The sequence below is a fragment of the Emydura macquarii genome, unplaced genomic scaffold (genome assembly GCF_026122565.2).
Source record: "Emydura macquarii macquarii isolate MOO-44397 ecotype Brisbane River unplaced genomic scaffold, CSIRO-AGI_Emac_v2 contig_1551, whole genome shotgun sequence".
Lineage (NCBI taxonomy): Eukaryota > Metazoa > Chordata > Testudines > Chelidae > Emydura > Emydura macquarii.
In genome coordinates this window covers 8,290,790-8,428,958 of record NW_027131688.1, presented here as the reverse complement: position 1 = coordinate 8,428,958, position 138,169 = coordinate 8,290,790, and the positions used below count along the sequence as shown (strand labels likewise).

At 43.2% G+C, this 138,169-nt stretch overlaps 1 protein-coding gene across 5 annotated transcripts; it reads left to right on the top strand.

The window, feature by feature from the left end:
• The first annotated feature begins 44,174 nt into the window (after window positions 1–44,174).
• FERMT2 (FERM domain containing kindlin 2) lies at window positions 44,175–136,718 on the top strand. Of its 5 annotated transcripts, none has more exons than XM_067554782.1 (17): window positions 44,175–44,378; window positions 45,507–45,675; window positions 78,017–78,250; window positions 103,685–103,819; window positions 110,927–110,959; window positions 111,401–111,626; window positions 111,729–111,831; window positions 112,238–112,345; window positions 115,926–116,060; window positions 122,726–122,775; window positions 127,143–127,267; window positions 129,295–129,401; window positions 129,752–129,973; window positions 132,614–132,634; window positions 133,226–133,350; window positions 133,733–133,874; window positions 135,384–136,718. In XM_067554782.1, exons 2-17 carry the CDS (start codon window positions 45,519–45,521, stop codon window positions 135,555–135,557), a joined length of 2,097 nt encoding a protein of 698 aa, XP_067410883.1. In that variant the 5' UTR covers window positions 44,175–44,378; window positions 45,507–45,518; the 3' UTR covers window positions 135,558–136,718. The 5 variants fall into 5 exon arrangements, with proteins under 5 accessions (XP_067410883.1, XP_067410884.1, XP_067410882.1 ...); XM_067554783.1 differs by having other exon boundaries at window positions 44,175–44,403; XM_067554781.1 differs by lacking the exons at window positions 44,175–44,378; window positions 110,927–110,959.
• The last annotated feature ends 1,451 nt before the right edge of the window (window positions 136,719–138,169 follow it).

Below are 138,169 nucleotides of genomic sequence, written 5' to 3'. Positions count from 1 at the left end.
GTCCATGCCTGTGCTCCACACATCCTCGTGCCCCATAGCAAGGATATATACAGCTGTGCAGGCAAACCGCCCTCAATTCTTTCTCAGCTGCCTTGGCCTGAGATGGAGTGTCTAGCATGCCTGCTTCTAGCTTAACCTGTAGCTTAGCCTTAGGTTTCTCTAATATTAGTTTAGTGCAGTTATTTAGTTTTCCCTTTTTTTTGTATAGTTTTATAGTTTCTTGACTTCATTGATGTTTATTCTTCTGTTAATCCTTTCTCTACCCCTTCTCCGTCTGTCCGAGGTTGCCTTTGGGTATCATTGCCATCATCACTGGGGTATGCCAGGATCTCTGGGATTCAAGCACTACCTTACCTGCTGGGAATCTGTCCTGGCCAGTGATGTACATTCCTGGTGCACTCACTGTCTGGGTGACATGAACATTCCAGTTTAAATGCAACATCTGCTCAGCCTTTAAGGGGAGAGCTAGTTAAAACTAAGAGATTAGACTCCATCTCTTTATGATGGAGTGCTTGCTTCACCCTGCCTTGGATCCAGGCCAAGATATGCCCCTGTCCATACATTGGCCTCTGAGTGATCTCCATACCCCGTTTGCCAAGATCTTTGCAGGATGAGTTGGAAGGGACTGCTTAAGCCTCCTAAGAAAAGGAGTTAATTCTTATAAAAAGCCTGCTTCGAAACAACCTCAGTCTTCTGAGAAATCGGCCATGTTGAAGACCTCATTTCCTGGACAAGGCTTCAGGCTTCTCCCATAGCTCTTCTAAAACTTGGAAGTCAGCCTAACTACCATGTAAGCACAGCCACACCAGAAAGAGACTCTAAATACTGCATTAAGGAAGTCTGTACACTCTGCAGATCTATCCATGCTACCTCTAGTACCCAACCAGGTGCCTCAGACTACTTTGGTATTTCCAAAATAATCAACATCCTTGATACTGACAACATTCACTAGGCAGGAGCCGTAGGGGCAAGCAGCATCCTCAGTACTGTCTGTGTAGCCTCAGGCAATCTTCGCACAAATCCACCTGGTACCTCAGGAATTTAGATCTTTGAGAGACTTGTTCATCTCAGACTAGCCAAAGTCTCCTTTGTTAATGGGCACAAAGAGGTTCTTGGTTCCGAGATCGGCTGGGTCACTAAAACTTAATCTTTCCTTGGTACCACCTACTTCTCTGGTATCTTCTGACCAGGAGGACAGCTACCTTTCCTTCCACTGCCTGCTTCTTCTCTTGACTATGCAAAGGACTCTTCAGGTTCCTAGATCTGTGAAAGATTCTTCTCCCTACCATCATAGGGACATCTTACCCTGATCTAAGGGCAAAACAAGCTTATTTCTCTTCTCACTAGTATAAGCAGCATTGGATGCCACCTTCTTTATCTTATCGCCCCTCTCAGTGGCCATATTGGGACCCATAGACTGCCTGTCGCCAACAATTGTCAAGAGCTCTTAGTCTTTCTTTCAGGGAACATCAAGGAAGACCATCTCCTGCTCCATCTCTTCCTCCTTAGCAGCCTTAACTGCAGGAAGAGTCTTTTAAGCAGCAAGAGCTGATAAGAAGGTGACACCAGAAATTAATATCTCCTCCACTTTACAGATAAAGCTGTGATGCCACTTCCACCTTCATACGCTGAAGATCTTAAAACAGTTTCAAGAATTGATTAAATGTATGACTGACTCACTCCAGATCCTGTTGAAGGAGGTCCAAGAATCGCAACATAAGCTCGTAGACATTTTCCACATGGCACCTTATGGTTGAGTGGCTTTGCAAGTGTATGAGGCTGTACCTGAACTTTTCAAGACCACCTGGCAGATGCCAGCTACTGCAGCACCAACATGAAAAGGCACCAAAGAAATAGTACCATATTCCAGCCAGAAATTCTGAATGTTTGTTTATTTTCACATTCTCCACCTAATTCGTTAGTTTTGCAAGTTCTTAACGAGCATGGCAGACAACTTCATATTAAATCTACACCATATGATTAGAACCAGAAGTGCCTCAATTTCTTGGGTCATAAAAACTAGTCCTCCATGATCCTTCAGTTTAGGATCATGAATTACCAAGATTTAATGGCAAAGTACAACCACGTTAACTGTAGTAAACTCAGCACTTTTATTGTACACTTACCTGATCATCTGACAGTTTAAGGCCATCATAGCAGAAGGTCAGCTCTTGACAAGGACTGCATTGCAAGCCTTCCTAGATGCAGCCGACGTTGCAGCACAATCCATCTCTATCATTGTCATGCATCAAGTATCTTGGCTGCAGCTGTCAGGATTGCTTAGTTAGGTCCAAAACACTGTAGTAAGCCTCTTTTTTGATGGATCTCTTTTACCAAGTCCATGGACTAATCATTACACACTCCAAAAGATTCCATGGCCGCACTGAGGTCTCTTGGTGTGTGTGTGTGTGTGTATATATATACTGGCAAATAAATAAAAATATAGCAGATCCCAAATGGTGCAGAGATCCTGGCCGATCAACTTCTTTGGTTTCAGTAGATCTGAACTACCTAAAAAGAAAAGAAAAATATCAAAAGAGGCCTCCCACCACAACCAGTACCAAGACACACAGCCTTCCTTGTTATAAGAACGACAATTTTGATCAAGGATCAGGAACAACCCCACATGAGGACTCTTCAGTTGTACAGTTCTACGTACTTACCTCCCTTTGGAAACCATCTCTCCCATCTTCAACCTTCCTTGTAGTCTTTGAATGGATTATTCTATTTTGATTTATAGCTTCATCTGTGAAACATCTAGTAGACTAAATGTTCATTAATGTTATTAAGGACACAGGAGGAGAGAGCATACGTCTGAAAGGAAACTGTTTCTAAAGAATGTGACAAACGTTAACTATATTGTGTGGGGTAGACTTTTACTCTTTTAACCCCTCATCATTGACACAAGTTACTCCCTAATTAGGATGAAATAGTCTCACTGTTTTATTGATTGACGGTTGATAGGGAAGGGGTGGGTTTTTCTGATGGGTATGTTCTGTGAGATAAAGCAGATTCTAGTAGATTCACAATCCAGATTACTTAAACATAACAATCAGAATCTTTGTGTCATGGATCATGTGACCTCAGGGTATAGTTGGAATGTCATATCAGCCAACTGCCAGTGTTTCTTCCACTAGAGAGGAGTCTGGCTTTGCAAGGTGCATCTTCTGGTAGTTTTCTTGAAAAATAAGTGGAGCTGGAGAGAACCTGTTGGGTTGTCATGTCTAGCTCCCTAACAATATAGGACTGTTTCCAGCAATCTGTCCTTGAGTGCTATGTCAGTTTAAAATGACTCTGGCCACAGGACTTTCACTGCTGTCTTTGCTGTTAAGTCATTTTCCTGATATTCATCTTAAATATTCTTTTACTCAATTCCATCCCTTTCTCCTAGTTCTACTTCCTTGGGCCACATTAAGCAATTCCTCTTCTTTTGTTACTTTTTGCCTTTATTGCCTATATGTCTAACCTCAAAATCCCTTTTATTTCACTATCCTAACTGTTGCTTGTAAAACCATCCAATTAGTTTAGTCCTTTTTCTGGTTACTTTAATGATGAGGTTGAACAAAACTGGGACAAGTACTCACGTGTTGTTACTCCTGATCTGCATCTCTTCCTCACTTGCAATTTATTGTTATCCTTTTGTTTGTTCCCTCAGGTAGTTGGCAGTCGATGTGCCTTTCAAAATCCAAGTCAATTTGAATTTATTTGTCAAGTAAGAATTCATGAGACTCCATATGAAATGTTTTACTAAAGTCCGGTATATTAATGTATATTTATTTAATATCACTTTTCCACTGACTTTGTAACTATCAAACAAGCAGTCACAAGTTTCTTTCAAAATTTGGTTTGCTTATTTTTCATGGTTCAATTAATTGATAGACACTTTGGGTTTTTTTTTTTGTTTTTTTTTTAACTTCCCGTCAGTATTGCATTATTTAACTAGCATTGACGTTAATTTACCTAATGGTAATTTACTAGATCACTGTCTCATTCTCTCCCTTCTGTTGCTGTATTACCATGATTTTTCAAAAACTGCCGCTGGTTCAGTAATTTTTTACATGCTTTCCTGAAGACCCTAGGGAGATGTATCCAGACCTTCTGAATTATTTTTTCCAATTTTTCCAGATATTACCCTACCAATTTCACTCTTCATCAACAACTATACTGACCAGATGCTCGTTCTGTCCTATACTGGTCTTCTCTGTCTTTCTTGTGAAAGCTTTTTTAAGCAATTCACAATGTCATCCATGTTAGAATCTTTGTTTTCCAGCTTATTGAATGGATCTATTTTCTCTTTCTGCCTGCCCCCCCTTCACTTGTTGAATTTCTAAAACGTTTTCCTCAACCCCAGACCATTTTGTTTGTTTGTTTCTCTTTCCTTCTTCAATACATATTCTCCAATACAAGTTCTCTTTGACCCTTGGTTCTTAGATAAGCCTCTCCTCGTGCCTTTTGCTGCCATTTGTGCCTTGATTTGTCCACTGGAATTGTAGCTTGCATTATTTCTTTTGAGGATGTCCTGTGTCTTCAAAATTCATGGAATCAAATACTTCTGAACATAGGTGCCAGATTTCTTATTTCCCAAAATTGACTTTGTTGAAATCAGATAGCCTTGTATTGTTGTATACTATGAAACCTGTTCCTTGAAGCCCTGATTCAGCAAAGCACTTAAAGATGTGCTTAACCTTAAGCATGAATTTAGATGTTTTGCTCAGGTGGAATCTATATGTGTTGAATTCAAGCAGTTTGAGGTCATCATTGGCATCAAACTTCCCTCTGACACTTATTCTCAGTCAATTCTGTCCTGTTGGTAAGCAGTGGATCTGGGAATGGCTTATCCTTCAGCTGGATTCTCTAGCTTTTTGAGGTTTTCTTTTACATAATTTACAACTCTATTTGTTTCGCATTTAGCTGTATTTGTTGCGATGTTGTGTGCTTCCCCAAGTGCAATTACAAAACTATTTTAAAATACACAAATCTGACACTGACAAAGCGTCAACAATCTGTCTTCATCTTCCAAGAATTAATAATCCAAACTTGAAGGGAGAAATGCCTGGGCAAACAGGTTTTTCAGCATGCTCTGAAAGTCAATAAACTGCTGCTCTTGGAAAGCAAATTCCAGAATAAAAACCTTCCTCTGAGAACAATTGTAGGGACTGTCAACTAACACATCTCAGCTGTTCTTTTTGGTAAGATTGCAAGGAGTCAGTGAGCCTCGAGCAAACATGACTTAGTCCCATGAGTAATCTCTTGTGGTTTTGAATTTCTCAATAGTTTATCTAGAAAGAGCTTTCATTTTCATTCTCCAGTTCTGTGGATGTCTGCCATAGATTGATTAGCTTCTCTTTTAATTTCCTAACTCAGGTACTGCATTTTGCTTCTCCTGATTTCATTATGAAATTATATTTCTTTGGCCATAAGTGTTGCCAGTATATTACCTCCTCTATAGATAGTAGCTATTAATGGTAACATTCCAGGTGTGTGAATTCTTCCTCCAATTTATGTTTATTATTGTAGATCTTATGACTGTTCAACAGGGAGGAATTTGGTTGCAAATCTACAGGTTGAAGGCACTTTGGGTGAAAGTGATAATGAAATAGAGGAAGGAAAGGAAAGGAAGGAGTGAGAGATGCAAAATAAAGACAGTGAACTTCCAAAAAGCAGACTTTAACAAACTCAGATAACTGGCAGGTAAGGTCCCATGGGAAGAAAAGCTAAGGGAAAAAGTTCAGGAGAGTTTAGCAGTTTCTCAGAGACGATACTAAAGTCACAATAACAAACTATCCAGGTGTGAAGGAAAGTTTGGAAGAATAGTAAGAGGCCAATATGGCTCCATCATATGCTCTTTAATGACCTGAAAATCGAAAAAGGAATCCTACAAAAAGTGGAAATATGGACAGATTGCTACGGAGGAGTACAAAAGAATAGTACAAGCTGTGACACCTCTTCCTCAACCTCGGTGGGTCCAGCGCTTCCTTCTAGCAGTAGGTCAGGGAACTGCTTCATCCCTTAGTATTCTTCCACCCTCTAGTGGTGGGGGAGGGTAACGCAGCTTCTCTAAGATGGTCGCTCCCTGCTGGGTCCCAGTCCTGCCTCTGGTTCTCAGAGACCCTTGGGTCTTCGCTGGGGCTCTTGCCCCTCCAGTGAATGGCCAGTAGATGGGGGGGAGGGCTGGTCCCACCCTCGACTCTGGGCCCCAACCCAGGGACCCTACAAGTAGCAGCCTCCTGCTGTGGCTTCAGGAAAGCTGCTAGCTTCCCTGCATTACTTCCCCATGCCCCTTGACTTAATGTCTGTACCCTGCTCAGACGGGCCCTTCCTGGCCTCCTTGCCAGGGGAGGCTTTTGATCCCTGACAGCCCCACTGGGCATGGTAGTGCCAAACCAAACGTCCAGTTCTATCTTCTCCTTCTGGCAGGATCTTTTCCCTCAGGCCTCTAGGCCTGGGAAAGGTCCTTTGCCCTCTTCGGGCAGGGTTTTTCCTTCCTTTAGTCTTTGTACCTGAAGGGTTCTCTTTTGCCAGCATTCTGCTCCTTTTCCTAAACCCTCCTGGTTTCTGACAGTGTCTTGCCTGCTCACACTCTGGTAGCTTGCCTCTCTCTCACAACTCCAGCCACACCCTTTCTCTGGAGGGGAGGCTTTTAACAAGTCCTGGGCGTAACCTTGATTGACTCCAGGTGTGTTAATTAACCTGGAATAAACCCTCCTCAGCTACCAGGGGAAAAGGGACTTGCTGAGCCTGGGGCTGATATATTGGCCTTCTAGCACTCTCCAGTAGCCATCTAGTCTGACCCTGTCACATATCCCTCCCTCTTGCTCAACACTACAGGATTTGGCAATTTGGGTCGCTAGACCGTGCAACTGTGGCTGGCCATCCGCATTGCCATGGTAGCGCCCAGCCCTGTGTTGGATGGTAAATTGGAATGGTTGGAGGGACAGGAACCACCTGGTTACCCTTGCATTTTTCTCTTTGTTCCACTGCATTCCATTGCGTGGTCGGTCATGAGGGTAAATTTTCAACCTAGCAGATAATACCTGAGAGTTTCCATGGCCCACTTGACAGCAAGGCACTCCTTCTCCATCACTGCATATTTCTGTTCCCTCAGAAGGAGCTTTCTGCTGAGGTTGAGCATGGGGTGTTCATGTTCTCCCATCAACTGTGATAGGACAGCCCCCATCCCTATATCAAATGCATCCATCTGTGGTATAAATTTCTTTGTAAAGTCCGGGGCCACAAGTACGGGTTTACTGCAGAGGGTGGTCCGCAGGTCCGTGAAGGCCTCCTTCACCTTGTCGGTCCATTTCACCATTTCAGGGCTCTGAGCCTTTACCAGGTCCGTCAGGGGACTTGGTCTGGTGGCAAAGTGGGGGATGAATCACTGGTAATACCCCACTCCACCAAGGAATGCTCGGATCTGTTTCTTCTGGTTCAGTTGGGGCCAATTTTGGATGGCCTCCAGCTTATTCACTTGGGGCTTCACTACACCTATTCCCACAATGTACCCGAGGTATTTAGCTTCTGACAGTCATATGGCAAACTTGGCTGAATTTGCCGTAAGGCCCACCCGCCTCAGGGTATTCAGTACAACTTCCACCTTTCCCAGGTGGGTTTCCCAGTCTGGAGTATGAATAATAATGTCATCCAGGTATGCAGCGGCATAGTTAGCAGGGGGGCACAACAACTTCTCCATAAGGCGTTGAAAGGTGGCTGGGGCCCCATGTAGTCCAAAGGGGAGGACAGTGTACTGGAATAGACCCTCAGGTGTGGAGAAGGCAGTCTTTTCTTTTGCTTCTTTGGCTAAGGGAATCTGCCATACCCTTTTGTCAAATCCAGGTTGGTCAGGAATCAGGCCTTGCCCAATCGGTCAACTAACTCATCTATGTGCAGCATAAGGTACGCATCGAATTTGGAAATCTCGTTCAGACAGCAAAAGTTATTACAAAACCTCATGGTGCTGTCGGGTTTAGGCACTAGCACAATCGGGCTGGACCACTGGCTGTGGGATTCTTCAATGACTCCCCGTTCTAACATTTTCTTTACGTTGGCCTTGATATCCTCCCTTTTTGCCTCTGGGACTCAGTAGGGTCTTATTGTTACCTTGGCCCCAGGGTTCATGATGATGTGATGATAGGCCTCTGTTGTTCAGCCCGGTATTGTTGAGAACACATCTTGATTTCGATTGACCATCTCAGTCACGTTGGCCTTTTGGTCTGGCATTAGGTCGGGGATATCTTCACCTGCTCGTGTGGGTGGTTTTCCCAAGGCAGTCTCTAGGATGACTACACATGCCTCTTGTGCCTGCCAAAGCTTCAGGAGATTAACATGGTAGACCAGCTCTTGTTTCCGGCAATCTGGCTGTCGCACCTTGTAATTTACTTTTTCCCACAGGTTCAATTACTTCGTAAGGCCTCTGCCATTGGGCCAAGAGCTTGGTCTCGGCCGTGGGTACCAGTACCATTACTCGATCTCCAGGCTGGAACTGTTGAACCTTCTCTCGGTGGTTATAGTAGGTCTCCTGGGCCTTCGCCAAGTGTTCTCGTACGATGGGAGTGACTCGGGCTATTCAGTCTTTCATCTTCAGTATGTGGTCAATTATGTGTTTTCCCGGGTTCGGTTCTTCCTCCCAAATCTTCTTGGCGTTATCTAATATGCCCCGGGAGTGTTGCCCATATAACAACTCAAAGGAGGAAAACCCGGTGGAGGCCTGAGGAACCTCTCAGATGGTGAACATGCGATAAGGCAACGGTATTCCAGTCTTTCCCATTCCGACTCACTACTTTTCTTATCATTGCCTTGAGGGTCCTGTTGAACCTGTCCACCAGGCCATTGGTCTGTGGGTGGTAGACAGAAGTCTGCCGGGCCCATATGTGAAGCAGGGCACATAGGTCCTTCATTAGCTTTGACATAAAGTGGGTCCCTTGATCTGTCAGGATCTCCTTAGGTAGCCCTACTTTCACAAAGATCTTTACTAGCTCTGTTGCTATCATCTTAGAGGTCGTGTTCCATAGAGGAACAGCCTCCGGGTATTGGGTGGCATAGTCCAGGACAACAAGTATGTGTTGATGGCCTCAGGTCATCTTCTCCAGGGGCCCCACCAGGTCCATAGCTATCCGCTCAAACGGGACCTTGATAATTGGCAGAGGAGCCTGAGGCACCCAAGAGGCACAATGGCGCTGGACCTCCACCTGTACTCCCAGCCTGAAGAACCTCTGTAGGACCCGGGCTAGGGTTTTATCCATTCCTAGGTGTCTCCCAAAAAGGTGACTGTGGGCTAGGCTCAACACTGTCTTCTGATGCTTTCGCACCAGAAGCTTGCTGCACCTCCTGTCCCTGTATCTGTGTGACCCGGTATAATAGATCCCTCTTGAAGGCTTTCCCTTCCATGGGCACCCCATCTATTTCCACAACCTCCCTCCTGGCATTCTCATACCTCAGGTTCTCTGCCTGGTCTCATCCGAAACTCTCTCTTACAGGACTGAGCTGTCTGACCTCAAGTGGGCCTGTCTCAGTCTCCCCCACCCCCTCACTCTCATTCAATGGGGTCAGGCCTTGGACCAACTTCGGGTCCCTCTTCTCCCTGGGCAGTCCCCCTGTGTGCTGCCTGCATCTGTCTGCCTACGAGGGCAGCCTTCTAGCCCTGGGTCAGAATCCGGGCACCTAAAGCCTTAGCAGCCCTCCTTTCCTACTTGATCTTTCTGGCCTTCCCAGGGACAGGGAACAGATCCTGAGCTATCTCAGAGAACATTGGGGAGGGTTACTTTCCACTGAGGAGGATTCATGCATTTCAGGATCCCACTTGTCTTCCAATCTCTTCCAGTGGGACTAGGCTTCCAAACCCTGGGAAATCCCTTTCTATGAGGATGGGATATGGGATCTTAGGGACTACCCCTGCAGTAACCTTGGTGATATTTTCCTGAACCCCAATTTCTACCAGAATGGTGGGGTAATAGCTAACAGCCCCATGGACCCAGGTTATCCACATGCATTTGGCCTGCATCAACTGACTCTGCTTGACTAACTTCCCCGAGACTAGTGTAATAGCACTCCAGAGTTCACAATGCCATGGTTTCCACCCCATTCAGCCTCACTGGTCTTGTATATTTATGTGGGGTCATAGCGACCCCTACAAGGTGGATCAGGGTGCGGGGATCTGCCCAGCTTCCTAAATTACATTGCATGGGCTCCTCAGTGTTAGGGCACTGGGCTACTATATGCCGCAACTCCCCGCACGCATAGCACCAGTATGTGGCTCTAAGCAGCCCTTTATTCCTTGGGCTAAGGGGTATGACTCCGTAGTCCGCTCTGCCTAGGTCACCCTGTCCCCTCGCAGCCTCTGGCTGGCCCTCAGCTTCTTTCTTCTTTCCCCTGATCTTTCCCAGGTTCTCAGTTGTTCAAACTGCGGGGATCGAGGCCAGTGGCATGACTTGGAGTGAGTCTTCTCTGGATGGTCAGGAGAGCCTCTGGTCGCCAGCCATCTCTCTGCCAGCATGATTACCTCATCGTAGTAGGAGGGGTTGCGCAGCAGTCTGGGGGTAGTGCCGTCATGTATCAGTTGATAAGAGGACTTTCAGGATCTCTTCTGGACTGTGGACCCCAGGTTGCAGCCACTTCTGCACAAGGTGGGCGAAGTCAAACAATTGGGACCTCGGGGGCTTGTTTTCTTGGTACCTCCACTCACGATACCTCTGGGCTCGCACAACTGCTGTTACGCCTGATTGGGCCAGGATCTCTGCTTTCAACTGTGGGTAGTTGGCTGCGGTCTCAGCGGACACATCATGGTAGGCCTTCTGGGCTTCCCCACAGTGAAAAGGGGTGAGAATGCTGGCCTACTGGTCCTGGGGCCAGGCCTTACACAGTGCAGTCCTCTCAAAAGACAAAAGGTATGCCTCCACATCATCTTCCGCAGTCATCTTTGATAGGCAGCTGGTGGCTCTCCAGGCTTGCGTTCCATTGGACCTGCGGGCTGCGGTGGTCAGGGTCTTTAGCTGGTCCATCACCTCTCGCAGGAGGGCTCGGTCCTGGGCCACCTGACTCATTAGCAATTGATTAGTCTCTTGTTGCACTCACATTGATTCCTGCTGGGCAGTCATGTGAGCCCTGGTGGCCTCTTGTTGGGCCGCCATGTCCTTTACTAGTGCCCTTACCATGTGAACAGGACAAAAAAAAAAGTGCCCCCCCCTTTTTTTTTTTTGCTTAGTCCTCTGTGCTTGACAGATCCCTCCCTGGACACCAGTTGTGACAAAAGCTCTTCCTCGACCTCGGTGGGTCCAGCGCTTCCTTCTGGAGGTAGGTCAGGGAACTGCTTCACCCTTTAGTGTTCTTCCACCCTCTAGTGGTGGGGGAGGGTAATACAGCCGCTCTAAGATGGCTGCTCCCTGCTGGGTCCCAGTCCTGTCTCTGGTTCTCACAGGACCTTGCCTCTTTGCTGGGGCTCTTGCCCCTCCAGTGAATGGCTGGTGGGGGGGTCAGTCCCACCCTCGACTCCAAGCCCCAACCCAGGGACCCTACAAGTAGCAGCCTTGCACTGTGGCTTCAGGAAAGCTGCTGGCTTCCCTGCATTACTTCCCCATGCCCCTTGACTTAATGTCCTTACCCTGCTCAGACAGGGGCCCTTCCTGGCCTCCTTGCCAGGGGAGACTCTTGACCCCTGACAGCCCCACTGGGCGTGGTAGTGCCAAATGAACATCCAGTTCTATCTTCCCCTTCTGGCAGGGTCTTTTCCGTCAGGCCTCTAGGCCTGGGAAAGGTCCTTTGCCCTCTTTGGGCAGGGTTTTTCTCTGCCCCAGTCTTCGTACTGCAGGGTTCTCTCCTGCCAGCGTCCTGCTCCTTCTCCTAAACCCTCCTGGTTTCTGACAGCGTCTTGCCTGCTCACACACTCTGGTAGCTCACCTCACTCCCACAACTCCAGCCGCACCCTTTCTCCTAGGTGGGGCCTTGATTGGCTCCAGGTGTGTTAATTAACCTGGCATAACTCATGCTCAGGTACCTGGGGAAAAGGGACTTGCTGAGCCTGGAGCTGATATATTGGCCTTCTAGCACTCTCCGGTAGCCATCTAGTCTGACCCTGTCACAAAGCATATAAGGACAAGATCAGAAAGGTTGAGGCACAAAATGAGTTACATCTAGTAAGGGGCATAAAAGACAATAAGAAAAGGTTCTATAAATACATTAGGAGCAAAGAGAAAGATGAAAGCAGTTGTTTGGCACCGCAGCCATCGACACAGAGGCATCGATTGAGCAGGCTGGTGAAGACACGCTCAATCGATTGCCGAGTTCTTGCCCCATCGACTCTGGTACCCCACCAGAATGAGAAGCGCAAGCTATGTCGACAGGAGAGCATCTTTCATCGACATAGTGTAGAGAAGACAATGCGACTACTCAATGCAAGGTACGTCGATGTCCGTTATGCTACTTACCCAACCCAAACATCGGTTGCCAGTAACTTTTTGGCCACACACACCAGCATGTATCTTGTTTTTGTCAAATATTTCACAGAAAACCTTATACTTAGTGTAAAATCTTTACTGCTATTTTTTCACCTCCCTGTCTGCCTTAACAACATGAGTCCAACTGTATATTGGCATCAGGAGAAAAAATGATGATCTTCTCTGTCAATCAAGGTATCTCAAATTTAATGTCCAACATTGTGTCTTGTGACTAGCCAGAGCTATAAATGAGTCTATGAAACCACTGGGAAAAGGCTGCACTCCCAGTTTTCTCCTATGAGAGCGAGCTTGGATTTCTAGCTCTGCTGTTTCCTGTAATACAGGAACATAGTCGCGCACTAGTCTACGCCTGTAATTTCATTCCTGGACTTCAACCAATTAACTTTTGTGCGGGAAGGATCCATATGGTCTGGAGAAGAACAAAACATTGATTCACCAGGTTCTTTGGACAAACAAAATAGTGGCTGGTGAAAAGCTGCTCCCAAGTTTGGAATATGGACCCAGATCTTCAGTTGGAGCAGATCAGCACAACTACTGTGGAGATACACTAATTAAGTGTACACTAATTAAGCGGAGGCTTGTAGAGCAGCCAAGGGTCTGAGCTGCAAAGATGGAATTTGGATCCAAACTTTCCTGAAGTTTGGGGTGATTTTTGTATTAAGCACAATTTGGGCTCATCTGTAGCTGGAAGCAGCCTCAATAGAAATAATTCAGCTGGCAGAGTACAAAATCAATAGAGTTTCCTCCATGGCTGCAGAACTAAAGGAATTTATTCCATGAATATGGTGCCTGCTTACCACTAGTACTTTCAAGAGGTCGTTCTTCACTACCTGGAATGTGAAGAGCCCTTAGCTTTCTTTAGCTGGAATGAGAATAAAAATCTGCGGTTAATCTCTGCATCGGATACAAAACTTGATTTAATGCTCAGAGAAGAGTGCCTTACCTAAAGAATCTTGACTGCATTTCTCCGTACTAATACATCCTTTACACTGGGGGCTTATGTTGAGTTTCTTTTGATCAGAAGTCTCAGTTGGATTCTTTTGTTCATGACACAAGTTGGTCGGAAGAGGCAGGCCACTTCTATTGAAATAGTTGTTACCAAGTTTCTCATTTGCATTTTCCATGGGCCGTACTTGTTTCCAGTTCAGTGAAGTTCTCACTTTCTGTTTTTTAATTTTTCAAATGAACTTCAATCCATATTACAGATCAGTGCTGGGCAGCGGCCCAGGAGGAGTGTGTGCATTCCATGCAATAAAGAGATGAGGAAAAATGACAAATAAAATAAAAATGTTAGTTCAGAAGGTGCGTTTGCTGTGCTACTGCCAAAGAAAACCCTGAGCCTTGCTGACACTGGGGTTTCAGCCACTCCTAGTGTAAGTATGTTGCACCATACTCAGCTTTGAAACAAGTATTGTCTGAAGCCAAGGGCGACTACACCAGTGACCATGAAAGCACGGTTTACATCAAATGTAGAGTGTCTACAACCAGGAGTGTAGGACAGTTCAGCAATTCATCCTGGGGTAGCTACAGCTCTCATGTACCCAGGGCCTTGGACTGAAATACGGGAAAGTAGGAAGAATGTGTGGCAAGGAGAGCAGCACTGCGGTGGGAGGAGTTCTGGCTGTCGTGTGTGAAAGGGACAGAATTTGAGGTGTCCGTATTTAAAAACTGAGAGGGAAAACTTGGATTAAATAATGGCAAAACAGTCTCTGGAGTCCTAGGCTGACTGATCAAATATGTGCTTAAAATTGTCTCAAGTTTAACCAGTGCAAAAAAAAAAAAAAAAAGAAAGAAAGAAATTTAAATTTACCACTGGAGCAATTTGATGGGCATCAGTAGGTACATCTTCCATGCATGTTCCACCCGGCTGCTTTTGGTCAGGGGTCTGGATGTGATACAGATGGGAGCAAGGAGTAAGAGAGCTGCAGCCCTTTGGATGAAGTGCTGAGCTTCCAGGGTGTAGATTTTAGGTAGAAATTTGGTTTATCCACAACCAAGGGCTCAATTCCGACACCACCCCTGCCCCCCATTCCTGTTGCAGTCAGTTGGCGCAGCTCCTGCTCCCTACAACATTTCTGTTCAAGGGGGCGAGGTGTTGAAATTGGGTCTTAATTCTACATCCTTCTGGGGCAGATCCTCCTCCGTCCTAGAAACTGAAGAAAGTTTGGTCTGGTGGGGGGGGGGGGGCATGCTGGCCTTGCTCCTCCTGCAAACCCCATGAAAGCAGCGGATTGGGCCCAGTGGGCAGGAAAGGGGTGGAATCACAGCGTGCTATGGGTCAGCGGTTCTCAACCAGGCATCTGAGGTCCCCTGAGGGTCCGCGAACCGTTTAAAGGGGCCTGTGAACCCTGGCACCCTGCAGGGCAGAATCCCTGAGCCCTCCCCACCCCATGAGGCTAGAGCCCAGTGCCTTGTGGGGCAGAATCCCACAGAGCTGAAGCCCTGAGGCCCTCCCTCTGTGGCTGAAGCCCCTAGCCCCATGCTGGCCCCAAGCCCCCCACCTGGTGCCCCCCTCCAGCAGCTGAAGCCCTGAGCTTCCCCTCACACACAGCCTTAGCCTCCCACCCCCACCCGCTGGGCCCCTGAATGTTTATAGCATGTTGGGGGGAGGGGCCCGCCTCTAGTTCTGACACCCTGCAGAGAGTCTCTGCCACCCTCGGATTGTGTGAACCTGACTGTAGAGAGTGGACTGGGGGTGCAAACACCCAAGTGACCACACCCGTTCCTGCGCGGCTTTCCAGGGCAGCACACGGTGAGGGGGGTGCTCTGCTTCGGCAGTATCTCACAGGAACTTGAAAGGGCCCAACCCCTCGTCGTCCCTAATGGAATTGGGCGGGAATTTGGCGCACGCTCCTCTGGCCTTTCCTGCCGGGGGGGATTATCTGGTCCACTGTCTGGTTTGGTCTATTTTCAGCCTTTCTCAGGAGGCTTTTTCTGCAGGGAAATTGGGCCAAAATTCCATGGGATGACCGCAGGACCCTTCGATTCTTTCTGTGCCATTGTGGAAATGTAGAAGTTCATAGAAGTGGAGGCCACAAGGGATCCTTATGAGTTAGTCTGACCTCCTGCATAGCATAGGCCACAGAGTTCCAGCCAGCTTCACTGTGCTGCGCTCTAAAGAGTCCTTCTTTTCTTTCCCTCGCCACAGCCAAAGAGGTATTAAACTTTTGACATTATTTAAGACTTTGTGGTTGCAAACATCACAACTATTTGATCCTGGAAAGCCAGGCCAATCCATGATATAGGCAAATTTATGCTGATCTATTCATATCAATCCCATTTACCATCGTATTTCGTATTGTGTGTCCTAAAGGATTTTAAAACCATTTCCAGCCACGTGGGGAAAATAATCCGAATGTAAGGTTTTGTAATAAATCTTTTGCCAAACTTGGTTATGTTGCGCGATTATACTATTTGTTCACATTTTAGATCTATAGTTTACACTTCATCCTTTATTATGAAATTTCATATGGAAAAAAAATGTCTGGGTGTGAGACATGTTTCTGGGTAGTAAAATGTCTTAATTTTTTTTTCATGTATTTATTCTGGGATCTCTGGAGCATGTGTGTGTGTATGTTTACATAATTTAAGTAGTGTTAAAAAGCAGGGTTTTATTTACTATATATCTAAAGGAGGTGTTGCATACACAGAATTTATCTGCTCCAGGTTATTGTATTAATTAACCTGTTAAAATATTTATCTCTGATTCATTTTTAGCGAGACCCATCCTAACCATGTTTTTTCTTTAGGTTTTGGATATAATATAATGGATGAGTCATGAGTTTTCATGCTGCCCCTATTTCTGGATGAGCAAATGTTGTTCAAAGTATTGTCTGATACCTTATGCTTTTTTCATTAAGTTAAAGGGCACGACTTTCTCATTGCTTCCCCCACCCACCGGTTGACTCACACCCCAAGTATGTTTCTGGTCAGGATGTCTTGTGATTTTTTTTTTCCTGACATAAGGTTTTCTGATTCCAGTGTTTGTAATTAACATTGGGAATTGTTTGCTTAGCCTCAAATGTTTTAGATCCCAGGAGTGGGGGATCTCCTGGGGATGAGACTTGCCTTTTGCAGAGCAGAAAGTTACTTAACTGTAATTTTTGTTCTCTTTAGTAAATTCTAGAAATCCACCCTGCCCACCTCTCTGAGAATTATTTTTCAATAATTGGAACCACCTGTGATTTGCTCCCACACACTTCAAGTAGTGCATGGGGGTCTTTTTTTCTCGCAGTCCAGAAGATCTGCATCCATCAGCTCCCAAACGGTGGTATGTAAATTCAGCGTTCAGTCCATTTGCAACGGGTTTTTAAGAAGGTGGGTATGTGAACCTAGGATGTTTTTAAGAAGGTGGTATGTGAACCCAGGATGTTTGGGAACTCCGCTGCTGGCTCTCTAAAGAATTTTAGAGGGGCAGGTGGTCTTTTTCAGGGATATTTTTGGGAAATCAATTTCATCTTCCACTTGTAGCTCCAGGGCCGTGACCTTTGTCTCTGAGTCAAAGCTTTCTTTGAGCTGGTAAATTAGAAACACAGCATTTACTGTGAGAGACTAAATTATTAACCCACCTCGGTTGGGATCCTGTCTGCAACAGTACCAGGGCTTGAGGGAAACACATTCCACAGCTTCCTGTTAAGCAAACCCTAAATCATCTAGACTATGCTCTGTGATTGTGACTCCACGGGCAGTAGGTGTGAGACACTATTACCTGGGTCACCGGCCATTTTTAAAAGCCAGCCAAGGAATTTGATGGACGTTGTTATTTATTATTGGTATTACAGTCACACTTAGAGGCCCCAATCATGAATGTATGTACAGACTCACTAAGGGACTGCCCCTGCTCCAAAGAGCTCACAATCTAGAGAGACAGGGCAGATCAAAGGGCGGGAGAAAAGTTATTATCCCCTTTTTACAGATAAGGAACGACTTGCCAAAGGTCACACAGAGAATCTGTGGCAGAGGCAGAAACTGAACCCACGTCTCCTGCGTCCTAGCCCAGTGCCTTAACCACAAAGGCACCATTCCTCTCTGGGAACGCCTCTACTGGTGAATTCCATTGATCGAGCCTGCTGTGAAAACAGATTTCCTTCGATCTGTTCTCAACGCACTGCCTTCTAACTAGAGCTGGGAGTGGACCAGTTTTTCTGTTTTGCAAGAAATTTTACACATTATTTGGTTCCAAACAGAATGTAAGCAAAAAGTTTCAGAATTTTCCATCAAACAAAATTCAGAGGGGGAAAAAATCCATTTTGGATGGCTCAAGATGTTTTGTTTCTGTTTTGACCTTTTAAAACAACAAATAAGTTGTTTTGAAAAGTCATTTGAAATGAAATTTCATTGAAATCTACAGGTTTCTCAAAACAGTTCAGTGTCGATGAAAATGGCATTTTTGTCCCGCCCACACACACCCCAAAAAAAAGTTTTGTCAAAAAATGAGTCTTACGTCTAGTATAATTTTGTGTCTCCTGGTTCTTGCATCCGGAGATTGAGTGAAGAAGCAAGATGGATCAATTTTCACTAAGTCCTCCGTGATCTTGCGTATTTCCCAGTTCCTTTAACAGTTTTTTCCTTTCTTGGCTAACTTATCTTGGCCCGTGTGTACATTAGAAACTTTTACTAGCAAAAATGTGGCGAGCACCTGGCTACTGACAAAGTGATTCCAGCGAAGCACGTTCACATTTGGCTGCCTGTCCTGTGGCAGCAGCTGTCCACACAACATCAGGCTGTGTGGGCAAAAGATGCATGGCACTGTGAATAGGTGTCTTTGTGTCACCACTTTCTGGTGTGATGGCTTGTAGGAAATCTTCCTTGTATGTTGTGGAGCTGTGTGTCCTCACTCCACTCAGGGAATTGTGTGGAGGGGAAGACACATTCCCATAAGCCCCTCTATTCTATCCCATAATTACCTTTTTGCTCTCTTTTCAATCTCACCTTCTGAAACAAGGGTGGCGCACTGAGCAGCAGAGGTCTTTGGCCGTTTGAAGGACAGGACAAGCGATTCTTTTGGACTTGCAGATACAAAAGAATGAACCTGTCTAGCTGTTGCAGATGTTCACGGACTGACTGCACGGGGTGGAGTGGTGCTTTGAGGCCCATCCTCAGGATGCGGATGCAAACCTGGGATGACCAGAAGTGGCTGCAGAACCTTTGGATGTAGAACATCACTTTCCTGGAGCTGGGCGCCAACCTCACCCCAGCCCGGCAGTGCACAGACAACAAGATGAGAGCTTCTCTGACAGCGGGAAACATGGCAATTGCTGTCTGGAAGCTTGGATTGCTGTTATTCAGTGGCCAACCCCAGGGGTGTTGGGAAATCCATGGTGGAGGCGGTCGTCATCCAGGTGTGCAAGATGATTGAGCATGTCCTGCTGCACAAGGTTGTCAGCCTGGGCAACTTGCAGGGAAGAACAGATGGATTCAGTAAGCTGGCGGCAATGGATGGGGGAGACATCCCCATTCTGTGTTCTGGCCTCTAAGTACAGGAACTGTCATGGGGTCAGCAAACACATTCTTCTTCCTGCAGGAATGCCCTAGCTTCTCTTTTCCTCCCACGCAGAGGAAATCCAGCACCTCTCTCCTGGACTATGCAGCAGCAGGGGGAGAGATTGAGCCACGTTTGAATTTGCAGTGCAGGGGAGACAAGGAAAGGAGGCGTCAATTCAAAACACAGGGCATTTTAAATGGGAGGGGAGCTTCCAGTCTCTGTGATCCCTGGGCTGCAGTGTTCAAAACTTTGACCAGACAAGACGCTGCTGAAGGGGACAGTTGCACTGTGGGCTTGTTGCTGGAAGACTGCTTCTACCTTCCACATCTGCACCCGCAGTATGCCGACAGAACTCTGCTGATAGAGGACTTATGTCACTTGGGGAAGGGGAAATAATTATGCCAGCAAAAGTGGAGAGTTTGGTTGTCAGGACTCAAAATTAAGCATAGACAAGTGCAAGGTTTTGTTGACAGAAGGAAACGTTTGCCATTAAAGCTTTCTAGTGTAGACCAGGCTGGGGTTTTTTGCAGTCTCTCATCTGTAAATCCCGTCACACCTCTCCCCGTCCTTGTTATGGACCTTTTCAGTCTAGGCTGGACTCTTGTCTTCTCATTTACTGAAGTATCGCCTCGAAATGATCTATTGCAGAAGAGACGGATCAAAACCCTATAGGTTCGTGTTGGCTGTATTCGACATAACGCTGGTTTAAGATGACTGCTCATGTGGTGGGTGAAAATGCTGCTATCCCAGTAACTGCACCTTTAACCCCCTTCCATGGTCTGATCAAGGAATGGCTTCTTAGGTGTCAGACATCTAGAGCCCTGAAAATCCATGGATATCCGCTTTATATCCGCGGATATGCGCATATCCATGGACCATTTCTGGCGGATCGCGGTCGGCGGTCGGAACCTCTGTGACGTCTGGAGCAGCTGTCAGCCAGGGGTGCAGGGAACAGCTGATCAGCTGTTAGGCCGCAGGTAGGGTTCAACAGCTGATCAGCTGCTAGGCGGGAGGAGCAACCGGGAGGGCTCATCAGCTGTTAGGCGGGAGGGCAGGGCTGATCAGCTCTTTGGGGTGGCTGGGGCTCAACAGCTGATGGAGGGCTGCTGGCGGAGGGACCCTGGCAGGCCAAACTCCTTCCAAACCATCAGCAAGGGTGGAGGCCCTCCTGGGGCAAAAGGTCCTATCTGTTTGCGGGATCCGAAAGGATGGTTAAGCTCTGCCTTTGTACCCCAACTTCTTTCTCTGTCTCTTGCCTCTCGCCTCTCCTCCAGGACTGTCCTGAACCAGTATGGACAAACTCGCCCAGGGGTGGTACGTCTCTGGAGCTGTTTACACTCTCAGCAACCTGCCGTAGTTACCCCTTCTGTTTTTTAGTTCCTGGCGCTATGGTAACCCCCCATCGCATGCAGTGGAATTCAGTTCCCTGAAGATAGCGCATGTGTTTGCGCTCTCTGTCACAGTTACGCTGCACTCCAGATTCAGGAAGTGATCCGCAAACCTCAGATGAGCAAAATTACAGTTGTTGATCATCTGTTTTCTGGATTCCCTCCCCCAGCCCACTCCACAATAGATTAGAAGATCGGAAGGGAGCTTTGTGATCATCCCCTGCATGACACAGGCCGTAGGACTTCCCTGAATTAATTCCTGTCTCAGGTCCAATAACTGGGGTTGAATGAGCACAGATCTTTTAGAAAAACATCCAATCTGGGTTTAAAAATGCCCAGTGATAGAGAATCTACAATAACCCTTTACAAATTGTACCACTGGTTAATTACACTCACTGTTACGAATAAAAAAGGGCATATTTTAAGGTTTTAGTTATATTTGCAGATACAACAAATCTACCAGAGTCATCAAATCTTTTCTTTGCTCATGTAAAATGCAGAAGTAATGCTTGTCAACTTGGGAGCTAGCGTATTATGGCCGAGCTGGGACACAAACTCACACCATCTGAGTCCCCATGCTATAACCACATGGGACATCTTTCCTCTCGGTTAAGTTGAGAACGGGGCTAGGAAGAAGGGTTGCAATTTTCCCATTAGTTGTGCACATGTGGCTCCCGCCCACCAACTTGGTCCTAGGGTGGGTTTGAACCAAATCCTTCAGCGTTGCAATACAAACTCTTCTACTTGAGCTAAAGGGATAACTTCGTTGTCTGGTGCCGGTAGTAGTCAGCTATTCTAGATTCATAGATTTTTAAGGCTTGAAAGGATCATTAGATCGAGCCTGACCTCCTGTATAACACAGACCCGTGAACTGTATCCAGTTACTCCTGTACTGAGCCCAGTCACTTGTGTCTGACTAACTAACGCGTATCTTCCACAAAGGCACCTAGTCTTGAGTTGAAGACATCCAGTGATGGAGAGAACAGCAGAGCCCGTGGACCAGCTGCTAGAGGAGAGGTAGGACATGTGATTGCCAGCGCGTTTACAGAGTAACGGGAGTTTTGTACAGTACCTATCTCTGGGCTCCCACTCTCCCATCCGGTAGCATGGCTCATTTCTTTCTTCTCCTTTATGTTGCATGCGCTGCTTTTTTGTGTTAGTAGGAAAGGATTCTTTGCTTCCTTTCTGCACTTCTCTTACACAAAGGGCTACTGTGCTCCCGTTGGCTTGGCTTAGATTTCCCTTGCTGAAGGAACTGTACAAATGTAATCTTCCGAGCACTCTGTGTGCCTCTCTGTAGAATTGCCCTGATAATAATAATCATCTCTGCCATTCCCATGCTACTGGCGCATCTCCCTCTGTCTGTTACTTTTGGGTGCTGTCTAATTTCATGTGCAGTCTACGTAATTTATGTTGCCTTGGTTTACATCCTGCTTTTCTTTTTGTCTTTTTCAATGCCCTTTTCTTTTGGTGGCAGCTTTTCCGCGGGTACTGTTGATTCATGCCCTGGCGCTGTCGTCGTGTCATCCGTCTGGAGGCCTCACGCGCAAAACTCAAGACCGATAGTCTTCTCTTGGATGGACGCGGACCTTGGAATATTTTCCTTTCAGCTGGAAGTCCTCCTAATACAGAAAATAACATGCAAAGCTCCCTGCAGAAAGCCTGACCAAACAACTCCTGAGAAGGGAGGGGTATGATATTTTAAGTTTAATGTTAGGAAAAAAATATTTTGGCAGTGAGATCTGTTGGACTCTATTATTTTTTAACAGTCTCCTGAGGAAATGATGAAACCTTATTACTTGGAGCACCTTAAAGACTAACAAATTTATTCGGGCATAAGCTTAAATTTGTTAGTCTTTAAGGTGCCACGGGACTCTCGCTGTTTTGCTAAAAACAGACTGTAACACGGCTACCCCTCTGGAACGTATTACTTGTGTTTATTTAAAACTGCACAAAATAAGGAACTGGAGGCAAGGGGCCTGACTGAAAGCACAGTAAAGCTAATGGAAAAACTCCCATTGACTTCACTGGGCTTTGGATCAGACCCTGTAGGGAGAAATACTGCTTTGGATGGCCAAAGTAGGTCGCTTCTCCCCTCGTTTCTATTTAATTCTGCTGTCAGAATAACCGTAGTCTTGGGAATTCTCTAGCCCTTTGTGCATTCGTACGAAATGTTGGACAGTCTCTTCCCTGCCCAAAGATACTGTACACCTTCCCGCTAATGTCCTCCAGCCAAGACGTGAAATAGAAAATATTCTTTCTCAAGAGCAGTTCGGTTCTCCTCCTGCCCTTGAATCTCTCGTTGGTCTGGCTCATCTTGGCAAGCCAGGGCTCCTGAAGCTAGTCCCCAAGGACGACATTAAAAGTCCTATGAAAGAAGCGCAGAGCAGAGAACTCATCAGAGCAGTCATGCATACAGAAGGGGTGTTCTGCCGATGGCCGCTTGCCTTTGCCAGATGGCACATCGGCTTTAAAGCCGTCACCCTCAAAGACACAGGGTCACCGCACCTAACCCTACGGGAGCTTAGGGGCATATGCTCTAGCTTTGCAGTTCAGAAGTTAGGCAGTTCCTGCAGCTGCGAATGGTCCTGACTGCCCTCGGTGTATGGAGCTGGAGGGAACATCGGCTCGGAAAAAACTCCGCTCCCCGCCACGTCACCTTAGGGCCTAGTTGGTGTGTGGGAGCTGCATGCGGCACGCTAAGGGGCTACTCGCAAGCCTCATTTTCTAGCATTGTCCCTTCTACCTGCCCCATTCTCCTCTTAACTGAGAGGAAGAATGACCCATGTGGTTATGGCACTGGGTCTCAGGAGGATGGGTTCAAGTCCCAGCTCCACCACGCACTCCCTGTGTGACCCTGGGCAAGTCACTTAATCTCTCTGGGCCTTATTCCCATTTTACAGATGGGGAACTAATAATCCTTTCTCCCATTCTTTCTTTTGTCTATTGAGATTGTGAGCATTTTGGGGCAGGGGCTTTCTCTCGCTATGTGTATGTACAGCACCTAGCACACTGAGCCCTGATCTCAGGTGCTACCAGCTTACAAATACTAATAATTAGCTATTTCTTTCTTTCCTTGCCTATTTCCTCTCCTCTGAAGGCTTTTCTCATTGATCCTGTTGCATGGCATCTTCCTTCCTGATCTTGCACTTGGCATCCTCTTTACCCAGAGCTTTCCTTCAGTCTGCTACAATCAAATAATACATGACATAATTACCCTCCACCCCTTTGATTTGTGATTAGCCTGTGTCCTCTCTCATTTTCATGGGGACTGGCTTCCTTTACTAGGCCGATCTGCAGCCTACTGTATATAACTAAGATTCTTTGCACATTCCTTTGCATAATAATCCCCGTGTTGCTATCTAAGGAGTTTAAGGATTTTTTCCGTCCGAGTATGGCCAGAAAATACTGGCGTTCCCTCCAAAGCTGCCTTCCTCTAATATGCACGCCAGCCATCCCACTAATAGAGCAGCTTGCTACAATGTTACTTGGAAATAACCATTGCTTATCGCCAGTCATCAACTTGTAAGGTTATTTCCCCATCTTGTTTTAAGTCCATGAGCGGGTGTTCTGCACACCCATGCCCTCGTCACCACACTTGGCTCTGATTGGCTTGCCAACCTTGGTTGCCGTGAGTCTTAAATTTTATCTGCCCGTCTTTTGGTTTGAACCAATCGCCTTCCTCGGTTCATTATTTCATCCAATTTCCAATACCCTTCCTCCAGTTTATTAGCATCGCACTTCCCAAAAAGCCCCGCTGACTTCATGGAGGAAGGTCTATTCAACAGGCGTAAGGGAATCGAAATAATGGCTTTGGCAGGGGTTTTATAGGAGCCTAAAGGAGTTAGGAGCTCAACTCCCAGGCACCGTTGAAGTCCTGCTTCAGCCCGTAGTGGTGCGTAGGCCTGGGAGTTGAGCTCCTAACTAACTCCCTTTGAAATCCCAGCCTGAGCGCAGGGGTATCTCACCTGTTTTCAGAACGGGGGCCCCATTTTATCAGAAATTGCCTGATGCAGGAGAACTCCCATAAACCTCCCTTGGGCAACGGCCCCACGCCTTCCCCTGGAAAAGCCACACTGAGAAAGAAAGTGACGTATTTCTAGGCAGCTTTTCGTAGGAAGTAGCGGCTGGAAATGAGAAGGTGGGGTCCAGCGCCACACGACCAGCCAGCATCCAGTGGAAGACTAGCCAAGGCTCTGGACCTGATCAATGGTCCATGGACCGCAGTTGCCAGGTGACTGCCTTCGTGTATTCGGCATGATGTGCTGGACAGTGGGTGAGGGGACTATGCCAGAATTGTGACTGCGAGAAATTCCTCCCCTTCCTTTATGCCTGTTATTAATTTGTCTGACCATAGCACCTAGCAACCCTAGTCATGGACCAGACCCCGTTGTGCTCGGTGCCCCAGAACAAAAGACATTCCCTGCTCCTGAGAGTTTACCATCGAGCGCCTCCCACCTAAGCGCTGCCGATTGTCATTTTTTTCCTGCTTGCAGAATTATTTTATTAGCATCCCAATTCCTCCGTTGCCCTTAAGAACGCATCGTGGCACATCTCCCGTTCAATTCCCGTCACTGCCAGGGATTTGGGATTCTGGGCAGAGCGTTCCCTGTGGGGGTGGGGACCCAGAGCTCCTCGCATGCATCGGCAAGTCACACGTCCGTCATTTCAGATTCAGCGGCGACCCAGGCAGAATGTAAATAGTTAGAAAGTGGTGGATGGCAGTGTGGCATTTAATTCAGGTCTTCTCTCAATTAATGAAACCATTGGGAGAAAGCAGCCCAGATGCTTAAAAACACATGAGTTGGCAAGCGCTCCAGGATGCGTAGGAAGGATGGGTCCAGTGGTTAGGAAACTAGCCTGGGATTTGGGAAACCCATGGGTCAATTCCCTGCTCTGGCACTGACTTCCTGTGTGACCTTGGGCAAGTCACTTAGCCTCTCTGTGCCCCAGTTCTCCATCTGTACAATACGGCCCTGCTTTACCTCCTGGGGGGCTGGGAGGTTGAACACATTAAAGATTATCAGGGGCTCAGACACTACGGCGAGGGGGGCTGTCATAGGCACACATATTGCTGACAAATAGCTCACAGGTTTGTGTCCTCTGCAATGGGACGACTCTTCAGAAAGGTAACCGATTTATTCAAGAAGAATTCTGAGGATGTTACAAAAAAATTATCTTGTGAGTTAGGGCAAAATTACCTCTCTGGACAAAAACAGGAAAGGGTCAGTTTGAAGCTTGTGAAGGCTGATAAGAAAACTGGAGAGAGAGAGAAATGATGCAATTGTAACTGAAGCTACTAAGCACCACAAATCTCTAGGAAACACCAGGGACTGAGAGTAAACATTTCAAAAGGGTGTAAATCCCATTTTCAAAAGGAATGTGGGCTCCTAACACCTATTGACTTGCACTGAGATGTAGGCTCTGAGGTGCCTACGTCACTTTTGGCAGTGGGATGTGTAGGGGCTTTTGAAAATTGTATCCTTAGAAAACACGCTGAGCAATGTTAGTTTATCTAGGGATGGGAATCGGGATATTCTTTTCTGAACAGATGAAAGGAAAAGATGGCTGGATGGCTCTGGGTGTTGGTAGTGGAGTACAACAAACCTTTCTTTCTTTGGTCCACAGGTCTAAACATAGCGGAGATGGTCATTCCCCTCTGATGGCGATTAAGTGACCTATACAAAAGGAGACACTATTTCGTTGAATGCACAGGGGTTGCTGTTACAAGCAATCACCACGATTGGCATCTTTGCAGAGAAGGCAAGTACAGAGGCTGAACAACTTTCTAACCCTCGCGGTATGATTCCTGTGAGGGCATTGATCAATCTGGCATCTAAATGTGCACTAAATTCATTCACGCTTCTTTCTTAAATGATAGTGCCAGGAAATCTGTGGTTTGGATTTTCTCCAGCACCGTCGGTGCGCCGCATGCACTGGAAAAACCTGTGCAGACCCACACCAGGGAATGTTCAGCTCTTATCATGAGAGGCAAAATATCTGAAACAAGCCTCTGATCTTCAGGCTACTTGATTTCCCACTTCAACATTTTTGAGCTGGTTTAGAGTTCTGCCCTCCTGGCGTATGTTTTACACACATGAAGAACTCGTTGGTTTAACCGCAGCTTACAGGAGCTGACGATAGAGGGGAACCGTTGCATGGAAACGCTAGTTCATGTTTTCATGGTTGATACAAATGGTTTAGAAAGGTTTTCTCGGGCAGGGATGAAGGCAGTGTGGAGTGTGTCCAGGCATCGGTCACAGCGATGCCATTCTGGATTGAGGGTATTTCGAAGCAGAAGCCCTGCTCTTTGACGGGTGGCTGTTAATTTAGCCCAATCCTGCCGCCCTTCCTACCGACTGCAGCGCAAGCGAGGCACACGTAACGTCCCCGCCCCTGATTTTCCTTCTGTTGTTAATGTTGTGTGTGCTATTTTTTTTCCCAGTCATTAACTGGGCTTTCTTGGAGCCCGATCCTGCAAAAACAGGTACGTGAATAACTCTACTCAAGGGGCTGGGCCTCTTCGCCTCAGCAGGATTCACTTCTTGAGTAGATTTGATCTCATGCTTAAGTGTTTGTATGATCGGGCCCTTAGTTACACAGCCAGGGCCTTTCCCCAGGGTGTCACCCACTCTTCTGCCAGGCTAGGGTCTAGTGGCATAAGGACCCCAGAAGAGGAAATGGCCCCAAGAGGGTGAGCGGAACCATACTCTCGAGGCAGCAGTGCACTGTGGGGTGTGGCACTAAGTGAGGAGAGGAACGCTTTCATCCATCGCCGTCTGCTGTGCAGTGAATACTGCAGGTCCACATCCCCGAGAGCGCACGTTACTGGCAATTTCCAGGGCGAGTTGCTATTCCTGCCCTTCATTCCGATGCGTTCAGGGCCAGATCCTGGCCCACACTCATGCCCCAGGGACCCCAAAAGTTGCTCTAGCCTGGAGAAATCCTAGTAGGTACAGAACCGGCTAGCTCTGTACCATCCTCTCCTAGCCCCACCAAATAGGGGCCCAGCTGAGGAAGGGGGCAGATCCCTAGATGGTATATAGGTTAGAGCAGCGCTGAGGCTGCTCTAAGTTACTATGAAGGCTGTCTCCCATCCCACCCTCCCCCCAGCAGGTTAGCATGAAGGTAACATACAGCCATCTAGTCCCCTGCCACCCAAATGCGCATTTGCCCCCACTTCAGCTGGCGAAGTTGAATATCTAGCCCTAAATCCTCACTGTGTTCCATACAGATCTCCCCTCTACCACCACTCCTGATACGATAGCTCAGCTGATCCGGGATGTTCTATGCCACAAATGCGCTGGGATGGCAGCAGTAGGTGTACCATGTTCTTTAGAGGTTTTCACTGTGAAGAGGTGACAGCTCCATGAACGATGATGTTTGATTCTATAAGCCATTAGCCAAGGCTACCAATCTGCTTTACAAATATAGGATATTGAGTTCTAAGGAGGAAATGCGGATCCTCACCTACATGGAGCCTTTTCTTGGCTGGCCGTGTTCCTTCTCATGTGTTTGTACTTGTAAAAGGGCAGCGATACATGTTGTTAAAAGCCAGATTCCTACTGTGGCCTTTCAAGAGAACACAATCAGCCTTGCCAAATGCCTGAGCTTACAAGAATAGCTGTTTGAGTTTCCACATAAATGCAGGGGCAGCCAGGGAGTGGATAGACCAGCAGTGGATTCCATTCTGACTGCGGGCTGGAGTGCAAAACCATCACGAAAAGAACCCACCCACGATCCTGGAATTTACCCAGCAAGACGACAAGTGCAGCGTGTGGAAAGCCACCCCCCCTGGGGTGAGGGACTTCAGCAGCGGATCTTGTAGATCTAAACTGCCGTGAGAAATGTTCCGTTTTCCTTTTATAAGGCTCAGATTACAGATGGGCCCTGTGCTTTTCCATACTGTCTCGACATTCGGGTCTAAACAAAACATCCAAACCAGCCTGTCAGTGAGTTTCTTGCAAGGGTGTAAGTATAAAATGTAAACGCATGAGGTTGGCTAGTTCAGACCTAAAATATAGGGTTTGCTTTTGCAGCAAAGTGAAGGTGAAGGGGCTAGGAATGAGTTCACAAAACAAAGGGCCCGGTCCCCATCTGGTATCAATCCGTAGAGCCCCATGAACTTCAGTGGAGAATTGGCCATTTACACCAGCTACAGAGCTGGCCCGGTGTGAATAAAAATGTCAGGGGGTTTATTTTAAATGGCAGTACAAAGTGATATGTGTTACAGTTTAAACAGCCCCCTTCAATGGTGGAAAGACAAACGTTTTCCCATCGTGGTCAGTTCCCTTTCTGGTTTTCTCATGCCCTGACTATGAACACAAATCAAAGCTGTCCCAGTGAATCCTGCCCTGCAAACCGTTTGAAGGGCAAATGTTAATTAGCACATAGTGGTGAACAATGAATTAATTGTCTTGAATTCCCCATTTCATAAGGGAAACAAGGTAAGGTTCATTTTGGTAACAGGGGGGAGAATTGTCTGTAATGATTTTTTAGCTTGTCCCTATAAAGGGTAAGTGTATATTACCATGGTTAGAAATAAGTGTGCGTATTTTTAAAGGTATAGGGAGAAAAACTGATCAAATGATTAGTTAAAGGCTTATGTATGTTATTTGATCTACCTCGGCAGGTGCCAGCTCTACTGTTTAAATAGCCCCACTACTAGCAGTGCAGTGGAAGAGATTAAATGGTTCCAGAGTAGATCAAAATAGATGACTTTTTTATTTAAATTGGATTGTTTTTATTTTCTTTGAATTACAAAGATAGATATAGATATATATAAAATAAACCTGTTTAAAAAGAAATCTGAATTTAATACAAAACATGTTCAGGCCTAAACTTCTTATAATTGAGTTCTAAATGTGCAACGTGTTTTGATAAGAGACATTTGTATGTCCAAAATATTTGTTTGTTTTGTTTAACAAAAATAAAATTGATTTGCTGTTTTGTGCATTTAATTAAATTCCATGTACCATCCTAATGCAGCTGGACGCAAAATCATGACAAAAAGTTATATTACTTTATAATTATCATTCCACATTTTCTAAACATACTAAAATGTACAATTAATAAAAATCTGAAAATATTATGCTGTATAAATGCTTAAATAAATGTATAGTTATACTGTACCCATCTCTTAGCAAGAAGATATACCAAATCTAGTGTAAAGGCTCTATTTAGTTGTAAATCAACGTGTTTTAATGGTTATAACAAGCAATGGAACACCCTTTTCTGTAGAAAATAACTGAAGTACAAATGGAAAAATTGATTAAAATAGATGATGTAAATGAAGGCTTTCCACTTGGTGATTTAAATCACCTTCATTTAAATCACTCCACTCTGAGTGGTTTCCACACTATGAACATCTTTTTCAAAGCGGCTCAGTGGTATTTTTTTCTGTTACAGACTCCTGCATTTTTCATGGAACATTCCCATTGTGTCTCTCTTTTTGACTCATTAAACTCTTCACGAGACCCACTAACAGGTGGTTAATCAACTGATTCACTGACACTCTTCATCCCTGCGGTCCAGATATTTTTATTGGGTGGCATTCTGAAACGCAGCTGTAGAATCTTTAGCCCTTGCTGTCCTCGGATTGTTAAAATGCAGCAGGTGTTCGCTGGGAGCTGGAAGGCCTTGTCAAAGGGGAAGAGGATTTCCTTGTATATTCACAAATGCCATGCACAGTCGTTGCTGCAATGCAAAGGATACTACCATGGATGTACGTAGTAGAGATACTAGAGTTCCCAGAATGATCTCTGTTTCCTGAAAGAAGACAGGTTGCATTTTAATGGCCAGATCCTCATCTAGCATAAATTAGGGTAGCTCTGTTGACTTTCATGGAGCAATGCTGATTTACACCTGCTGGAGCTCTCGACCTAAAATATTATTCAGATTAGAGAAATCAGACATATCGTTAGCAGGGTTGGATCGAGCCCTAAGTGACCTCTGCAGTTGCTAGTCCTGGAGCTGCTGTGGGGCCAGCTGTTCTCTGTTGTAAGGAGCTATTTCCCCACACCCTACTAAGCTGTTCTGACGGGATGGTCCAGGTTGCCTGGATCTGTCCTCTGCCCGGTTGGGCTGATGGGAGGAGCCTGAGGTGTTGCACTTGGCCCATGCACTATGTTTTAGCTGGCAGCATTTTAATTGGAAAGGGGTTAGCTACTGAGGCCTGCTGGGGCAATCAACATACGATTGCAACACGTTCTAAAAGGCTGCCATTTTCAACAATGGGTCAGTGGCTTTGTGGCATCGGTTTGCTCATAGAGCGGTTGGGCTTTTAAAATTGGTTTTAAGGGATTGAGCCACAAAGAAGCAGGTTTAGTCTGAGGGGGGAGTTGTTGCATTTTCCCCCTGGGTGGGCCACACCTGAACACCAAGATTATCTAGACCACCAACTCTACCATTCACAATGCCAACAAGGACCACATCTAGTGTGGCCTAGGAGACTGGAGTGGGTGGCAGTCAGCTCTCCTGGACTCCTTTCTCCCTCATATTAGCATCCCAGGGGACCCTGTCCATCAATTCCATGAGGGAGTCAAAATCTGCTTTTCTGAAGTCCAGGGTCCGTGTCCTGCTGCTCTCCTTTCTTCCTTTTGTCAGGTTCCTGAACTTGACCATCTCATGGTTGCCAGGTTGCCACCCACTTCTACTTCCCCTACCAAATCTTCCCTGTTTGTGAGCAGCAGGTCAAGAGGAGAACGGCCCCTAGTTGGTTGCTCCAGCACTTGCAGCAGGAAGTTGTCCCCAACACTCTCCCAAAACTCCCTGGATTGTCTGTGCTCTGCTGTGTTGTTCTCCCATCAGATGTCAAGGTGGTTGACGTCCTCCATGAGAACGAGGTCCTGTGATCTGAAGACGTTCACTAGTTGTTTGAAGAAAGCCTCGTCTACCTTATCCTCCTGGTCTGGTGGTCTATGACAGATGCCCACCACGACATCACCTTGGGGGATAGTTACCGTTGCTTTGCAAACATGAACTCATCTCACCGTGCAGAGACGTGCTGCCAATATATTAACCTCCTGCTAAAATGTTCGCTTTTTGCCTAAAATAACCCTGATGTACTAGGGGCACGGGTGCTGCAAAGAGGGGGAGAGGGACTTGGAGCGACCCCTAGGAACTCACTCCTGTCTAGCACATCACTGGCCTGTGAGACTGGCCAAGCTTTTATTCCATTTGTCTAAGGCTTGCACTTCCCATTTTGAAGCAAGGGAATTAATATTACCGAGCAAATGTGGTGAATCTGCATTTGTGGCATTTCAAGGGTAGTTGTCTTAACATCCACACTGCAAGGGTTTTTGCCAATCAAACTGCTAATTCATCGAGCATATTTATTCTGTTAAAAAACCAGCTTGAGTGTGTTCTAGCGTCACAGTGCAACATACTGAACTTCCAAACAGTAGCTCATTAACTCTGCCTGAAGGGCAGGGTTCTAAATTATATCATGCCTTAAAACTGAAGACAACCCACAAACTTTTGTGTAGCATTTGAGATTGGTGGTTGTGTGAAATTAACGTGGACAATGATTTGTTAATGGGGCAGTCCTGTCGATGGTTAAGAAGAACGATAATCTTGTGGTTTAACCACAAGAGTAGAAGGCAGGAAATCTGGGTTCTCTCTATAGGTGGCTTTGCTGCAGGCTTCTTGTAGACTTCAAGTAAATCGAAACCTCTCTGTGTCTCTGACAGTGGGGATTGCAGTCCCCACATCACGGGCTGCTATTGCAATGGGTTACTTATGCTTCTAAATCACTTTGGGAGCTGTGGATGAAGGGGAATAGCATTGCGAGGTAGTAAAAATAATCTTTTAGTATGGCTCCCTTTCACTTAGATGGGTCATTAATAATGTGGAAGCTGGAATCTGTTTGCAAATCAAATTGGTCTCCCTGCAGCCTGGCTCCTTGTTTGCTGTGTCTGAGCCGTTAATTTGCTTGCATGCTACATACATTACATGCACAGAGGTGACCTCATCCCGGCCTACGTGTGCGCTTTGTTTTCTTTCCAGTCCTTAAAGGAACAGCATTTCTCCCAGCTGAGCCTCTGCTCCAGTGGTTTATTCTCTTGGCTGCTATAACCTCACCAAGTAGCCGTGACTATAATTGAATATTTCAGTGCTGTTAAATGAAAAACATGGATAAAGATTAACAGCCTCTTGCGTTTGTTCCTGGTTTTTTGTTCATCTTTTGATTTAAAATGTTCACAATCAGCTTTGTTGATTCCTCGCCTGCCCTCAAATACCAGAAGCTTCATCCCTCGTCACTCCACCATGCCTCATTAAAAACCAGATGACACGAATACCCAGGTCCCCCTCCCAAATAATACAAGGCTCTGCTCCAGTCTTCTTGGGGCCAGATTCCAGCTTCAAGCAACAGCTTCAAGCACCAAAGAACCCTTCATTATCATCTGTACGACTCCTTGGCAACGGACCGATAGCCTCAGTGTTGATGCTCCTGGAGATCCGAGGTAGCCCATTTGGGGCCTTAGTGAAATTAGTGGACAGACTCCCATTATTAATCTGAGTGCTTGCAGCCTGCTTCCCCCTCGGTGCTGCCGGAGACCTCCAGTGTCAAACACAGAACTTGCTGTGGAATACTAGCACTAGTCCCAGGGCAGCCGTAATACCCAGGTCTGAGAGGCGTCCAGGAGATCTTCATAAGCTCCCGCCCCGCACACAATGCGCTCACCTCTTCATGCTCAGAACAGGAGGAGGGGGTTTGAAAAGCCATCAACTGCGTCTAGTGGCACCAGGAGGAAAAGTGACATGGTAGATGAAGTTCCGGGGGAAGACAGCTTTGCAACTAGCAGCCCCAAAGAAGGCAAGTTCAGCAACTGCATCTTAGAACCCAAATGATTGTTCCTAATTCTTCTACAGAGACCACTTACATGGAGGAACTCAACAGGCCTTATCTCCATGGTAACTGTGCATGGGGGGGGGGGGAAAGGAAGGGGATTGTTTTGTTAACACTGTAGGATGTTTTGCACTTTTAACTTTGCCTCCCATACGGAGGAATTTTCCATTAAACCTCTATCTCGTCAGTTTCAGCCTGACTATAATGACTGCAGGGCGAAGGGCTACATCAGGAGTATGGAAAAAGGCTTTGGAAAGCATCTGACTCCCTTTTGCGTGTGGGAGTGAGATCTGGACGCCAAGTGCCCCCTTCTGGTCGGGAGCAAGGGATGTGATTAGGTTCTGAGTACACGTTCCACATCAGGCACCTGGTGTCCTGCTGCAGGGAGCTCTGGAGGGACAAATGTGACAAGGGATCCTTAATTGAAGGGGATTGAGTCCTTGCCTCTAGTGTAATCATCCCTCTCTCTGGAGGTGGCTACATCATCCCTGCCACGGATGGGCCTGCTCCATGACAAAAATTTGCTCTGGAATGCACCAGATTGCCTTAGACATCAAGTATTTTCAAAAGCATTGACGGGTGAATGGGCCTGGAGTGTCCTCCAAGGTCTCCACCCCGACCCCGCCTCTAGATTACACAACAGGACAGTACCTCTACCATGGGATTTACCCCCCAGCAAAGATAAACATTTCCAGCCAGTGCAATCACTGAAACAGAAGCTCCTCTGCCTCCTGCCTTGATTACAGCCAGGGAAAAGCATTTCTGTTTGCAGTGAGAAACTGTCCAGGGTCCCTCCCCAGCCTCTCCGGCAAACACAGATACCCTGATACACAAGGTTTATCACTCCTTACGGAGGCAGGGCTTTTGTTTGTTTTTTGTGGGAGCCACTTGTTAAAATAGCAGCAGCCCAACTCTGCAGACACCATAGATCTGCAGGGCAACGTGCTGTGAGCTGAGCTGAGCCGTGAGTCTGTCTGTGGGAACCAAACCCTAGGCTTGGCTCTCCCCGGAGCTTCCTTCCAGCTGATTTGTGTTAACAGTTTGAAACGGTTGTTAAATGGCAGTCATCTGCCTAGCCTGAAGCTGGGTTTACAACCCAGGGAAAACTCCAGTCAAAGGCTGATAGTGTGAAGGAAAAGGCCCTGTTTAGAAGAATTTGGGCAAAAAGCCCATCCCAGAAGAATGTGGGGGAAGAAAAGTGATCAAGGAAAATGTTGTTTGGTTTAAGTGTCTTGGCTCTGCTTGTGTGTGTGTTTTTGTTTTTTTTAATTGCCATGTTAGCATTTATATGGACACCAAGGTTTTCATTTTAACAACTCATTACAAATAATAGATTGTCAGGAGGAAGGTACGGTGCAAATCCCATGGAGATGGATGCTGGATCGGATAGAACAGAACTTTACTTAGCTCATTTCGCTGGAGGCTCTTTTGTTTTTGCAATACTGAGTGAAGAATATATTGTTTTTCTCCTCTACTATGACGGCTTCCAGTGCCTCTGGTTCTGGTTCCTATCACAGCATTCTCACTGAAGATGGTTGAATATCATTTATGAATAATTTATTTGATGTGTTTTTTTTTCCACTGGCTGCCCAATAAATTGTTTACAAAGAGATGCTTTCCACTATGTGTTCAGCTCTTTAAATGGTGGGATAATAATCGTCACGTGATTGGTGACATTTTTTTTCCTGATGGTCGGTGAATAACTATATTGATGAGTTCCAGAGGGGTAGCCATGTTAGTCTGTATACAGCAAAAACAACGAGAGTTCTGTAGCACTTTAAAGACTAACAAATTTAATTTCTACACGCATAAGCTTTCGTGGGCTTCAGCCCACTTCCTCAGATGCAGTTGGTAGAAATAATACAGCAAATATTGGCAACATATATAGGAGGCAACGTATTTTTTTCCAGTAACGCAGTCCTGTCAACTCCAGGGATGTTAGCATGTATCTCACAATAGCAGGTATTTTTTCTTAAAGCTCCAGCTCCTGGGGATGTGAGATTCTCAGCTTTATTTTTTTGTAAGTCAGAGAAAAGGAAGCCCTTATGGTTGTGGGGAAAAGCTTGAAACTGTGAACACTGTAGATTCAAACTTAAGAAAGCAAACAAAGAGAACACCACATTTTTTTTAACGTGGGTTGGCATTACTGGTGACCTTCCAGCTTTCAGCCACCCTGTAAGACACGCTTAGAATCAGCTTGGAGCTGCATCTTTGCTATTTATCTTCTCCTAATAAAGGGCCAGGACTGGCATTTATACACTCCAAATACATGGATTACATCATCAAAAGGTAGCTCACTCTGGGATGGAAGATGGCAGCCGTTAGATGGTGTAGCAAGAATACACAATAATGCAAGACAGACTGAAAAATACTCAGTAGCAATAATTGTAGGTAGACGGGATGTGGAATTTGGCCAGAAGGTTGATGCAAACACCCCATTTACTATGGAGGTTTTTTAATAACCGCAAAGTGGTGAGGACCTCAGCCTAGGGCCAGAACCTTAGTCAGCAGGATGTGCTCCAGTATCAGACAGACTAGAGTGATGGTTCTCAAACTATGGTCCAAGGTGGTTGGTGAAAACGCTGGCTCGCCTCCTAGATCCCAACAAAGAATATACAAATACCATCTTAATATTACTTTTCCATGTAAATAATTGCTGTAATTTCCCTGGGGATGTAAAGAGGGGGAAGGCAGTCCATGTGATCGTGAACAAGAATCTTTCTACCCAACAGTCTCCGTGAAGGACTGGTTCACTGTTAAAAATGTTGAGAATCCCTACACACTAGGGCAGTATTGCTTCAGGGGGGAGCATTCAACCTGTTGAAATATTAGCACCACTTCCCCCAGCATGTGAAGAGATGATTTCTGATATGAGAGGACTCTTTAATTTAGCAGAGAAAGGCATAAGACCAATGCTTGGAAGCTGAGCTAGGCAAATCAAATGTAAGGAGGTGCAAATTTTTAACAGTGGGGGTAATTACCTACTAGAATAACTAGGGTGGATTTTCTCTCATTTGAAGTCCTTACATCAGGGCAAAGTGTCTTTCTAAAAGATATACTAGAGCTCAAACAGAATTTGAGATGAATACAAGAACCATTTGGTGAGAGTCTTTGGCATGTGTTAGACAAGAGCTCAGACTAGATGATCATAATCCCATCTGGTCTTTAATTCTATGACTCTGAAGGCTTTCCTTTGAGAGAGAGTATCAATTGGGTCCAGGGGCGTACCTAGAAATTTAACTTTGACCCTTCCCCCCCGCCCTGGCTCGCGCTTCCCTCCCCTTTCCCCACCCCCGCCACCCCATGGCCAGAGGAGTTCTGTGCCCCCAATGATTACTGGGTGGACCTGTGCCCCTGCTTGTGCTTCCTCCGCCCTCCGCACCATGCATGCCCCTGCTTGGGTCTGACCCAGCCTGGTTTGGCTGAAGCCCACAACTTGACTCCCTTCTGAGCAAGTGCAACAGATCCACTCGACAGCATTCGTGACTTGGGATATGGAGTGAATAGGAAAGACCAAAAGAACTAGCTTGAAGATTAACTTCAACAATAAAATGTTTGAAAAATCCAGACTATTTGTTATGGACAATGTATTGGCTGAATTGGGCCCTTTGTTCTGTTGAGGAATTGTCCGTGACAATTTGTCAACGTTTGACACATACTGTTGAAGAACCTAGCTGGGTTTTCATGAACTGTCTGCAGCAAACGATCCTTCGCATAGTCAGGATTTTTGAATTAGGTATTCAGTCATATCAGTCAGAGGCCATGGTTTCAGTTCCATATTCTAAACAACAGTAATGCCTGAAGATGCCATTAGTGCTTTGAATGTGTCAGGCAGAGCCCCTGAGGGCCCTTTTGTGGAGAGAGCCCAAGAAGATAAAAAGGAAAAATTGGGATAGTTAAAATCTTTTCTTGTTCTTTCTTGTGCAATAGATCGTTATATTTGGCTGGAGCACTCAAGATCTACTGATGAGAAGGGCTATATATGATAAGCATCCTTATTATTATATCTATGGACTCATATGTAAGCATAGCGGGGTTCCTTCCTGACTAAGGAAGAGAGGAAGACACCAGCCAGATTTATGTCTGTCTAGTAGATTTCACATTTATTTTTCTCTTGTCAAAATTATTGAATTATTTGTAGTATAGTTGCACCTAGAGGCCCCAATCAAGAGCAAGGCCCCGTTCTGCTACCCACTGTACAAAACATAGTAAGTGACAGTCTATGTCCTAAATAGATAAAGGAGACAGGAAGTAGCATTATTCCCATTTTACAGGTGGGGAACTGACACACACAGAGATAAGTGACTTGTCCAAGGTCACACAGGAAGCCTGTGACAGAGCTGGGGTTAGAAACCAAACCTCCCAAGTCCCTGTCCAGTGCTTTAACCACAAGCCCATCCTCCCTTCCTGTTACAGTGCCACTCAATAATTGTGCATATATGCAGAGCAATGAATATACTTGAGCAAAAGAATAAAAGCCGCTCCCCAAATATTCAGGTGAACAAAAATCAATCATACAAACTGTTGTGCAAAATTAAGCACTCGGGACTTTTTCAAGGGGAAAAGGCAGTATGCCGCATTTATTGACAAAAACTAAAGTAATAACTAACTTAAACCTACACACACACACACACACACACACATACACGCGCCCAAACATACCAGAAAGCGTTCTATAGTTATATATAGCTACCAGTCCTGGTTGTGGCTTGAGATCGTAGCTAGGGTCCGTTGCTGGAGTTCGTGGCTCGTGGCAGCTACCTGGCCAGGGAAGCTGGGCACGAGGAGAGCAGGGTCCTTGTCGGGCGCGCACCGACGCTCTTCTTTAGATGATGTGTAGAACGCTGTTTTTCCCCCAAAGCCTTGAAATCTCACCCAGTCTTTTATAGATTTTTCAGTTCTGCTGTGTCACGTCGCTTCTCTGTGACCCTTGATTGCTGGTACAATAGCAGACGTGACTCTCAGCTTGTTCTTTGATGTCTTTGATTTTGATTAAGTTTTTCTGGGGTGGATCCTTCTTTGCTTTTTGGGGCTATCTTCACACTCTTCAGCCTAGGGTGGACTTCATACTTCATCAGGACAACTTCATCAAGACAAGCTGGCAGTTTGGGTCTGACTCACACACACATACACCCTCCATTCATACCTTGTTCAGATAACTATCTTATTCATCTAAAGGTTTAGAAAGGGTTTGACACAAGATGGAGTACATAGGGTCAAAATGGGGTTTTTACACAAGATGGAGTACATAGGTCAAAATGGGGTTTTACATTCACAATATGGAGTATGACTGAGAGAAGTTCAAATGTTACATGATATCAATAATAACCATATAGAGGTTGACACAAATAAGGGTATGAATTAAAATATATGAATTAATCTACAGGGTTACAATTACAATTAAAAGCTATGAATTAAGCTACAGGGTTACAATTACAATTTTATTCCTACAAAACATCTGTGAAACGGCAAAGTAAAAAGCGGCTGGATATGGCTGGATCAAATGAGCTGGCATGTTAAAAAATTATTTTTTTCACTATTCCCCAGCTCTAGTCAGAAATACTATGAACTTCTGGCAAGTACTCTCATGCCAGACAGTCGCCAGGAAATAGCTGGAGTGCTTGCCACCTTCCCCGTGCAAGGTTTGAAAGTAGGGTTTTCATGTTACTGTTTAGCGGTTTATATGCTGCTGCGTTCCACCCTGCAAAGTCTGTCCCAGTCAATCACAGGGACAATGGCACGCAATGCAAAAGAGTGTCAGTGCTGTTGTAATTAAGTGGGCAGCAGAACACAAACTGACTGCAAAGATTGTGGGCTTGCAGAAAACAGGTTTTGCAATCTGAGGATACTAGGGTTAGGCAGTAATTCCCTTGGAGGGAAAGGGACCCTAGCGCTCAGTGGACAGCAGAGGCATCGTTAGGGGAGGAGGACTGGATGACAGTATTTGTGGGACAGGGAGCTATATACCGGATCTACTAAACTACTTACAGCTGCAGAATTTTCTTCTATTGATTCTCATTCTATACGATTAGCAGAGGGTGTTATCATTCCCATGCCTGGGCTCTTTTCAGCTGTTATCTAATATTGCACTTGCTACTGCTTTAGAATTTACTTCCAGTACTGCAGTTTTTTCAAAATGTTTCTGAAGGAGCAAAGTAACGGTTGACACTAATTAATTCATGTCTGTAAAGCACGCTGAAATCCTCAGATGGGAAGTGTTCTGGAAGGGAAATATAAACACACGCATGAAATGATTGTTTTAATAATTATTAAAAGAGCATATAGGAAGGCACACAGTACAAACGCAAAAATGAAAAGAAAAAGATTACTGCTGCCTTCGCCTTTCTAGGATTTTTCGGAAATGTTTCCTTTGCTGAAGTTGGGCAAATAGTGCAGTGTCCATGAACATTTCTTAGGATTCGAAACAACTGTTTACTTTGGCCAGGTCTGTGCCCAGATTTGCTATTCATGAACATTTGAGCAGTTTGCATCGATGTTTAGGGAGTTGCTCTCTCCTCTGCAAAAATAAGTGCATTTGCATGTGATGTGGGTATTTACGTCTATTCGTTACACACAATTTTCCTGCCTCAGTCACTCAATCAGTCAGCAGAAACTACACCAACTCACTTAGGCGACCAGATACACATTGCAAAGAGTCTATAGCTTGTGCACTGTCCATGAGCTGAAATTTGTTTGTATGAACTGAGTTGTGCAACTGTAAATAAAATAAAATTTAAAAGTCAAAGCTTGTTCATAAACAGAAAAATGAGCTACATTCATCTCACAAGCCAATTGTTGCAGAGAGTTCAACCAGCACCAGTGAGGGTAGCTGTTTTCTAAAGAAAACTTTTAAGTAGAGTCACAGAGAAAGCGTGATTCTACTTAGAGCTGCAGAAAGAAAAGGCAGAAGTCCACAAGAAGTGTCAGGCTTGGTAGCTAAACTGAAGGCGGATCTGGTAGGTATCATTTATGTCTAAATCTAAGTCCTCTGCTTTGGCACCTTATTTGGCTATTGCAGCTTTTAAAGCGTGAGCAGTTGTTACAAACAGGGAGAAGAGCTCACAGCTACTTTACTGCGGCTGACGCAAGTGACTCAGCCTTAACATTTTCGAGCAAACCTTGCCTTTGAGTCTCAGTAGAGGATCTGAGATAAGGCTGACTGCATATCTACGCTCACATCATTGAGCAACAAAGTTCTAGGAAGAAAGAAAAAGTATTAGGGAAAATGTCATACAGCTCCATGCAAGACTTAAGGTACAAGACAGTATGGATCGGAGCTTTGCCCATATTCAGTCGAATGAACATGAAAAATTGTTTTAGGAGTACAGAAATATAATGGCCCATCTATAGCATAGTATGAAGTTGACAATGCTACAGTATTATTTGCTTCAGTAGAGCTACACGGAAATATGCCTGCTGAGCATCTGATCCACATCTTTAAGCTGACACTATCCCATTTATAATATTGTTACCACAGTGTTTTAAATTTGGAGCAACTCAACAGAATTCAATGTTTGGAAACATCTAAATGGTAAAACAATTGTTCCTTTTTCTTAGTCACTCCCCATGTAAACAATTCTACAAGCCTCAGAACAAAGCAGAGGGCTAGGTACACAGACCTTGAGAGGATTGAAGATGATTGTTGCTTAGAGGCTCCCAGAAAACACAGTTGTTGTAAAGATACAGGGGAAACAGGAATAAACAGTTGTAAACCTATAGGGGCTTGTCTACACTGCATCTGGGAGCAAGACTGCTAGCCTGGGTCTGGATTTGTGCCAGCACAGCTAAAATAGCTATACCGACAGTGCTGTAACGTTGCGATTCAGGCTGGAGCTTGGGCTCTGAAGCCCACCCCACTAGCTAAGATCAAAGCACTATCTACATGTCATTTTTTTAATGCACTAGTGGGAGCGCCACTATCACAGGCCTGCAGATCTGGGCTGTGAGGCTCGCTCCGAGACGCTGTGTAGACATACTTTGTATGTCTAGATTTATATAGTAATAGTAAAAATTCTATAACAGATTAAAGCCTCCATTATAGAGCTTGATCCTGCATCCATTCACATCACTGGAAAAACTCTGACCAACTTTAATGATGCAGGATCAGGTCCACACTCCTTTGGAACGTATAGTCCCTAGGAAAGGCAACACCCTCTGGAAAGCTGGTGGGGACCAAGTTTTTGGACGCAAAAGGTCACTTGATAGGTGGCAGAATCCCCCCATCTCCTGTTTTTTCTTATGAAGAACAGCGCATCCTGTCTAACATCAACAGAGCTGATTTTATTAAAACTAAAGCCCATCACTCCGACATCCTGCTAGAGGGAAACTCCAGATTACGTTTCCTAGTTAGTTGCCTTTGCAGGATTTATGTATCATTGGGTGAAGGACAACAGAGAGCAGAGAATTTCTTTTTTCCCCCCTTTATGTCAATTCAGACTCTTATTTAAAGATAGTTCCTATAATAGAGTGTAAGGCCAGAAGAAACAATTAGCTCTCATCTTACCTCCTGCATAACATAGGTCATAGACTCTCACATACTAAGGTGAGGTTTCTGCCTACTAAGAAATACTTTAAAAAAATTATTTTCTTTATAGCCTTCAGAGTCCTATAGCAATGACAGCTAGACATCATTAACTGTTATATGATTAGGGTTTCTGAATGTTTGAATACATGCATGGGCTGAGATGTGAACCTCTCCAAGATTATAGATGGTGAAGGTTGCCACATGTTGTCTGAAACATCATTTTCTAGAATATAGATTTGCACAATGATCTCCGATCTGACATGAATTTGAAGTAATGATAATTCGGCTATTCTTCTTATACCTAGCCCAACTTATCCGAGGATGACTTAATTCAAACACTTGTGTGTGTGTGTGTGTGCGCGCGCGCGCACAAATAAACAAAGATGGGGAAAATTTCTTGGAGTAGGAGAGTGTTCCACCTACCCCAATCACTCAAAATAAAAAAACATGCAGAACAATTTAGCTCACTCTTTTAAAAAAAGAAGAAAGTCACCTATAGAGCTAAGCCTAAGCATGGAAAATTTCAGCACCAAACATTCTCTCCCCCCCGCAATTTATGACCAAGTGAAAAAAGAGGGGTCTATAATGCTAAAATCTGACCTATTTCATACATACATTTCAAAAAAATAATTTAGAAATTGATTTCTTTTTTTTTAAAACTTGATTTTGAAAATGGAAAAAATAATTTAAAAAGCCTGCAGAAAATGAAAAACTGGTTAATTTAGATGAAAAACAATGGCATGAGAATCCTTTCAAAATTCCCATGAATGCTTTAGAAATACAGTTTCAAACAGCTCTACAGAGAACACCCTTTCAAGCTCAGTCCACAAAACCACTCCCCTTTCCTCACTTAAATCCCTCCTGCAGATAAAATTCTGCCACACACTCACAGGAAACCAGCTTAGGGTTTGTCTAAACTGCTTTAACTATACTGGTATATTTAAAGCAGTACAACCATCTTCTTATGGACAGTTATGCCGGTAAAAATGTGCTTTTGCCAATATAGCATTTCCATACAGGAAGAGAAATAAGCTACACCTTTATACTGGCATGACTGTGTCCACAGTAGGGTTTGTACTGGTATAACTACTTTAAAAAAATCACAACCCTCATTAATATAGTTAGACCAGTATAACTTTTGGTTTATTAAATCTCTGAACCTGCAAAGTTTACATGTTTAAATCTGCAGGATCTGGGCCTAAACCATCTACTTATTATTTCACTTGCTTATCACATGATTAAATAGCTCATCTTTATGAGGGAGGAACAGGAATAGCCCGGCATAAGGACACTAGATTTGAAGGTGGGAACTAGTGTGGGGAAAACTGAGAGGGCTAAACTGTGTAGGGAGGGTAATAGGAGGGATATCGAAAAATAATCTTCAGTGAAACTTGCAATTAATCCTTCTCCTTGTGAACTACATCTCTTTCCCAGTCGTTTTTACACTGCAAGCTCTTTGTGGTTGGGACTGTCTCCCTCTGTGTTTGGAAAGTGCCTAACTCACTGTGGGTGCCACCAAGATGTGTATAACAATACAGGTGAATCTGGTTCTGCTTGCACTTATAGTCAGTTTCACTTTCAGGTCCTGCAACTTGCAACTTTCACACACCATGTGGGCACCTCTTTGCTTGCTTCAAAACAGGTTTCCACTGGAATTTGGAGGGGATGCTGTAAGCAGCCATGTGAAAGTACAAGCTGAGGAAGCCGTGGTGTTGCTACCAGGTTTTATAAAAGTTTGTCTTTGCTCATTTTAAATCTGGCTCCAAAGGGAAGCAGACAACTTGCCCTCCACCCCTGTACTTTTCAGGCAGGCAGTCCTTTATTTCCTTGAAAGCCAGGCTGTCACCCCAGTAAGTGTGGGCAGCCTGGACCAGCTGTGGCTTCAGCCATTCACTTCCCAAGCCCCTCACAACCAGCTTGAGCCATGGCTCTGAGTGGTGAGGAAGCACCAAACCCGCCCCGTGCCCAGGCACAAAGGGCATATAACCCCAGCCCAAGGTGCTGCTTCCCTCGCCCCTCACCTCTGCCCCACACATCCCTTGTCCCCTAACCTGGGGAGCCCTGGGACCCCTCTGCCCCCACTGTCCCTTATCCACATGACCCTGACACACCCTCGTGTCCCTCTTCCTGCCCCCCACCTGCCTCTGTGCCCCCTTTTATCCCCTCACAGCCCCCACGACATACCCAATTCCCCTCCCAGAGTCCTCCAAATCCCCATGCCCCTTTCACCCCCCCACAGCCCCTGACACCCCAAAGCCCCCCTCACCCCCCTGAAATCCCAGCACCCCTCCCCCAATGCCGGCAGAGCGCCCCCTCCCTTCCCCCCAGGGCCCCCCCAGCCCTCAACGCCCCCGCGACACCCCCCGCGGCCAGGCTCGGGGGTCGCTGCCCGCCGCGGGCGCCGGGCGGGGGGTCCCGGGGCGGCCCCGGCGGCAGGCCCGGATGTTGGCTCCGCGCCCCGCGCTCCGTCCTTCGCTTCCATAAAAGGGCAGCGGCTCCGCGGGGCTGGGCTGGACTCGGAGCCGCCGGGCCGCCCCCCCCCCGCCCGCAGCGGGCCCCAGGCAGCGGCTCCGGGGGGCAGGGGACGCGACCGGGCGAGCGAGGCGACTTCCCGGCCGGGCGGCGCGGGGCGGCTCCTGAGGGACGGGTCGGGCCGGGCCGAGCCGAGCCAGGCGCCGAGGCGGAGGTGAGCGAGCGGCGGCGGCGGCCCGGTGAGCTGAGCTGAGAGGAGTTGGCGCCTAGGCGGGCCCCGCAGCCCGGCCCTGGGGCCACTCGGCCCCCTCCCCCCTCGGGAGGCAGCTGGGGGAGGGACGCTGCATGGGGGAGGGGGCGCCCCTTTTTTGGGGGGGCGGCTGGGGGAGGGGTGTTTCACTGGGGGGGGGCGCTGCACTGGGGGAGGGGCGCTGCACTGGGAGGGGCGCCCCCTTGCCTGGGGGGGGGCGGCTGGGGAAGGGGCGCTGCACTGAGGATCGGGGGGGGGGGTCATACACATAGCCCTGGGGGCCCCAGGGTTTGATCCTCCCCCCGCCCCCACTCTGCCGCGCAGGAAGGAGACGGGGGGAAATCCGAGCCGGGGTCCCGTGCGTGGCTCTCTCTGCGGGCGGGCACCGCGCACCTCCCCGCCGCTGCTGCTGCTGCTGCTGCTGCTGCACGGGGAGCCGCCGGGCTGGAGTTTGCTGCCTTTCAACAAAGCGCTTCCCAGCCGCTCTGACCCGCAGGGTGAGCGGCGTGACTGATCAATGCCGGGGGAGAGCCGGGCAAGGGGTGAATAAGTGCTCGCAGGCCGCGAGCGAGGGGCAGACGATTGCCCCCTGGAGCGATGAGGGACTTGGGAGTGTGAAGGGGGGAGACGCAAGAAAATGCGGGAGCGCTTTCCCCATCTCCATCACTGGAGTCGCCAACAGTTTTCGTAGGCAGGGTAGGACCCATAATCCTGCTTCTCGCTCGCCTTTGCTGGCGTTTCTGGTCCTAGTTGTCTGGTTGGAAGTTATGCACTCGGCGGCAGTCGGACGAAATGTGCTTTTCTCCCCCCCCCCCCATTGCATTACTGAGATTTTTGTAAACTGAGCCCTGTTGTGAGCTGTGATGCTTCTTTACAGTCATGGGTGGGGAGCTCCGATTCCCTGTACGTGTATCCCTTCGCACCGATTTCTCTCTTCTCGCCTTTGCTTTGCAAATTTATCATGATGCGACTGAAATGAGATTTTTTTCCAGTAGGGAACGCTTACTTTCCAGGCTGTGTGTGAGGGAGAGACCCAGCCCCTGAGCAAGCCTTTCTGCTGGCTAATGAATGCCATTTCCTTTACTCTCACAGGAAGAAGGAAGGATGGCTCTGGACGGTATAAGGATGCCAGATGGCTGCTATGCAGATGGCACATGGGAGTTAAATGTCCATGTGACAGACCTGAACAGAGATGTTACTCTGAGGGTCACAGGAGAGGTGCATATTGGAGGTGTAATGCTGAAGTTGGTGGAAAAACTTGGTAAGTTGTAATTAGGGGAAAAGGTGTGGCTCTCCGTGTAACTGTGAAAGGCTCTTCTCCATGTGTGGCGGGGTTTACACATCTATGTCACTTATGGAACTGTTTTTGTTTTTGTTTTTTTGTTTTTTTCCCCCCATAAATCTGGTTTCCATAGCTCGGTTTTTGGTTCTTTTTTTTTAAATTAGAAATCTGTTCTACTCCAAGTATTGGGCCATTTTATTTACAGATTTGTTTTATTCAGAATGCATTGAATTTATACATACAAGTGAACATTAAATATTTAACTGTCCTTTACATGTAAACCATATTGGTGTATTTTAAAATATTAATACTGAAATTAATTTTTACATCTCTTAACTCTGGTAAATATAATCTCAAAATAACTAAATGTGCATCTGATTAGCTGCTTGATCTCTCTAAATTTTTAATCTGCAGTCTCTAAATTAGTAAACTTTTTGATATGTAGAACTGGGAAAAACTTATCCTAAATGTGTGTGTATTTCCTTTGCTATGTACGCTTAACACATTTCAAGAGGTAGATTTAATTTTGTAACTTCAAGGTGCTGACTACATTGTAAAATGTGTTTGAAGTATTAGAGATCAAATGTAGATGAAAATTCATTTTTAGTTGCTATAGGAAGTTCACCTCGTCCCATATTTGTTAAAAATCATAATATTGATACCACCTTGCAAAATTCTACTTGATTTGAGTGGGGACGGAGGTCTGTTGTGTATGTTCGGTTTTATGGTTTGCTTGGGCAAGTAAATTTCCTCTGATTATGAAACCCTATAGTAAAGGGCAGACAAGAAGATTCTGTGGCTGGGCTGGAGAACATTTTTAATGAGAATTTTGTAGGAATGTGTTTCTGTTATGTGAGACAAGGTGGGTGCGGTAGTATCTTTTATTGGACCAACTTTTGTTGTATGCAATTATTAAGCTTATTAAAATGTTCTTCTTTTTCTGCCTGCTGGTATTTTGAAGGGGTGGGGCAGCATTTGACTAGCTTTGGCTGTTCTGGAGTGTTCCACCTACCAATGGTTTGAGTAGTAATACATTAACTTCTAGGAAATTTTTGTAGTCTGTTTCCTGGTTTTACAACTAACACTGACCCAGTTTTTTTTTTTTTTAATTAAACCATATCCTGCAGCTTTCCCTTGTGTTTTTAGTCCTGTTAAAGTCAGCAGTTAGGCTGCTTATGCATTGAGACCACTGCCTGTAATGCTGACCAATGTAGTCGTCTCAGAGTTTCCTGGAACTCCCCATATGTCTGTATCAATTTGTTGTGTCTTGTCTTATACTTGGATTGTAAGATCTTTGGGGCAGGGACTGTCTTTCTTCTGTGTTCATATTACTTCTTTGGCTGTCCATCACAAATGATGATGACTGTGGAGAGCAGCTAGCACTTTCCCGCATGCTGATGAGATGCAAGTCCAGCTCTTGAACGGAAACATCGGCCACATCGAGGGCAGGAGATTTCTATGTTGGTTTCAAGCCATGTTGTCTTAGCTGATGTTGATGGTGATAAGTTGCTAATCCTTTTTCTTCTACCTTTTCAACAACCTCAGATACAGCATTTCTCCACTGTACACGGTTTTCTGCCAATGTGTCCACATCGATGCCCACTGTCTTGAGATATCTCTTAAGGACATCTTTGTAGCGTATCTTCTGACCACTCCTAGCTCGATTACCTTCCTTCAGCTCACCCATAAAAGAGGATTTTCGGAAGCCAGTTGTTCTGGCATACGGGTCACATATCCTGACTACCTCAGCTGTGAGGAAGTAACCATTGCTTCTACACTGGGTATTTCAACTCTTGCTAATACTTCAGTGTTAGGAATTCAGTCTTGTGGCAAATCATGAACATCAAGTGGCAAGTGTCTCAGTTGGCAGCTTATCAGCTTTTTCAGATGTCTTCTCTACAGTGTCTATACAGAGTAGAGCATAGAAGGTATCACCATTGCTCAGTACACCTTGACCTTAGTAGCCAGTTTGATTCCATGCTGAGACCAAAGTCACTTTTTGATGCTGCTAAAAACCCTGGATGCAGCTTGATGACGTGAAGTTACTTCAGCATCTAGCAGAGTTGTCCATTGTGCTACCCAGGTAAGTGAAGGAGTTAATACTCTCAAGAACTTCACCATTGATGACAATATCTGGTCTAACGTTGTTACCGGTTTGTCTGTTGGCTGGTTGGAACAGTAATTTGGTCTTTCTTGTGTTGATCTTCAACACAAACTTGCGTGCTGCATCAGCAAAACGTTGTGATTTCCTGCATGTTTTTGGGGTGTGAGCAACCAAGGCCAAGTCATCTGGAAAGAGAAGCTCCCTAACACACTCTTCTCTCACCCTGGTGTTAACACATTACCTGGCCAGATTGAATAGCTTGCCATCACGTCTCATACGTACGTAGATGCCAGTCCTGAGATTCGCATTCATGCTTGAGAGCACTGCTGCAAGGAATAAAGTGAAGAGGGTTGGAGCAAGCACATACCGCTGCTTCACCCTGTGGCATATGAGGAAGGCTTTGGTCACAATTCCTGCCATTGATACTCTGCCAATCATGTTGTTGTGAAACTGCCTGATGATAACATAGTGCTCAGGACATCCATAGGCTATTAGAACTTTCCAAAGAGTGTTTATCTATCAACCCTGTTGAAAGCTTTTGAGAAATGGACAAAAACCACATAGATGTCTTTGTGCTGCTCTACGCATTTCTCTTGGAGTTGTCTAAGGGAGAATATCATGTTGGTTGTTGACCTTCCTGCTCTGAAACCACACTGACTCTCAGGTAGCACTTGTTATGATATTATCTTGAGTCTATTTAGTAGTATCTTGGCAAGGATTTTTCCTGCTACTGATAGAAGAGAGATCCCACGACAGTTTCCACAATCTGATCTGTCACCTTTGCCCTTGTCTTATAGTGACAATTAGTGTATTTTTGAAGTCCTGGGGAAGTTCTTCTTTTTCCCAGCCCATGTTGTATAGAGTGAGTAGTTGGAACTTCAGTTCTTGTCCTCCATGCCCATGCACTTTGGAAGGAATCCTGTCTTGTCCCAGTGCCTTGCCCACCCCGTGTGATCTTGATAGCCTTTTCCAGTTCATCCATACCAATTGGACGGTTGAGGTCCTACTGGGTAGGTAACTGGATTAGAGTTTGTTACATCGGAACCCCATTTCCTGCTTGGTTCAGCAAGGTGGCAAAATGCTCTTTCTATCTGTTGGTGATGTCTTACTTATCCGCCAGTAGTTGGTTTCAATCAGCGCTCTTTATTGCGGTGATGGTGTTTCTTCTTGGTCCGTACACTTCTTTGAAAGATTGTAAAGCCCTTTGGAGTCATTTTTACCAGCTAGCACTTCTATTTCTTCAGCTTTGTTATTCCACCATTTGTCCCTCAAGTCTCTTATTTTTCTTTGCACTTCTTTGATTTTTCTTTAGTGTGGATTGGGAAGTTGATGTCTGCTTGGAAAGGCACTCGTGAAGCTGGGACAGTCTTTCTTCTGTGTTCATACAGAACCTAGCACAACGGGTTCCTGGTCCATGACTCCTAGGTGCTATGATAATACAAATAATTATTAGTAGGAGTAAGGGTCACAATAGTCCATTCAGTTCAGTAGAACTGCTCAAATGAGTAAAGATTTCAATCAGGACCAAATCCTGCAGGATCAAATAGAGACTAATAGAGGGCAGCATCACAACATCCAAATAACCTTCAATTTCAAACCTGGACAAAAGTCCATTTGCATGGGATACACTAAAAGGAAAATCTGAACCAAGAGGCATAGAATAGCTAGTTGTATTTCAAAGAAGGAATGAGCTTTTCTATACTGGGTGAATAGACAATATACTGTGTGTGAAACTAGGTTTTTTGTTTTTTTTAATGTTAAGCTTTCTGCCTTAGTAAGATTCTCTGAAGTTAGATAGTCAAAAAGAAGAGCTACGTACTTACTCTGAAACTCTCAGGAGTAGTCAGCTTTTTTTTTTCTCTGCAATATGGTTCAGGCAGATTAGTATATTTGCTCAAATAAAATATTCATATGAATTGTCTGGCACATGTCTAGGGCTGTCTAAATATCTGAGCTGACTTCTTTGGCTGTGCCTACAGGTCCTACTTTAACATAAGCTATTTTAATTGCTTCAAATAATGAAAGCCATCCTGCACAATACTAAGATTTTCATACTGATATACTAATTATTTGAAGTTGAAGGAAGGAAGGCAGATATTTATATACTCGCTTCAAAAGGAAGCAAGCGTTTGCATCAAACATTCTTGTTGTTGAGGTAGCTTTGGCTCTGTAGAAAGTTTCAGTAAGTTATTTTTGTGCCTCAGCTACAAAAGGATCTACTGAAGGTGACTGCAGTTGTTTTTAGTACTCTTTCTCCCCCCCCCCCACCCCCCAGTCAATTAGGCAGTGGTTTTATTTTCTAAAAGCTATCGTGATGAATAAATAATGTTTCCCTCTATCTTTATATTGCATTGATTAGAATTGTTGTAAGCTTACAAGTACAGGAATTTATTTGAGATAGAAAGCTGTTTAAATACAATAGAATGTTTGTTTTACAGTCCCTAGTTCAGGAAAGCCAAGTTGACTTCAGTGGGGCTTAAAATTCAGGACATAAGTGCTTTGCTAAATTGGAATCCAAAATCAGAAACCTCATTGGTTGAAGTGATTCAGAACAGACCTAGCCCAAGCAATGAATTGTCTTATGTAAACTGCATTTATTCAGAACCACTCTTTTTTTTTCCTTTACATTGTATTACCACTTTTTTTTTTTTTTAAATCTGTAACTCACATTTCTGACCCCAGGGAAAGGTATGGATATTATATCTGAACATGGGCTTATTTCTGGGAAGTACACATATACAGTACCATCTAAATAATTCTTCTCCAACTCTGAGGGTCACAACTGTCAGTTTTTTTGGGGGGGGTTTATTGTCTTCTTCCTACCATCTCCTTTATAGCTTGGCTAAGCAACAACATATTTAGCTCTTTTAATCTTTCTTCAAGTCATTTCTTCCAGCCCACTAACTGTATTGGTTGCTCTTCTTTGAACTCCTTCCAATTTGTCAGTATCTTTCTAGCCATGAGGTGTACAGAACTGGCTGTGACATTCCTGGTACGGTCACAGTAGGGAGACACAGAAAAGGCACTGGTGTCTTTCTGCTCTGTGATATGGTTGCTTCTCTATGTAGTTTAAAAAAAAAGAAAAGGCCAGTTGTATTGGCTTCTCCAGTCCCCATTGCTTCTAGCAAGTCTGTGCTAGCCTGTCCACCATCAGCCTTTGGTTTCTTTCAGTATTTTTTTTCCTAATGCCTCCATTCCACTGACTTATCTGTAGCTTGGACTATTTCCCCTCAGAGCTATTGGCTTACATCTTTCCAAGTTAAAATTCTCATTATGTTATGCCCATATTTTTAACCTCTATAGGTCTTTTTATATTTTTGTCCTTGCTGGTGTCTGCAACATCGCCCATGATAGTAACATCCAAATGTTGTTAATACATGCTTTAAAGTCCTTTTTTCCAGATTGGTAATAGAGATCTTAAAGGGATTTCCTCAGTTTAAAAATCACATTCTGTATGACAATTTTGAGGCTTCTTGTTATGAGTAATGTCTAAGATTACTATATACCTCCTGTTTTCCAGAGTTTCTTGGCTTTATGTATTTGACAAGGCTTTTTGTCTCATCACTTAGCTGGGAGAAACGACGGCCCTAATCCTGCAGTTGGACATGTAAGTGAATTCTGCTGCCCATCCAGACTTCTACTGAAGTTAAAGGGGCTCAGTATGGGTGTAAGGACACACCCATGTCGATCCAGTTGCAGGATCGGTAGCTAACCGAAAAGACTTCCCTGAACATCAGCAAAGGAGCAACACTCAAAGAAGACTGTATGCTTAGGAGCAAGGTGGGGGAAGAAAGCTTCTCTTCTATTCTGCTCAGTAGCCTGGGGAGGAAGATGACAGAGGCTCCATATTGATATCTGACCTTAACTAGAGGGTGTTGGATGAGTCTTTGAAGAGTATGGTTGAGAGCAGGGTCCATGCAGAGTTCCTTGGTAAGAAAGAAGATTGTAATATCTGAGAGGTCTGGCTGAGTGCTTGGATTCTCATCAAACTTCTGGCTTGCAGGTGGAGTAGAGAGGAGTTTCCTCTCTTATTAGCTGAAAACCTGTAGGTCTGAGTAATCCATTTCTTGCATGCGAGTGTTGTGTGACTGTTCAAATTTGAAAATCTCACTGCGGGTAGTTACAGAAAGAGAGCTAGCCTCCCTATTCCGGGCAGTGATTAAAAATGATTATATACATTAAGCTAAGCTTCGTGTCAGTGAGAGCGAAAGGTAGGAAATGAACAGAGATTTGGGATACTTCGATGGTGCACTTAAATACTTGCAAATTAAACTTGCACAACTACAAATGCATGCAAGAATCTTTCAGAAGTGTATTTAACAGATTAAGTTACTTATAATGTGTCTGACAGAAAAAGGAAGTGGACAAGTCATGCTAAGCAGATGACTGACTTAAGGCAGATAACTTACGTATGCTGATTAGATTTATAAACTGTACTTAATGAATTGAGCAATTAAAAGATGTTGGGCCTCTATTTTTTTTAAAAAGGTCATGACCGAGAGTGTGGGTGTAGATAGATGTTGGAATCTGTGGGTCTGTGTTTTTTGGGATGGGAATGAGGAAGTGAGCATTACCAGTATCTGATAGAAACAGTTGAGGGTTTTTTGGCTTTTTTTGTTTGTTTTTTGTTTAAAAAGTAGAGCATGAACTAAAGAGAACTGACTTTTTGGAATTTTGGTTCCTTTCTGGGTTGACAATAAAAAGTGTAAACCTGAAATCCTCAAAGTATTTCTCATTCAAGCAGGCAAATGTGATAGGAAGAAAATGCTAGGGTGTGCATGTGCTGACGGGATGCATGGTAGTCCTGTTTCAAGTTTGAAATCTTAATACCTCAGAGTCTGTGGGGACACCTTGGCTCTGCATCTGCCAAATGCAAGTTGAGTCCCATGCTGTTGACTGTGTTGTTTGGCTTTTTGGGCAGGGGAAAAGGTAAGATCTTCTAGAACCTCTGCTTTTTGTGGATCAGAGCCATGATTTGTGCGTGGATGTAGCACCCTTTTAAACCCAATATTCTATTTGGGCAAAATTTTGCTTTCTCTTCTCTTGCTGAGTTGCGAGCCACTTGAGAGGTGGTCCCGCTTCACTGGTGCTATACTTGTGCAGGGCTCTTTCCAAAATGAGTGGTATTAAATGCAAACATTCTGTCAATATAACTGGTTGTACTCCTTTGTGTGCTAAAACTTTTGAAATGTGACCTCAATTCATGAAGAATACAAGAGAGAATCTGTTTGGAGATAGAGCTTTGTTCTCTGAGTATTACATTGCCAGTAAATTTAGCTGTATCTTTTTTTAAGAAGATCAATTGTGCAGTTCAAAGCATCAGTGTACTTGGTGTGAAGTCCATTTTTTGTCGTAATGGAGCACTTAGAGGTTTATGAATAAAACACCAAGAAAGCACAACATTATTGACTTACCAATTTTGTATCTGAGGTTTACAGTACTTGATAAGGGCTTGCAAATATTAAGACTATTAATTCAAAAGATTGTCTTGAACTTGTAATAAATCCTCTAAACAATTATATAAGACTAAATAAAAGAAAAACACACAAGCTGATCACACAGCAGTTCTTCTGTTGAAAAGGCTACAGAATACAACCCAAAATTATTCAGTCTTTTCTATTTTCTATATGGTATGTACCATTTATTTTGAACTTCTACAAGATGACAAATGAAGGCTAGCTAGTGATCGTGTCCAGCCCTCTGAGTCTATGATTATGGGAAATTAAGGGACCTCGAGAGGTCATCTAGTCCAGTCCCCTGCACTCATGACAAGACTAAGTAATATTTAGACCATCCCTGACAGGTGTTTTCTCTAACCTGCTCTTAAGAGTCTCCACTGATGGAGATTCCACAACCTCCTAGGCAATTTATTCCAGTGATTAACCACCCTGACAGTTGGGAAGTTTTTCCTAATGTCCAACCCAAACCTCCACTGCTGCAGTTTAAGCCCATTGCTTCTTGTCCTATCCTCAGAGGTTAAGAAGAACAATTTTTCCCCCTCCTCCTTGTAACGACCTTTAATGTACTTGAAAGCTGTTATGTCCCCTCTCAATCTTCTCTTCTCCAGGCTAAACAAACTCAGTTCTTTCAGTCTTGCCTTATAGGTCATGTTTTCTAGACCTTTAATCATTTGTGTTGCTCTTCTCTCAACTTTCTCCAATTTGTCCACATCTTTCTTAAAATGTGGTGCCCAGAACTGGACACAATACTCCAGTTGAGGCCTAATCAGCGAGCGGAAGAATTCCTACTCATGTCTGACTTACAACACTCCTGCTAGTACATCCCAAAATCATGTTTGCTTTTTTTTTTTTTTTTTTTTTTTTTTTGCAACAGCATTACACTGTTGACTCATATTTAGCTTGCGGTCCACTATAACTCCCAGATCCCTTTCCGCGGTACTCCTTCCTAGGCAGTCATTGCCCATTTTGTATGTGTGTAACTGATCGTTCCTTCCTAATATAGGAGCAGTGGGGCACTTGAAATCTAAAAAGCAACAGGCGTAATTATGGCTATAAAGGAAAAACTTTTTCCTGTACATTGTGTGATTAAACTGTGGTGCCCTGCCCTGGGGGAATGAACCAAGGCATTTTTTTTTTTTTTTCAATAAAGATTAGCTGTTTGTAGGAGTAAGGAGGTTTTTTTTTTTTTTTTAAGTTAAGCTAGTCCAGAGTTAAGAGTTGCAAACATTTTACTTCTGGTCACAAGCTGATCATCAGTTTAGTGAGTCCTTAAGATTGATATTGTGTTCCTAAACATCTTGTAGATATAAAGAAAACGGCTGCCTATGAGCCCTGTAGATATACTTGCAAAGAACTGCTTATGTTCTTTTCGAAGCATAGAAGTGAGTTGTCTCTGTATAACGTGATAAATAGATCAATGTGCTAAAATTCCATACATTTCCTTCCTAAACAGGAAATGACTAGTGCAGTTTGGCACGCTGACTCTTCAAACTCTAGCTCTTGAATCTATGTTGAGCAAAAAAGCATTCCTCAAAGATTTAGTACTTGTGGTGATTTTTGGATTTTCCTATACATCCTCTTCTCAATGAGGTCACTTTTTTAAAATAAGTGGTTAAAATGGTCTATCAAGGGGTATGTCTACACTGAGGAGTGAAGTCAATTTAATTTAAATTGACCTTCACCCGCCGAGCTGCAGAAATCTGAGCAGCGTGATCACACTACACACACTGCGTCGGTGGTTTGCATCCCCACCAGTTGTGCTTGCATCGATAATCAAAGCAGTGCACTGGGGGTAGCTATCCCACAGTGCAACTGCCCACAGTGCCTTTTGGGAAGGTTGTCATCCTCCCATGATGCAACGTGCTCCTCCTTTCCACCCGTCCAGAACAAAGAGATGCCTGTTTGTTTTTTGCGCCATTTTTCCAAACCCATATCTGCCACATGCATGCCATTGCCAGAGAGGCATGGAGCCCTTTCAGCTGTGCACTATAATTGTGAGCATCACAAATACCTCAAGGCCAAAACAGGAGCCACTGTGTGGAAAATTGCAATGTTAGCGAAGCCGCCCTGCTACAAGCTGTAGAGTGAAACAATTCCCGTTGGCTGCAGGCTGTCACGCGACATCTTCAGACTGGTGGGATCGCATCGTCACGAGGCATGGGATGATGATCAGTGGCCGCAGAACTTTCATAGGTGAAAGGCCCTTTTCACTGGACTTTGCGCAGAGCTGTCCCCAGCCCTAAAGCACATGAATACTAGCATGAGCCCTGGTCTCACAGTAGTGAAGCAGGTGGCCATCCCTCTGTGAAATCTAGCAACCCCAGACTGCTAGCAGTCAGTTGGGAATATATTCGGAGGCTGTAATTCCACCATGGGAGCTGCTATGATGCAAGTGTGCAGGGCCATTAATAGACTTCTGCTAAGAAGGGTAGTGACTTTGGGAAATGTGCAGGACATAGGGGATGGGTTTGCAGCAATGGGGTTCCTAAACTTTGGTGGAGCAATAGGGATATATGTGCCATCTATCTTAGCACTGGACCACATTGCCACAGCGTACATAAACCGAAAGGGATACTTCTCTATGGTGTTGCAGGCCTTTGTGGATCACAGGGGATGATTCACTGATATCAAGGTGGGGTGGTCTGGAAAGGTGCCTGACGTGAGCCTCTTTAGGAACTCAGGTCTGTTTAAAAAAGATGCAGGTGGGCACTTTCTTCCCTGACCAAAAATAAATATTGGCGATTGTTGAAATGCCAATAGTGATCCTGGGGGATCCTGCCTACCCCTTGCTCCCCTGGCTAATGAAGCCCTTCACCGGACACCTGGACAGCGGGAAGGTGCATTTCAATAATAGGCTCAGCAAGTGCAGAATAGTTGTGGAATGTGCATTTGGCTGCTTAACGGCAACATGGCGCTATTTGCTCACTAGATTAGACCTCAGTGAATGCAACATCCCCACTGTTATCTCTGCCCGCTGTGTGATCCATAATGTGTGTTGACACAAAGGGGGAAAAGTTCCCGCAGGATTGGTTCATGAAGGCTGATAGGCTAGCTGCAAATTTTGAGTAGCCAGATTCCAGTGCAATGGCGAGAGCCAACCATGGAGCACTATGCCTCAGGGAAGCATTTAAAAACCCTGTTATTACAATGAACCGTGGTAATGTATGTTTCAGTCAGTGCTCTGCCTTCCCTTCCCTTCCCATCGCCCACCCTTGCACCATCAGTCCTCTCCCCTTCTTTCCTTGCCGACAATTCCCAAGCTCTTAATGAATAAAAATAATGGTTTTTTAAAGCAGTACAGTTTTCTTGGTGACCCATTACAGGGGGGGGATGGAAGATAATTTAACATTCTCATAAGGCTGCTTGGCCATCCAGAGCAAACTGACTATGCGAACAACAAAGCACCCACATTCCCAGTTCTTACAGGTCACCTCTTTCTGCTCCCCTTTACTGGCGTGGAGTGGAGTATGTACTGCACCCTGCTCAGCCTCCTCCTAGAGTGCTTGAGGGTGGGGGCTGGTAAGCATGGTGAGCATTTATGGAGGGGCTGCAGAGGGAGTCCATCCTGCTGCAGCTCTTCCTGGAGCTCTACCAAAAAACTCCCTTTCATATTCACAAGGCAAAGCCCCAGACCCCCATACCAATAAGTACGTATTGCACGGATCGGAGTGGCATTCCAGCCATAGTAAGTAAGAGGCCCTTCCATCCATTATAGGGAAGTCTCTGTAGCACAAAATTCTCCCGATCCACATTTAACCAAGGAAAAGGATCATTGGGCTCCTCTTTACCATCCCAAAGACGGGTTTGGGAGAAGGTGGTCAAAAGGGATTGGAAGAGGGTGTGGGTGAAGTGTCGCTGGAGAAAACTTAGGGGCACCCATTCCTGGACCCCTAACACCCATGCCAACAACATGGCTAGGAATTGTCTGTTGGGGCCCAGAACACCATCCATGGCAGGGGGATAACACACAGTAAATATATTGGGCAGGTACTGTAAACTCGCGCCATCTTCCCTAGGTGACCATGTGTCATATCAGTCTCCTGAGGGTAACGCAGGCAGAAAGGGAAGATTTGCTCCAAGCATCTGGGTACAGGCCTGGTCCTTATGCTGCTTTGTTTGTGTTCTGCAATGATTCCTGCTCATTTAATAGCAGAGTGGCAGGGAAAAGTGTTCTGCTGTAGTAGAAGAAACAAAGCTGCCCTCTCCAGAAACTTTCTGCAAAGGATTGCAGAGTTCCTACATGAAAGTTTCCTGGAGATATCCATGGAGGATTTTTGGAGCATCCCTGTGCACATAAATAGTCTGTTCCGGGGGAAACCCTCTGCTGAAGTATACCAACACCTGGGAAGCCCATCCCCCCAAAAAACAAACTCCTTTTTTCCCCACAAATAAGAAGCTGGACTGGGGACATAACCACAGAAATGCGATTTGCTATACACACTCACCAGATGTGCCTTCTCTGGCATCTCAGTCAATAACACTGTCCTGTGTCAGGCTGGGCTGCTCTAGGGTAACAAACAGGTCCTGGCTTTCAGGGAGAATCGATACCCTGCTCTCCTACCTCCTGTTCCCCTCCTCGTCATCCTCGTTCATCCTGGACTGGGATTCTTCAGAGGTATCAATGCTGTGTGGTGGGACAGTGGTGGGGTCACCGGCAAGAATCGCATGCAGCTCCTCATAAAAGCAGCATTTCTTCAGTGACGAGCCAGAATGACTGTTCACCTCCCTCGTTTTCTGATATGCCTGCCTCAGCTCTTTGATTTTAACGCGGCACTGCTGCGCATCCCTGTTGTGGCCCTTCTCCACCATACCACACGATAGCTTCTCGTAGATACCCAAATTTATTTTACTGGCTCAGAGCTGAGCCAGAACAGACTCTTCACCCCACAGGCTGATGAGAGCCAAGACCTTGGGTTGACTCCAAGCCGGAGCACATTTGGGGCGTGCAGTCGCCATGAGCAGTTCAGCTACAAAGTTCTCTCCATGCTGACCAAACAGGAAATGGGAATTCAAAATTTCCCGGGGCTTGAGGAAAGGAGCTATTTCCTCTTTGTGGCCATGGTGCAGCAGAGTGCGAATGTCCAGAGCGGTCACAACAGAGCATTGTGGGTTACATCCCAGAGGACGATGTCGATTTACGTTGTGCTCTGCCTACACTAACGCTTATTCAACCCATAGAATTCGACTTCAGCACTACACCACTTGCAAAGGTGGTTGTATTAAATTGAATTTTACCGTGATTTTGGTCGGCGGAACTGACATGCCAGTGGAGACGTATACTTTATGTGGACGACATAAGCTGCATTACGTCGACCTGCACTGTCAGTGTAGACCAGGCCAAGATGTAGGTTAATGACAACAAAGGACATATTCCAAAGGCCAGGAATGGGGTTTGGCTTGCTATGAAGGACAAAATTTCTCTTCCTTCAAAAACTGCCAAGTATCACCCATTTTGAGGGTAATAGTTTAAAGAATTTTAGAAGATACCATCAGGTAGTGCTTAAGCAAACCATTTTTTTTTACTTTCAGGCAAGAAAAAAAATCACTATTTCCAGACACTAATGGCTCTAGTATTAAATTAATTTTAAAATTGCCAACTGATCATCTTTGCTTCTGACCCATACAGAATCTCTCCCTTGAATTGAATACTTGGTTTCTGGTATAAACAAGGCAGGCTTTATTTTTATAAGCACTAAAAGAGTGAGATGAGAAAATGGAAGTAAACCTTCAATGTAACCAGTTAATCATATGTGCTTAGGGCTAGATCCTCAAATGGATCCATTGGGCAGGCCTCAGCTCCCACACAAAGCCCTTTTGATGACTTCAGTGGACTGCTTGCAGGAACAATGAATTGCCCAGTCTGGGTTTATGTAGCTTTTCTTACCATTAATGGGAAATGTTCAACTACATCCCTAAATGTCTGAGAAACTGCACACTTTTTTAAAAGCACGACTTATCAGTTTCACAAAACTGAAGTTGTGGCAAAAATATTAATTGACTTCACCAATATTTTGCAGATGTTTATATGTAATCTTTAATTACTTAAACCCAAACCTGTATTTATCAAACTGTTCCTTCTTTTTGTTTTTCAATTCAAGTGGAGCCAAGCAGACTAAAAGAAGTGCCTCAGAGCTTAGAAAACAACCTCCTGCCCCTGCATCACTTCCTGCAGATGTGGGAGGAGAATTCCCACAGATCTCAGTTGTGTACTTGCATTTGGTTCATTTTATTGTTAGCAGAATATCAAATGCTATCTATTTAACTTCAAATTAACTGCTTGCTTGAAACAGTCAAGTCTTGTAGTTTCTATGCAACGTAAAGACTTGCAGGATTAGAAAGAAAATTGGGAGCTAGTTGGCGTCAGTAGGTTGCTACAGTCTCTCACGAATACTAAAGCACTAGTTTGTTATACCACAGACAGGAAATTGTTGGGTTACAGTTTAGACCCAAACCAAATCAGTAGTTTCCTCTTAAGACTTTCAGGTTTCTATTTTACGTCATGTGTTAAGAGAGTCTGATTTATTTTTTTAAATAGTTTTTAAAAAAAACAAACCTCCATTAAAGCAATTCATGTTCACACACTTCCCTTTTTCTTCTCTTGCCCTAGCCACCAGCACATCTAGCCTATGTATTTTCTAGCTTTCTAGTTTACTAAGGCACATGAATCTCTATCAAACATGCAAAAATACTAAGTTTTCTAAAGGCATGTTATGGTGACTGGTACCCTTTTTAAATAGCAGAGTTAGTTTTGCCACCAAATACAGGAAATTCATTTGTGTACTTTATGCCTTTCTCGCTGTGTTTGGAAATGCATATCCTAAAAATGTTTTTGTTAGTGTTACTGTACGAATACACTTGTACCTAGATGTGTATGGGGCTGGAATTTGGAAATGATTGATGTGTAGCTATCTCCTTTTGCCATATTCTTTAACTATAAAGCCTTATTAATCAAATGTATCAGTTGTACTTTTTACATGTCTATTATGACTTATGCAGGGCAGCTGTTTTGCTGATGCTTCATCATATTAGATCTCCTGCTGGAAAATAGTTTGAAATACACTGCCACTGATAGTGGGAGGAAAAGCTAACATTACACTGCAACTTCCTGTCCATACACATGTAAAATTTGTTTCTCCTTCTGTCAACTGAGATGCATACTGAGATGAGAAATTTACATCTGAACTCTTGATATCCATTTCTAGTTGATTTTTAACATTGTAACTTGTTCTCTGACTGGGGGGAAAAATAACTTGGTGGGAATAAATATGTGATCTTTAATCCTCCTTGGAGTTGGTTTACACTAACACTGTTCTGCAAACAACTTCATTGGTAGCAAAGGCTTGAGCACCAGTGTAAATTGGCTCTTAGTGTTTTAACTAGAGCTGGCTGGGATTTTTTTACTAAATGTTTTTGTTAGAAAATGCTGATTTAGTTAAACTGAAACTGTCCTTGGGAAAGGGTTGGCTTTGAATTTCCTGTTTTCCTTTTTAAAAAAAAAAAAAAAAAAAAAGAAAAGAGTAAAAAGGCGGCGGGGGGACGCTTTGAAGATGTCAAAACATACGCCCTGTTTGAACACTTTCTAAATGAAAAGTTAGTTTTTGGTTCAGAATGGGACTCTACGCTTTGAAATTTAAGTTAATTCAGAGTTATGTTGCTTTTTTTTTCTCCTTAAGTTGAAATTGAAATGAAATGTTTGATTGGGTCAATCTGAAACTTCTTTTGGTATTGGAAAACTTCCACAATTGACTTCATGCTGAGTTGGGACACAAATTTCTCAATCTTTAAATTCTTGTTCAGTGGGAAAACTGTTTCCCTCCAAGCTCTAGTTTTCACCATTGTGTTGTCAAGACCTGCTCTGGCAATGGCTCAATAGCTTATTTTAAATATTTGAGCTTATTGGACAACAATATTCCACACAGGTGGGGCTTCTTTAATTGCTAATTACTACTTGCAATTCAGGTCTCTTGCCTAGCTCTGCATTTTTAGTAACTTTTTTTCCAAATAAAAACTTGTTGGTGATGCAGAATCAGTGAACATTAGGTAAAGGCAGAACAGATTTTAAAATGCTGAAGCTATAAATGAACATTTCAAGATCTTCATTTACCACCTGTTCTTGTTTCCTGATTACTACACAGCAGGCTTCTCAAATTGAAATAAAGTAGTCCAGTGTTGAAAATGTTTGTTCGTTCTTCACCTGTGGCAAAGACCAGTTCAGGAAAAATGTTGGTTTCTCTCCTGCAAGTTACATTGATGTGTCTGGCCACTGATATCTGTCAGTTCAAAGGTTTTATTGCTCACCAAAGAAACAAATACGGTTGCTTGCGGATGGTGCACTGTGCACTTTTTAAAATTGTTCTCCTCCAGCTCTGAAATTTTTATGATGATTGAGTGATTAGTAAATTTTCTATTGCATTATGACACTTCCTTCCTTCTTATTTAGACATCTACCTTGATATGGTGGGTTGAGAATCTGAGACTGAAGTGCTTGTTGCATTTCTTTGCTGCCTGTGATCCAGACTTGTCCTTCAGGAGATGCTGCAGGAAGAAATACCATGAAGTTCCTTCTGCCTTTCAGTAGTAGCAATATAACAACTTGCTGTTTAGCAGAATTGCTCAATAGTTTTTGAAAACTCAATGATAAATGTTCAGGATTTTTTTTGACCAGCTCTGTTTAGATTGTCTAAAGTGAATGAAATAGGCGCCGATCTAATCTACATGTCTTCTACACTTTTCTTTAGTTCTGTGATTTACTGCTTGGGCAATGACAGCATCTAAAACGGAGGGCAACATTTCAGTCACAAATTGTCTGACAGGCCAGTTCTTAAACTGTTCAAAATGTTTGCCCACCATGTTCCACCACGCATTATCTTTTTGAGATAGCTTGACTTAGAGCAGATGGGTCAAAACCTTCTAATGAAATTGTAAAATACTTGTTGGCTTTGCATTAAATTTTTTCTTTACTGGAGTACCAAGATCTTTGGCTAAATTTATGTCAAGTAGGCATTAAAGCCACATGCAGTGAGTTTCATACTTTGTTGTTGTTGTTCTTCATGTTTGCATGATTATCAGCATCTAAGATGTACCCATACTGAACAAAAAGTCTGATGTTACTACTTTCAAACGCAGAGGATAGCCTGATATTTTCAAATGTACAGCCTCATCTCCTGTTGTCACATTTGCACATATTATTGAACTGTGGTGGTGATTTAAATATTTTATGGTGGTGCCTGAAGACACTTATTGGGATTGAGTCCCCATTATGCTGGGCACTATATATAGAAAAACAAGCATCATTCTTGATATCTCTCCACCTATTGAGACTCTCAAGGTTTTCCTCTTTAGGCATTTGCAAACTCTTTCCAATCCCACTGTTGTGTGCTGCATCCAGCAATCCTGCATGAGTATGAGACCATGATTGAGGCCTCTAGTGGTATGTCTACACTGCAGCTGAGGGTGAGCTTTCAAGCCCAGACGACAGATGCGCTAACTCTGCTCAAACTAGCATGCTAAAAATAGCAGTGTAGACACTGCAGCATGGGCTTAGCCACCTGAGGTCAGACCCAGGCGTTGGGCAGTCCTGCACTCTGGTGACTCTCCTGTGTCGCCATCTGCACTGCAATGTGCACATGACCATTTTTAGCACACTGTCTGCCCACCTGAGCTGGAAGGTATGCTGCCATCTGCACACATACCCTAGGGGCTACCATATCATAAATCATCTACTTCATTGAGCAGAGTTCAAGTGGGTCATAAAACCTGAAACATCTCAAATTGTTCAGATTTTGATCAAGTCTTATAAGAATCAAACTTAATGTATGGTCTCTTGTTGGCATTTACTAGTCATGACTACAGAGTTGTCCATAGTGGTTTTTTGGATGAAATGTCTTTTGAGGCAGGTGTGAGTGGATTGACAAATGTATGTTTAGTTGCAATACTAGTGCTGAAAGCCATTGCAGAGAGAGGTTGTTTATCTCCTATATCCAGTTCTAAAATGAACAGATGAAAAATCCCATAATATTAATAAAATCAAACATAGTGGAAGAAACTCCTAATTTCATCCCATAACAACTAACAGTATACTCTTAGACTTTTCACTCACTCTCATGGTTGGGCTCATCCCAAAGGTGTTTTGAAGTAGTTCAACTAAACTGATGGGGGCCTTCACTGGGAACATGATGAAAAATGTGATAGCTTTTTAAAAAAAAAAATGCTGTACGTTATTTATTTGCCCCAAGATGACTCAAGTAGGTTTTCAAACCTCTTACTTTTCATGGACTCTGTCATCACTGAGGACTTTGTACCTCTGGTATGTCTGGCTTACAAAGGTAATTGAAATATGAAGCACATGAATGAAATACAGCATTTTGTTCAAAAAGGTGGGTTGTTTGGCCCACAATACAGCAAATCAACTTGCTTGTTGCTTTACTTCATTTGACTATGGAGTACGGTAGCTCAAAGTGAAAGTTCAGGTCAGTAAAAGCCTTTGACCCTAACTGAGATGCTAATCTATCAGGCAAAATGACTGACTGTCTACACATCTCCACTCACATTATGAAACACACTCACTCTGCCACATTTTGATAATCTTTTGACAAATTTCCAACCTTCAGAGAAACACTGAAATATGGACCCATTCGAGTAATTTATATAAACTGCTCTCTTCATTTAAACCCACAAATGAAAAAGAACCCAGCAGTAGGATTTTAACAATAACTATTAATATTTAAATATTTTTCCTAAAATTAGTGATTAGTGTTGACATTTTTACCAAGAGATCTAGACTTCTCACTGACTGAAACAAGATCTTCAATAGCATTCTTGGCATTAAAATGTCTCATTGTTACTACCAAGCCTTGCATCTTTGTTGCATTTATCACCTGGTATGTAATCATTATCTAAATCTGCTAAATGATGCAGGAATCTCTTCAAAATATTCTCAATGGCATCTTTTTTTTTTGGACCTGGAGGTATGATAGGCTTTCCCCTTCTCACACACTACACACACCGTTACTATAATTTATTGATATAACTCTTTTTTTTTTTAAATAGGTTTCACGGAAGGGGGAAAACAACTTATAAAAAGCAGCTCTGTTCCTTCTTAAGTGTTAAACTGTTTTTGTTTTAAACTATTCACTATTATAGGTTGCTAGTTATGTCTCTTGTCATTCCTTCCAGCCTGCAGTGGCTACATCATGTTACTAACAAATAGCAGTGCTTCAACTCCTCGTTGTCGGGAGGTGTTCTTTCCCTTGGATCTCTGGCAGCAAAAATCCCTCTCTTCCACACACACCCCCACCCCACCCAAAACTGCTGCATGTCAGAGCTCACTTAGGTAATCTCAGCAGAAGGAGCCTGCAACTCCCCCTCCTCCCCACCCCATTCCATGCATGCAGAAACATCTCTCACCCCTCTGGACTTCTCAGCTAAGAACGTACGCAGTCTGGGAAGCCAACTTGCCTCTTGAAAAATTCAAGTACCTTTTGATCAAAAAACTAGTCCAATACTTGTATTATCTATGAAGTCGTTTTTTGTTTTGTTTTTTTAATTCAAAATGTGCCTGATTTATCTGCTGATCCCAGTGAATATGTTAAATGTTTGTCTTGGCCTGAGGCCTTACACATTGCCCAGGAACCTTAGACTATTTCAGGAAAGCAGCAGTAATTTTTATCACTGCCTCTTCTAGAGCTACAGAGTAAAATTTTTACCTCTTAAAATAAACTTTGCATCTAGCAGTGCTGTTACTAATTAAAAACTACCCTTGCTTGTGGAGTTTCCAATCCCCCTATGCTGGCTATGTTCATGGAGTGGGTGAGCTGGACCCACTTGCCTTGGTCACCAGATACGACTGTATTTCTGAATTGTGGATTGGCTGCAAACGTTGTCAAATGCTAATATACATTGACATTCCTCTGACTTCTGAGGATGCCTAGGCTGAGTACAGTGATGCTTTCAAGGGCAGATCTTGTACTGAGTGTTCAGCGTTTGGGAACATTTAGAATCAGAAAAGATTATGCGTGTCCTAATGTGAATTCTGTTGACAAATAACTGGGCTAAAACTGCAGCAGATTGATTTTTGTTCAGATTAGGATTTTGGGAATGATGGAGCTTTTACATAACTCTTCTGGGGACGCAATAAAGGAATCTGCTGCTCTAGATACTGACACTCATAATAATTTTAAAACTACATGGGAACCTTTGTGGCTTTTGCCCTGCACTCTTTTAAATTTTCACACTCCGGCTTAGGAGTCAGTGATAGCAGTGGAGGGAAAGGATTATCTAGCTAAATGTCTTTCAGTTTTACTGTATTTTTTAAAAAGCTTTTATAGTAGCCAGAACAGAAGTAGCTGCAGAAGTTTTTGGTACATGCTTACTCAAATTTATACAGAAACAAAGTTCTTTGATGAGTTTAAACTGTCTAGGGTTCATTGTATAGCAGTGGTTTCATCAGAGACCCAGGTATAAAATGGAACCTCATGCTACTCTGCAGAAATGACTTTCTCAGGTGTTGTTTGTCGCTATTGTAGTTTCCTGTTATCCTAATCCAGTTAATAGTGTGTCAGACACTGCTTGCACAGAAAAAAACAGAAAAGGATCTTCCAGTACCTGGTGGTTCTGTTATGCTCAGCCCTTGTTCTTGGCAGCACCCAAAAGGATGATGGTCCCATCTTAAATATGGGCTGTCACAAAACGAGAAAATAAACAGTCAGTTTATGTAATGCCAGTGTCTTGTATACAATTACTGAGCAGTCATAAGTTTTCAAAGAGTGCCTGCCAAATAACATTAATACCTTCTGTAGAAGGAATATAAATATCTCCTGTTGAACTGGAGAGGGCTCATGTCTTTTGAGTACATACCATTGCTCTCAACTTCTGACAAGTGGAGCAAATTGGCTAAAGTAAATTGTTGTTGAATAATAAGGCTTCCTGGAATAAATAGAAAGCTCTTTGCATATATTGATTGTAGAAGCGTGGGGCAGTGGCCTTTTCTATAGGCTATACAAGGGAATATGAGTAAACTTAGAGTTCAGTTCTGTAACCATGCAAGTTAATCAACCAGTCAATATAATTTTTCAAAACACTTCTAAAATCTCTGAAGTGCCACTAATGAAACAATAAAACCTGACTTTCATAATAGAAATAATCAGCTCTTTTTTACTGCAAGAATTGGAAGCTGTAGAATGCATTTAAAAACTTCATTTTAATTTTGATATTTTGGTAGCTTACACTTGTACCTCACTCCAAAAATTGCTTCTTTCTGACTTGCCTACAAAATATATCCAGTTCTTTCAGGTTTTTATTTATTTACATACAGTTGTGGGAATGGAAGGGACCTTGTGAGGTCATTTAGTCCAGTCCCTTGCACTTATGGCAGGACCAGGCATTATTTAGACCATTCCTGACAGGTGTTTGTCTAACCTGCTCTTAAAAATCTCCAATGATGGAGATTCCACAACCTCCCTAGGCAATTGATTCCAGTGATTAATTACGCTGACAGTTAGGAATTTTTTCCTACTGTCCAACTTAAACCTCCCTTGCTTCAGTTTAAGCCCATTGCTTCTTGTCCTGTCCTCAGAAGTTGAGGAGAACAATTTCTCTCCCTCCTCCTTGTAACAACCTGTTTGTTTTCAAGTAAATATGTCAAACAAACCCAGTTTTTTCAATCTTCCTTCATAGGTCACGTTTTCTAGACATTTAATCATTTTTGTTGCTCTTCTCTGGACTTTCTCCAGTTTCTCCACATCTTTCCTGAAATGTGGCATCCAGAACTGGACACCATTCTCTAGCTGAGGCCTTATCAGTGCAGAGCAGAGCTGAAGAATTACTTCTCGTGTCTTGCTTATAAGACTCAGCTTCATGTTGTACATGATTTTAATTCTGGGATTGGCAATCTAGGTATGTTTTCTACTACATGAATCCTGGATATGAAATAGTTCCATCTTAAAGCCACCACTGTCAATTCTCCTTCAGATGATGGATGGGCTAGCATGCTTATGACTGCAGTGGCAGACACCAGCATGAATTAATAGCTCATGAAAATTTTTATGTTAAATATTTTATGTGGCAAATGGTCACCTTTTTGCTGCCCATCATAATGTTCTGCCCTTGGCAAGCTCTCTAGAACTACTGTGGGAATTTTAATGCTTGTCACATTTGAGAGACTGTTAGACTATATCTAGGTTTCAAGGTGAACAGTTTTAAGTCTTTTGTTGTGCCTCTGTATAATATTCCATTCTCAGGCCTGGGCTTGATGGGCAAAAAGCATGTGTTTTTTTTTTTTTGTTTGTGTGGGTGTGTTTTTATCCAGTTGAGTTTAATTGGATTTGAAAAGCTGCAGGCTAACATGTGTGAAGGCCTGTTGTAGCTACAACAGCTGGCTAATGCAGATTCAGACACTTTAGACCAGCTTTTCTCAAATGTGGCCACCAGCAGCTTTTCTTGCAGGCATGACTGTCTCCTGGGTGGTGAACCCTCCCTGTTGCTCCTGGATGTGCTACTCCAGTGTTTGCTTGGGCTGCTAGCAGGTGTTCGTGCCTTGTGCTCCCTCTGGAGACGAGGAGCACAACACCAGAGGAGCAGGTGGCTGGTGAGTTCCAGACCCACCTTCCTGGGCATGGTGGGGCTCCAGGCTCTGATCCTGGGGTGGTGGAGTTCACTCCTGCTGTTATCCTATGGCCTCCCCCCCTCCCCCCCCGCCTCCCATCCAGTGTTTAATTTGCCATGGCACCTAACAGTGCAGATTTCTCAGCTGACTTGCCAGCTAAGTCTGCTATGAAAAGTGATTTTAAGCAGCATACAAATATAATTTTTCATAGCAGACTTACTAGATAGCAATATATAAATTAGAATGATACAGATGTGTATATGTGCATATTTGTCTGACATTTTTCCTTTAAAAAAAAAAAAATTTCTTCAGGGAGAAAAAACCACCGCCAGCAAGAGTTAGTGGCTGCACTCTGAGGCCACCAACATTTTTGTTGTGAGAACTCCTGCTTTAGTCTGCCTTTTTAATGGGATCTTTAGACTACATTCACACACTATGAGGGGGAAAGAGAACAGGACCTGGTCTGGATTAACCCCTCAGTGGGGCCTAATTAAACACCCTTCTGGGACCCTACCTTCTAATATGAATAACAACAAACAGCTGTACAGTATACACACAGCTGCTGGGTGTGCTGGCCAATCAGGAAAAGCCACGTCAAAAATTTGTGGGGCTTTAAAGGGGAGGGGTGCCTTCCAGTTGCTGTGACCCCTGTTGCAGTGGAGGGTCACAATTGTGATGAGGTGGTATTGCATTGTTATAATGGGGCACTTACATCGGCCAGTCCCCTGGGAGCGACTGCTCATCCTGCTGCTCGATGTGCTACTAACCATGATGGAGAGATGGCCAGACCAAATTTGAGTGGCATTGCAAGCCTCTGCGCCAGGTGGCAACACCACTCAGGTGAACAAAGGTTTTGGGTTTTTTTCAGTTTGTGCACAAATCTGCCTTGGTTTAAAAAAATAAATAAATAAACTCCCCCTCTCCCCTAGGCCCATGCCCAGTTTGCATATGCAGTAATCTGGCCCTGGATGGGACACTTCCCCTCCCCCACGACATAACCCCCGAAAGCTCAGATCTTTACACTGCCACCTCAACAGCACCAAGGAAAGATTCAAGTACTGGCTCAGCAGGTGCAAAATGACAGCTGAATGTGCTTTTGGTAGACTGCAGAGATGCTGGCATGGTCTACTCACAAGATTGGATCTCAAGGGGGGGAGGGAATATTGCAATGGCTACAGCTGCCTGCTGTGTTCTGCATAATATCTGAAGCAAAGGGAGGGTGGGGGTGGAGCAGCTGTCTGCTGAGTTTGAACAGCTGGATGCAAAGGCTATTAGAAGAGCTCAATGCAGAGCTTTATGGCTCAAGGAGGCTTTGAAAAGACTACTTTAACAGTGAACCGCAGTAATGTGTTGTGTGTACCGTGCTCTACCTGGCCCTTCTCTTTTGGGGCCTGTTAAGAACTGTATGCTGCATCTAGGAATATAACAATGACAAGCCACCAATTTGATTTTTGAGGTGATTGCTGTATATTTATGACTTTACACTTTGTCACTGAACCTAATGAGTTGTCTCACTGTACAGTAACAAGGAAGAAGGTGCTTTCAGAACTGCAAGGCACTCTGCAGCATGTGTTGTGAACTAATAAAGACTAACTCTTTTCCAGCTAGAACTTTACTCAGTAACAAAATCAGAGCAAAGAAAAATCCTGTGCAGTTTAAAGCAAATACATTTTAAAAACTTACGTTCTGCTCACTGAATTATTATCAGGGAGAAAGAACATTCATGTCCTCTTACCTACACGTGCTGACCTGTGAAAGCCATGGTTGCCGTATGTGTGAAGCTGTGGTTGTCTTTAATGTCCCCCAGTGTGGAGGGGTAGAGGTAGAGATGTGGTATTGGCAGCTGCATGGAATGTTTGTTGGGGGTGGGAGGCAGATAGGCGGGTGCTGTAATGGAGTTCTCCGTGGACTGTGATTGTTGAACCTAAGTGAGACTGCAGTGTCTGTTTGCTACAGGAGAACCCTATTATGTCTTAGTGCATCTCCCTCTAATCTTCCTGCTGGGATGCCTGGGCCTCTCTCCCGTCCACTCTTTCCTTCTCCAGGCTGTCTGTAGTGGACACCTTCCAGGCCCATTGCTCACAGTGTAGTAACCCTGACCCTGGCATTAGCACCTGCTGCAGCTGTCCTGGGGGGCAAGACAGCCACTGAGAGGGCAGCTGAAGCTGGGGAGGTGGCTCGGAGTCCACCTGAATGGAGCAGTTGGAAAAAGCTTTTAGAGAAGAAGGAGGGAAGGAGAAGAATCTAGACACTGAGCTAGCAGATGAACTGGAGTGGAGGTAGCAGGTAATGTGATAAAAGAACAAGAGAATAAAATTAGGGGATTGGGAAGCGATGAAGGAAAGGCGGGGGGGGGGGGGGATAAGAGAGGTTTCACATCAGGAGAAGCAGAAAAAAATAGAACTGGGTATGTGCACAGACCCTATTAGAGAAGGGAAGTAGAGGAAAATGAAATCTGCAAATATACCGAAGGGAATCAAGGGAAAATACCAAAAGGAAATATTTTTGGTGAAAAAAGGGAATTGCTCAAAAAGCTGTATTAGATGAAAACAGCAAATGAGAAACCCACCCAAAAAGGAGCTAAAGTATGTGAACAGCGAGAATTTCTGTTTGAACATCTATTGGCAGAAAATAGCTCAAAGGTGTCCAATGAACAAGTGAAGGCCTATTAGGTGAAGAAACCCCACTTGTGGATAAACTTGGGGCAAAGAGGTACAGCCATAGGAAAGTTGAATCTAAGCTGCACGTCAGGCCACAGAGAAGCAAAGAACAGGACAGCAAGAGCCACGCTGGACTCTCAGCCAAGGAGAGGAAAAGTTGATTCTTCTCTGAAATGACACAGTACGTTGAGTAATCTTTTGTTCTTAAGAACAATGCTTTTGGAATTAACTGCAGGGAGTAAGGAAGAATACAGTGTACAATCTCACAAAGGTTAATGTGTTGGTAACCTGGAGCTTATTGTAAGTCGTAAGTACTTGGTAATGTTCTATATTTGTCCTCCTGGTACAACTTTTGGGTTTTCCTTTTAAGTTCTAAAAACTTAATTATCCCTTTTTTTTGTTCTGCCTCTGCCTCTTCTTGCAGTTAGCCTACTGTGGCCGGGGTCACTGTAATGGTTTGATGCAGCAGTGGTTTGTGGGATTTCATTGAACATATCCTGAGTCCCCTTCTTCTCCTTGTCTGGCCCAGGCAGTTGTGTGGGTGTGATAGGGCGGCTCGTCAAGGGCAGCAGCTGCAGATAAGAGTTACTGTTGTCCATATAGTCAAATGGAAAGTGGAAGTTAAGATTCAGAACTCCCTCCCTTTGCTCCCATAAACTTTCAACAAGACATATTTATTGACACTTTTGCTTTGGAGTACTCGTGCACAGTGCCACTCATAATACCAGCCATGGTGAGGATGGTCCGCCAGGGGTAAGGGAAACAAGGAGGGAATTGCTTGGTTGCATGCAACTGAGTATATTGGCTCCATTTTCCACAGGCGGTGGTGACTTTAGCTGGTATCTCACTCCGGAGGGTAACAAAGGCATCCCAAAGCTGCCTGGGCAGGTATGCTGCTAGCCTGTAGTGCAATGGTGCCTGCTGAAGTTATCACTGACTGGTGTGGGAGAATGTCCTACTGTGGAGAAATAAGACTCCCATCCCTATAACCCTTCAGGAGAGGATTGCAGAGTATCTCTCTGAAAGCTTCATGGAGAAGTCTCAGGAGCATTCAAGAGACACCCCTATGTATGTAAACAAACTGCTCCACGTGGACCCTTGCCTAACTTTACAGAGGAATGAGAAGTAGATACTACTGTATCTTTGTTGTCCCGCTAGCACTTTTAGTACAAATAAATTAATGAAATTGATAGCTGAGCCCGGTTAAGGTCTCTAACCATCAGAGGAGTGAAGTTCTGGAATAGCCTTCCAAGGGAGCAGTGTGGGCAAAAAACCTATCTGGCTTCCAAACTGAGCTTGATAAATTTATGGAGGGAATGGTATGATGGGACAGCCCAATTTGGCAATTAACTGATCTTTGACTACTAGCGGTAAATACATCACAGGCCACTGGGCATAACTCAGAACCCACCCCATCAGATGTCCCTACAGAGAATTCTTTCTTGGATGTCTGACTGGTGAGTCTTGCCCACGTGCTCAGGGTTTAGCTGATTGTCATATTTGGAGTCAGGAAGGAATTTTCTTCCAGGGCAGATTGGCAAAGGCTCTGGGGGTTTTTCTCCTTGCTCTGTAGCATGGTGCCCGGGTCATTTGCTGGTGGATTCTCTGTGCCTGAAGTCTTTAAACCATGATTTGAGGACTTCAGTAACTCAGTCATAGGTTAGAGGGCTATTATAGGAGCGAGTGGATGAGGTTCTGTGGTCTGCGTTATGCAGGAGGTCAGACTAGATGTTCATATTGGTCCCTCCTGACCTTAAAGTCTATGGGTCTGAGACTGTTGGCCTTCTGACATGCCTGATTTGCGGTTCCTTTGCTTTCACGCAGCACTGCTGCTGGTCTCTGCTGTACCCCTTCTCCTGTATCCCACCCCCTCATGCAGTCTGCTGGTAGATATCCATAGAAATGTGCCATATCTACACAGCAAAGGAGAAACCTGCGGATGTCTTGTCCTACCTTAAGGCTGGTCTTAGCTGTGCTCGAGCAGCTTCTTCTCCCCATAGGCCTAGTAGATCTAATATTTCCTGTCTACTCCAAGCTGGAGTGTCTGGAGTACGTATCATGGTCAGCTGGGCAGTTGCACCGAACGACGGAGAGCTGCTAAGTGCGCTTGCCAAGCTGGGCAGTCAGAAAAAGGCATTTCAAAACTTCATGGGGCTTTAAAGGGTGGGGGACTTTCCAGTCTCTGACTCTTGGAGCAGAGGTGTTTACAACTGTGACCATGGCAATCAGTGTCAGGCAATGTGGGAGAGCTGCTGGAGAGCTATTGGGATGACATAAGACCTCCAGTACATTGACTGTGGCTCAACACCACTTGGGGAGGAGATGTTATTGCGTTGCTGTAATGGGGCAGTTATATCCGTGGGAGACAAATTGGAGTGTAGACACATGCACAACTAGGTTGACACAAGGTGGCTTACATCAACCTAACTTTGTAGAGGCAACCAGGAAAAAGAGTGTGCATGTACCCATGCACAGACATGCTTGCTGTGTCACACCAGTGGATTAGCCTGGTTCACATCTGCAAGGTAACTGCAGACAAAGGGGCACAGCATGTAGTCCTGTTCTCAGGGAGGATCTTACCTACTCGTGACTAGCACCTTTAGGCAGGGTGGATAAAAACTTGATTTAAAAAAAATAGATTGGATTTTTTTAATTTAAATTAAATAAGGTTGAATTTAAATGAAATAAGCCTATTTGAAATTGATAACTTACGTTCAGGCCTAAATTTGTTGTAATCATTTAATTTAAAATAAATATATCTTCCATATTTGCTGCCAAGTTTTAAAGAAAGTCAGGCCCCAGAATAGGGGCAAGTCATTGGCCTGGTGCCTGGAATCGGAGTTTGGAGAGCTAACCAAGATTTTGACAGCAGTCGTCTCTTCTCCATGTGCACAGAGAGTATTTTCTTCATTTAAGTTTATGCGACTAGTTCGGTTCATTGACTGACCAATTCAAAGTTAAGAAACCAGTTGGTAGTGGGGAAGAAGTAAGCTTGTTTTTTCCTCTTCAAATCTAGGAATTAAAAACTAGGTGTGAGAGGACGAGATCTACTAGCTGTAATATCTTGAAGGACATTGTTTCTAGTCACGGTCCGTTCCATTCACTCACTACACATAATGCTTCTTTTTGTTTAATAAGTCATTTCGTTTTAAATGCAAAACATGTTTTGATAAACTGTTTTCCTAGGTATCCAGCACATTTAATATAAAAGTAAAAACTAAATCTGAATAAATGTAAATTAAGCTATATAATTGCTTACTAAATAAGGTATAGATAAAGTGTATCCTCCTCCTAGCAGAAAAAAGAAGCACCAAATTTAGTGTAAAGGCTATATTTAGTTGCAAATCAACATGTTTTAATGATTACCAAGCAATGAGAATCCGTATTTCTGGAGAAAATAACTAAAGTACAAATGCAAGACATGATGATAAAGAATATATTTTAATCAAGATTTTCTGCTTATTGATTTTAAATCAATTAAAGTCATTTGGATGTAAATCAATCCACCCTGACCTTTAGGGGTCTGTTTCTTTGGTAATATTTGTCCAGTTTGTCATGCCAATAAAGTCTTATTGGGTTTAAATATTTATACTTTCTTTAACATGACAGTTGCTGTACAATTAAGTAAATTTCATAGCTAAAAGTAGGAGCAAATGCGTGAGTATAAGGTAATGGTTAAAGCATGCTGCTGAAAGGCGGGGCTTCTGGTTCTGTTCCTACCTCTGCTGTGACTTGTTGTGTAGTTCTGAATGCATGATCACCACTGCTTCAATGTCGACCGTCTCTAAAATGGATCTAATACATATGATTCTTAAGTTTGTTTGGGAGTCTTAATGCTTGCAAAAAGTCATTTGAGATCTTTGTTAAATACTCAAATTCAAGAACTTGAAATAATAGTAGGAAGTGTGTTCCATAATTGCAGTGCATACAGGCAAAAACCCTTCTGCTGTTTCACAACTGTTACCAAGACAAATTAGTAAGTAGAAAATTGAGATATATTAATGAACACTTAGGAGCCAATGATAAAACATAATTGAAACACTTTCAAGTGGCCCTGTGCAAAACGAACTTTAACAGCTCGTTGCATTTTATTACTTGGGTCTCACATTTTGTTACATCAGAAAGCACTGAAAATTCCTATACCTAACATGGTCATTGAAGTATGACCTAATGGGGCTATGGATAAATATAGTAATCCAAGCTGTCTTTTTAGAAACTTGCTATCTTTTAAATGACCACCTGTTTGTAAATCTAGCAAGTTTTGTTGGATTATTTTATTCAAACTAGCTGTAAGGTAGCCACAAGATTTTTTGCAGAACTGTTTGATTTTTACACTTTTTAATGTACACCATTTGCTACTGTGTTAGTGTTAGTGTAAGAAATTGCTGCCATGGTCCAAAAAAAGCTCATCTGCTGTGTAAATCGAAATCCATCCCTGTAGGATTGAAGTTACACAAGTGTTAGAGATTCAAAATGCCTTTATTTTCAGTGCCAACTTCTGATGCTTTCAGGATAGCAGAAGCTGGACTTCATGTCCAAAGTTCATTGTAATGACTTGTCAGATTTTTGAGAGTAGCCAAGGCTTGTGCAAGTTTGCATGCTTTTCTATATTTGGTTTTGTTTAATTTGGTTGTACAAACCAGCTGAAAAGTTTAGCTGACGTTCCCACTTTCTGGCTGCAGTATTGTACCAGTAGGATTTTCTTTTTTTTCATGCTTAAAGAAACTGTCCTTTACATTCTGTGAACTTTCCTTGGTGATCCTGAGTTTAAGGTACTATGAAGGTATAAAGGAGAGATGGAAGAAGAATCTGACTTACAGTGAATCTTCATCTCTCCTTGCCTGAGCATCAGTTAGCTTCAGAAGTTCAGAGGTGTGCTTGCGGAAGTGCTTTTTCTAATAAAACTCCTAGAATATATTATTCAGTACTGTATAAGACATTTTTACAGTTGGTCATCTGACTTTCGAGGTTATCTATTTTAAAAATGCTGGTTTCAGTTCTTGCTTGTTAGTTCTTTGAACTCCAGATTTTAGGGGTGGAGAAGACTGTCTTTTACAGTAGGTATTCGTTATCAGCTCTAACTTGGGTCAAACTAATTCTGTGCTTTTAATATAACACTAGAGGATGATCAGAGCTTCTCCATCATGGATGTACTTTGTAGCACTGAGCTTTAGTTATAGCTTCCTTTTCATTGTTGAGAGTCTGAAATCCTAACACAAATCACCTAAGCTCAAAAGGATTCTCCATCAGTGTCAATTTTTCAGTCAAGACCAGAATTGGAGGGCGGAGTTCTATGGCCTGTGTTATGCAGGAGTCAGATGATCACTGTGGTGCCTCCTAGCCATAGAATCTATCAGCCTGTGAAATACACAAGTGATCATATTTTTAATATTTGCTGTATGGATGAACTTCTAATTTTTTGTAATCTATTTAGGAATGTCATGTATACATGTAGATGACCTTCAGTAGAAGCATTTTTGTTTTTTATTTACAATAAAAAATAAAGATAGCTGACTTTCATTTTTTTACTTATGCCGAGACGTAGCCCTCTTTCTTCAAAAAATGAATCCTCAAGTGCAGTGGAACAGCTTTCAACGCACCAGTTAAGAGTGTGGGGAGCATTCTTGTCCCCAGCTTTGGCAGCTGACTTGACCCACTGCATAATTTAGAGCAGCCTCAGAAACCTCTTACATGCTCTCTTGCTCTAGGGATCCTTGCTGGCATTGCACACTGTGGCCATGCTGCTTACGTTTGTTGTGAGAGGGGAGGGGTTAGAAGTGAGTGGCCAGTTCTAAACCAACCAAGGATTTCCTCACACTGGGGAAAATCCTCAGCTGCTCACTTGAGGCAGCTTTAAGTCTCCTTTGCACCACTTAACCCTGTGCAAATGAGATTTGGCAGCACTAAGGATCTGCCTTACTACACTAGGTCTATGTATTAAGGTATCCAAGAAAGACAAGATGATGATAGGATTGAAGGAGAGAACAGTGGATAGCCTGTAAACAATCAAAATCCTAACATTGTCTATACATTCCACTCGTGTCAAGTAACATCTAACTAGATTGTTGGATTCTGAGGAAGGAGCTAGGTCATTAGTCTCTATGCATATTCTCCACCTATGGAACTATAGACAAATGTCAGAGTAGTTCAGGGGAGTACTTTACTTGCAGTGTTGCTGGTGCACTTACCTTTAAAAGTGTAATTGGGGAAACGGGAGCCGAGGAGTAACAGTGGCATGTTGCAGCATACAGTACGCACTGCAGGTAGATGTGTGTAGTTGGTAACTTTCAAATATTCGTTATCAGTTGGAAGTGCCTTTTTGGTTTGGTTTTTTTGAAGCGTGGGGGTCCCAATATGAGATCTCTTTTTATAAAGAGGCCTGATTTTTCAAAGGATCAGAGTTCTTTTACAACAAAAGCTTAATGTGTTAGTAGGAGCTATTTGTGGTTGTTAGGGGGTAAGGTGTGGGGCTAACTCACTTTTATTTTTCACTAAATTACTCTGAAAGCACGGTTTAAAAAATCATGCTTCTGTTTTGAAAACATCACACCCTTGCTGTTTATAGGTAACTTTCTTCAAGTCTTTCAGTTGTTATCTTTCTTATTTTATTCATTTAAGGGTAGAATCAGTTTGTGTAGAATCAGTTACACTGCTGTCTCTGTGCAGGTGACCAGTTTCACCTTTTTGGTTTTATGGATCTCTTGTACCACAACATAAGAAATTACAGTAAAACCTCAAAAATTGGCAAGGGGAATAAGCAGCAGATGCCTTCAGTATGAGATATTGACAGGAACTTGGGACGCGAACCCAAGTCTCCAAGCTCTGCTATTGACTGTGTGTCTGTGATCCTTAATAAGTCACTTCATCTCTTTGTGCCTCAGTTTTCCCTCCTAGCCTTTGTCTTGTCTCTTTACTAATAATTATTATTGTGGTGGTGCCTAGAAGCATGTTGTGGTAGGTGCTGTGCAAATATGTAACAGAGATAAATGGTCCCTGTCTCAAGGAGCTTCCAATCTAAGAAGACAACAGATGCATGTAACAGACAAGGGAAGCACAAAGAAACAATGAGACCATACTGCTCAGCACAGAAAGCAATTGGTCACAGCACACCAGTTTGCTAACCACTTAGTTGCTGCCTGAAAAAAATGTATAATCTCTCACTGTATTCCTACATCTGAGATCAGCTTCCCGTTGTTTGTGGTGGCCAGTACCTGCTATTGGAATACAAATAATGTATCTCAAAATACTTACTTGAAACTGACTAGATTTCATGTTAGAAGGCAAGGTGGGTGAGGTAATATCTCTTATTCTACCAACTTCTGTTGGTGAGAGACCAGCTTTTGAGCCACACAGAGCTCTTCTTCAGGTCTGGGAAAGGTACCTACACTGCATACATTAATAGATTTCTGGTTGACTGTCCGTTTTAATTAATACATTTTCAAGTAGAAGTAAAATCAGTTCTTAATCTATTTTTTTAATTACTTTTTCCCTCTAGATGTTAAGAAAGATTGGTCAGACCATGCACTGTGGTGGGAAAAGAAGAGAACCTGGCTCCTTAAAACACACTGGACCTTGGATAAGTATGGCATACAAGCTGATGCTAAGCTCCAGTTCACGCCTCAACACAAATTACTCCGCCTTCAGCTTCCGAATATGAAGTATGTGAAGGTGAAAGTGAACTTCTCTGATAGAGTCTTCAAAGCTGTATCTGACATCTGTAAGACGTTCAGTAAGTATCAGATACTTTGAAAGCTAAGAGGTCATCTTCTGATATCTAGACAGCTGTAATTGCTCAGTCAGTTTAAAGTGGTGTTTTATCTGCCATGTCAGCCTTGTAGAAAATCAAACATGAAGGTTTTTAACTTTTTTTCTTCTGTCTTGGGTTACACAAGCTGATGCTACCTAATGTTAGTCTATTTTTTTCTTTTTCTTTTACTGTCTGACAACAATCAGGGAATAAAATAACTTGTTGTTTATAAAAATCCAGTGCTGAAGATGAAACTATTTAATTAATGGGGCTTAAGTTTCTGTAGGCTTTCAAATATCTTAATTGGTAAAGAGAGATTTTCCTCATCAAGATCAAATGTAATTTTAAACAAATACAACCTAGAAAACAGTCCTTATTAAACAAGGCTAAAATCAAACATTTCCATGTTGTTAAAATTCTTGGGGTTGCCTCTTAATTTGTATGTAAAATTGTACAGTGGATAACTTAAGACATTGACGTTTCTTTTGTTAAACTTCAGTTTAGTGGTGACTGCCTTCATGACAGTCAGTGTTACCTTGCTTGTGTGGGAGGTTTGCAGTGTTTTCCTTCACTCCAGTGCAGTCTTCGTTCCAAAAGGAAATGAGCCCCGGAGTGCTGTCTTCCTAACCGGAGTCTGCCTTTTGAGCTTTATCATAGTAAATCTATTTTGGCTTTCAGAAAAAAAGATATGGATTACTCTTGGCTGACCCATTCATGTCATTTAGGCAGGAAGCGTCCAGCTATAAGTGAACTATTAGGACATGGTCTCCAATACATAAATAACAACATTATCCACAAATTATGAAACTGAATAAGATTTTTACAGTAGCCTTCTTTTTGTCACTGTTTTAATGGCAACTGAAAATTGCAGTCTTTTTAAAAAAATAAAGCTTAAGTAGCATTATTTTAGAACAAATACTCTTACTATTTTTTAAAAAAAAATACTTCTCTATCCAGGTATTAAACCCTTTATTGCTAAAGATGTCATGAACTCCTGATTTGTTGCTAGTGAATTTTTATCATAATGAGTCACACCAGGAGATTCTGATGTGGTCAGTCATTGAAGGAATGACTAGCTTACTAGCTGATGCCACAGAATATTTGGAACCTTAAAAGGGTGTAAATTGTAGTACGTCGTATATTTCAAGAAGGAAATTCCTCAAACTAAGGGACTTCCAAGGGCTGGGAAATGGAATAACTTTCCTCCATCCTACCCGACTAACTCAACTGCAACCTTCTGTGGGTGAGAGAGAACTCTTCATTGCAACAGGGTGCCGTGCTGTTATTGGGAATGTTTCCTGCATCTCCTGCCTCCCTTTCCTGCCTTCTCCCCAACTTTGGAAGAGTTTGAGTACGGAGGCATGTTGGTTTTGCAGAATTTCTTACCAGTCCAAAAGACCAAAGAGAATGCCCACTGGAGAAGTGGATTGATTGATTGAGCAGATTTGACAAGAGAAAACAGGGACTATTCGTTACCGAACGTCTGAGAGGAGAGAGCCAGTTATCTCCAAGCATGTATTCACATTTTTCTTACTCAAAAAATAATTTGTATAGAGTCTGTCAGACTAAAAGATCATCTGGTTGTGAGAAAGGGAGTCTCACTAGAAAATAGAGTGCCCTACTGTTCTTGGCACCTGTCTGTCCATCTTGTGACCAAGCTAGTTATTAGCTGGCCAGATGAGCTGAAGGTTCTGGGGTTTTTTTGTTTTTCATTTCCCAAAAGGGTGTGGGTAGCAGGAACCTATCCAGTCCCCTTTGGCAAATAATCTGAACAGTATTGCTCAAAATATTAAGAGTTTCCACCAGCATCCTCTGTTCTCCAGTGGTTCGCTGAGCATTACACACTTGGCTGTTGCGGGGGCAGCTCATCCCAGCTCTTTGACACCTCTTCTCCTGGGGCATGAAGTTGTGGGTGGGGACTGGTCTGTTTAAAAAAAAAAAAAAAAAAAAAAAAAAAGAACCCCAAGGTTTTAAGTTTTAGTTTCCCATGCAAGCTTCCTAGAAAAGATACCTACATCTAGTCCCAGTTTTGGGGAACAGAGAAACTGTTTCCTTTGAATACCAGCTACTAAGCAAGGCCTACCTTCTCTGCCCTAAGCATGAGCTCAAAGGCTTTGAGCAATCAGCTATCTCCCTTCTACTTGCATCAAGGCAAGTCTGAAAGAGGCTGCACTTTATTTTTCAACCCAGTGGGAAGCCATCTTCTTGGCTTCTTGAGTCCTTTTCCATAATTTCCCAAGGGTGTCCTGTCTGTTTTCTTTCAGCTTCCTTTGCTCCCCAGGATAATATCTCCCCTTTTCCTTTTCCCAGTTCAGGAGAAACAAATAGGCAACATAAAACTCAGAAAGGAGATCACGGCTTAAAAAGCATTTCCTATCTTGTAGTTCTTTACTGCTGCCAGTTTCTGTAGTATCTGAGTGCGGATGGGGGAGTGGCTACTTCTTGTAGCCAGTATTTTGCTGATTATTTTGAGATTTGTCCAGTTAAACCCTGGAAACAGCAGATAGTAATTACACCAGTGGTATGACCTATATGCAGTGTCCCTTTTTATCTGACTTTTTAAAAATGGAGAAATTTATAGTCCAGTGTTGTCTATCTGTATCAGAGTGCAGGAGGAAAAACTGTTTTAACAACTAAATCACTGCCTTGTGTTTTGGCTGTCATGGAACACTCTCTTTTAACCCCCAGAATGCTTAACTATATAATTCAGAGGTTCTTGCTCATTAATCATTCCATATTTAACTGTAATCCTTGATGCTGTGAATCATGGTGAGCAAGCTAACTTAAGTAGTTACATTTTTAGAACATTAATAAAACACTCCTGCCTACATGTAATTAATTTGAAAGGTGAATTTATTTTGGTTTTGCCCTTTACTACTTTATACACACTGACAAACAGTGGTAAAAACATTATTAAGGTTATAATGTCAAGTATTGAAAAGTTAGGAAATGCCAGAATTAAGGTTGCACAGGGAACCTTAATTTGGCCCCTTGTATGCATGTATTATGATACAGTCCTTAATTACATGATCACATAGTATCTATCTTTTCCAAAGGACCCTGTTTAATACAGTGCACAGGATGGTCAGTGCTCACTTAATGAGTGGTTACTGAATATTTTTGTTTACTCTTTGTTCAGTGTGTGTCTCCATCCCTTATTGATTGCACACTACACAATCCCTGCTCTGAATGCAGAAGTATTAATTTCCTCATGTGGGTTTCTATCATGCTCATCACTGTAGTATCTCAGTGCTTCACAAATATTTATTTTCACAGGCCCTCTTGAAGTGAGGGGGTATTACTATCCCCATTTTATTGATAAGGACCTGAGGCACAAAGTCTAAGATCAAAAGTATTCACTAGTTTTGGGCATCCAATTTGGAATGTTTTAGATGTGATTTCCTGCCCCTGTGCACTTAGAATTGTAGAGCACTTTATGTATTCAAAGCACAGTTCCCCACTGATTTCAGGTGCGATTGAGTCCCCTGCATGTCTGCAAATCAGACCCCACAGTCTTTATTCAAGCACCCAGAAAATGAGGCGCACACAAAATTAGTGACCACCTCTGCGTGTACAATAGAGATCTTCTTCTGTTTGCTTTTTCATGTTAGAAATTTAGGTTCTTGCCACCTTTGTTCTGAAGGACCTGACTGATGATGGCAAAAAGCTGCAACTTGAACTGCAACGTCTCCCTTGGGGAGGGAATGTTTATTTTAAACCGCTTGCATGGAGAGCTATAGCACTCCATGAAACATCACTGTCTAGGTCCTCAGAATCTTGCTCAGGTTGTCCAACGAAGACAAAAGTGAGGATCTGACATCCAAATGTCCATTGTTTTTTGTTTTTGTTTTTTTTTTTTTGGGGGGGGGTGGGAGAGAGAAAGGGAAAGAAGAGAGCCATGTCTGAGACTGTCTTACAGAACAAAGAAGAAAGAGGGCCAAAAAGACCCACGTTAGCCATTACGGATATGTGTCTTTTTGAATCTGAAGAGTCAGTGATGGGCAACAATGTTCAAAACTTCCTTTTGGAACACAGGGAGGGCCGCTCTCGTGTAACTTGCAAGAATGCATTGTGGTTATCTTAAGTGGCTTGTTTGAATGTTTCAGTTACTGTTGAGCGGGTGGAAGGGGGGAATCTCATCCTCAGAACAAAAACGGTCAGGCTAAGAATCTTGGGCAGAATTTACTGCAATAGAAGAATGTATGTCAAAAGAGTAACAGACCAGGAATGTGCTATTTGTTTGCCTGGTTGTCAACTGAGGAAAAGAGGACTTGAAAGAGAAACTGTGCATTGTCGAAGAACAATTAAATTTTTTTAATAAATGGGACTGCGTAGCTAGGCATGGAGTAACTGTCTGAACTCTGTACTGTTAATAGTTCACAAGGTGCTTGAGCTGGTTTTGAACTGTTTTCTGTGGTATACTATGTGTCATGGCTAACAGTGCAGTTACACTGAATATAAATGAATTACTTGGCCTTGGATGTTATGTCAGTGTCACCATAACTCTTCTGTCTGGCAATCAATGTCATAATGCAATGCATGACTGATTTTGCTATGAGCCCATTTTCTAGAAGGGCCTTAATTGTAGAGAACTATTGTCTTCCAGCAGTTTATAAAATGAATACATGGAAAATTTCTGGCACTGCTTCCACTACAATTACAGCTGCCTTTGCAATCAAGGTCTTGACGGTCCTCGCATACTGGTTTCAGTACAATATATTAGCTATAGTGTCTTATAACGAGAAGCATCAGAAGTAACAAAATGACCACTGTAGTTGTAGTAGTAGTAATAATAATAATAAAATTTTAAAACACCTGGAAGGGGTTAACTGGCTCATGAAGTCTTGACAGAAGCTTTTTGTGACATGTTAGTTGGCCTCTAAACTTCTAGAAACACTTTTAAACTCAACTTTGTAAAGCACTGCGCTCTTCTAGTGTTTGTATTTAGACAGGTAATTGCATATCCTATTTATCGTGTGCAGTCTAAAATAATTCCCAGGAGCTGCTGTTGTCACTGACAGGTGGCCTCTATCTCTCTTCTTTTCCTTTGGATGCTCTTCTGGGACGGCAGATGTTGCTTCCTCCCCCATTGGATCTGGGTGGACAGGTCATCTCATGGGAATACCTATGCCCCTATGGTCTTGTGAGGTTGGAAGATATGATGGGAGTCATGACCCTTTTGGCTGGTCTGTAGCTCTGGAATTCTCCTGGCAGCTTGCTCGGAGGGTTTGTGACACACTTTGACTTCTCAGTTCTGGCCTCTGTTGGCAGGAGTGAGTAGAGCTTGCTGCTGCAATGTGCATAAGAGCTGACTTCTTGCCACCCTACTGTCCTGAAGACCTTGTCGAATTGAAGGAGCATGGATGGGTTTTACCAGACAAGTGAGGGGGCTGATGGCCCAAGAGTAGAATCTCTCAGATGCCTCCCCAATTAACTTTCCCTGACTTTGGGGTGAGTCCTAGAGTAGGGCCTGTGAGAATAGAAGTGAGGCCTTATCTATAGGAATAGGCGGCGGAGTGTGTCTATCCCTACCTCTCTCCCGTTTGGGATTGTGACCTGAAAGCGGAGGCTGTTTGGGGGTGAGGGAGTTGTGAAAAGAGAGCTCATGCTATTCTGCCTCATCCTGTTTTCCTCCATCAGAACACTAAAACGGAGGCACAGCTGAACAAGCACATTTCAGACAACTTTATACAATAGTTACTGTGTTTGCCTAATCTCTGCTTGCCCTTGATAAATAGACTATGCATGTCCAGAAATAGAATTTCTCAGGCAGGTTTTCTTGCTTGACAGTTCAGTTTGGAACAGAACCTGTAGAGCAGTAGGGTGGTAAAGACTAATTTTTCATATGCAGATTTCAACCTCACATTAGGGACTTTCAGAGAAAATAAAACTCTGCTTTTTTAAATGATTTTTATGTGCCTGGGTGAGATCCTCCCTGTCAGGATAAGGCCTTTGCGGTTGTGCTTTTAATGTTCTGTGTTCCTAGCCCGCGTTATCCTAGATACAGGATGGTGGGAGATGCAGTATTGTAGGGTATACTACACTTTGGAGACAGATAAGTGAAGTATGCACCCTCTCCTCTTACAGCCTCTTCTGATGGACCTTTCTATACCACAAACAACCCCTACAATATTCTGATGCATTTTGAGGTGTAGCTGTGGAACTTGGACACCCCTTTCTTGTGCAGGAGTTTGTAGTATGAGTGGGGGAAATACCTCCACAGTTTAGACTGTAAGCTCTTCAAAGCAGAGAACCTGACTACTTCTGTGCATTATTGTACAGCACGTACTGACCGGTCAACACGAAATAACTGGTATGTAAGGTAGCAGCAGTCTTAGTGATGGCTGAATGTTTCCCATGACCACTGTATTCACAGAAATTGCCTTCATTGCATAATAGCTTCATTTGATCATGGGTTCATGGAAACTTTGCATATTCCCATGCCCTTTTACAGCTCCCTTCCAGGGGGCTCCCACTTATTCCTTCCAGTATTCTGGAAGGAATAAGAGGTCTAAGGCAGGAAACTCCTCCGCTGCTGCGTGGGCATGTGTGAGAGGAAAAACAAACAGTAAATTGCAAATGCAAAGGATTTCTCCAGTGTTGCTGCTGTTCCTGCCCATAGCTGTTCTGGTCCTGAAGCAGTAGAGTGAGGGTGACCGTATCTCCCCTTGTGCAGAAGATAATAGTATTACAATCATTGGAGCCAAAAATAAGAGGAGACTGACCCAAGCAGGGTGAGGAGATGCACTGGAAATGTAGTGCAGCTTTACAGAATTTTTATCATTCAGTAGTCCAGGCCCAAAACCTGTTTTCTACCAAGGATGATAAAATGTGATTTTTGTTTTGCCTTCCAAGCATACTTGTTTCCTGGGTCAGAAGAAACTGAACACTAGAGGGATGTCACACTTCTCTATTGGGAGGGGCCGGGGGAAAGGGTTGGCTTTACTCTCTCTCTCCTTTCTCTTCCTTAGTCTTAGAAAGGGAGGAAATAAATAGGAAGTGGAAGTGCCTATAAGAAAATCCCCTTCCTCCCCTCCCCCGCCCCCGGAGATATAACTGGAGCGGGATGGTGCATGGGGCATAAAGGAGAAGGGAAGCTGTGCAGAAAGGCACGTAGGGGGGACATTTTCCGTGTTTGTTCAGCTAACTATATTGAATTGTTTGATAAAACTCAGAACACATTGCTACTAAAATGTATTCCCTCCTGCATTATGCATAGGCACTAACATAATCCTGCAGTACAGGTTAATTAAATGACTGCAGTCTGCTCGTGCTGAAATTGTCGGTGCTGACATGTCTGCTGTCATATTAATTCTTGTGTGTGTTGCAATCTGCTGAGGGGAGAACACTTAATTTAATATAACAAGCTGCCAGACACTGTGTGATTGATGCACAAGGGGAAAGCAAAGAGGAGTAAAATCTGGTTCATTCCTAACAAACTACTGTTGTATAAGACTACTGAATGCAACCTGATACTGTGCAGCCTGGGCATTTTGAAGGGCAATGATGCAAGCAGGGCTGTGGAACACAGCTTCTCAAAGGGACACAGTCAAGTGGTCTAGACACCAGATTTGACCTACCTTTTTTTAAAAAAGGTGTCTCAGTCGGTATTGAATGTCCTCTGCCTTCCTCCAAAAATGTAAACTGCTTGGTGCTCCTTGAAACAAACATACGCTGTTCCCAGAACTTTGCCCCTGCTTCCTGATAACACAAAAATAAATAACATGAAGCAGGTTTTGGCTGAATTAGAAACTGGAAGAGCTATATTTGTAAACCTTTTTATAAGTTGTGCTCACAATGGAGAGTTAATATAAAACCAGCTGGTGGGGGACAGTTTTGTACAATGCTTGTCCTGCTTCTGTTGCAAATGTAAAGAAGCCATGTGATTGATCTCTAAAAGTAGCATGTTGTGTCTGAATATCTTAGTGTTTTCCAATGCTGGCTCAGTCTCCGTCTTTCTTAAAGACTTGCCAAGGGTCTGTCTGACCATAGGACAGCTCCTTTTCTAAAACACCTCCAAGGGTAGCTTCATCCTGGCATTCCCTTCTTCCAGTTGCTTTCTGGAGACAAAAATAAAAAGTTTTCCCCTCTGTTCTTTTGCACAGATACATTTAAACTTCCAGTGCAGAGTGGGAAAGACTGGGAAGCCATAAGAATGGCCATTGCCTTGCTGGTTCTTTCCCTGTTCAGTATACATGTTCTTATTGCATCTAATGGTCACTTCTTTCCTCGCTCATGGCTGTAAATATGCTTTTAGGTGCCTTCTTCCTAGAAGGCATTTCAGTTAGCTACAAAAGAATGAGGTAGCGTTTATCCTAAAATGTCAGGACCGAAATGGAATCCAGATAAAGCTTTTTGAGTGCCCTAGGGTATACAGCATTTATCTAATGAAAGTCCTTGTGACTCTGGACAATTAATGACACTGGGAAAGTCTCTAAAGAAAAAAACACTTGGGAACTAAAGAGTATACCAGTTTCCATTGTAGACAGAGCTAAAGAAGAATTAACAAAGCATATGTTTGCAGTCTTGCTACCAGGAGAGGATTTGGTAATAGCCTAACAATTTCCAAATGTGTTGGAGGGGATAGGAATGGAAGACAAACATTCCATTTAAAGGGCCACTGTCTTCTTTAAATGTAGTCGGTTTTATAAATTGTAAACACTAAATCTGCCCTGACCAGTTCTTATGGCTTTTGAATTTTCCTATATTTAGATGGCTTTTCTCTTACCTATTGCTGTGTGAAAGACCCAGACAAACATACAAAACTGATGATAAAGGAAAATAATAAAACTGATTGTCCACAAAGTAATGAAGGTTGGGAGGGGGGGGACCTAGATTTTTTTCCCCCACTTCCCCAGTCTTCCTGTCCAATATTCTTGTTATATGTAACCCAAGGTTCAGTGAATTTTTTTCTCCCGTACTATTAAATTGACATGCTCTGTTTTTAAAATAGATTGTCTAGATCAGCATTCCCAACTTTTTTGAGTGTGCAGACGCCTTTTCAACCTCCAAACATTTTGTGGACCACCATATGCTACTAGTTGTAAAATAAATTACAGTAGTAGGTTTTTAGAAATGATGTGAAATTATTTCAAATTGTACATTTCCTTGCTGAAGATGTTGTTTTTTCTTTTCCACGGACCCCCTGTTGTAGTCTGGCGGACAACCAGGAGTCCATGGACCACAGGTTGGGAACCGCTGGTCTAGATCATGTTCTGAAGGCATCAGTAAATGCTAGCAAACTTGTTCTTGCAGTTCTTACAGTTTTCCAATTGCTCTTTAGGGTTTGATGCAGAGAAGAACTGGAATTATTCACTTTGTGCTTAATCTAACAAGAGCTTAATTTTGCTCTAACTATACTTCAGGAGTGGCTCTTTTTGTTTTGTTTTTAAGCAAAAGGGGCTTTTGGTGGGGGAGGGAGGGATATGCATGCTCTAAAAGGCATCTAGCTAACTCGTGAGGTGTAAAACGTGGGATCTTATCCCATTTGTGGAAATCGTCAAATTGTTCAACAGTTGCAGACTATTCTATTTCTGGACCTTTTGTATGATAGGACATAATGCACTTGGTTTTGCTGCAGTCCTTCTTTTCTCCTCCTAACCCCCTTTGTGATTCTGCCTGGCTCATGGCTTTTTTCTTCACTTCATAGTAGCACTCTTTCTCTTGCTGCTGGTATCTGATACAGGCAAGCTTGCAAGCCATCATTAGTACTAGAACAACACAATTAGATAATGGTAGAGCATACTTATATTGTCATCTGAGCTCAGGAATATCTGGTCCTACAGAGTTTAGATAATAAGCCATCTCTCTACTGTCGGATTTGGCCTCCTACTCCCAAGTCAGGAATTTAAAAAAAATATATATTTTTTTGTAGATGGAGTCAATGACAAGAATGGAAGACTTCAGTATAAAGCAAAGGCAGAGGTGTCTTAATGATTTAAAAAAAAATTATTAAAACTAGAGTGCTATACTACACCAGCTACTGTCAAACTTCCCTAGGCATTTTCATTCTGTTTCGAGTCTCATAACTTTGAACCTTTTGAGCTAAAATTTTCTATTTCTGAGATCTGCCGAAAAGTGAACTGTATGTTGTGTGTGGAAGCTTGAGTAAAACACCTCTGCTATTTTTAAATGAAAGGATTGCAAGGACAAAAATTACTTTCTGCATTATAAAATAAACACCATCAAATGTTGATGTTCAAGAGGTAGCCGCCTCCCTTCCCAATGACCTGAGCGATGGGCTAGGCATATGGTGGCCATAGCTTTTTTTGAATTGACATGAGTAGCTGTATGGTTACTGTGTTAGAGGTTGGAGAGGAGGTGGGTAGAGTACTTGTTTGAGTCCCTCTCTTGCTCTGCTTCTCCCTTCACTTCTTCAGTCTTTTCCTTTCTCACTGCAAAATTTCAGAGTGTTGGGACCAGATACCATTTGCTCTCCATCCTCAGATGTTATTGGACACTTCCACAGCCCTTTCTTTGGAAGAACTGTCCTCAAATTGCTCCTTCTTCTGTATAGACCAGGACTCAGTTGGCCTTAGCCCAAATAAATATCGAAACACTTGGCCACCTGCACAATCTGTAATAAATGTATAGAATACAGTGGGCTTTTGTACAGTATGGTAGTGTGTAGCAGTGGGGGGTGAATTCTAATGCATACCAAGTAATGCACTTAACTGGCTGGTGTAGACCCTGCTGGCGCACACTAGAAGTTCCCCCGGGCATGTTTTTTTTTTGCCTTTGGAGGTACAGTGTAACTTTACTATTTTATTATAAAGACAAGTCCATAATTGTGTAAACTTCGGTCGTGTAATGTGTGCTATAGCAATTCACTTGCATTCAGAAAAAAAAATGGTTTTAAGTCTGAAAATGGAAATGAAGTGGCTTTTGAGGTTACATTTTTGAAGGACTGTCATATTGCTGTTACACATCTGCAACTTTCATGACTCACTGATTTCAGACAGTGGTGACCTAGCTCAGAAACATTCCCACTTCAAAACACACTTCCTGCTTCAGGAGAATTGCTTCAGTACTAAACCTGAGGATTTCCCCTAACCCTTGACTGCTGAAATCCAGTGGTTTGGAAAATAAAGTAGTAGAGATTTTAGTAGCTTTAAATAGCTGAACACTTTGTTGTCCTTTTAAATAGCTAGGGGGGTTGATAGAAAAAGGAACTTGAAAAAGAGATCATTTAGTTTGATTTGTGCATGCACATTTAGACTAAACCTCTGTATGAAACAGAAATATGTTGGGTAGTTGTATCCTTAGGTAGTAGAAGTAGCTCTTTGTTTTTCTGTCTTTAGAGCTGATGGGCCTTGTGCTTGCAGAGCTTCTAAGATAAGAAATTTTTTTTGTCTTATCCAGCATGTTAAAATCTGCAATAGAGTTCTGTTAATCTTCGCGTGTCTGATAAACTTCCATATTCAGCAAGCAATTTCAGTCAGCGAACCCTTGTTTCATTTATTTTCAAGTGTCCTTCCCAAGCCCTTTAATGACAACTAATACAAGAGCCTTGTAGCTCTACAGGTGTGGATTTCTCAAATCAGTGAGTGTGGTCCTAAAGACTCAGTTTAAAATAAAAACAAAAAACAAAAAACCAAACAGCCCAACAGTCCTCTTATCACTCTCCCTTCATCTTTATTAAATAATCTGCTTCCTCAAAAACCTGGGATAGCAGGAGTGCTCAGGGCTTTGCTATGTGCCCTGTAAATTAACCAGCACAAGAACTGTCAGAGTGTGGGGGCTGGGACAGAAGATGGTGTAGAGAGAACACTTAAACCAAGGGTCTCTCTGCTTAAACCCCTCCACTGCTGTCAGCTGCTTCATGCTACCAATGCTGTCAGCTACTGTGTGCTGTTAGATAGGCAGGTCCCAAACAATTTAGATTTTAAAAGTCTCCTCCCACCACCTTTTTGCTTCTGGCTGGAGTCTATCCAAAACTCATACACCAAGTCCACAGTCTGAAGATACATTTTTCTTTAAATCCCCAATCTTTGGGACTACTTGGAGGGCGATGGGGGTGTTCCATGAAATTACAAATAGTGGTAACAACACTATACTTGAATCCTGTCTAATATCTAAGGTGCATGGGTGAGGAGAAACTCCCACCACAAGGGCTCAAAAAGAAATGGAAGACTAAACAAAAGTCAAAGAAGACTAAGGGAATGTATCCTACCGCAGTAGCACAAGCCACTTCAAGCCCTTGGAAGTGAAGATGCAATGAAGGGGAAGGTCAAGTCACTTGACCCAAAAGCTGAAGAGGATGATAAGATCTTTTTAAGTTGGTGGGATATCTTCCTACCTACATTTCTGAAATAAACCCTGTGAAATGTTTGCACTTTAGATTTTTACAAGAGGGATCTTTTGCAGGTGAAGAAAAACACACATGACGAATGTTCAGTCTTTTTTGGTCATCTTCCCCCCCCCCCCTCCACCCCCCCTTTTAAAATATTTGAGTCGTGTGGATTATTCTACCCAAGCAGAATGGCTGACTATTAAAGAGATGTGGATAATGTGAAAAGTGTAACAGGAACTGACGCATGAACATCTCTTTTTCTATTAGTTTCCTTCTCAGGCCTCTATTTCAAATTGTAGTGTTCTAAAACAGTGTTTCTCAACCTTTTAAGTAGCGAGTACCCCAACACTCAATTTTCCACAGGATTTTATATTTACAGACTGTGAGTCATATGGTGGAAGAAGGGCTGAGTATAGAAGGCCGTTATATGACTGCCGGGTCGTATGGGTAGGATTACCACCGTTACACCAGGGGTGCACAACTCAAGTATGTACCTGGGCTAGAGGTGATGTTGGCTAATGCTAGGAGGCTTTGAGCAGCATGCCAATGCCAGGGAATATAAAGCGCCGTGCCAAATTTTTTGCCATAGATTTGAGAGGAGGAAGGGGTGAGAGAGAAACAGAGAAGGAGGGTGAAAGAGACAGGAAAAGAGGGTAACTGGTAAAAACTGGGGCTGTCATAGTTGTCAATTTCACTGCTCAGCTAGAGTGCTGGCTGGGGCCTGTCTGCAAGCCGGGGAGCTGGGACCCAGCGGGAAGCAGGGGGCTGCCGCCCGCCTTCCCCAGAAGCTGGGGGCTGCCATCTCCCTCCCAGCTCAGAGCTTGGACCTGGCAGGAAGCGGGCGGCTGCCGCCCACCTCCCCCAAGAGTTGGAGGCTGCCGCTCGCTTCCCAGCTGGGACCCGACAGGAAACGGAGGACTGCTGCCCGCCTCCCTCAGAAGTCGGCAGCTGCCGGCCACCTCCCCTTCACTCTGTTTTTCCCCAGGTACCCCCAGGCTGTGTCTCGCGTACCCCCAGGGGTACATGTACCACAGGTTGAGAAACTATGTTCTAAAACACTATTTCTTAGACCTTTATAGAAGTACGGGGGAGAGTCTTTGAAACAAATAACTGACATAGGCATCTGTAGAAACCTGTGCCCATTCTTAAGTCCACAACTCTTTCATATTTCTTATGTACTGCAACTCATTCTTGCAGATTGTTTTAATGGCAAATTACACAACTTAATCTTTCTGGGATTACTTTGCCAGCATATCAGTATGAGTGAATTAACAGCTGGGCTTTCATCCATTCACTCAAAAGGATAATAGTATAGTGTAAAGAAACAAACCCTGATAAAGTTTTTCAAAAAAATACAAACAAATCTAGATATAACTTAAGCCAATTCTGAATGAACTTTGTCACGTACAATTGTGTTTCTTGTGCTCACAGCTAGATTTAAAAACAAAAAATGCTGACAAAATTGCAGATTATAGATCAAGACTGGAGTATCTTTTTTAAAAAAAGACTGGCCATTTCATTACAGCTGCTTACAGAGGATCACAGTGGCATTTCTTCAGTTTACTGGAGCACTGTCCTGCAAAGTGACTTTATATGGGTGAGATCCTGCTTCCACTGAAACAAAGTGCAGCAGTCCAATTGACTTTAATTGTGAACTTCCCGTTGAGATCATGCCTTTGATATATTTTACCACATGCACTGGGTATATTTAACAGCAAATTGTTCCAGCAAACCAGCCTATACAGGTGTCAAGTGATCTGAAACTTGGTTAAAAGTGCATACCTATTTGAAGGGCTTAAAAGTGTTTTATACTATTTCTACCCATTAAGGGAGTCTTTCTTGCTTTATGTGGTGAAAATAAGTACTGGGATCTGGAGCTATATAGCAACTCCATGTCCCAGTTTCCAATTAACTACAGCACTGCCATCTGGTAGTCCTTAAACCCTGGAATTTCTTTGCTTTAGCTACAGAAACTAAACACCATATTTGCCAAGACAGTTTCTTTATTCAAAACATGTTTTAAGATCCTTTATTAATCATATATGGTAGAACACAGATCCTTTTTTCTCTCCCACCTCTAATTTACTGAATGATTAAAAAGTACTTCAGTAAAATGTGTTACTTATTGATTGTTGCTGTCTAGATGAGTTTTGTTTCAAACTTCTTATATATGATAAAATCATGTCACTAGATCTTCCTTAATGTAGAAATTATTTTGAATTACTTGTTTTGGGGCAGACTTTACTTAGTAGTCACACTGAAGCTATTACAGGTTCTGGGGTGGAAAAATATATACTTAATATCTAATGGGCTAAAATTCCTAGAATTTGTGTTAGCAATCCTAAATTTATGAGGCTGCTGAGAAATGGATATAATGGCCGTGGAATTTGTGCCAGTAGTTTAACAGTGCTAGAAGCTGTCAAACTTTTAGGGGTAATAAAATAATAAGAATACCTTTTTGAAATAAAAATATATTTTTTTACTAGTGATCTGGCAACACACATTTCTAAGATAACTTTCTATATGTAATATCTCTATCTGAAGATAGTGTCATAAGCAATTGGAGAAAACTGTAAAAACGTGCTTTGAAATCAGATGGTCAAAGTTGGTTAATTTCCCAAATGAATTGCTTTCAGAAAACTAAGTTGGCTTTTAGCCCACCCCTTGGAAGCCTCTATTTGTCATTTGAATCACATTTGAATGATTTGTTGCTCCAGAAACTAAAGCTGGCTTCCAGCTGATCAGGAATACCACTTGCTAATGTATTATAAACACACATAGGAATATAAAGTTCACTAGGGAAAAAGGCAACTGCAACATTTTATACTATATTCTAGGTTAATTTATCTCTTGCACAACAATCTTTAGATAATCCAATAGATTTTGCACAATGGTATGTATTTATACTGTGTACAGTAATTTATATCACTATAACTACCTACATATACACACTAGTTAGATTTTTTTCTAAGTCGTAAAATACATGTGTTTAGTGATGCTAAATTTAACTGTTGTCAAGGTATCTAAAGCATGTATGGGTGTTTGGGGTTTTTTTTTTGTTTTTTTTGTTTTTAAAGTAAGAATAAATAAATTAAGAAGGCGTAAGTCAAGGAAGAGGGGAAAGTGGCAAAAGTACCTTTTCAGAAAGGACGAAATATCATGTTATAGACAACTAAAACACACAAATACTTTAGTACTATTTTCCATAGAAGCAGTTGCAGTGTTTACCACCAGCATGTTGCATTATCATAAATAGGATGTATGGTGATCTGAAACAATCTTATATGCTGTGGTCCACGCAGTGACAACGTTTGAGAATCCCTTATGTATGCTAAGCAAATCGACACACCTAGATGTTCAAGAACATTTAGGACAGAGTGGTGGCTTCGTGTGGGTTTTGATCTAAATCCAAGCCTGAAAACTATCAGCACTCTATGCGTTTTTTAGCAGTGGCTTATGCTAAAAGTAACTCATCTTCTAAAAGAGTATTTCATTCACTCTGTGGGTTGTGTTAGAGCCATTACAATGTTATCAATGTGTGCTGCAGGGAACTCTTAATCCTTAGGTTGACGTGATGGAACAGAACAGCTTCTTCATAACTATTGAAGACTGTATTTGGCACAAGATTATTGGCACAAGAAGCCCTAGCAGCTCAGAGGAAACGTGATCTATGCTGTCACTGGGTCTGTAGCTAAAACGGAAAGACATAAAAATAAAATACAAATAGTAGATAGCAAAAGGCAGACCAATAATAGCCATCTTACCTAGGGGAATGTAGTAAATATTTTTCTGTACAACTTGTACTACTCTTTATTATATTTACACTTTTTTCACTTAGTACTGCATAGGGGAAAACCCCAACAACATCATAATAACACTATATTTTAAATGTAGGACACAAAAAATGTAAAGAAGTCTTTTGTCATCATGCTTGATGTATGGTGGATTTATATTGGACTGTTGGGTCTGAAAGGAGCAGTCTTGGGGTTTAAATACTCAGCCCAGGTCTACACTACAAACTTCTGTCAGTATATATATGTCATTTAGGGGTGTTGAAAGTTCACATCCTTGAGCGACACAGTTATTCTGATCTAACTCCCAGTGTAGACAGCGCTGTGTCGACAAGAGGGTTTCTCTTGTCGACATAGCTACTGCTTCTCAGAGAGGTGGAGAGCCTACACTGATGGGAGATGCTTTCCTGTCAGCATAGGTAGCATCTTCACTAAGTGCTACAGCAGTGCAGCTGTGCCACTACAGCACAGTAAAGCCATGTCTACACTACAGAGTTCAGTTGACTTAAGTTACGTCGATGATCATAAGCTGCTTTAATAACATCAGTTGTGCATGTCCACACAATGCTTCTTGTATCGGCAGAGCATGTCCACAGTCGTTGTTGCTCTTGCATTGACCGAGAGCATTGTATCGTGGGTAGCTATCCCACTGTGCAACTCACCACTTTCTGCCACTAGGAGCTCTGGGAACAGATCAAGGTACATCATGGGGGCATGCTCACTGTACCATGATACAGTTCTTTCCATCCCATCATTCACTCCATGGGCTTCCACCTTCGTTTTGTGGTGTTTTCAACTGGTCTTGTAAACTGTGTGCCCGCCATCTCTGCCTCAGCGTGGAACCCAGACTACTGACCAGTCTGGTGATGAACATTATGAATACAACGCAGCTGGTCCTGCAGTATTTCATGAGCTGCAAAACGGAGTGAATTGGTGATGCCTGCCCTGCTGTCTGCCATGGAAACAAATAAATTCAAGATTGCTGCTGGCATTCACAGAACGGTTTGCCACAGTGGACCGTTAGTACTGGGCTTGGGAACCAAGTACTGAGTGGTGGGATCGCATCGTGATGCATGTATGGGGTGAGGAGCAGTGGCTGTGGAACTTTCAGATGTGCTAGTCCACCTTCTTGGGACTGTGTGCAGCACTCGACCCAGCACTGTGGCGCAAGGACATCGGAATGAGAGCTGCCTTCATTGTGGGAAAGCGAGAGGCGATTACTGTGTGGAAGCTGGCCCCTTCAGACCACTACTGGCCAGTCGTGAATCAGTTTGGAGTTAGACAGTCCACCATGAGGGTTGCGGTGATGCAAGTGTGCAGGGCCCTTAATCACCTATTGCTATTAAGGACTGTGGCTGTCGGTACTGTGCAGGAATTAATTGATGGTTTTGAGGCAATGGGATTCCCTAACTGCGGCAGGGCGACAGATGGAACTCATCCCAATTTTAGCCCTTGACCATCTTGCAACGATGTACATCAATCGAAAGGACTACTTCTCCATGATCTTCCAGGCACTGGTGGCTCACCAGAGCAGTTTATCTGACCTCAGTGTGGGGTGGCCAGGGAAGGTGCATGATGCACACATCTTTCAGAACACTGGACTGTATAGAAAGCTGTACTCTGGCACTTTCTTTCCAGATCAGAAGCTTCCAATGGAGGATATGGAAATGCCCATAGTGATCCTTGGAGACTCTGCCTACCTGTGGCTTATGAAGCCTTACACTGGGCACCTAGACATCAGCAAGGAGCATGTCAACAATAGGCTGAGCAGGTACCAAATGACCGCTGAATGTGCCTTTGACTGATTAAAAGGTCGCTGGTGCTGATTTTGAGCAGCCAGATACAAGGGCAATTAGAGGGGCACGTCTGTAAGCTATTCGAATCAAGGAGGCTTTGAATGAGCATTTTGACAAGGATTCCCAGTCACATGTCTTTGTGAGGCATTTTGCCAGGCATTGTTTACTTGCCACCTTGAATTAACCTTGGAGTGGTTGTTTAATTGTACTAAGCAAATATTCCTACCTGTAGCACTGACCAACATGTGTATGACACAAATAAACACTCATTTTATTTCAAAGATTCCATTTTAAAAACAGGACACAATACACATATTTGGTCAAACAGGGAGCATGATAAGGAGGAACAGTCTCCCGGTTAGGGCCCACACACAGCTGTGTGTAACTCCAGCTTTCGTTGGGATACCAATCCCTAGGTGTGGAGTGCATGGGGTACTGTGCGGGACTGGGAACACGGGAAGAATGTGGTGACAGAGTTTGGGGAAGGCATGGAACAGAGTTTTCTATTGGCTGCAGGGGGAGTCACGCACGGATGTGCACAGATTGAAGGGTTATGAGGGACTTGAGCATCTTTGTCTGGCCATCCTGGAGCTTTATCATCTGCTCCTGCCCCTGTGTCCTTTCCAGCCAGGATAGCCGGCCTCCATCTTTCATTAATTGTCTCCCTCCATGCTCTTGTTTCGCTATAAGCTGCATCTGTTGACTCTAGCACTTCATGAAACATCTTCTCCTGGTTCGCTGCCTTATCTGACAGAGGCGCTCCATTGGTGAGGAGGAGACGGTCCTCAGGGCATATCTGCAGAAGCCAAAGAAATAATGAACAGAGACCGTTTTATGAGTGCACTCATAGCTGTGAATCACAAACGTTACACACACCTCTTTCTCCCTGTCCCTTGGCTAGCACACAGGTTGGCGTGAGTCCCAAACATAGTCAGTTGGCTGGAGCGTTGATTGCCAGGGGGAATGGGCAAGAAGGGACAAAGGGTGGTTTGCGAAGGAGGTTACGACAAACAGCTAGGGAGACTATTCTGAATATTGGTACCCTTTTCCACAGGCTAGGGTAATCAAACTCGATATCTCACTGCTAAGGGTAACCCAGTATGCAAGGGTGCATCTCCTGTGTGCATGTGGCTTCAGACTGGCTCCATATGCTGCTCGCCTGTGTGCCACTCTGGTCCCTACAGAAATGATTGCTGGGTGGCGCAGTAAAGTTTCCCACAGGGGGGAGAGAAACAAGGCAGCTCTGCCAAGGAACCTTTGGCTGAGGATTGCAGAAAACCTACAGGAAAGTCTTCTAGAGATCTCCATGGAGGATTCCTGGCACATCCCTGTGTCCATTAACAAACTTTTCTGCTGTGGCCCTACTGCATAAATGGACAGGCTCTGTTGTTAATTTCTGTCTCTTATCCCTCCTTTACCATATAACAAAGTACGTGACAGCTCAATCTCCTCTTACCGTGCAGTATCAAAGCAAAATGAGCACTTACCAGAGCTCCAGAGCTCCCCTCTCCTGCCTCCTGCATCCCAGAGCTGGAGTGCTGAGACTGCCTCGACCAGTGGTTCTAATCCAGGGGTCCATGTACCCTGGAGGTTCACAGAAGTTTTCCAAGGAATATTCAACTCATCTAGATATTTGCCTAGTTTTACGCAGGCTACATGAAAAGCACTAGCAAAGTCAATACAAACTCAAATTTCATACAGACATTGACATGTTTATATCACTGTATATACCATATCAGTGTTTCTTAACCTGGGGCATGTCCTGATTTATTTCATGATTATATGGTAAAAAGCAGAAAGATGAATTTTTCAGTAATTGTGTGCTGTGCCACTTTTGTATTTTTATGTCTGATTTTGTAAGCAAGCAGTTTTTAAGTGAGGTGAAAGTTGGGGTACGCAAGACAAATCAGACTCCTGAAAGTAGTCTGGAAAGGTTGAGAGCCACTGGGCTAGACCCCTTCAGAGTGGAAAAGAAGTCCTGAATCACTATACCACTGGACAACCCCGCTTGTGCTCCACATCGTCCTCCAGTTCCATTTCCTCCTCCACCACTTTGTCATCAGGGATGAGTCCTCTGCCCACTGCCTCCAGTCCCCCCAAAGTATCCACGGGGCTCTTGGCGGTGGGGTTGCTGCCGAGCATGGTGTGCAGCTCCTTATAAAAGTGGCATGTCTTGGGCACCACACCAGAGAGACGGTTGGCCTTCTTTGCCTTCTGGTATGCCAGCGTCAGCTCCTTGATCTTTGCATGGCACTGCTGCATGTTCCTTTCATGCCCCTTCTGCATGCCGCTGGCAATCAGCCCAGAGGTATCAAAGTTCCTACAGCTGGAGCAAAGCTGCAACTGCATGGCCTCCTCTCTCCATAGACTCAGCAGATCCAGCAGCTCTGGTGTGCTCCATGCAGGAGAGCGTCTGCTGTGGAAAACCGTCATGGTCAGCTGGGAAGAAGCTGTGTGAACTGTTCACACCAAGCAAACAGGAAGAAGAATTTCAAAAATTCCTAGGCTTTTAAACGGGGAGGGGTGCATACCTACGTACCTTTAGGGCAGCGGAGTTCAGAGTGGGCATTGTGGGACACTTCCTGGAGGCCAATTAGGGCAACATAACGAAGTGCACTGATGCTGCATCTCTCTAACTGCGTCGCAAAAAGCTCTCTGCCTTTCGTGAAGGTGCTTTTATTATGTCAGCGTAGCAGGGGCGTTACATCAGGGGAGGAGCATTTCAGTGTGTACACCTCCACTGTTTTGACAACGAAAGCTGACTTTAGTCAGCAAAACTGTATTGTAGACCAGGCCTAAGTGTAGATAAACCCTCAGACTAGCTAGAAATATCTGGTCTGCATTACAGTACTGCAGCCATCTGATTCTCAACTGTGACCCAGAGTTGTAAAGCAAATGCTGGGCAATTAGCTCAGAATGTGTCAGTGATTTGTTACTTTTTATCCTGGTGTTTCATTAGCAAATTTCTAGGGCAGGAGGATGCCAATACATATGGAAATCAACCAGCAGGGTAAGAAACACATATGTCTCATTAGAGCATAATGCAGATGTGTCCAACTCTGTATGTGGTGAGGACCAAATTCCAATTTTAATTATAGAACTGTGGGTGGGGTATATGGTCTACATACTATCCTCAGCAAACTCCATGTCAGTGGGAAGCTTGCACAGTGATCAAGAGTAAAACTCATTTGTTTGATATCTTAAAAGTTAAGGCTGGAAGTCTCTTCATGAGCAGCCTGTGTGGAAAAAGAAAAAGAAATTGCAGTTGCTTTCCTTATTCCTCTAATACTTCAAAGTCTTACATGGTGCTATCTCCATATTACCTACCTTTATCATGCAGGGTTTCTTGAAACCAGAGCTAAAAGCAACAAATAGAGTTCAGAGCACAGATAATCAGAGTTCTTCTGCAGCTGAAACTCCACTTTCCGTGCTTATTAGTACAACCAATAATCTTCACTGTCTAACTTGAGACATATTTTAGGGCTTGGAGCTACATGTTGAGGTCTTTCATCCTTACATTAAAATGGCTTCATGCCCAGATGAATGCTTTTCCAGCTTAGTTACTCAAATATCAATTCCATATAGCTTGTACTAGATAGAGTTTTTTTGGTATGGTTTGGTTTTTTGGTGTGGGGTTTTTTTTTTTTTGCATTTTCACCAAGGGAATTCTAGATTCCATCTAATTTGTTTATGGATTAGTTACATGTTCTGACAGATAGTGGACTTCATTTCTCTATAGAGTTATTTCCCAGTAAGAATTGCATGCAGACAAGTATAAGCAAAGCGAAGCACCATTTTTGTCTGAAAGGACCCTATGTTGAGTGTGTATTTTGCTGATGACTGCTTTGGATTAGACATTTTGGATGTGCCTGCGCTATTGTTATTTCTAAAATCTTCTTGTGGTGCAGCGCCACCTGTGGTAGTATTAATGTATATTGCCAGCATTTTAATTAGCATATCCTCTAACCCTGCTTAGAGTACGTGTAGATGACAGGTCGGTTAACATCAGCCTGTCCACACTAGTGATCGGACCATCACTACCTCTGGTGCAGTTCTGTGGTCGGTCAACAAGGGAGAAGTTATTGACTAAATGAAAAGACCCTTAAACAGCCACAGGAAAACAGAAGAAACATCTTTTTCAGGGATTTTTATTTTTAATCTGATCATACCATAGAGCCCTTTTGATATCAGAGAATTAAATCTTTTGAAATTTATCAGGTCAAAAAATTACATTGACACTAGTGCTTTAAATCAAACATTTCTTTATTAAAATAAGGGTTTGGATTTGAGGGGGCATCTATGTAATAGAATTACTAATTGTCAAATCAGATCAACTTCTCCCCTCTAATTCAGAATTGTCCAGTATCCTGGTCGCATGCATAGGTGAAGGAACAAATTCTTATTTCTGTGCTTTGGAATATGTATAAATCCTCAGTTGTGTCAGTGGAGTAGAGGGCTTGCTTTCTCTTTTGTCAGCCCTACCTGAAATCCTTCCTTGTACATTCTTGTCCGGTTCATCAAAATAAGCCATCTTTGTATGTTGATCTTATTTAGATGGATGCAGTGTAGTTGTAGTCGTGTCAGTCCCAGGATATTAGAGAGAAAAGATGGTGAGGTAATATCTTTTATTGCAGTGGTTCTCAACCAAGGCCACGCGTACCCGTGGGGTTATGCAGCACCCTTCCAGGGGGTACATCAACTCATCTAGATATTTGCCTAGTTTTACAACAGGCTACATAAAAAGCACAAGCGAAGTCAGCACAAACTAAAATTTCATACAGACAATGACTTGTTTATGCTCCTCTATATACAACACACTGAAATGTAAGTACAATATTTATATTCCAGTTGATTTGCTTTATAATTATATGGTAAAACTGAGAAAGTAAGCACTTTTTCAGTAATAGTGTGTTGTGACACTTTTTGTATTTTTAGGTCTGATTTTTGTAAGCAAGTAATTTTTAAGTGAGATGAAACTTAGAGGTATGCAAGACAAATCAGACTCCTGAAAGGGGTCCAGTAGTCTGGAAAGGTTGAGAGCCACTGTTTTACTGGACCAGCATCTGTTGGTGAGAGAGACAAGCTTTCAAGCCTTACAGAAATCTTCTTCAGCTCTATGTGGCTAGAAAGCTTTGTCTCTTTCACCAACAGAAGTTGGTCCAATAAAAGCTATTACCTCACTCACCTTTTCCCTTTTTCAGATGTCAATTTGTATGCATTGATCTCTACGGGCTAAATTCGCAAAGGGCCTCAGGCGGTGTGGAGCTCAGCATTGCAACACCTATCTTCTAGGCCCTGAGGAAATCGTAGGAACAACACTGCGATTCACAAAGCCTGCATTAGGTGCCTTGACTCCCGGTACAATGAATGGGTAGAGATAGGCACCTTAGACTAGGAGTCACAAAAGCAGAATTCTAGGCGGGTAGCCAGCTAAGCTAGCTAATGGGAGATGCTGATGATGGGTGTGTGCTAAGTCCCACCCCTCTCACAGAACTAGATGCCTAAGGCTGGAGCCGAACTCTGCTTGTGATTCTCAGCTGTGAGCCCTCTCCTGGAGTTAGACGCTCAAGGAGCTTCTTGAAAGAGGCCAGCGGAAGAGCGAGGAGGAGGAGGAGACCTCCTGCATAACCTTAAGCCCAGGGGTTAAGTCCTCATCTGGGAGGCGGGAGATCAGTGGAAGTTCTGCCTCCACTTCATGCGAAGGGATTTGAACAGGTATCTGCCCCCACTCAGGTGAGCACCCTAACCACTGAGCTATGGTGTTTTCTGATGGGGGTCAGCCTCAGTCTCTCCTGCTGAAATTGTTCCACTTCAGATAAATAGTCATTGGAGCAGAGAGACTAGACCGTAGGCCTCTCACCTCTCAGGTGAGCATCCTACCCGCCAGGCTATTGACTTATTCTTTCTCTCTCTTTTTCTGGCTCTGGATGTTTTGGGTGGAGTTAGGCAGCCTCTGAACACACCTACTAGATTGGGCCCTGCAAGTGAATTAGGCGGAGGCGTGCCTGTCTTCCCTTGTGCATGGATTGCTCTGGGGCTTAGGCGGGAGGTAGGTGCCTGGATGCCTAGAGAGAGGCAGTGTGTGTGCTCAGAGGCAGAAAGATAAGTGCCAAGTGAGCTTGGATGCCTACAAGTTAGGTGACAACTGAGCAAGGGTTTTGTGAATCTCAATGGTGCCTAAGCACCGTTGTGAATCTATCCCTAGGTCTCCTCAGCAGCTGGTCAGAAATGTAGTGTCCCAAAACATCTCTCTTGCCCCGGAACAAAGCCACGGTAACTAATAAAAGAGTACGTATAATGCTTGTATGTTTGTCATAGCCATAATTTCTGTAGGTATGTCTACACTGCCAGGGCTGCAGGGATCAATTAAATGGGATCGATTGAACAGGCTGTGGAGACCCGCTCAGTCGATCCCAGACGTGCCATCCGGTTGACACCATTATTCCACCCCCCAAAAGGAGTAAGGCTATGACCGGAGGGCATCTCCCATAGAAACAGCGCAGTGGAGACACCATGGTACGGCAATGTAAGTAAGTCGACGGGAGATACGCAAGCTACATAATGTAGCTTGCGTATCTCCTGTCAACTGCCAGCGGCAGTGTAGACCAGGTCTGTGACAAAAACTCTGATTCTTAAAGGGATCTCATTAAAAAATTACAAGGTTTTGTTACCCCTTTTCTTTGTATAATGATGTGCTTTAGAGATGACGAGAAAACTATAACCATGTTACATTTAACTAAGTTACATGCTTTATCAAAATGAGGCATAATAATCAGTGTTTGTGTTTATATATTCTATCGGTATTGTGGTGTTTTGCTATTTCAATAATATGCTCTTAAACTATTTAAAAAAACCCTTTTAATACTTTTTTCTAATAGAAATTAAACACAATATCCAAGATTTTTAAAAATCGTTTCCTTTAGATAGGCTTCTAAAATCCATATTCCGCCACCCAAATAAGCGGTTTGATTTTTCAGAGCTGCTACTCTGGCCAGTCATTTAGGTACCTGAATCTATATTTAGGTACCAATTTTTTAAAAATCTTGATCAATAATTGTAATGCTTTGTGTCAATACCATGGATTTTTTTTTTTTTTTTTTTTTTTTTTTGCCACAACCAGTCTGACTGATAAGCATTTGAAATGTTTCAATGTAATGTACTGTATCTATTTACATGAAAGGTGTAATGACTTGTACAAATAGCAAAGTTTGGTTCAGGTAATGGGAATCAAACCCAAAGCCTGCACTTGGCTGGCTCATAAGAAATCCATCCTCAGCCTATTAGTGGTCAGAAAAATCAGAGGGGTTTCCATGAGGAAATCTGGCCAGAAAACAGTTGAAGGTTTGTTTCCTTTTGAGCAAAAAAAAAAAAAGGCTAATTTGAAAATTTCATGCTAAGAAGTGTTACCAAAATCCCTTTATTTCCACACAAAGCCTTGTTTGCAGGACAATTTCCTAGGTTAAAACCTGCAAGTTATTTGAATTTGCCAATAGTGTAAACAGTTTTTTCTTCATTAAAATGGTATTTTTCCCCCCAGACATCAGACATCCAGAAGAACTCTCTCTCTTGAGGAAACCCAGGGATCCAACGAAGAAGAAAAAGAAAAAGATAGATGACCAGTGTGAAGATGAGGCGCTTGAACTGGAGGGACCATTAATCACTCCAGGATCAGGTGAGCCTAGGCTTGTTTTCATGAGTTATTTGGGGGAAGGAGGCTGGGAAGGGAAAGGAGCAAGAGAAGGGGGAGGGAAGGTCAAGTCGTTATATTGGAGCAGATGTTAAAGGGAAAGATGAATTGGTCACACCTAATCCCTTGATGTCTGTGCAAGAAATGCATTGAAAATAAACTGCAGAAGTCATCTAAGAGCTATGCAGTATTTCGTAATCATAGCATGAATAAATAATAAGTGCTGTTACATACTCAAAATAATAGTTTTTTAAAAAAAAAGTTGAACCTTGTTCTTTTAGAGTCCAGAGTATATTACTGATATGTTTTCTTACGTTGTTACGCGGGGAGTTAAATGGAGTGTCTGTCTTTTTGAATTTCTGAGCTATTTCGTGTCCCATATTATCACTTGTGTATAGAATGACTTATACATTGGCTTTGTCTCTGTGTCACTGCAGGAATTATGTCTTTGTATGAATTATGAAAGACTGAACAACTCTAAGCAGATTCCATATACCTTGAAAGAGTTTTACTTCTATTAGTATTCCTTATGTAAAGGCACAAACCTCAGACTTTTTATATTAAAAATAGCCTCATGTTGTTTGTTCACTGTATAATTTCTAATGATGGAATAGTTTGCATATCTGATAGGTAGTTTGAACAGTGGTTTACAGAATCAGAACAAAGCCACTACAGAGAAAGTATGCTTACTACTATGAGTGGTAAATTGAGCCAGATGGTATTTTTCAAATTTACAATCTGTTTGAAAAATTAAACTGTAGTTCATCAGATCTGCTTTCGCCTTGGTGCTCTAGTAAATCCAGTAGCTAAAGGACAACATTGCACCAGTCAGTCATGAGAACCTTAAACTAGAATGGATCTTTACAAACACTTTCAACAATACATTCTGGCTCTTTACATATTTCAGAATTACACGTCTTCTAAAGATGATGCTTATTAATCAAGCAAAGGAAGGGACAAGAAGTTATGCTGAATTAAATGAATATTTTAATATCTTCCTTAATTGGTCTTAAAATACCAGAGGTGGACATAACAATGCCATTATCAGAACCATCAGTGATTCTGAACTAGTAAGGGAACCATGTGAATAGTTTTTCCCACTCACCATCTCCCACCCCCGCCCCAAAGGGATTAGCTATCCAGGTCTGGCGTGGAGTTAAGGCATCTCTATATCTTTAATTGCTGCCTTTAGTTCAGTATATGAACCCATGTTTCATTGCTGTGATTTCATTTAATGCATTTAACTGTAAAGTTTCTGTCCCATTAAATAGAAATGGCATGTATTTAACTTGAATAACCTCACTGTAATAAACAACTATTGTTCAGTTTGCCCCGGTACCGCATTGACGCTATTTCTGTGCTATTGAGTACTAACGTGAAATGAGTAATCATTTCAGGGCATGCCTATCTCGATGCTTATAGATTGACAACGGTACATTCTGCACATTGAATTACCCTAAGCAGTAGACACTGGACTTGTAGGCAAATAATTATAGGCAAAACTGATAGTGCTGCTGATATCTAAGATTGCCCGACACTTACGATTATAAGATCCTGTTTTCAGTTGTTTATAACTTTGCCAAGCTTTTACCGTTCAGTCTGAAATATTCCATGCCAGTATCTGCTTCAGGCTGAAATTTATTTATTTATATATTTGTTTTAAATATCGGCTAAAATGGTAAATCTGTTTCAGGGAACGAGTTTAGGAGGAAAATACATTGTTTTGCCTGTGTTGAAAAACATATAGCCATTTTGGTGAGAAACTCTAGCCCCTCCATGATTTGGAGCAGAGACTTGAAATTTGGCAGGGGTTATGGCCTTGTGAGGGCCATGCTTCTTGCCATCCCTGTGAAAACGGGCCCAGATGTGTCCTTTAAGCATTTGAAAAATCACAGTTCAGACATGTTCAGTAGAGACTTGTTAGAGCTTTGCAACTTAATTGCCTGAAGATTCTGTTCACACTGGGCATGTCTCAGTCTGGCTCTGCAGAGGACTAAGCAGAACTTCCTTGTAGTTGCAGTTCCAGACGGTGATGGGTCCAGATACTGAAAACAAGAAGAGGGAGCTTGTCTCTTCTGTGCTCTGAATGCCTCCCCCTTTGTTGGCACCCAGCCAGTGAAGAAGAGGAAGCCACCTGATTTGAACTGAGAGGGGACAAGAGCCAGTGTGGGGGAGAAAGTAAATTTAGGAGCCTGGGGGGGTGGGGGGAAGATCCAGACTGGAGGATAGCGGGAGTTGAGGAGGGGAACTGGGAACCAGAGGATGAGACACTGACTGGCCAGACAAGGAGACTTAGACTGGCTATCAGTGGGTTGAGGGTAGGAGAGCAAGATCTTGCAGGGAAAGAACTGGGTGTGACTGGTCAAAGAGAGTGGAACAAGGAGCTGGGATTGGGGGGGGGGGACACTGAGATTTGACAAGGTGCCTGGGGAGGAATAGGGGGACTCCGAGCCAGTGAGGATGGGAAACATGGGGGTGGTTGGAGACTGGGGAGAGGGAGAAAATGGGCAGAAGGGTCTGTGCCCACTAGAGCCCACTCCACTCCCGGGCTTGGAATAAAACCCACGATCCCTGAATCTGCTACGTGATTTCATAGCTATTTACTGACTGCAAAGAGTCTGAGTCTACTGCTGGTCCACATGGAGGATGACAACCCGCTGCTGCTGTCGGTTACTCTGTTAGCTCCAGGGCCAACGTCTGTGTGTTGGATCTAAAAATCCCAAGCCTGCCGATGTCCCCTGTGAGTGTCAGTATGATGATACGTGATGGAATTCATTATTCCAGTTTGTTTAAAAAAAACAAAGAAAAGGAAATTAATTACACATTAAGGGTGCAAAGTCAAGTGCTCAGAAGTTAGGAAATGCCAGCATTAAGGTTGCCTGGGCATTACGATACAGTCTTTAGTTACATGATCACATACTCTCTCTTCCACAGGAGCCCTGTCTCGTTCAGTGTACAGCATATCCCTGGCTCTGAGATGTGTATCCATTGCAAGTAGTGGGACGGGCAGGCCTAAACTCAGGGTTGTACAGCGAAGTCAGTTGTCTGAAGGACAGCTATCTCATTTTGTTGCAGAAGTTGAAAGCTGTGAGGTAAATGAGGCAGTGGTTTGGAGAAGGAGAAAGGTTGGGCTCATATTTAAGGCAGTTGAATGTTGCTCTGGGTAATTGAATTCTATGCCTGCCTCTGCCACAGAATCCCTATGTGATGCTATAGGCAAGTCACTTAAACCAGACTTTTCACAGGTCGCCTACAGCTGTGTGTTCCTCACGTTCTGGGCACCTTACTGCAGACCCTATTGTCTGATTTGCAGGAGTGCTGAGCACTCAGAATTGAAACTGAAGCCAGTGGGAGCTATCCTTTGAGCACATATACCCTGTTGTGTAATGCTACATACCCTGAAAAATCAGATCTCGGATGTCTCAGATCGGGTGCCTATCTGTGGCAGTCCAACAGTCCTTCCAGGACCTCCCCTTTGATGGTGCGTCGCTGTTCTCTGACCAAGTGGACGCCAGGCTGCATGGCCTAAAGGATTACCAGGGCCACAGTCCTCCCCTTAGGCGTGTACGCGCCGTCTGCTTTACACTCCGTCTGCTTCCAGGAAATGTTTCAGGCCCCAGCAACCGCAGCGATTCGCAGGCCAGGAGCAAGCCCTAAAGGAAGAAGAGCGAGAGCTATAGGAGCAGCCCCCTGCCGGCACTTCCCAGTCAGGCTCAAGCCACTACCCACCAGGCAGCAGGCAGGCCTTTTGAGGGTGTGCCCGGGGGTGGCCTAGCAGACTTAACCCAGGATCCAACCCTCCCCTTCTTTTCAAACCGCCTTTTCCCCCACCTTCCTGCATGGGCGGCTATAACATTGGACAAGTGGGTGCTAAGCACCTTTGCAGTGGGGTACACCCTTCAGTTTATTTCAATTCCTTCTTCCCACCCCCCATACCCACCCCTCTTCCAGGACCTTCTCACAAGCAACTTCTTGCCCAAGCTGTCCTACAGGTAGGGGCTGTAGAGGAAGTTCTCCTGCATCTGAGTGGGAAAGGGTTTTACTCCCATTACTTTCTAATCCCAAAGGAGGCCTGCAGCCCATATTGGACCTACATCACCTCAACAAATACCTCAAGAAGCTGAGGTTCCATATGGTCTCCCTGGCCTCCATCATCCCCTCCCTGGATCCGGGAGACTGGTACGCTGCCCTCGACCTGAAGGACGCATACTTCCATATTCCGTGGCCACAGATGGTTCTTACGGTTCGTGGTGGGAGATAACCACTACCAATTCACCAATTCATTTGGCCTATTAACAGCGCCAAGGGTGTTCACAAAACATATGGCGGTAGTCACAGCCTACTTCAGACGCAGGGGAATAAAAATTTATCCTTATCATGACGACTGGCTCCTCAAGGGTCTCTTAGAAACTCAAGTCCAGCACAGTATCACAGTACTACAGGCCACCTGCCAAGAACTGGGCCTGTTGGTAAATGAACAGAAATCTACATTAGTACCTGTGCAAAGGATAGAATTCATCAGGGCTGTCCTCAACTCTACCCAGGCCAGAGCACTTCTACCTCAAGACAGACTTCAAACCATGTCAAACCCGATTACCCAGGTCACAGTTCACCCCCTCACCACAGCGTGGGTTTGCCTTAGACTGCTGAGTCACATGGCATCATGTACCTACGTGATACAATACGCAAGATTGCACCTCAGACCCCTTCAAATGTGGCTAGCGTTGGTTTTCTTCTCAACAAGACGCAAACTAGACATGATCCTTACGATCCCACCTCGAGTACTTGCCTCATTGGCATGGTGGACAAGCCCTACCCACATAGCAAGAAAGGTTCCCTTGCTTTGCGGCCCCACATCCAATGCTCTCCTTGGTATCAGATGCCTCAGACCTAGGGGGGGAGCCCATCTCGGCTCCCTTAGGACGCAAGTCCTCTGGTCTGCAGAGGAGCTGCCATTGCACATAAATGTCAGCGAGCTCAGGGCAATTCATCTAGCCTGTGAAGTATTCCTTCCCCAGATGTTGGAAAAGGTAGTATGAGTGTTGACAGACATTATGGCATCAATGTATTGTGTCAACAAGCAAGGGGGAGCAAGATATTTAGCCCTCTGCCAAGAGGCTCGCCGTCTGCGTGACTTCTGCATGGAACATGCAGTCTACCTTGAAGCCTCACACTTCCTGGGGGTCAAGAACACACTGGCAGATCACCTCAGCAGGTCCTTCTCTTCTCACCACGAGTGGTCCCTGCACCCATCGTGTCTCCAAGGTTATCTTCCAGAGGTGGGGAACTCCCAGGTGGACCTGTTCGCAACCAAACAGAACAGAAAATGTCACCGTTTCTGTTCCCTGTGAGGACCCAACTCATCTCTTCTTTCATTTCTTCACTCTTGCCCTTTCTCCACTCATTCCCACTTCGCAAAAAAGTCTCCTTTCCCTAACACAAAAAAATGAGTAAAGTCACCTCTGTACCCTGACATGCTCTTGAACAGATAGCAATGTTTCATTTTTTTTTAAACTACATTTTCAGTGAGCTGCTTAAGCTGACTCTTCAATTTTACAGTTTTGTCACTCTCTTTAAGAAGGAGATATTTCTTTCCTAAATAAACTCCCTGAGGATTAATGCTTGCAATTGCAGCATAAATAATATTCTGAAGTTGGGATTTCATGTGGTCTTTGTGCCCTGTTGAAGACCAGCCTGCCACAACATTGGCCATCTGTTCATGACATTCTCTAAAATGACCATAAGGAGAGAGCATCAGGTTTTCCTAGATGTGCAGTGAGAGAAAACCCTTCTGTGTACTGTGGAAAATTCTGCAAGAACCAGGAGTCTTTAGTCAAATAGTTGAAACAAAAGACTGTCATTAATTTCTCTCAGCTCTCACTGGGACGTGGCTGAAAAGTCTAATTGTTATATAGCAACTTTCATGCTGAGCTCCAGCCTGCCAAATACTACACTCTTTGAAGTAATGTGCACTTCAGAATTACTGTTTTCTACAAAAATAACTCCATTTTATATACATTTAATCTGACTCGCACATTTTCAAATGGAAAAAAGCAGTCTTACAGAGTGACCTATCAGTTTTATTTAAAATTCAGCTTTTTTTGATCTATGCCAAGGGTTGGAGAGGGGCAAAGAATATAGATCAACTGCATGTTTCTTCCTTTTCAAAAACAGCTGAGATGATCAGAACACACTGTGGCAACATGAACAAGTATTTTAAAAACTACTAAATGGGAATGCCTTTTATCTGGGTAGCTGGACTCTGGCCAGCATTAAGTGCAGCAAAGAGGCAAGGCAATTTGCAGTGGTGTTGAGAAATCTTAACTCTTGATTGTCTGTAGTTAAATAAACGGTTCAGATCATCATTATGGAGTTCAGAGAATCCAGGCCTTTGGTGTACAATCAACGCCATTTTATAAAAAACAAAGAACTTCCTGTATTTCCAATTCACCACATCTTCTCTACAGTTTTAAGACAAAGAACCAGTTTAAATAAATGATTCTCAGGTTCACATCTTTGTTCCAATGTGCAATACAAGTAAAGAGTAGGAAGAGGGATCACGGCTGAAGAGAGCAAGTGATGATCAGGCCTAACCGAATTTCATCTTTCGTTACACAAAGACGAGGAGACAAAATATCAAAACTGTGATGACTGACCCATACACCATTCCCAGAGTTATTGCAGACTTCCCTCAAATAGAATTGGTGGGCTTGAAAAATTTATCAGACTCACTGGAAGAATCATCAATTGCTTTTAAAAAGAAGGTCTTAAAGCTAAATGTCCACACACTATGCAGAACACTAGGCAGCAGATTTCTTAAAGTTCAGTCTGTAGGTAGCAACATCTACTCTTACTGGTATATCTGACATGTACGGAGGCCGTTAGAATTGGCTTAATTAGGGCATGGTTTAAACAGGGTAGTTTTGGTTTCAAGTCCAATTTGTGAAAACAAACAAATATGACATAATGTAACTAGAATATTCTAAGTCTGTTACAGTTGTGCATGTTTTTCCTCTTCTGTCCCTTTTTGTTTCTGATTTCTCTCATTGTCTCCCTCTTGCCTTCTCACTTCCTTTCTTTCCTTCTCTGTAGGCACTGATGTTCTTTACATCGGCCCTGTGAAAGGTGAGCTACACCCTATTAGGGCTTTTGTACCTGTCTCCTGTGATTTCTTTGGCTGTCTCCTTATTTTCCTGCTCCTCTAAACTCTGACTTTCAAAATTTGTAAGCAACAAATTATTACCTACTATTATTTGTCTCCAGTAATACCCATAGTGTGCTCAGTGTGGGAGAAACATAGGAAGAAGGCACAGTTCATACCTGTAAGGGTAGATTTCTGAGAATTTTCACATGGTTAAATCTAAAGTATACTTTCTATCCATCTTGTTTATCGAGGATAGTTAAAATAGTTTAGTTTTTCATAGGAAAACAAGCATTACAGTGTCTGTTGGTTTTTTGTTTTTTAAGTCACAGGATTTTTTAAATCTATTTATTGTATTAGTTTTGCACTGAGTGTACAGAATGTGAACACAAGCTAACTTCACGTGTTTATTCCTGTTCTGTTAGGAAGCATATATTCAAGTCCAGGACTTTATAGCAAAACCATGACGCCAACTTATGATTCTCACGATGGAAGCCCTCTGTCTCCAACTTCAGCTTGGTTTGGAGATAGTGCTTTATCAGAAGGGAATCCTGGCATACTTGCTGTCAGCCAGCCGATTATATCCCCAGAAATCTTAGCAAAAATGTACAAGCCACAAGCACTTCTCGATAAAGCCAAAATCAACCAAGGGTGAGTTCAAGACTTATATTAAAAACTTAAATTGTATTCTTAAAATGGTTACAAAGATTCTGCTAGAACTTTTTTGTCTTATCTATTGTTGACAACTTGCAGGTGGCTGGATTCGTCAAGATCGCTTATGGAACAAGATGTGAAAGAAAATGAGGCCTTACTGCTCCGGTTCAAGTACTACAACTTTTTTGACTTGAATCCAAAGGTACTGAGTTATTTTTGTCTTGCACATGTGGCTAAATGTTCAACCAGTGTCCGCACTCATAGTGCCTGCATGTCCATTTGTATGGGCAACTGCTCAGCTGCCAGTCTTTGGAAATGTGACCCTGTGTCTTTCAAGTGATACACATAAGGTATCTGTTTGTTTACACATCAAGACTGCCAAATAAACAAAATCAGATGGTTGCCTGAGCTTCTGTTAAGGGAATTCTGGTTGTTTCAGTGTCAAAGTGGTTTAACATTTAAATCTCAAGTAGAAATTTGGATGTAAAAATAAAAGCTAGTGTTGTTTATTCTCTTTTAATTAGATATGTTTGAAGAGTAAAGGGCCCTAGGCCTTCTTTTGAAGGGTGCTTTATATGTGTGTGGTGTGTGTTTGTGTTTCACTATAGTATGATGCAATCAGAATCAACCAGCTTTATGAACAATCTAAATGGGCTATTCTTTTAGAAGAAATAGAATGTACAGAAGAAGAAATGATGATGTTCGCTGCATTGCAGGTAAGAGACTGAAAGCTATTTTTTTTAATTGAACTCAGTTGCAATTTTGTAGCCTTTGTGGGCTTTAAATAAAGGGATGGATTGAAGTTAAATGTACTGCAACTTGTGCGTTGGAAGCCTTGCTCTATCTTTGTCCGGAAGCTAGAACTCTATGTTCTAGTGAAACTTGGCTTCTTTCCTATTATCTAGTGTTTACTTAAACTTTTTAGGTAATTTAAATCTTTGCTTCTTATTACTTCTCATGAAAAGGAATTTAGATTATTTTCCCCTAAGATGTTTGTATCTATCTTGAGTCTTATCTTTGCCTTTCAAAAAAAAAAAAAACCCGAATAAGTACACTAGGTTACTGAACTGTATGTTTCTGGCTCTTTACCCCTAGAACAGCTGGTGATAATCTGTGGTTTTCCCAGAACTATTTATTTATCTGTTGGGCAGACTATTATGTGCAAATCTGGCGTAGATAATGCACCTGTAAATGCTTTTACCATTCATTTCCATAAGACTGATTGTAAACTGTGTCTAAGGGTGGTCCTAAGTCTGTCTGGTAGCCAGGCCACTTCTCTCCTCCTCAACCATGCAGAAATATTGCTTGCCTAGCAGATCTGGGGATGTATGGATTTCAATCCACAGCAGTCATTTGGCTAGAAAAGAATAAAGAAAGCAAGCATGAAAAGGTCCTTCCTTAACTCAGTTTTCCTGTAAGAGCAACTCAAGATGCACGATGTTTGATGTCCACTGTAAAATTAACAGTTTCAGCTTTATAGATTTAATTGTGGTATTTCTGTAGCAATTATATCCTCTCTGCATTATAATACTTAGTCACAAGTTTCTGCCTTCAGAAATATTTACTGAATGAACACTAGACTCCCCTAGAAAGATCACATCTATCTTATGGTTTTGTACGGCTGCCCATCATCCTAGTATCTCATTGCCTGCTGCATAAAATAGATTGGCTGTAGTAAAGTTCCTACTGGACTTCATGGAATCTCTGGCTCTCTTTTGTCCTCAAGTTATAGAAGGCTGTGCTTGGGGTGTAGGGTTTTTTGTTTGGGTTTTTTTGGGTGGTAAAATGTGCTATGAATGCCATTCTGGTTATGATAAAAAATGCTTTATCAAATAGAAAGATTTTGCAGCATTTCCTGAAGCTGATTAGACTGTATTTTTCTATACTCCTTTGGAAATTCATTGCACAGCCAGAGCCCCTTAGCTGAGGTGCTTTGTGTGCTTTCTGCTAGACTCTGTGATATGTTGTCCCAGAGGCATGTAACCATCTTGGTTTTTCATAGATGGAGTTGCAGCCTCTAATGTAGCTGGGACCTGATCCATTAACTGCTTTAAAGAATTGCTTCTCGTGCTGTAGATTTGTTGTAGAATCTGAACGTTGTTTCTATGCCACTATCTTTAAGGAACATGAATAGTTTTCTGAAAGTGCACAGTGTTGCTTTTATTGCAAGGCAATACAAAGAGAGAAGTTTAGATAGCAGCAACTACAAATAACACATTGAAATGGCATGTTTTTTTCATTATAATAATGAAGTATATTAGCAATACAAAAACTGTTATAGCATGGGTAAATGGCAATACTTAGATGACCTAGACTTTGCTGCTGCTATTGCGCTACTGAATGACATCCCAAAAAAATTACAGACCGACAACATGGCAAAAATAGCAGGCCAAGTAGGGCTCAAAACTAGTTATGCTAAAACAAACATCCTTGAAACTCAGGCGTCAAGCAGCTGTATCACATTAGAAGACAAAAATATCAAGGAAGTAAAACAGTTTACATCCCTGGGCAGCATCATATTGACCAACAGAGACCTCAAGAAGGAAGTGACATCAAGGATAGGAAAGGCATCCCCAGCATTTACTAGACTTAGCAAGATAGGAAAATCAAAGATATACAGCGCTAGAACAAAACAGAGGATTTTAATATAAACATAATCTAAATGATAACATATGGTGGTGAGAGCTGGAGATCTACCAAAATATTAGACAGTAAACCAGATGCCTTTGAAAATAAGTGCCTACAAAAGATTCTGGGCATTTGGTTGAAAAGACTTCCTAACCCATGGAGAGATCTGAGAAATCACTGACCAAAAGCTCGTCTCTGCTAGAAGGAAGCACTGGATGTATTGAGGATGCTACTCCACAGATTCCCACATGAGGCTGTCAAGAGGAAACCAATTGATATGAAGAAAAGAGGGTGCCTGCGAGAAAACTAAGAAGAGCCCTTATCAGGGAGGGCAGAACAGTTGATCTCAACATCCTAGAGCAGATGGAAGCAGCTGCAAATGACATAGAGGAATGGAAGAAACTAGTTTCTACCCTGTGCCCCAATATTGGTGTGGGAAGGATTTAATAATGAGATAAGACCAGCCATTTGCATTTCAAGTGTGCTGGTTTCCCATTCCATCTTTCTGGTATAGAATGAATAATTGGATAAACTTTGTTCTAGCCTAAAATAGATTATTAGGTTGTTGTTTGGGTTTTTTTTGGTTGTCTGTTCTGCGAAATCCAAAGACTACAACAAGAATTGAGATGTGGCTATGTCTACACTGAGTACAACTCTGGTGTGTAACTAGGCGATATCATACTTATCTGACCCTGTTACAAAGTCCATGTTTGAGGGGATAGAGTTCCGAGAATTCACACAGACAGAGCAGCACCAGCAACACTGAGGCAGTGCATTCTGAGATGTTGTGTCACACAAAAAGCTAGAAGGGCTGAGGATCAGCCAAACTAGTTTCACTAGCACCATACAGCAACATGTTTTGTGGTTACGCAAAGACAGCCTTATGCCATCTTGTGCCACTGGCAAGGATGGCACAGAGGATAGCCTCCATGGTTGTTAACCATGTTGTGTGGACCCAAACCTGTGTAGAGCCAACTTTGTCATTAACGTGCTATAAACTGAGTAGGGAAAGATGGCCTTGTGATTAAGGCACTGGATTGGATCATATCTTGGTTCAGTTTCTGTCTCAATTCATGGTTCCCATGTGTGACTCTGGCCAAGTCTCTTTGGGTGGAATTTTCAAAAGCACTAACTCTGCTCCCATTGAATTTAATGGCAGCTCTCCTACTGACTGCAGTGGGAGCTGAGCTAGGCCAGTGCTGAGCGCACTTTAGAAATCCCACCCATGATCTCTGTGTGCTTCAGACCCCCATCTGTCCAATCTGTTCTGTTGGTGATAGAATTTAGCTGGTTTTGTAACGGGGCAAACAAAGGACTGTCTGTGGAAGTTTGGGTAATTGTGCTTGTAGTATAATGTTGTAATTTGGAGCATAGGACAATAACATAGCTATATTATTTTCTGGTTACTGTAATGTAGAACCTCATAGCACTCAACTAAAATGGATCGCCAGCCTTTACTCAAAACGTTGTTGCTGTGGTCATTCAAAGTGTGATCCCCAGTGATACCAATTGTACCATGGTTTTCTTTTTGGTTTTTCCAAACAGCTATTTAAATGGATGACAATGAATGAGTCAAAAATGAGATTCCTGCTAGGTTGTACAGGTATTTTATTATTCTGTTAAATTAAGTATATTTAAAATGAATAAGGTCTCTAACTTGCATTTCAGTACCACATCAATAAACTATCAATCATGTCATCAGAAAATCACTTGAACAACAGTGACAAAGAAGTTGATGAAGTTGACGCAGCTCTTTCTGACTTGGAAATTACTTTAGAAGGTGGTAAAACATCAACGATTCTGGTAAGTGTTTATTACTTCTTAAAGCTGAATAAATGCTAGTGATCAGGCAGACTTAACAGTGTGTACCTATAGCAAGTTTGCTGGTGAAGCAACATTCCTCCTTTGGTCCCTTCCTATTTGTCTCCTCTCTACACAGAATAGGCCCAAACTTTTTAATCGCTCCTCATGTGCCTCTGATCGATTTTTGTTGTCCTTCTCTGGACCCTGTTTCTGCTGTATTGGAATTAAGAAGACCTGATTAAAAGAGGTTGCCATGTAGTGTGACGGCACCCTAGCGGGTACAGTATTTTTGGCATTGTGCGCTAACCCTTAATCCCTCCTGAGGGAATTCTGCGCCAAAAAAATAAAAATTGTGCGTGTCATATTTTAAAGTTCTGCTGATTTTATTTGTCAATAAATAAATGTGGAGGCTCCAGCATGGCAGTGCAGCGCACAGGCCACTGGCTGCACAGAGGTGGGAGATCACCCTGCAGCACCCCCTTCCACTCCCCCAGACCCAGACTCGGCAGTGAGGCTGCACTCGACCCTGACACAGTGCAAGGGCCAGGTCTGCCCCAGAAACACCCCCCGGGGCCCTGCCCCTCCACACCAGGTGCGCCAAGGTAGTAAGTGAGAGGGACAGAGTCTCACACGTACGCCCAGCCCTGGCCCCGATCCATGTGTGGGGCAGGAAGGCTCAGTCCGGTGGGATCCAAGTGTGGAGGGGCTTAGTGTGGGGGGATCCAGGTGTGGGGTGAAAGGGTTCTGTGAGGGGCCATGTGGGCATGACTCGGGGAGGGTCCGTGTGTGTGTCGTGGGGGAGGAATCTGGATGCACAGGGGCTCGTTGGATTCCTGGTGCAGGGGGAATGGGACTCTGCAGGGGGGGTCCAGGTGAAGGTGGTTGGGGCTCAGCGGGGGGGAGGGGAGGGTGTGGGGGATGGGGCTTGGCAGGGGAGTCTGGGTATGGGGAGGTCCGGATGCGTGTGGGTTGGGCGAATAAGGGAGCAGCTCCCCATGCAGTGACCCCTTACCTTGCAGCTGAGGAGTAATGGGGGCAGGAATTATGGGGGAGGGGGTTTTGTGCAGAGCTTCCTGCAGCTGTGAAGGTTTCTGGGGGTGAGTCTGACCCAGTACTGGCCCCGGCCGCTCCTTGCAGGGTAAGAAGAATTTCTGTCCTTCCTTAGCCCAGCTGGAACTAGCAGTTGAGCCTGGCGTGGGGTAGGAGCCACCAGTTGAGGCCATCCCCAGTCCCTCCCCCCTCCTGTCCTTGTGGTGGTTTACCTCTCCACTGGCTGCTCTGGGCACCCAAAACGATCTGCCCGCGCTGCTGGGGAGGGGCATGTGACCACTCTTGTGGCTTTTGTTTCCCCATCATTTTCTGCAGGGAAGCAAAGAAACCTCCAGGGGACATGAATTCTGCACGCACACAGTGGAGCAGAATTCCCCCAGGAGTACTTAATGCAGTATAATACTCTTTGACAACACTGTACGTTGAGCAGATGATTTCGCTGAAGTGTTCACAATGCCCTGGTCTACACTTACCTGGAGATTCAGCGGCAGTCAATGGGAGTTACGCAAACTACGCAGAGTAACTTGCATAACTCATGTCGACTGCTCTGCTTCCCTTCTGCGCGCTGTCTTCACTGTGCTGTTCCTGTTGACGCAGCGCTACACTACTTGAGGGGGTGGTTTTACTCAGTCAACTTCCTGATCCATTGAGCGGGTCTACACTGACCACTCAATCGATCCAGAAAGATCGATCTGGCAGTGGCAACTTTGCCGCCGTCAGTATAGGCATACCCAATGATACCTCCTTTCTCCATCCTGAGTATTTACGGTTGCATGTATCAGTAGCTCAAATTGTTTGTTTTAACGTGTATCCGACTGAATGTTACCTACTATAATGTTGTCCAGTCAGATAGCATATAAAGGTCCTCCTTTAGAAATAAAGTGTAACAATAGGTTGGCGGCTATAGCAACAAACTGTGAGACATGAAGATTATTCTAATCCAGTATGAACCACTGGCTGCCTATGTAAACGGAGTGAGTCACACTTGCCTCCTTAAACTTTAGTCTACCCAACTAGAAAACTGGGTGAAGTAGGGCCTCACTTTGACTTGAGCCATTATATACATAAAATACAGCAGTGTCAAGGAAAACACAAATAAAATACATGAATTTCTGTTTCTTCTACTTCCTTTGAAAATACTCAGTTCTGTATATATTTAGTTTTTCTTCCACTATTCCCTAATTAGTGGACAGAGCTTCACAGTGCCAAAAGTAGCCACCACCATGCTTCTTCAGAGGTAACTTTCATAACTAGTAATTGTGAAAATATAATTTGAATTTTTTTTTTGGCCTTAAGTGGTTTAATAATATACTTCAGATTTTTTTCTGTATCGCTTGTTTATATTTACACACACACACACACACACACACACACACAGCCAGGACTAGTTTCAAATTATAAAACACAGTAACATGGAAGTATTTGTCTCTTCCATAGACTAGAACTGTGAAAGAAGAGTTATCTTTGAAGTTAACATGGATTTTTTTGCTTGTTAAAGTATCATTATTGATAACAGAGCTTTAGAAGTATTAACTTGTGCTGTTTCTGATGTATGTACAGTAGGAAGAAGAAAATTGTCTAGATGCTACAATAAGTAGCATAAGATTATTCTTAGAAGGTGCCACTGAAAGTGATTTAAAACATAATATTGAGGAGCCTATCCTGCCAGATAAGAATTAAGAACTTTAGAAATTATGCATTGATTATGTCTGTACATTTCAGTATCTGTCTCTGACAATAGTCCATTCTCGGTGCGTCTAGGTAAAGGAATGTGCATAATGGACAATAATGTAATAATTTGTCCATTTTGGATGTTTCTTCCTAACCACAACAAACAACGCTAGTAATTACTCCATTTACTTCCAATCTATTATCTCTGTACAGAATATTACTGAAAACTGCTGTGGAAAAGTTTTGAATTTGTCATTCACAAATTGCTTAATCTGATCTCTTGGGAATTGGGATGAATATCTTGTTTGTTTTGTTTATCTGAAATCCATAGATACATTCTAGGGATAAAGCCAAATGCGAAAATACTGAAAGACTGCCATTTTAAACTATTAGAAAGAATCAAACAACCCCCTGTGATATTTTAAAATAGCGTCCTTTATTTATTTTGGCTGGAATATAAGGAAAAAAACAATGAAGTAGTAAAGAACTTATGCTTATCCTCAAATGCCAGGCCAGTCTGTGGTCCTAAACTTGTGTGTGTGTGTGTGTGTGTGTGTGTGTGTGTGTGTGTGTGTGTGTGTGTGTGTGTGTGTGTGTGGGTGGGTGGGTGGGTGGGTGGAATCAACTCCAGAACTTCATGTACAGTATTGACTTTTAAAATCTATATTTCTTCTTTGGGTACTTGTTCATGTCCATTCCCTTGTAGGTGTGCGTGCATCGCATGCACTGTCACTGGAAGCTTTTTTCCTAGTGGTGCTGGGTCAGCTCTGGTACCCCTGGAGTGGTGCCTTCGTGGCATGGTATATAGGGAGCTGCCAACCCACCTCCCGCTCAGTTCCTTCTTTCTGTTGGTGACGGTCGCTGGAATGCTGTTCTTCTCTTGCTCTGCACGTGATGCACCAATGGTTGTGCCTGTAATTAGATGTAAATAGTTAATAGAGTGTAAATAGTTAAGTAAATAGAATTTAGATTAGTTTAGGTATTTAGGATCCCCATCCTGTGGAGCTAGCCCATCTGGGGCACTGGGGTATACCTCGATCCCAGGGCTCCAAACAGTGTGCGACTCGCCCAAAGAAAATACCGGTAAGCGACCCACATGACCGTTCCTGAAGTGCCTGGGAGGGGAACACATTCCAGTGAAGTGCTGAATTTGTAAGAACTTCAGGCCCAGGACCAAAAAGGACAGGGACATAAACTAAAGTTACTCCTGATGGAGGTTGCACTTCGCCCTGCATCAGAGCAACAACCAGACCCGACACCCAGCACCTCCTCAGTTAGGAGCACACCGGCCTCAATCAGAAAACGGCAAAGGAGTCTGGTATCCCCAGGGCCTAAGTCCACCCAGCACCATGATACTTCCCCAGTGGCCAAAAAAATGAGCATCGGTGGCGCAGCGCCATTCGCCATCTCCAGTGCTGAAGAAGAAGTCAAAGAAATCGGACCAGGAATGCTCCCCAACAAGGAAGAATGTGGACAGAGCGAGATCTGTAACAGACCGCTCCCAGATGGCTGTCAGCCAACTGGCACCATTGACTCCAACCCCGGAGGGTGAACCATTGAGTCTGGTGCTCATGGACTCCCCACTTAGCATACCAGGCATTTCAATCCCCCTGCGGGGCAAATACATCTCCGTACTCACAGACAATACTATGGCAACCTTCTACATAAACAAACAAGGCGGAGCCCGCTCCTCTCCTTTATGCCAGAAGGAAGGGATTATTGCATAGCCCAGTCCATTCACTTGGAGGTGTTTTACCTGCCAGGCTCTCAGAACAAGCTGGCAGACCACTTGAGCAGGTCCTTCATCAACCATCACGAGTGGTCTATTTGCCTTGACGTCCTAAATGTCATTTTCCAGAAGTGGCGATTTCCCCATGTGGACTTGTTCACCACCAGGCTCAACAGAAAATGTCCCCAGTTCTGCTCATACCTGTGGCACAGAGCAGGATCCCTCTCCAATGTTTTCCTCCTTTTCTGGGGAGGGAGTCTGTTTTATGTCTTCCCTCCCATGGCTTTCATTCATTGGGTATTGCTCTTGGTCAGGAGGGACAAAGCGAGGATGATTCTGATAGCCCCAGCATGGTCGCAACAGCATTGGTTCTCGACTCTCCTGCACCTGTCAGAGGACAAACCCTATCAGCCTGCCGATACTCCTAGACCTGGTTTCGCAGGAACACTGCCACCTGCTGCACCTGAACCTCACTTTGCTGCGTCTGACAGCATGGAAGCTTCATGGTTGGGCGAGGTGGAGTGGTGTTACTCGGCTCTTGTACAGCCAGCTCTTATGAATAGCAGGAAACGATCAACCAGATCAGCGTGTCTGGCAAAATGGAAGAGATTCTTGCTGTGGGTCTCAAGGATCAGGGTCCTGCCTTTTATCCTGAACTATCTGCTCTACTTGAGAAGGGAGGCCTTGCAGTATCACCCATACAAGTTCACTTGGCCTCGATCTTGGCTTTCCATCCACCAGTAAATGGCCGAATAGTGTTCACTAACCCAATTTGCTCCCATTCTTTTGAAGGGCCTGGAGCATTTATACTGCCAGGTGCATCAACCCCTGCCTCTCTGAGACCTCAACCTGGTGCTGTCAAGGCTCATGCAGGGGGGATGATCTGTTCCTTGTTCCATCTCTCTTGGAAAGTAGTATTCTTAGTTGCCAGGAGGGTTTCAGAGATCAGGGCCATTACCTTCTAAGCACCATATACTGTCTTCCTTAAGGACAAGGTATGACTTTGACCACATCCGTCCTTAAGGTGGTCTTGCACTTTCACAGTAGCCAGGACATTTTTCTCCCTGTTTTTTTACCCAAAGCCGCATGCTACCAGGGAGGAACAAAGGTTTCACTCTCTCGCTGTTAGGCATGCCTGGGTGTTCTACATAGAGAGGACCAAACAATTTCAAAAGAGCACTCAACTCTTCGTGGCAATTGCAGAAAGGATGAAAGGGGGTCCAGTCTCGGCCCAGAGACCCTCGTCATGGATTACATCATCCATATGCACATGTTACGATCTGGCAAAGGTCTTGTCTCCTCACCTGACAGCGCCTTCCACGAGGTCACAATCTTCATCCGCAGCTTTTGTGGCGCTGGTCCTGGTTCTGGACATCTGTAAGGCGGCGAGTTGGTCATCCACACACACACTCACTACACACTATGCCATCACGTAACAAACAAGGAGTGGCACTGCCTTCGGACAAGCAGTATATCACCGCAGATCTCGATCCCACCTCCTGATTCACGGCTTGGGAATCACCTAAATGGGAATGAACATGAGCAAGCACTCGAAGAATAAAAAACAGCTACTAACCTTTCAGTAACTGTTGTTCTTCGAGATGTGTTGCTCATGTCCATTCCAAAATGGACCTGCCCACCTGTCCCTCTGTCAGAGCAGCCAGCAAGAAGGAACTGAGCAGATGGCAGCTGCCTAAATACTGCACCATGAAGGTGCCACTCCAGAGGGCACCAGAGCCAACCCAACACATACCACTAGGAAAAAGCTTCAAGTTACGGTGCATGCGGCATGCACACACCTACATGGGAATGGACATGAGCAACACATCTCAAAGAACAGCAGTTACAGAAAGGTTAGTGGCTGTTTTTAATGAGTCAGTTGTCTCCAACTCTGTGTGTTGAGAAAAGAGTTTCAGAGCAGCAATTCTTCGGCGTAAGTTATCTTTCTCAGTCTGTGAAATACACTGTGTTCTAATAAAGTAGTCTGATCTATGGGCCCTTAACATTGGACGAGGAAGTTGTATCAAGCTTTTTTCCCCTCATAACGGAGGAAATGGCCTCTGAGTAATTGTGTGGAGTCCAATAAATTGAATCACTGTCCCCAATGCCCTGGTTTTTTTTTTTTTGTTGGGTTTTTTTTTTTTTGGACCCTCCCATCCTAGAATTGACTCTTGTGTCTGGCAAACAAATGAAATGAGTGATCTTTTATTTTCAGGGTGACATCACTTCAATTCCTGAGCTTGCCGACTACATTAAAGTGTTCAAGTAAGTACTGATGGGAAGAGGCACTGGTGCAACTGATACCAATGAATAATTAATGACAGGACTGCATAATTTGCATCCTGTGCTACTGTCTGGATTCTTTGCGGCACACTACTACTTGGGTTTGTGACGTGAAATGTCTTCTAGCACATTGACTTTATAGTTGCAGTGTAGCTAAAATACCATGGTGCTCTAGATCTTAAAACTTCCTGTTTATTTCTGCTTTATTTAGCGCCCATCTGCAACACTAGTCATCTAACATTATTTAAATGACTCAGCTACAGCTTTACTACATTTTCTGGTACAGTGATTCAATTCTTCAAATATATAACTACTGTCTTTCGTTGCTCCATGCTCCCTCAACCCTCTCACCCAAACCCCACTGGAGCTGCAGGAGGGGACATGCTTTGCCTATTCTTCACCAGTAGTTGGTGCTGAAATGTTTATATGATGATGTTATGCCAGTACGTTAATCAAGCTGTCCTAAAACTAGGACTGTGTCACTTAACTAGAAACCTCACTCAAGTGCTTTTCTTGGTTTGAGAGGGTAGATGAATAACAAACAAGTGGTCTTCTCATCTGCCTATCCTTTTCTGGCTGCCAAAAGGAGCAGGTTTGAGTTAACTGCATCACTCTTCCTTTGCATGTCGTGTTTTTTTAGTTTTAAATTGGATCATGGTATGTGGAAACTGGGAATAGTCATGTCTGTCTCTTGACTCATATTTTGGCAGTCATGGCCGTCTCTTGCAATTTAGTGTCCATTGCATTAGGAAGATGATGTAAATTCTGGAATCTCTGCATGGACCTTGATGAGACTTCATGGGTTAAATGCAGGAATGGAAAAAAAGCAACTGTATCTAAACAGTGTTGTAATTAACCTTTCTTTTGTAATGGTTTGTGTTCTTGAACCGTAGCCTGTCACTTGTTTACTGAAAAAGTTTGTCCCTCTTGTAATGCTTATTTATCAAGTTAGCTATAGTACCTGACTCAGTCTAGGTATTTGTGGTATATTTTGCTTAATACAGCACAGTTTCAGGGTTAGTGTCTATGTCCATGTATGTGAATTCTTTTTAAAAGAGAGAGTCTTCGTTTTTGCTATGGTTTGACATACTTATTTCTTAATTAAAAAAAAGACATACCTTGGGAAGCTAGCCACTACCGAGAGTTCTAGTTGTGAGACAAACATCATTTATCATAACCCTTAGATCAATGTTCAGAGGGAAAGAAAAGGTAATTATTTAACCTTTCTGAATATTAAAAATTCACTTTAAACAAATCTAAAAAATCTATAAGGCAAAGCCTGGTTCCTAAATTCTCCAGACTCTGCTATAATCATCATCTCCTACAGCATCTGCTTCATTTTAAGTAGTCGCATTTCAGTCAAATTTGTTGCCGCAGTTTGGAAAACTGGAGCTTGGTTCTGTTTCTTTAGCCATCCACCAAAGAAAAATCCAAGTGTGTCTGAGGTACTGACAATGGCTTCAGCTCAAGCTGCCACAACTTGACAGGCTGCAGATGATATAGTTGGAAACCACCATGTGTGTTCCTATAGTCATCTGGTTTCCTAAAGAGACTATCTTAAATGTAAAGGCTCTCCTCGCCTATAAAGAGACTAGCGTGTATTATTAGAGCTTTTTTAATAAAAATGGGGCCAGACAGTATCTTGTTATAAGAAATACATTTAAATGACTCGGTGTTATAGATTGGCCCAATCTTGGATGGGGCATGTCGTTTGCGTTCTACTGGCACATTTTACAGTGTAGAATTTGCAATACTAATTCATTAAAGAAGCACTGTTGTCCCTGGGGCTTGAGAGATTTACCTCACATCTACCAGCCTGATGACTATACTTGGTAGCTGAAGTGTCCTGCCCTGCCCTGCCCTTTGCAGTCTAAAGGAATAAAATGAGGGTTACAAAGGGAAATGTGGCTCAAGCACACAGACAAATGGTGGGGAAAACCTGCCCACTCTCCCTCCCTGGCTAGAGGCTGAACATCTTAAAATGGAGACTGAGGGTGGTGGCAGCGGCAAACTTTGAAAGTGAGCCTTCCTTCCCATAACCCTCAACCACACACAGGGCTATTGTGGTGTCTTAGAAATTCAGGCTGGAGAAAACTGGTCAGGGCGAAATATGAATGAGATCAGACATCTGCTCCTTCCTGAACCGAAACTTCATTTAAAGGTTTGGGAACAAATCATTTAGACAACCAGGCCTTTGCCTGCTCTTTTCTCCCCCCACCTCCTGACTTCCTCCTAACCCTTCCCCCACATTTCCAGGCTTCCTCCAGGACCAAGAACTTTTCACTCCCTACTGCCTTTATACCTTTAGACTTGAGACAGGAGGAGTCAGTTGTTTTCCTGCTATTTCCTGGGAACTTCCTTTTTACATTTCACGTTGTAAATTGAACAGTACTGTTCAAGGCTTATTGAGCGCCATAGTGCTCTCTAGCCTTAAAATGGAGGAAGCAGGGCGTGGCAGAGATAGCTGGACCCGACAACAGATTCTAAAAAATGAGGGAGGAGAGGGGTGTTTGGTGAATGGGAGGAAGGGCCCAGTGGTAAGTTAAAGAGGGAGAAAGTCGATGAGAGCTACAATGGGTGGTGAATTGGGAAGCAGGCACCCAATGGGAGGCCACTATAGGTGCATCAGTGCTTTAAATATCAGACGTTGTATGCTGGATTGAACCTCCTGGGCCTTTCTCAAAGTTCACCCATTAGCAACTAAAATACTTGATCCACTGTAGTGAAATGTAAAATGCAGGGGGCTTGGATTAGCATTCTGTGGGTTTCATTCATGTGGGACGGCTGCTTTTACTTCTCCCTGTGGTTTGGTGGAATAGACTATCCCGAAGGGCTTCTGTGGGCTAGCTGTGGAGTCAAGTGGCCAGCTGTGGAGCTAGCATCTATGACTTCCACAGAGAGGGAACCAAAACCTTTCACTGGCGAGACCCTTTTGTATGGGCAAGCAAGAGAGACAGCTGTAATAAGTCATGTGAAATCAGGTGCCTAAAAGAGATTACATGTGATTGGTTGCTGATTTTTTGTTAGACAGACATGATTTTTAATTAAATATCAAAGCATTAACTTTCAAAGTGATTACTTTTAATACTACAGGAGAAAAACAACCTTTTTCCATGATTCATGAAAGCTTCTTTTTATAAAATAGTTTGACAGCTCCCCAGTTCATTAATAGGAACTACTCTGACACTTGCCCCCTATAAAAGTACTTGGATTCAAGAGTCCAAGCTTGTAACCTTATTTTATTTTTTCTTGAACAAATCTTCTCTGTAAGAGGTTAATGAAAATAAGAAGTGTACAAGTAATTGTTCAGCTCAGTTAAAGAATAGCAAATACGGCAGGCGACCAGCTTGGCTTAACAGAGAAGTTTTCGGTGAGCTTAAACACAAAAAAGAAGCTTACAAGAAGTGGAAGCTTGGTCAGATGACTAGGACAAGAAGCTGGATATGAGTCAGCAGTGTACCCTTGTTGCCAAGAAGGTTAATGGCATATTGGGCTGCATTAGTAGGAGCATTGCCAGCAGATCGAGGGAAGTGATTATTTCCCTCTATTCAGCACTGGTGAGGCCTCATTTGGAGTACTGTGTCCAGTTTTGGGCCCCCCACTACAGAAAGGATGTGGACAAATTGGAGAGAGTCTAGCAGAGGGCAACGAAAATGATTAGGGGGCTGGAGCACGTGACTTATGAGGAGAGGCTGAGGGAACTGGGCTTGTTTAGTCTACAGAAGAGGAGTGTGGGGGATTTGCTAGCGGCCTTCAACTACCTGAAAGGGGGTTCCAGGGAGGATGGAGCTAGGTTGTTCTCAGTGGTGGCAGATGACAGAACAAGGAGCAATGGTCTCAAGTTGCAGTGGGGGAGGTCTAGGTTGGACATTAGGAAAAAGTTTTTCACTAGGAGGGTGGTGAAGCACTGGAATTGGTTACCTAGGGAGGTGGTGGAATCTCCATCCTTGGAGGTTTCTATCGTGCGGCTTGACAAAGCCCTGGCTGGGATGATTTAGTTGGGGTTGGTCCTGCTTTGAGCAGGGGGGGTTGGACTAGATGACCTGAGGTCCCTTCCAACCCTCATCTTCTATTATTCTATGATCCAGTGAGATCACTCATGTACCAGTTTGTTTACAGGTAAGGTGGGTGGTTTTAAACCCCACTAAAGCAAGATTTGATTGGGGAAGTAAGCAAGGGGGAAAGCTGCGCACCTGGTTCTTATATTCAAAAGAACTTCAATATGGGACATGTTTAAGGTACAGCAGATGAACTTAAAAGCCCAGCTACCTGCAGTGTCCCTTAACTAAACACTGTTACCCAAGTGAATTTTAGATCTAATGAAGTAATATCATTAACCTGTCTGGCAGGCCTAAGAAACTGACACTAAAAGGTTACAAGCAGTACTGGTGCACCTTCAAAGATACATCCATTTCCTGCTATAAAAGCAAAGATGAATCCAATGGAACTCCAGCTCACCAAATGAACTTAAGAGGTAAGGACAGATGCATGCTGTTCTGGTAACATTATCCAAACAAGTCTGTCATTGTCACCTTACATTTTTACATTCATTTCTTTTGTTTTGCACTTCAGATGTCATTCTAGTGTTAAGCATTAAAGGAAAAGTGACTGAGGTTTTTAAGTGTGATGTAAAAATACATTTCTAAATAAGCGATGGTGGTAATAGCATAAACAATGCTGTGTGGATCAGAAGCCTTGTAGAAAACACAGCCTGTTTTCACACAGTAAAAATGTTCAAAGCTCATTGTTGAGATCTCCATTTCTAATTGATAGTATATGTGCCCGGCTTTAGAGCAGGGGTCCCCAAGCTTTTTGGCTCGAGGGCCACAGATGTCATTTTTACAACCCTGAAAGGCCACCAGCCTCTGCCAGGAGGCCCCTCCCCACTGCAGCCAGACAGGAGTTCTCGCTGATCTCCCATCTCCCTGGCTGCAGCAGGGAAACCACATGCGTCCCGTAGCCCTGTGCGCTCCACCTGGGTCCCTAGGCAGTGGCTCTCTTCTGCAACCAGGGGGACAGATCAGTGCTCCCCTCTCTCTGACTCCAGCAGGGACCCCAGCGTCTAGGGACCCAGGCAGAGCACTTTGCCGTGCTCCCTGCTATAGACAGGGGAAGGGCAGCTGCAGCAAGGAGCCTGCACTGGTCTTTTAGCCCCACAGAAACACGCTCCACCTGGATCCTTAGGCAGCAGCTCCCATCTGCAGCCGGGGGGGGGAGGAGGGGCACTTTGAAAGCCCCAGCGGCCACTTTTGGCCCCCGGGCCACAGGTTGGGAACCACTGCTTTAGGTGAAGCAAAAATAAGTTAGAGCATATAGGAGCTATATATTTTGTAATCTTATTTTTTATTGATGGACTTCTTGAAATAAAAGCCCTAAAAACAAGTTTAGAAACTTCAGCACGAGTTGTAAATAGCAGTATTGCCTCTTCTCTATTGTGTAAACACACAAGTTTTACTCATACACAGTCTGCAAGACCTGAATGTTACGTTTAGGATTCCTAAGGCTACTGGCCTTTTTTTTATTCAGAGCTAAGCAATTCCAGCTCAGAGGGCTGTGGAGCAGCAGAAACTACTGACAGATTTAATTTTTTACCATGGAGGCAATACCAGAGAGGCTGCCAAATGATCTCAGACCATAGTTACGGAGATGTGCAGCCTGGAATACCTTTTTGGGAGCTTTTGACGTCGCTGTTTCTGACTGCATTTTAAAAGAATCTTGGAGACTGAGTTGAAATGAAGCCCACGTTAACTTGGATGTTTTCAAGAAACTGGAGTTCTCAAAATGCCTAACATCTAATAAAAATATTTTAAGATTTTTCAGCAAACAACTTTGAGGGAAACTAGCACCTCACCACTAAAGATATAAGCAGCATAGCCAACCCACATAATTTTTACAAGATGACAGTTTTTGATTAGTGACACCCAACTCACACCTGTTTTTGCTGTTACAAGAGAATTATTAGACTAGGTAGACTAAACTAGGTACAAGAGAATTATTAGACTAGACTATTGGGTTAATTCTGAGAAGAAATGAAGGGTCAAGCAAATTTCGTAATGCCAAATTTAATTGGACTTGTGTAGTGTTTTTGTTGCTTTCCCTCAAAATAGATCTTGCTCTTCATTTTTCCTTCCTTCGGCTTGGAGATGATTCACCACAGAAGATTAAATGTTATAGCCTGGAGTCTAATTTAAACAGTTAGCTAAATCCCACAATGTGGTCTTTCATTATTCTCTGCAGTACCACACCCTTTGCAATCAAGCAAATAGCTCTGGCTTTGTCTGGAAGATACAAGTTTGCTCCCAACTCCATGTTTGTACTTTTCCCTCTAATTTCCCCTAATTTTTACCTGCAGTAAAAACAAAGTATGGTGTGTATTCAGCAAGGTTGTAACACATCATATCACCGGGACACTGTTTTAGTATCCTTAGGCTGGAGTGTTTTGGGGTTTTTTAGAGCCTGTGTATCTGCATACACACTAATCACTATCTTTTTTTACTACAGGATGCGAGGTTACCCCTGATGTAAACATCTCTGGTCAGAAGTTTAATATCAAACTTCTGATTCCAGTTGCAGATGGTATGAATGAAATCTGGCTTCGCTGTGATAACGTAAGTCTGTGACTGGCGATATGTTTTTCTCTTTGCCCCCAATGCACTCATCCACTATGGCTTACATTTTGATAAGCTGTTCATCATCTTTTGACCCATGCATAGTATTGTGTGTATATAGGTATAAATATAGACACTATGCTCTAAATACAGACTATATAGTATATAGACTGGCCCTTACTCTTTTTGCTTATGTTCTGTTGTTATACACTTTGGTTGGGTTTTTGACTCATTGTACATCTCTTTGTATGATTCGGTTTGATTCTTGTATTGAAAAATTCAGCAGAGCTTTGTTTGAACAGAAAAAAGATTTGCCTTCCTACTGAGCACCCCTTCCCCTTAAATTGCAGGAGAAGCAGTACGCGCACTGGATGGCAGCCTGCAGGCTAGCTTCCAAGGGCAAGACCATGGCAGACAGCTCGTACAATTTAGAAGTTCAGAATATTCTGTCATTTTTGAAGATGCAGCATTTGAACCCAGATCCACAGTTAATCCCAGAACAAGTCACCACTGACATTAATCCAGAATGTCTGGTTTCACCACGCTACCTAAAAAAGTACAAGAACAAACAGGTACTGGGCTTTTAATCTTTTTCCAGAAATCTTGCTTTTGACCCAAAGAATTAAATCCTGGCCCCATTGAAGTCGATGGGAGTTTTGTTGTGTCAGTAGATGACTTCAGCGGGGTTAGGATTTCATCCTAGGTACTTCAGATGTTGATGCTTTTTAACAGAATTTGCCCATTGTACTACTAAAATCACGTATAAAGCTACTTTGTGGTTTTGATCCAATATTAAGTTATTAGAGCAGATGGTGCCAGTGATCTTAACAATTTTATTCAAAGTATGTGTGTCAGATTTGCAATGAGATAGCAGATGTTGACAATCTCCCAGAGTCTGAACAATGGGGGTCAGTTATTTTACACACATTTTTGGAATTTCTATAATATGGTACATGGAAAAGAACATCTGCACATCAATACGTTGGTCAGCGTACCTCTTAATATTAACGTAATGGGACGTATGTGGCATGGTAAATCATTGATTTTAGTTCAGGTTACTTGCACAAGGCTCGCAAAGAAATCCTTGGGGTTAATTTAGATTCCCATTGTTTACAAAGCTTTCCATGCGGGTTTTGCTGTAATGTACTATGCATGTTTTATCTGCATTATTCCAACACTTGTTAATAAATGAAATACCAACCAATGAAAATATACATTTTAAAGAACTGTGATTTAATTTTTGAGTGATAATCTGTATCCAGTCAATTCATGGTAGAGTCAGATTTTTTGTGGTAGAAATAAACAAATACATGGATTGCACAAAGTCATGCAGTATTTGGCTAAAGCTGCAAAAACAACTAAAGCATTGCTCAGTGTCTCTTTAATGATTTAGTAAACTGAAGTATACTGATTGTTAAACTATAGTTAAATTACTGTGTCTGAATCTGATCTCTGGATGTCAGAAAAGGGGCTGCCATGCAAAGAAGCAGGAAAATGTAGCTATTTATTGGCACAGTATGATTTCCTGGCAGTGGAATTTCATTTTCTATAGCCCTTATTATTCTCTGAATAAGCCTTTATATCCATGGGGATGGGGAAGGATTACATATATAACAAATTATAACACATAATAAGGCATTATAGACTTGAGCATAGTAAAATAGACACTAGGAAAAATATTAACTTGTAAGATTTACCTAGTGTGTTTGTATCTTGGTTAAGAAGCAATAGGTTAATCTTGGTTAAGAATAGCAACAGTGCAGATAGGAGATAGCAATTAAAGACTTGTAAAAAGCCAGGCCAACAATTCTGATGGAAGCCACAGATCCCTTTCAAAGATTAGTTAAGTATAAATAGAGCCTTTCATTTAGAAAGGCAGCAAGAATGTTCAGCAGTTTTGCTCCTTTTGCATTTTATTGGTTTCCTTCTTGGTGTCCTGGCGGTTGTGTAAGATTGCATTGAGATTGTTTATCCCACAGCATCATGTGATGGGGGAGTAGAGGGAAATGGAGGAAATGCTGCCCTCAGGGAATTCATGGAATGTAGACTGCCAGCTAAAAAGGAACACCAAACTATTGTAATATATTAAATTGAGGTAATTTTGAGGGAAAACCTTCTCACCGAGTGCAGATTTATCTGAAATGTACATTTACAACATCCGTGGATCCGCTAAAGATAAATTTCAAGTTTTCACTAACCCATAAAATATCATTATTGGACTAATGATCTCAATAGGCCAATATAAATGTGAATGTCATATTGATCATGTTTTAATTATTGTATCGGTTGGATGAGTTGGTTTGCTTAGGGATGCAGTGATAGACAGCAAAATGGACGCTTGGTTTACAAACCAGCCTCTAATCAATTCATGGTTTTACTGTCAATTGACATCTGCAGTACAGGTTTGCAAATGGATTTGGGAAGTGCTAAGACAGAAACACAAAAGCAAGCTGTTTTGGTTCATAGTATTTAAATAGTAATGTGTGAATTTTAATTTGGTTTTGTGGCATTTACTCTGCTCAGAGCAATGAATTTGTGGTTTTACATCTAAGAAACCTTCAGTTCAATTTAAACTGAAGACTGCATTTACAGTTGCAGTCCTTAGTGTTGTGTATCTTCAGAAAAGAGGATGCACAAAGCAGATGGCAATTTTAATTTTTGCTTTGCTTGTGTAATTTTAGAATCTTTGCCATCACTGGACTGTGTTGGGCACTCTTTTTTTTTTTTTTTTTTTTTAATAAATTCTCTGAGAGTACTGTGGGGATCTTTTCCTCATATCTGAAGTGACAGAAGCTACTGAGTTTTTTAATGGTAAATGGCTTTGCACGCTCTAAAGATGAGTAAACTTGAGTCTCATTCAACCAAAGACCTTGAAAGAACGGTGAAGGTGGGAATTTTCACTCTATTCTTAACTTTGGCCACCGGTAGAATTCTGAATCGTCTATAAAACATAAATAAATCATTCTAGATGAATGAGATTCCTAATTTTTGATGGCTGTAGAGTGTGAGGGAAGGTTCTACGTTTCCTTGTTCCCTTTTTCATGCTTGCATTCACTTTTTGCTGTTTTCCTTCTTAAGAAAATTTGCATGTTTTTTGCTTAAACTTCAGTTTGCAGATAATTTACACTTTTTTCTTTGCTTTGTTGCCATATTTCTGATTGCTTTTTTTTTCTTTCTGCTTCCTTTTCTTTTATTCGCATTGTCATCTACAGCCAGGCTATATAAGAGACTTGGTAAGTGACAGTAAAAATAAATAAATTAAAATTCAGATAAATTTAATTTTAAAAATAGTTTAAAACCCTTTCACATGGAGAGTCGTCCCAAAACAAAACACCTAGAGGAACATAACTCTTTTAGTTTTCATGATGGTCCCCAGTGATTTTATGCTGCCAAATTGCTAATAAGAATCCTTTTATAGAAGAAATGTACATTTCAGGAATTGATTCTCACTGTGCATCTTAAAGTTGAATGTGTGTCCGAATCCTTTGCATCTATAATCATGCTGTGTACAGAAAAAATGTTTAGTGGTGCTTAGGTAAAAGCAGCTCCATATTTATCCTTTATTAACCATGGCAGCTATTTTCTGTGACATGCTTCGTTTCATGTCCGGTAGTGTGTGAAGTATGAGGGCAGTTTAGAATTACAGAACATCTGGCTGACAGTCTAATTTACTTAACTTGTGTAATTTACTTAAGAAAATTCTTAATATTTTATGCATGGTTTTGGGCATGTCGTTTTTTTGGGGGGGGAAGGAAGCGGGGAAGGTTTACACAATATCTCAAACATAGAGCGGTTGCCTAAAGACTGTGTCTAATCACATTCAGATCACAGCCAGGATATTGGAGGCCCATCAGAATGTCGCTCAGATGAGTCTAATTGAAGCCAAGATGCGATTTATTCAAGCATGGCAGTCTCTACCGGAATTTGGCATCACACACTTTATTGCCAGGTCAGTGGTTCTGCTAAAAAATAAGGAAACATGTCATGTACGAACACGTAAACTGTTCTCTTCTATCTGACGCTTCCATTAGATATTCCATTAGATATTAGACAGAAACAACTTTTGTAAAATGCTCAAGTATGCATAGTTATAACTTCACGCACAACGTTATTTGCATGTACAACTTAGAATTCTAAGTTTAAATGATTGTGGAAGGATTTTAAGCTATTTCTGCATTTATTGATCCTCTCCGTGGCTCTGATGTCATAAGTTGCATCGGCACTGGAAAATTACATTGGTTCAGCTTGTTTGATAAGTCAGTTCAGTAACTGAATGCACAACATTTCTGCATATGTTTAAGGTTTATCTTTTATAAATCTAAATGATACAGATTTCAAGGAGGCAAGAGAGAAGAGCTGATTGGAATTGCCTATAACAGACTGATAAGAATGGATGCAAGCACAGGAGATGCAATTAAAACGTGGCGATTCAGCAACATGAAACAGTGGAATGTAAACTGGGAAATAAAAATGGTAAACAAGGCTGCATTTACAGAGCTGGGGAGACATTGTCATATGCCCAAATGTTCATTGTAAGGCTTCTTTTTAATAAGAACTACATGTGACTTCTAAGAACAGACTTAACCTGAGGTTTCCACCTGATTTTGTTGCATGGGAGGACGTTGCTTGGTTTCATAAACTATTTCTCTCATTTGAGTCCAAGATTTTGACAATTTGCATAGGATTTTTGAGTGCAGGTCAGTCTTGTGTAAGCTTAATTCATTTACAGCATCTGCAAGAGTTTCTTGTACACTATAGGGAATCAACTTAAGATTTTACTACTTTATTAGAAACAAGTACTATATCATACATCCCCCATCTAGGTGGACCTGGTGATTGCATAGCTATTTCCAGGAAGATGTTGTTTAGCTCAAATGTATAGTAAATGTTTATAATTTGGGGACCTATCCTGACTTCTCTTAAAGTCAGTGGAAAGGCGCCTCCTGACTCCCACAGGAGAATCTTTAAAAAACAGTATTAAAAAGCTATTCAGTGACCTTTTTCACTAAACTCCACTTAGACCTGTATTACTCAGCAGATGTTTCTAGTCTGTGTGCAAATACACAGCCACAACCCAAGATACCTAAGCAAAATCACACGTCCGGACTAAGAGAGTAATACTGTGCTGCTTACTGCGTACAGCTAAATTAACCAGGTTTCGTTCTGTTATTTTAGTCTTCACTTTTTTATGTGCAGCACAACTTTAAGAGTTGTGTGTAACTAATGACAATCAGTGTCAGATGCTGTTGGGTAAACTTTGAGCTGGTCCTCTACCATATGTGCACAGCCTTCCACCAGCACATTGCAGGTGCAAACCCTGGTTAAAACTTCTCACTGGAAGATTATTTAAAGGGCACGGGCAGATGAATACCCTAGTGCAATCAGAGGCTGACTTTAATAGTAGCTTTAATAGTAGCTTTTAATTTTGGGGCAGTTTGGGGGGTTTTTTTTAACCAGTTCCATAAGCCACGGTATCTCAGGTTGTCCAGATGCTCTGCAAGTAACTTGTTGGCTTCACGTACACCAGAGTCTTACTGCGGGAGCTAACAACACTGCTGGCATTAAGAGGTAAATAAATGATACATCACTGGAAGGAGATTTTTCTGAAGACTTCAAATGAGAGATGTTATCAGAACCACAGTAGGCTTCTTGGGGGTGAACTAGTAATTTGGGGGGCAAATTCTCTATCCAAACATTTTCTCATCAGAAAATAGACACAGAAGATCAAGCATGAAACTATAAACAGTTATGTTTGCTACAAGGGAGGCTTGTTCCATGCAGGGTAAGGGAGATTTAAAATGTTGAAACAAATATTGTTATTTGTCCAACCTTAAGCTACATAACTGTTTTTATTTAGACAATACAGACTACATTTGGGCTAATGGAGAAGCATTGGAATGGAGAGGGGGAACTTTTGAAGTTGGTATAATTTGTTGAGATGACCACCTTGCTTATCCTAATCTGGTGTGTTTTGTACTGTAGGTGACCGTAGAGTTTGCAGATGATGTAAGGGTGTCCTTCATTTGTACTGAGGTGGATTGCAAAGTGGTTCATGAGTTCATTGGTGGCTACATCTTCTTGTCAACGCGAGCGAAAGACCAGAATGAAAGTTTAGATGAAGAGATGTTCTACAAACTTACCAGCGGTTGGGTGTGAGTTTGATGTACTGTATACTGAGAGAAACCCCATGGCCATATTAATATTTAACTTCAAAAGCTGTTATTTGAAATATGCTGCTTAATAAAGTAAGCTTGAAATGTATCTTTTTTTTTTATCATGAAAATTTTTGCATTACCAGACCAGTTAATGTATGTGCACTAATGAGCACTTCCGTTACTCTGCTATAAAAAGACAGTATGTGGGCTATATCCTGTATTAAATTCTGCCTCTGGTCTTCAGACACAAGACACAATGGGCAGATCAGGATCAGATCTGACTGACTTAAACTAGCCAAATTATAAAGAGAACTCTAAGCCATCTACTATAAAGCTATCCAGGGCTTAAACTATATGAAGTCTATTTATCATGTTTAATGCATGTTTTTTTTCTTTAGTGGTTTTTTTTAATACTGTAAATTTGACCTCATGTTTTTTTGAAGTCCTCCTACCTTTGGGTAGAATTTTGATCTCTATTTTCACACTACACAAATCAGGACAGTTGCAGATGCCTGACATTATTTTGAAGATAGTTGTATGGGGGCCTTAAAAATGGTCCTCCATTAGTCTGTTTTAGTTTGGTCTGTTTGTTAACTTTCCTTTTGATTATCATTTATATTGTCTCTTTTTTTATTTTTACACCGTATTGTATTACAACCCTCTTAGTATTCACCAGCATACTCACTGTCTGCCTATGATATGCAAACTTTTTCATTACCGTATGAAGTAAAGGTCTATGAAGTATAGGTTTTGTGTAACTTATGTAAAAACACAAATTTTATAAAATTGTACAGTTTTTTTTAACTAGTCTCACAAGCCAACTAGAATTTTGCATAGATCTAGCGTATCCACGTTATCTATACTGCGCTTTTAAAAGATACGGATAGCAATTTAGAAAAAAAATTTGCAGTACAATACATTTTTATCTAAGTTAAGTATGACTTTGTTATAGTTGTGCCACAATGTCCTTAATAACTCTAATGCCTGGAGTCACGGTATCCCGATACGTTGCACCAGGGCAGAATTAAGACTAATAATAAGGGAGCTCCTGACCCACCCAGGAATAATCAGGAATCACCAGTGTTGTGTTCTGATGGTCTGTGGTTTAAAGACTATGTATAAATGCATTTTATTTTAAATAAAAGTCAAGCCTTTTATTTAATGTTTGGTTTCCACTTCCGGTTCTTTGCTTAATTTCATACCATGCCAGATAGACTGACCAGCACATTCTGATAGGGTTTCTGACAGGTTGTCGCTGTTGCGAATAACTTGTATGGTTGAATAAGAAATCAAACCTTCTGCTGTGATACCTTCCTAGCTCACAAGTCAAGTGTTACCTGAGAGGATGGATGGATGGATGGATCACCTACAGGGCATGCATAGGCGCTCTAGAAACTGGTCCTGGAGATTAGGTAGAAGCACTCTTCTCCTCCAAGCCAGCACTGAATGGATATTGCAGCATGGTGCTGGGGCGGGGGGACTTTTTGCTGCTAGAAGGTGTTGTCTGTCAGGTGAAATGGACGTCTTGGCTTTGGTCACTAAGGACTTGTCTTCACTGCAAAGGTAACTCGAATATTGTCCTTACCTCAAGTCCCATCCACACACACACACACACACCCGTATCAAGGTGCAGTGGTGCTGGAGTTGGCTGGCCTGGGGTGGGTGTAACCTAAAACCCAAGTTAGCAGCTGGTGAGTTGTGCTAATACAACCCTTCTGCAGTGTGGATGTAGGCCAGCTCTGCTCCAATGCCACAAGTCCTCCAGTGTCTTCCCGCTGTTCCTCCATGCGAGAAGCACAGACAAGATCTCCCACAACATCCTGGCAAACAATTCCGAGGGACTCCGCTTCCTGCAGCACAAAGAGCCACGGGCTATGCCCCCAGATGTCCTAGCACCACAGATAAGTGCATACAGCACCGGTGTGGGGGCAGCGGCTCTAGCGTTACTTCCTAGGATAGCCAGTCACTCAAGCATGGCTAACTCGAGAGGAGGGACTCCAGGGCAGATAACTCAAGTTACCTGCAGCGAAGACATACCCTTCGTATCCTGCAGCATCAGCCAGGTGGTTGGGTGTGTTAACCCCAACATCTTGCCTCCTTACATGCCCCCTGCATTTCTAGTGTTCTCTGCTCTTACGCAGATGCAGCATTGACATATGCAGTGAAGGAGCTGCTGCATTTCACACATAAGTCCCCTGATCCTTGTAAACCACTTACCCCCACGCCCTGTGTGTGTTGTGTTACTTATTGGTTGTGAGGTCTCAATAAGCAGTGCTTAGTTCCTGGCTGCTGGCATGTTTACAGCCACCAAAGACTCACAACACTGTTAACAGAAGCCCACAGCTCCCCACTCCAGACCTCCTGCACTAAACTCCCAACTCCAGTGACTGCTGCTGCCGCCTCTGTCCTCTCCTCCCAGGCCTGGCAGTCTCCTAGCAAGGGCTACAGAGGCTTGGCTGGAGACCACATACCTATCCATGAGCACAGGCGCTCTGCCTGGCTCACAATGCTCTGACAAAATCCAGGTGTCAAAGAAATCATAGATGAGGGCAGGGACCCTTCAGAGAAAGGGCCCGGGAGACTGGGGGAAATCTGAAGAATCGGGGGTTCTTT

What these genes read in the sequence shown, in the direction of transcription:
- FERMT2 (XM_067554782.1), top strand. Translation starts at nt 45,519, where the DNA reads ATGGCTCTGGACGGTATAAGGATGCCAGATGGCTGCTATGCAGATGGC. An exon ending in TTACATCGGCCCTGTGAAAG is followed by an intron (nt 110,960 to 111,400) that starts GTGAGCTACACC and finishes CTGTTCTGTTAG; the next exon opens with GAAGCATATATTCAAGTCCA. An exon ending in TAAACTGGGAAATAAAAATG is followed by an intron (nt 133,875 to 135,383) that starts GTAAACAAGGCT and finishes TTTGTACTGTAG; the next exon opens with GTGACCGTAGAGTTTGCAGA.